This window comes from Pezoporus wallicus, unplaced genomic scaffold (assembly GCF_028554395.1).
Source record: "Pezoporus wallicus isolate ANWC-B61680 ecotype Strahan unplaced genomic scaffold, APGP_CSIRO_Pwel_v1 contig_5304, whole genome shotgun sequence".
In the NCBI taxonomy this organism is placed as follows: Eukaryota; Metazoa; Chordata; class Aves; order Psittaciformes; family Psittacidae; genus Pezoporus; species Pezoporus wallicus.
The window spans coordinates 88,871-233,049 of record NW_026636770.1 but is presented as its reverse complement, the minus strand read 5'-3'; the positions used below and the strand labels follow the sequence as shown (position 1 = coordinate 233,049).

Sequence of the window (144,179 nt, the reverse complement as noted above, 5' to 3'; positions counted from 1 at the left end):
TGTTCCCAGGCCGAAAGTCAAAACATAGCACTGCACCAGCTACCAAGAAGGAGAAAAATGACTGCTACTGCTGAACCCAGGACAAGGAGCTATCCCCCATGTCTCCCGGCATCACAATAAAGAATACCTGCTTGTCAGCTTGAAAACTTTGTTGGCAAGTTTGTTCCTGGACTTTTCTCCGAATCAATTTGGCACCCCAGATGGGACCCTCTCTGCTCGGCTGCAGGACCTGATGAGGACAGGGTTCCCAGGGCCCTCGGGAATTTTTCCCGGAGGGACCCCTCGACTCATTCGGAACGCTGTGGGAGTAGACAAGGACCATCTCCATAAAATGCATTCTTTTGTTTAGTCTATAAGGTGCAGGGGCATCTTGCATAAAGACTAGATTGGCAATTGGGCTGGTTTGGTAAGCGTATGAAAGGTTTGGAAACCTTCTGTAAATCGAGATAGGAAATATCGTGGGTAAAGGCGTATACCGGTCTGCTAGCATCCGTTCGGTATACACCCACAAGAAGCAGGGGGCTTCTTGTGGTTTGGGTCCTACAAGACGCAGAGGGTGTCTCGTGGAAATGGTTTTGGATCTTACTGGCATGTGATTTATTTTGTGGCTTGTTACAGTAATGATTTTGGTCTTATGATTTTGATATCAGTGACAGAGTGTTATAACTGTGTTATTAATTGTGGTTTGTTTGATAGGATTTTAGTCTCTGTCTCTGTTTCAAGTGTTGTAACTGTGTGGAGTGTGTCTGTGGGATTGCTACTGTGTGAGTGAGAGACTGATAATGGAAAATCAGCAGAGATCATGAAAAAGAGTCCTTTAGGGTGCATTTTGGCACACTGGAAAGAACTTGGAGGGTCTCCTGGGGGCTCGGTAAATAAGAAAACAATGGCCTAAAAATGGCCTAAAAATCAAACTCTGAACTGTAATACATTGTTACAATTAATGCTGTTTTGAGGGGGCAAGGAAAATGGGATGAAGTAATGTATGCACATAGGTTTTTCACTTTAAGAAACCACCCGGAGTGACAGACTGAATGCAAAATTAATATAGCTCCATCAGATCCCTTAATTTTGGCTTTGGAAAAGGACAGGGAAAAACTGAAAATTAAGATGGAGAGATATTGTTCAGCCTATGCTATTGGGGAAAGATGTTTAAAGTTAAAAAACAGTAATCAGGAAGATAGGTTGGAAAGTTATGCATCAGAGGTACCTCCAAGAGGAGCACCCTCTGCATCTTTCCTATCTGATATTGATAAGGAGGAAGACTGCTGTCACTGGCAACAAGCAGCACATTCACATTCAGAGTTGAGAAAGGGTTAAACCAGAAGTTGCAGAGGCGGGCATCTGCAGCCCCTGCAGAGCAGGGTGAGCAGCTGTGGGAAAAAAAAAAAAAGGGAAAACCAAGGGGGAAAGGAGGGGAGCTCGCGCAGCTCCTGTGTTTGAGCATGGGATGGGTGCTGGGGCAGGCAAACAAGCGGGAACAGACATGTTGACAGACGGAACTGAGCGGTTGTTGAATAAATGTGGACGGGAGTGAAGGAAGAAGCATGATAGGAATCGGGAAGAGGTAGAAAAGAAAAAGCTGGGTCGTGCTATAGCCACGGCTGCGGTGGTTGCTTTGAAACTGGTGGAGGAGAAATGTCAGGCAGAGGTGGGGGAGGGGGCTCTTCTTCTGTGGAACAGGATCGGTGTGCGTGGTATGGGGAGTTTGGACGATGGAAGTGGGACCGCCCTGAGGGGGGAATGCCATGGGGTGGCTCCGGTGACTGAATTGGAACTAGACTGAAAGGGACCTGGGGAATCTACCCTAGCAGATCCACTGATTAAATTAAAACTACGGACTAGAGGAAATAAAGTGGAATTTTAGTGGATACAGGAGCGACTTATTTGGTGTTAAATCAGAGAGAAAAGAATTTGTTACAGATGTGGGAGCTACTGGCCACCAAGAAAAAGCAGGGGGAAAAAAAAAAAAGGCATTCTTTCTGAAACCTTTAAAGTACAAATTGGGAAAACAAATAGGAATGCATAAATTTTTATGCATGCCAAATTCTCTAAAATGTTTCTTAGGGTGAGAAGCAACATTTAAAGAAGGCAAAATGGAATTTAGAGTTAAAAACAATCAATTAATTGCAGTTTTGAGTTTATCTTTAATTCAGCAGAAAAGCAAAAAGAAGGACCTCCCTGAAATAGAAGAAAACCTTAATCAGGTATTTCTGGGAGTATGGGCATCTGAAGTTGCACGTAAGGCGAAAAATGCTTTGCCTGTTAAAGTGGAAATAAAAGAGGGGGCCTGCCCAATTAGAATAAAACAATATCCCTTAAAATTAGAAGATCAAAGGGAATCAAAAAATCATAGATAAATTTTAAAATATAGATTATTTATTGAATGTGAATTGGAATATAGTACTCCTATCTGGACAGTAAAGAAATATGATGGGAAAAGTTACAGATTGGTTCAAGATCTCAGAGCAATCAACAAAATTGCAGAGGATATTTGTCCAGTAGTAGCTAATTCGTATGATTTATTGACTAAATTGAATAATAATCAGAAATGGTTTGCCATCCTGGATTTAAAGGACGCTTGCTTTTACTTACCATTAGCCAAAGAAAGCCAAAATTTATTTGCTTTTGAATGGGAAAATACTGACACAGGAAGAAAAACTCAATTAACTTGGACAGTATTACCACAGGGGTTTAAAAACAGTCCAGCAATTTCCAGAAATCAGTTAGTATGAGAAATAAGCCACCTGCTCAGACAGGGACTCTGTTACAATATGTGGATGACCTATTAATTGCTACTGAAACAAAGGAAGAACGTATCCAGTGGACAGTGGAATTATTAAATTTTCTGGGACTGAACGGTTATCAAGTATCCAAACAAGGCCCAACTAATCCAAACCCGAGTTTCCTACCTAGGATGTGAAATAACTGGAGGACAGAGAGAACTTGGAACTGCCAGAAAAGAAGCCATTTGCCAGACTCCACGACCGTCGACCGTCAAGGAGCTCCGGATATTCCTGGGAATGACAGGATGGTGCAGACTTTGTATCCATGATTATGGTGTTCTGGTAAGACCACTATATGAACTGTTGAAGGGAAACCCTCCCTCTTTGGACTGGACTGATACAGCAGAGGAGGCTTTTAGAAATTTAAAGATAGAGTTAATGAGAGCTCCAGCTCTGGGACTTCTAGATGTGACTAAATCCTTTTGGCTATATTCCTATGAAGAACAGGGAATAGCTTTGGGGGTCCTCGCTCAGAAACTAAGACCCTATAGAAGGGCAGTGGCATATTTTTCAAAACAGCTGGATGAAGCAAGCACAGGATGGCCCAGATGCCTAAGAGCTGTGGTGGCAGTTGTCATGAATATTGAAGAGTCTCGCAAATTCACCTTGGGACAAAAATTACTGTACTAGTGTCCCATGTGGTATCAGCAATCCTGGAACAGAAAGGAGCCCACTGGTTATCTCCTTCATGTTTTTTAAAATACCAGGCCACCCTTGTGGAACAGGACGATATAGAAACTGTGGTCACTAATGTTGTGAATCCAGCATCTTTTTTGCAGGAACAATCGACAGAACTACTAACACACGACTGCTTGGCCAACATAGAGACTGTATATTCGAGCTGACCAGATTTGAAAGAAAAACCTCTGGAAGATGCTGATTCTTGGTTTACTGATGGTAGTAGCTTCATGAAAAATGGTGAACAAAAGGCAGGATATGCCATTACCACCACTTCACAGGTAATAGAAGCTAAACCTTTACCTGTGAACACCTCGGCCCAGAAGGCAGAAATAATAGTGTTAACGAGAGTCCTGGAATTGGCTAAAGATAAAAGGATAAATATTTGGCCTGATTCTAAATATGCATTTGGTGTGGTACATGCACACGGTGCTATCTGGAAAGAACGAGGACTTTTGAACATACAAGGGAAACAGATTAAACATGCTACAGAAATTCTACGGCTACTTGAAGCTGCTGTTCAGCTACCTGAAGAAGTAGCTATTATGTACTGTAAAGGACATCAACAAGGTGACTCTGATAAGGAAACTGGAAATAATATGGCTGATTTTGAAGCCAAACAAGCAGCTGAACAATCTCAAATCATGTCTTTAATCCCTGATGGCAAACTAACAATTGAAAAATCTAAACCTAGGTATTCAAAAGAGGATAGGAAATTGATTGAAGATCTAAAAGGACAGGAAAATAAAGAGGGCTGGGTTCAGATACTTGATGGGCAAATTGTAATCCCCTATAACCAACTCTGGAAGTTAATTCAGGAAGAACGTAATAAAACTCATTGGGGTAGCAAACAAGCACAACTCCAGTGTAAGTTGCACAGCGTTTTTTGACACATTGACTTGATTACTTTTGTCTACTTCATACTGACTTAGCTTCTTCCAGATGAAACCTCTGGCAAAGCTGCTGGCATTTCAAGATCCTTAAAACTCACTCCTTTGAATGTCCTGATGTCGGTTATTGCTTATAGAGGAGAGGAGAAGGAAAGGAAAGGAAAGGAAAGGAAAGGAAAGGAAAGGAAAGGAAAAGAAAGGAAAGGAAAGGAAAGGAAAGGAAAGGAAAGGAAAGGAAAGGAAAGGAAAGGAAAGGAAAGGAAAGGAAAGGAAAGGAAAGGAAAGGAAAGGAAAGGAAAGGAAAGGAAAGGAAAGGAAAGGAAAGGAAAGGAAAGGAAAGGAAAGGAAAGGAAAGGAAAGGAAAGGAAAGGAAAGGAAAAACACACTGACTCAGACTCAGGAAATAATGAATAGACAGAGTTCCATATTCATAAATAAAACAATATAGTTCCTATGGCTCTTAAGTAATCTTAGAGAGTTGTTTTTTTGAAAAAAACCTAGTACCATTTTAGTAGGTCTTTTTGTTCTACTACTGTCATGCTACTTTTAAGTGGGAGAGGTGCTTGACAAGTGAATCTGCAGCTTTTAATAATTCTTTAAAAAAATATTGAGCTAACTCAAAATTACTGAGCTCAACAGCACTTGTGAGCGTAAACTAAACCAGTATGTGACTATTACACATTGCAGGAGAATTTATTTAATGTTAAACATAACAGAAGCTGATGGCCAAACTTAAAGACACTCAAATGCTGTTGGAAAACCTTTTCCCTCCCTGGATATAATCCACCTCTTGGCTTTATTCCACTGCACACAGACAAGTAGAATTTACCATAATAATTTATAATGGTGCAGAAATTTGTAATAGGGAGGGTTTCTTTAAGCTGTTTCTGTTCACTGGCAGAAATGTGACTTTCTGAAGAGCACAGCCATACAAGGAGATGGATGCAGGTTTGGGGCAACTTAGAATAGAGAATGGTTCAGCCCTGATTTCCAGTGCTGCATCACTCAGGATCCTGCATGTGAGAAGCAAAACATCAAGCAGAACTAGAACCCTAAACTTCCAGAAAAATAACTTCAGCCTCTTCAGACCTACTTAGAGGAATCCCATGGGATAGGGCTCTAGAAAAGAAGGCAGTCCAAGAGAGCTGGTCAATATTTAAGCACCACTTCCTCCAAGCCCAATTCAAGTGCATCCCCATGATAAAGAAATCAGGCAAAGGGGGCAGGAGACCTGCATGGATGAGCAGGGAGCGCCTAGTAAAACTCAACTGCAAGAAATAAATTTATGGCATGTGGTAAAAGGGACAGGCCAAGTGGGAGAACTATAGGAACATCATCAGGGTATGCAGGGTATGCAGAAATGCGACAAGGAAGGCCAAGGCCTACTTAGAATTGAGTCTGGCAAAGGACATCAAGGATAGCAAGAAGGGTTTCTACATGTATATCAGCAGCAAAAGGAAGATAAGGGAAAATGTGGGGCTGCTGCTGAATCAGATGGGTGTCCTGGTAATGGAAGACACAGAGAAGGCAGAATTACTGAATGCCACCTTTGCTTCAGTCTTTACTGCTAAGAATGGCCCTCAGGAGTCCCAGACCTCAGAGGTAAGAGAAGAAGGCCAGAGAAAGGAAGACTTCCCTATGGTCGTAGAGGCTTGGGTTAGGGATAGGCTGGAGAGACTTAACTCCCATGAACCCATGGGCACTGATGGGATGCACCTATGAGTACTGAGGGAGCTGGCAGATGTTGCTCTGCTACTTTCCATCATCTTTGAAAAATCATGAAGAACAGGTGCCCAATGCCTGGAGGAAGGCAAATGTTACTCCCATCTACAAAAAGGGCAAGAAGGAGGACCCAGGAAACTACCAGCCAGTCAGTCTCACCTCCATCCCTGGAAAGATAATGGAACAGGTCATTCTGGATGTCATCATCAAGCATGTAGAAGAGAAAAAGACATCAGGAGTAGTCAGCATGGATTCACCAAGGGTAAATCTTGCTTCACCAATCTAAGAGGCTTCTATGACATGGCAAGACGGGTTGATGAGGGGAAAGTAGTGGATGTTATCTACCTTCACTTCAGCAAGGTTTTTGACACTGTCTCCCATAACATCCTCATATGTAAGCTTAGGAAATGTGGGTTAGATGACTGGACAGTGAGGTGGATTGGGAACAGGCTGAACGGCAGAGTTTAGAGGGCTGTGATCAGCAGAGTAGAATCCAGTTGGAGGCTGTGATGAGCCAAATCTCAATGGAAATAATAAGAACAAATAGGATGTTCCATACAGTACTCATCTGGGAATCTCAATTAGCTTCACGAATAGTAATTAATTTAGCTTCTGAACTCTCTGCAAGATAGAGAATTGCTAATCTTCCCTTTTTATGGATGGGGATATACACATGCAGAAATGTGTACAAGCTAGAGCTAAATAACACGTCTTCTTATAGACTGTTCTCTACCCTGTGCTGTCTCCCATCATAACAGCTGTCATTCTCCCTTTCTTTTTATGCAAAACTATATGCTGCTGGTTTGGACCAAAGTATAAATGTCTTCAAAGTCTCCCAGGATTTATCAAAACCAAAGTCTGCAGTACTCAGCATGACACCTGCATTAAATACCATTGCTTCATGTCCCCTGTCCTGTGATAGAATATGTGTCCAGATGGGAACTCACTGGATTTGACTTAACCCAAAAGTGAAGATTCCCTAATGAGGCTGATTACAAATTTTGCTTTTTTTTTTTTACTGAATACTACTATTACCCAGCAGATGATCCTATAAAAATGTCAGATTAAACACCATGACAGAGAACTGCCTGCCTTTGACCTTAGATGCAGGGCATAAAATGCCAGGGCTCAGAGGGCAGCACTCCAACATGGCGAGGGGAGATTTCAGACCCACTCAGATTTTGTAACAGTTTGGAGGACTGCATAAACTAATGGGCAATGGGGAGTGAGGTCCATTGCAGAGACATCACTAGAAAAAGAACCACATCCCAGTGTGCTCATCTCCTAAAGTGTCCAGGGTTCAGCAGTAGCAGTCATTTTTCTTCTTAGTAGCTGGTGCAGTGCTGTGTTTTTGACTTTCAGCCTGGGAACAACACTGATAACACCAATGTCTTTAGTTGTTGCTCAGTAATGTTTACTCTGACTAAGGACTTTCTGAGTCTCATACTCTGCCAGGGAGGAGGGGAAGCCAGGAGGAAGCAGAGACAGGACACCTGACCCAAACTAGCCAAAGAGGTAATCCATAACACAGCACATCATGCCCAGTATATAAAATGGGGGCAATTACCCGGAAGGGCTAGATCGCTGCTCGGGTCGGGCTGGGTATAGGTAGGCGGGTGGTGAGCGGTTATATTCTCTTCCTTTGTTATTTCCTTTTTCATTATTATTAATGGTGGCAACAGTAGTGGTTTGTGTTATACCTTAGTTACTGGACTGTAATTATCTCATTCTTTTGATTCTCCTCCCCTTTCCTCTGGGAGCAGGGGGAGGAAGGAGGGGAGTGAGAAAGCGGCTGAATGGTTCTAGGTTGCCGGCTGGGCTTAAACCACGACAGTTGGGAAATGGGATGAAGTATCATACACAGATATGATTTTTACCCTTCGGAATTATCCTGAGTGGCAAAGGGATTGTGGAATAATACCACCCCAAGATCCCTTGGTATTGGCATTAGAGAGAGAGAATAAGAAAAATAAGAGTAGGCCAAAACGATGCTGTTCATCATGTGACATAGGTCAGAGGTGCACGAAACAAGATAAAATTCATCATGATGTGAACCAGGAGTTAGTGGATCTATTCAAGCCCCCACCAAGAGGACAGGTGGATACAGATTCAGAGGACACTGTCACTCCCCCTGGGAGTCCGGTCTCCTCACAAACTCAGCTAAAACAGCAGGGACATATATTACAAGCACCCCTTAGGGAAGCAGTAGGATCTGAGGGAACTACAATGTTGATTAAGGTGCCTTTTTCCACTCTGGATCTGGAAGCGTGGAAAAAGGTGGTGAAGGATTACCGTAACGACCCTGTAAAGGTTACTAAACACTTACAGTTTATTGTGAAACAGCATAATCCAGATTGGAATGATATGCAACTACTACTGAAGGCAATGACTGAGACAGAGAGACAGCTAATAATCAAAACAGCAGGAGATTTAGCTGAGGATTATTATAAGACGAAACAGGAGGATGTGGGGGAATTCTTCCCCCTCCAGGATCCGAAATGGGATCCGAACCGATCAGCAGAACTAGAGAGACTACAGGCTTATTGGGAATGGATTGTTAAAGGAGTTGAGAGGGCTATACCAAAAACTATAAATTGGTCAACATTATACGCAGTAAAACAAGGCCCTTCAGAATAGCCATCAGAATTTTTAGACCGATTAAGAGATACCATATGTCGTAACATGCCGTTAGATCCAGGATCGGAAGTAGGGGTACAACAGTTAATATCCCTCTTTCTGGGACAATCTACTGGGGACATTAGAAGAAAGCTTCAAAAGTTATGGCCGACAGAGGGAAGGAACCTAGAGATCCTATTAGACGAGGCATGGCGAGTATTTAGTAATCGGGAGGAAGGCTATAAACAGGGAATGTGGAGATTGGTGGCAGTAGTAGAAGAAAAAGGAGGAGGACAGAAACAGGGACCCTGGCTGGGTAAAGACCAGTGTGCACTATGTAAGAAATTTGGACACTGGAAAAAGGAGTGCCCAGAGAACAAAAAGACGCAACATCCAAAAAGAATGGCTCTAACTAAAAGAGGGGTGGTCGCACATGTGAAAGAAGAATAAAGGGGACCAGGGGAATCTTCCCTAGCAGACCCGCTGGTTATAATGAAGCTAGGGGAAACAGGAAAAGAAGTAGAATTTTTAGTTGAAATGGGCGCGACATATTCAGAGTTAAACAAAGCTTTAATGCCTGTAGGGGATGATTATATTATGGTAAAAGGGGCAACTGGCCAAAGTGAAAAGGCATATTTTTGTAAACCACTGAAATATCAATTGTGAAAGCAATGGGCCATGCATAAATTCTTTTATATGCCTAACTCCCCAAAAGCTCTCCTGGGGAGAGACTTGTTGGAACATTTGGGAGCAAACATTACCTTCAAAGGAGGTGAGATCATACTAAAAGTAAATGACCAACAATATATAGAGATATTTAGTCCTAATCATGCATCAGGAAGAGGAAAAAGTTAGAGAGGATATACTGGAACAGGTATTCCCAGGGGTATGGGATACGAACATACCTGGAAGGGCCAAAAATGCACCCCCGATACAGATTAAACTCAAGGAGGGAAAACAGCCAGTCAGAATTAAACAATACCCCCTGAAGAAGGAAGATAGGGAAGGAATTAGCCCAATGATTGAAAATTTTCTACAATTAGGACTGGTAAAGGAGTGCCAGTCTGATTTTAACACCCCTATTCTACCTGTTCGTAAACCTGATGGGTCATACTGAGTGGTACAGGACTTACAAGCTATTAATAAAATAACTGAAGATCTTTACCCTGTGGCAGCAAATCCATATACCCTATTAACATGCTTGACACCGGAATTAACCTGGTTTACTGTTTTATATCTGAAAGATGCCTTCTTTTGCCTCCCTCTCCATGAAACCAGCCAGAATGGGAAAACCCTAAGAGTGGGCGCAGGTCACGTGGATGATGTTGTCTCAGGGATTTAAAAACAGTCCTACGCTGTTTGGAGAACAACTTGGCAAAGATTTGGAATCCTGGGAAACTCCGCCGGGAGAAGGGAAGCTACTGCAGTATGTAGACAACATCCTAAGAGCCACACAAACAGAAGAGGTTTGCATAACCTGGATGGTAAGCCTCTTAAATTTTCTGGGACTTCAGGGATACAGGGTATCTAAGAAAAAGGCTCAGGTAGTGAAACAAAAAGTGATTTACCTGGGCTATGAGGTTAGCACTGGACAATGAACTTTGGGACAAGATCATAAGGAAGCAATATGCCAAACCCCGAACAATAAAAGAACTACGGACCTTCCTGGGTATGAGGGGATGGTGCAGGTTGTGAATTTACAACTACGGATTGCTCGTAAAGCCTCTGTATGCACTCATTGGCAATGGAAACAGAAACCTCCAGTGGACAAAGGAGGCCACACGGGCCTTCAACCAGCTGAAGAATGCTCTCATGTCAGGACTTCCAGATGTGAGGAAACCATTCTTTCTATTCTCCCATGAGAAACAAGGGATTGCTTTGGGAATACTGGCACAGAACTTGGGTCCATACCAATGAGCAGTTGCTTATTTTTCTAAGCAGTTAGACGCAGCAGCCAAAGGGTGGCCTGGATGCCTTAGAGCCGTCGCAGCAGTCATGCTAAATATCCAAGAAGCATGCAAATTCACCTTGGGCCAGAAAATAATTGTGCTAGTATCCCATACAGTGTCCGCAGTGCTGGAAATGAAAGGCGGATGCTGGCTTTCCCCTCAGAGGTTCCTGAAATATCAAGCCGTCGTAGTGGAACAAGATGATATAGAGATTGTGGTAACTAACATTGTCAACCCAGCTTCTTTCCGCAGTGGAAACAAAGGAGAACCGGTACACCACAATTGCCTTGAAACCACTGAGGCTACATACTCCAGCCATCCAGACCTGAAGGACACCCCTTTGGATGACACAGAAACCTGGTTCACTGATGGGAGCAGCTATGTCATCAGTGGAAAACAACATGCTGGATATGCAGTTACCACTAGCAGAGAGGTAATAGAATCTGGACCTTTGCCAATAAGCACCTCTACACAAAAGGCGGAACTAATTGCTCTAACTAGTGCCTTAGAAATAGCAAGAGGAAAAAATATAAACATCTATACAGACTCAATGTGGAGACAGTGTTCTCACAGAAGAATGGATAATTGTTACATAAACTCTGAATAATCCTGAAAGATACAGCAAGGCCATGAGAGGCCCAAGGAAGCTTAAGCAAGCAAGATAAGAAGAAGCTGGAATTCACTGAGTTAATGAGAACTGTGGACTGTTGGCAAACTTTCAAGGTCAAGTTCTCACACCTGTGCTTAACCAATTATATGTTAGTCACTAAGGGTCTTCAAGATATGTATCCAATCATAATATGCCAAATCACTCTAAGTGCATGTAAGAAATAGTATATAAGGAGTTAAGGCTTTGTAATAAATTTGGCAATCGCTTGATCACATTGATCATCTCTGCGTTGTCCGTGACTCCCACGTCAACAAGTGGAGCCCGAACAGGGACCCTCCGATCGGTAACTTGACGAAGACGACTTTGAAAGTCTGACAAAAAGGAGGGGGTGGAGTGCCGGCCAAAATTCAGTGCTGCCCTGGCGCTGGGAAGTCAGACGTCTGCAAAACTTCGGGAATCTTGCCCTGATCAGGTGAGCGGCTAGGGAGGAGATGGGGCACTCGCTATCCAAAGAGGAACAGGCGGTGGTGAAGCTCCTCCAACACGTTCTAAGAGAGGACTGCAATATGATAGTGCTGCCTTATAGAGGCTGTTAAAGTGGTCCCGTGATCGTGAGGTTAGTAAAGGGACCAAAGATGCACAGAAACATTCTACACTTTGGAGACTGGTGTTCGAGACTTTGAAAGAGATGAAATCAGAAAGGGCGGTGGTAGCTTCTGTATTTGCCGCCACAGCTCCAGAAGGGGCTGTCTCCCCTAACCCCCATCCTAGTGCTGCGGCTATGACTTTTGCACCTCCTGTGGTACCTGGAACGGTGCCGAAAAAATCAACATCCCGAACCAATGCGAGCAAGAGCCAGGTCTGCAGACAGCCACATACCGAACGAGAGACACCTGACAAGAAAGACATAGCTGCGAACAATGAAGACCCTGAGTTTGACCCAGGATTGGACTCTGAGTCCCCTGAATCCGAGCCAGATTTATATCCTCCGCTTCCAGACTCTGACTCTTCGCCTCCCAGGTCGGTCTGCTCGGCTCATCAGCAACTGCTCACTGGCCTTGGAGACGCTCAGCTGCAACAATTGATGAAAAAGCTTGAAGCCCTCGAGACTCGGATTGAGACGTCTCCATCGGCGCCACCACCTTATTCTCCGCAAAACCCCTTCCTTAAAGAAGGCAATAAAGGGGAGGGGGTGGGAGAGGTATGGGGGGGCACAAATCCTGGGCACCGTTGGCGTGGGTTAATCAAAGATGCGATTATTACAGGTGAATTTTCTGCAATGGGCCTCTCTGCATATCCTGTGTTTACTACACAGCAGGGGGGTAAAGAGTGGGAAGCTTTTGATCTCAAAATATTAAGGAGGCCTGACAAGAGGTGACCACATATGGGTTAAAATCCTCTTATACTCAAGCTGTATATGTTATTAATTTTGTGCAATTGACAGGAGACTTTAATGACTCCCCTGCTATAATACATGGTCAGGCATTAGGTTCAGGTTATATGACTAAAACTCTGGGTATTCTGGTCCAGTACAAGGATTTGGAAACGGGCATTTGGAAAGGTCCTGTGAAAGTAAAACTAACTGGTCGAGGTTAAATGTGTGTAATTACAGATTCTGGTCTGGGGTGGGTGCCAGCTCGATGGGTGAAACCCTGGAAAGAGTCAGTACCGCCCCAGGACACCCCCCTTGACAGTGACTGAATGAACTGAAATTTGAGATTAGGACATCCATTTTATGGATGTTTTCAGTCCTTCTTAAAGTGAAGGGAGCAACTTTTTTTATGTTAAAGCAAAAAAAAAAACCACCACCACCACCCCCCCCCCCAACCTCCAGGGAAGCGAAACCAGCGTGGGATACAGATGTATTGGGTGATTTTTCTGGTGGTGGGAAGGTCTCTTGTATGCTCTTATCAGGGGTATTGGGCATACCGTGACGGACCGTGGACTTGGGACCCCATATACAACTCATTTGATACAGTCTCTCTGTGATACTCATGTACTAGAAATTGGTAAATATAAGTATGGCCATGTTTCTATCGACCTTTGGAGACCTTTATAGATACTGCTGGCCACTTCTTCCAACATAGGCTGGCCACCTGTGTCGGAATGAGTGTGCATTTTGGTCAATATAAAAGCCCAAGCCTCATGCGATGTGGGGGAGGCAGAGCCTCTGCAGGGATGCCTGCTAAGGTTGGGCCTGCCACCTCACACTGCGATGATGCTTCTTGGAGCTGGTTTGCTGTTAGTCTCCACAGGGTCCTTGTGCCACGTTCTGTATGTGGGACTGTAGTGGGAGTAATGATTGTCTGGATTTTGTGCTTCAAATATTGTAGCTGTGTGGAGTGCGCTTGTGGGATCCCATATGTGTGTGTGTGTGTGTGTGTGTGTGTGTTGAGGGCACATGGTGTTATGTAAAGTTTTTAACGGGTAGCAGTTTAACATTTCGGGCAAGAAAGGGTTAATGAAAAAGTGTGGTTGCTGCTGAAGCAGGCAGGCAGCTGTAGCTGCTGCCAAGCAGGCAGGCGTTTATAGCTGCTGCTGAGCAGGCTGGCGTTTGTAGCAGTGCAAAGCAGGGTGAGCAACTTTGGGAAAAAAAAAACCAAAACAAAACAAAAAAACCCAGCCTCTCAATCTATTGAGGTATTGAGGCAGTTTGTAGAGACACCACAGACAAAGCCTAAAGAGCACCTGCAACACAGTGGGTGCATGGTAGGAGCCTTGCTTAGTATGTTTAAGGCAACCTGGGGGTGAATCTAAGACTTGGAGGAATAGATAGATCGGTTGAAATAAGAACTGCTAACTGAAAAAGCAAGAGGGGCAGTGCAACCACAAGCTTTATGAGCTGTCACCTAAGCAGCATCAGGGTGGCAGAAAAAAAAAAAAAAAGAGGCAATGATGCAGCAAACTCCTTGACTGTTAACAATGTGCAGTTTAACCTGTCTACTTCTCAAGAACTGATAACCTGGGGGAGGGGGTATATTTGTGTCCTCCTGCCTACAGGTCCATGGTGACTGCCTGAAAAGTTTGTCAAGCCTTGCCATGAGCTAGACAGACGAATGGAAAAACCTGATGCCTCAGCTACAGGAGCTGACCGTGACTACCCCAAGCAGAATGAGATAGAGGAAGAGAAAAACTAATGACTGCAAAACATCACTTGGGGGCAACTGTATAGTAACAGCTTGAATATATGCGTGTTTGTAAAGTAGCTATTATTAGAGGCTGTGATTTTGTGTATAAAACCACCTGTATTTACTAGCCAGTTGCTAATAAGAAATTACACCTTGTATTATATAGATTTGTCACTTGCAAAAGAGATGTTAGACTATGGAAATTTGCAGTAGCTGCTAGAAAATGCTAAGGCAAAAGATAGAAAGATTTTAATACAATGGTAGTGTTATAAAGCAGGTGACGGAACAAATTAAGAGGGGGGGAGAATTCCACTGGTAAGAAATTTCTTTGGCTAGTCCTTCACTGCCATCAGCATCTTCAACATGCTGCTGCACCCTGTAATAGTTACTCTGCTAATGTAAATGTGTGTGTGCCTTGCTGTAGTAGCAACTTGTTACTGGATGAAGCAGGTGAAACTGTGCATTGACAACAAGGTGAAAGGACTGAGGCTGACCAAATGCCTGCTACCACAATCAAGGGAAAGACTGGTTTGGCCTCCTTGTTTGCCACCAAGAAGAACCTTTAGCTCCGCTGTTGGCTGCAGCCCAGCAGGCGTGGAGCGGTGGGGACACATGCCATGCCAGACCTTGATGTGAAGGATGGCCTCCCCTGTTACCAGAGAGCCATACAGCAGAAAAAAGGGGCAGGCCCAGCAGCCTGCAGTTGGCATATGTTGAAGATATAATCTAGCCCAAATCCCCTGCTCAAGTAGGGTCACCCAAAAAATATATAAAACAAAAAGAGGGAGATGTGGAGACAGTGTTCTCACAGGAGAATGGATAATTGTTACATAAACTCTGAATAATCCTGAAAGATACAGCAAGGCCATGAGAGGCTGTCGTGGTTTAAACCCGGTCAGGTAACTCGTTCACTCACTCCCACCCCTTCTTTCCCTCCCCCTACTCCCAGAGGGACAGAGAGGAGAATTGAAAAGAATGCAACTCCCACGGGTTGAGATAAGAACAGTTTAGTAACTAAGGTATAACACAGATCACTACTGCTACCACCAATAATAATAATGTTAAAGGAAATAACAAGGGAAGAGAATACAACACCTCAGCACCAGCTGACCGATAACTCGCCCCCCAAGCCCGAGCAAGCTCCAACCGATACCTCCTCCAACCCTGCAGTCTCCCAGCCCTTCCGGCTAACTCCCAGTTACATCCCGGGCATGACGTGCTGTGGTATGGAATACCTCTTTGGTCAGTTTGGGTCAGGTGTCCTGTCTCTGCTTCCTCCCGGCTTCCCCTCCTCCCTGGCAGAGCATGAGGCTCACAAAGTCCTTGGCCAAACCAAAACATCGCTATCAGCTCTGTTCCCAGGCCGAAAGTCAAAACACTGCACTGCACCAGCTACCAAGAAGGAGAAACATGACAGCTGCTGCTGAACCCAGGACATTATCCACCCCTTATTCCATACCATTCACATCATGCTCAGATCCCACATTTTCAATATACCATCACTCCACTCTTATCTAAGTGCATGGACCAGTAGCTATAAAGCTGCTGAGTCCATCTGGTCCATGATGTCAGGCTCCATCTCTTGTAACAGTCTTCCAGAGCAGGAGAGACTGTGTGCAGTGTTCACACTCGTGAATAACCTGGGCAATAGTGTCCATTGCTAAGTCCACCCCTCGATCATGAGTCCATCTCTATGTTGCATCTCTGCCCTGATGGCCTGAAGTGCCATGGGCCCACTAGGCTTAAAATAATTCACTGTCCCCTCCAGCAATTTCTGCAGCTTGTTGCTGGGGACTCCATACAGCTGCCTTCCATCTCCAATGCTTCTAAAGCACTGGAGGGGCCCAGTGGACTAGATACTTGCCCATACTGTCCCACACACCCTGCCACTCATGACTGTCCAGCCTTGGAGAAAATCTCTTGGTCCTCCTATATCGTCCTCTAACCCCAGACAAGACCCAAACCTGACTCTGCTTAACTTTTGAGATCAGACAAAATGGTCGTGGGTAAAACACAGTCTATTTGTGTGCCAACATGGTGAACCCCATCACAACCAGCAGGCAGGTCCCAAGGATACCCAAAGGCCATTCAAAACCTCCAGAACTCTCAAACGATGCTGCTGTACTTGTCACTGGGGCTGGTGTATCTGCTGTGCTTGTCGGCTCTCCCACCACCAGCTTCTCTTTTCCTGAGTCCAGCTCTTCCTCCTCTGCCTTGCTGGGAAATGCTGCGTGGTCTCCTGCATCCTCCTGGGGCTCGGCGGGCGGCTGCCGGGGAATGCTCTCGGCCATCACGGGGCTGGGCTCGGCCGCGGGGCTCGGCTCCTCCGCGGGGCTCGGCTCCTCCGCCCCCTTCTCCCGCTGCTCGGCAGCCGCCTCCTTCCTCTCCTCGACCGCCCCGACCTCCTCCACCGGCAGCCGTCCCCTCGCGGCCTCCGGCCCCGCTCCCGCCGCCGGTTACTCCCCGGGGCCGCTCTCCCAGGCCGGTTCGGCTGCCGCCGGCTCCCGGGGCCGCTCCCCCTCGGCTCCCCGCAGCCTCACGAAGATTCAAGTCCACGGCCACGTCCGTCCCGCCCTGCTGCTGGAGCCCACCCGTATTACAAGCCATTGCCATAAAGCACAGTGAGACAAGAACCTTAGCCCAAGCCCCACACTTGATAAACACTAACACAGCAAATACCGGCTCTAAGTAAGTTACAACATTCTGAAGCTGTGAGATCAACAAGAACAACTCTGAGAGCCAATAAATCAGCATTGTGACAAGTGACTATTAATCCAGTCAAATCTGTCGTTATCTCAACCCTTCGTGCCCCACGTTGGGCGCCAAAAATAACTGTCGTGGTTATACCCAGTCAGGTAACTCGTTCACTCACTCCCCCCCTTCTTTCCCTCCCCCTACTCCCAGAGGGACAGAGAGGAGAATCAAAAAGAATGCAACTCCCACAGGTTGAGATAAGAACAGTTTAGTAACTAAGGTATAACACAGATCACTACTGCTACCACCAATGATAATAATGATAAAGGAAATAACAAGGGAAGAGAATACAACACCTCAGCACCAGCTGACCGATAACTCGCCCCCCAAGCCCGAGCAAGCTCCAACCAATACCTCCTCCAAGTAAAAGCAGTCCCCCAGCCCTTCCAGCTAACTCCCAGTTACATCCCAGGCATGACGTGCTGTGGTATGGAATACCTCTTTGGTCAGTTTGGGTCAGGTGTCCTGTCTCTGCTTCCTCCCGGCTTCCCCTCCTCCCTGGCAGAGCATGAGGCTCACAAAGTCCTTGGCCAAACCAAAACATCGCTATCAGCTCTGTTCCCAGGCCGAAAGTCAAAACACAGCACTGCACCAGCTACCAAGAAGGAGAAACATGACTGCTACTGCTGAACCCAGGACAGGGGCCCAAGGAAGCTTAAGCAAGCAAGATAAGAAGAAGCTGGAATTCACTGAGTTAATGAGAACTGTGGACTGTTGGCAAGCTTTCAAGGTCAAGTTCTCACACCTGTGCTTAACGAATTATATGCTAGTTGCAAAGGGTCTTCAGGACATGTATCCAATCATAATATGCCAAATCACTGTAAGTGCACGTAAGAAATAGTATATAAGGAGTTAAGGCTTTGTAATAAATTTGGCAATCGCTTGATCACATTGATCTTTTCTGCGTTGTTCATGACTCCCTTGTCAACAACTCAAGATATGCATTCGGGGTTGTACATGCACATGGAGCCGTTTAGAAAGAAAGAGGACTGTTGAACTCACAAGGAAAAAACGTGAAACATTCACGGGAAATAATGCGACTGTTGGAAGCGGTCCAACTACCTGAGAAGGTAGCAATCAAGGCACACCAGAAGGTGAGCTCAGAATTGGAGGAGGGAAATGAGCTGGCGGATAGAGAGGCAAAAGAGTAGCAAAAGGTGAGATAACAATAGAAGGGGCCCTAATTCCAGATGGGACAATTTCCCTGGAAGGTAAGCCAAATTATGATAAGGAAGATCAGAATTTGATTACAGATCAAGGCGGAACCTTCAATGAGGAAGGGTGGGCTAGCACAGCACAGGGAAAAATAATAGTCCCCTCTTCCCTGTTATGGTCCCTAATAAGGAATGAACATCAAAAAACGCATTGGGGGGTGGATGCCCTACATAAATATCTAATAAGAAAAATTATGGCTAGAAACCTGTATACCACTATCCAACAAGTAACTCATCAATGTGATCTTTGCCTCCAAACAAATTCCAAAAACAACCATAGGCCAAAAGTAGGCCAAATTGGGAGAGGTAATGGACCAGGACAACAATAACAGATTGACTTCACGGAACTGCCAAGAACAAGGGGGTATAGATATTTGTTGGTGTTAACAGATACCTTTTCAGGTTGGCCAGAAGCCTTTCCAACTAGAACTGCAAAGGCCCAAGAAGTAACAAAAGCACTGTTACCAGAAATAATACCACGCTTCGGAGTCCCAGCCACTATGTCTTCTGACAGGGGACCACACTTTCATTTCAAAGCGGTATAACAAATTAGTAAGCATTTGGGTATTGATTGGCAACTTCATACTCCTTACTACCCCCAATCAAGTGGTCAAGTGGAGAAAATGAATCATCTAATTAAACAGCAAATTGTAAAATTAGGCCAGGAAGCCAGCCTACCCTGGCCCCAGACGCTCCCACTCGCCTTATTAAGGATTAGAACTAAACTAAAAACATGAGAAGGGTTGAGTCCCTTCGAAATTCTATATGGAAGACCATATGGGATTCAGCAAGGAACATCTCCCCAGATGGGGGAGGAAATCATGAATACCTATATAATAGAATTAGGAAAACAACTCAGAAAGATTGAAAAACATGTGGCTGGAACACGGAGCAGGGGACTGGATAGCCCAGTACATAACATACAACCTGGAGATTATGTATATATAAAATCCTTCAAACCTGCAGGCAAAGAAGATCTTGAACCAAGGTGGAAAGGACCGTTTCAGGTATTACGACTGTCACTGCTGTTAAAATCAAAGAACAGAACACCTGGATTCATCATACTCAAGAAAGCTTCGAAGGCCCCTTGGAAAGTGACAGCGGGCGGTAATAAGTTAAAACTAAAATTTATTCGAACAAGATATATAGAAATGCTAAAAATTGTTTTATATGTAATCATTATATGCCAAGGGGGGGGGGAGGGATCTGATCTGTGGGGCCAAGCCCTCCCTGGATATACTGGATATATGGGATCGCAATTAAGTATTCAGCATCTAACCCTGTCTGTAATAGTTTTACATGGTAATCAAATGGACTACACATCTCCTCCTAAACCGGAAGATCAAAGAATAATTCAAGGGACTGTGGGAGAGACAATCAGGGTAGGATGTCGATTGTAAGAAAGAGGATATAGTATGTAGAACACTAAAAGGCAAGAATAAAATTACCTATAGGAAACCAACTCAAATTAGTATAACTACCCCGACTAATAAACAGGTAACGATTTGTAACCAAATAAATAAAACAGATTGCTGGCATAATTTTACATTAACACAGAATGTCGAGGTAGTTTGTCTCTGGGCTCAAAAGACAAGAGGAATATCATTTAAATTTAAAATACATGTTAACTCAAGCACTACCACTACAATGCCAATTAAAGTAGTTACTACTACTATTCAAACTCCAAAAATTAGCACCTGAGTCCCAGTTAAGTTTGAACCCAAAATCTATGAAATAGGCACATATGTAGGAAGGAATACAGGCCAACAACAAATATTGTTTAACCCAGAATGGTCCCTTAAGCGTGTTGAGTTAACAACGCAAATCAATATCTCCAAAATCCAACCAGGTTGTTTGCCTTTCATAAAGACGTCCTCTGAAGGCTGGACAACATGGTTACAAAAGCAAGCACCTTTCAAGGATAGGGTACGAAGAGATCTAACTGGAATACTAGGAACAGGTTTAGGGGTCCTAAATGGGATTGATTCAGAAATACTAATGAATAAACTGGCCACTGCAACTAGCGAATTAACAAAATTAAGGCAGTCCCGGCAGTCTTCCTTATTGGCATTAGGAACTAGCCAATGGCAGATCTCAGAAGTACTACCAAAATGGAAAAGAACTGAGGAACAGGACCATAAATTAATTCTAGACGCACTTGGGATAGCTCAGGATAATATATCCTTAGCTCTTAATTGTATACAAGCACAACTGTGGATGCAGTCTATAGCTGCCTTAATTATCAGGGAAGGGAGTGAGGGCATTTTTCCTATTGAATTTCGAAAAGTTGTCTGGGATAATGCTAATGATTTGGAAAGAAAGCTTCAATCTTGGTGGACCCTGGTAAATTTCACCTATAACCCCACTACAAACATAGCTATGGCTTTTGTGCTCACTATACGAAATGCCACTATCTATGTTATTTACCCCATTATTGCATTAGGATTAAACCATGAAGAAGCAGTTCTTTACCCCTTCGAGCATAGAATGTGGGCTCGAATGGTAGGTAAGAAATGGCAGACTATAAATTTAGAGTCTTGTATTACGCGAGAATAACAAGGGTTTATTTGTGAAGGTAACACAATTGATGCTGAGGACATATGCCTTGATGTGGAGCAAGGCATCTGTCATTTTGAAGCTCATCTAGATATTACTCAAAAAACTGTAATTATATACATTGGCCAAGGCTGCGTATGCCTAAGAACTGCTTGTACTTTTATAAGGATAGATAATAATAATATAACTGCTAAAAATCATTCCAATATTTGCATTTTTTAACTTTGTTAAAATTATTGGATGTGACTTGACGTATTTAGCACCAGTTGTATCCCACCAGTTACTAAAATCTAATTATACTATGTATCACAAATTATCGGCTACACCCATTGGGATGGACCTCACATTAGTAAGACAACTAATAAAACACCAGAACTTGATTGATATTTTAAAAGAGGTCCAAGAAAGTGGAAAGAAAATCTTAATTACTGTTCATCATGATACAGAGAGAATAAATAAGGTTCTTCTAAGGATAAGGCAAGACACAAATCATCACTGGTGGGATGTACTTTTTGGATGGTCACCCACCACAACTGGTGTTCTAAATACGTTACTTCGCCCTATCATTGTTCTTTTAATATTAGTTGGTATAAGCTTCATATTCTCTATTGTGTTATTTGTTTGGAATTGGAGAATGTTGCAACGAGTAACAGCTCTGACTTCGTTGTCAAAGGCATATAGTAAAGTGCTAAGAGATACCTTTCATATAAGCTCCCTAGGAGAAAAATCTATGTATTAGTAAAAGAATTTACTAACTTTATAGAAAAGGAGGGACTGATACAAAGGGTTAACAAATGTACAGTGGGGTTAGGGTTGAGCCACTTGCTTAACAATGTTACTGCTTGCTCATGCTTACCGTACATGGCATTTGCAATGCACAAAGGGATAGGTCAAACCACTTACTTAACAATGCTACTGCTTGCTCATGCTTATCGTACTTGCAATGTACAAGGGAACAGATCAGGATGCTTGCTTAACAATATCATTGCTCACTCATGATTATGTTAGGACAAGATATAAGGACATATTGTCAAGAAGTAGGGACTGTGTCTTGATTCCTGTCCTTTGGATGCCTCCGTGTATGCTAGAACTAGACATAAGGACATAGCTATTGTCAAGAAGTAGGGACCGTGACTTGATTCCAGTCCTTTGGACACCTGGGCCAGCTGAAATTGGCTCTGCACTTTGGACAAAGACCAAGCCTCCAGGGAGCATGCGTAACCACCAGAGGTGAAAATTTCAGGCTCAAGGAAGACTCATTTACTTCATCTCCAGACCCTCGTTCATGACCACTAGGAGACACTGCGCAGGTGCAAAGGATTTCTTAGCTCATTATAATATGAAGCAGGAATAGGGCATGAATATGTATAGGCGTGCTGTGCAACCTCATGCATATGTATAACTTTAGAGGATAAATGTAAAGGGGAAACAACGCTGAGGCGCGCATGCTTTTGGAGGAGTTATCCCCCATGCGCCTCAGCGCTGAATAAAAAGCATGCCTACTTTACAACTTTAACGAGTTGTGGAGTCTACCCGCGCATCAATTACAGCTAATGGAAAATTTCAGAGGCCCCCATGTTCACTATCAAAACACTACTCAGACATTTAATTGGCTTGGTTCTCATGTATCTGATAGCTCGTTTTTTCCTTCTGGAGTGCATCAGGCCTGTATCTACAGATAGAAACTTGGATGTGCTTCTCTGTCTCTGTCCACCAGCCACGAGAAGAGGGATGAAGCTTTGCACAAATTAAGCAGTGCAGGAGAATTGTGGTGAGAAACAGGTCTGACTTGGGAAGCTGTATCATTTCAGTCTCCATGTTCCCCCAGTTCTTCATGAGTTCAACTCTAGAACTACCAAACAGCCATATGCTTACAGCACCAAAAATACTGAGAGTTAAACACAGGGATGAAAATTGTATCTGGTGATGAAACCAAAGGGTGGGTTTGGTGCTTTGGCAGCCATTGCAGGTAAAATTGCCTTCTCTCTCACACATGGGATCATTTTAAACAAACAGGTGGTTTTTCACCCAAAACAATTGGCTAACTGTGGTTGACCCAGTGCCACATTTATATTTTACGTGGAATTACAGTATTGCCCTCACGTCTCCGTGCCTCCCAAGTTGCTGCTGCTGCCAGACACCAGCACAGGACCTGGTAAGCCCTACAGAGCTTAAGAAGACTGAATCCAATCTGCCTTCAAAGCAAATTTGAGACCAGAAGATGGGAAAGAAGCAAGTTCAACACAGGGGAGGTGAGCTCTTCCCTTCTCTTTGCTGGTAGTGCAGAGATGGGGCCAGGAAGGCCAAGGTGTAGTTTCTCTTCAGATGCTTTAGCTCTCTTTTAGTATGCTGCCGTTTGCCTTTGAGAAGTACAAATGACCCTTTCAAAGTCAGGATTTGATGCTGATGATGACAATTTGATAACACTAATTTTTTCATGTTTGAAGCACTTTTCATTCAGAGGGTTCTCAAATTGATTTTCAAAATCATACAGCTTCCCTTCATCCACCACCAAAACAAACCCACCTTGAAGGTGGAACACAAGTCAATCTGGCAGAATACATATCCTGAATGAGAGCCTAGACAAAACATCATTGCCAGGACTTGCATGCTCCGACTCATGAGGGAAAGTGCCACAGGATCATTACTCACTAGAAAAGGTCAGAGCCCTAAGTTTTATTTCACTTGATGTTACAGGGGAAGGGCCCATTGTTAAAGCACACATTCAGAACTGTCTCAAAAGAAAAAATAATAATAAAAAAGTCTATTTGATGACTTCCATTTCTGATCTGAAGCCTTTCCTGAAAAAAAAAAGGCATTATGAGCTTTCTGCCCCCTGCCCCCCCCGTTAGAAAGGAAAGGCTCTATTGAACTTCAGTCTACACAGTGCTACACTTTACAGGAAGCACAACCCATTTTGAAATTAATATGAACTGCAAGAGGAGGCAGCAAGGTGAGAAACTCCTGAAGTGAGTACAAGATTATTCATAAAATAAGTGAGAAAAGGAAATAGGTAATAATAAAAAGTCAGTAGAAATATCATCTTCTCAATGGCACTGTCTGTAGGGAAGTGTAACCCACTGCAACACAAAACTATTACAGCTAAACTTGTAAAGGACAACCATAATCTCGATCTATCTCTTCTGTTTGGAAGCTTACATTTAGGAAGCTTATTTCATAACATCATGCCTCCAAAAATTACACAAGTCCAAAGAATAGGGATTTATCCACCCAATTTCCATTTCACAACTACTATTACTTTAATTCCAACCAACAGATGAATGAAAATAAAACAAACAAAATTCCCAGCCACCAGAACACAGATGCTTAGCACTAGATTCAGCAATTACCAGAGTACAACTGCTATGAAATTGGGAGGTCCAGAGAAAAGGCAGCTGATGAGTCCCTCGGTAAAATACTGCTTGTCTCCAATCAGATCCCACTGAGAGCAAGAGATTTCGAGCTTGGAAAAAAAAGAAAAAAAGAAAATTTTCTGACACGGCAAGCTGTGGGCAATCCAAGAGACTCCTGGAGTGCATTGAGGAAAACTTATTAAGCCAGGGAATAGCCAGCCCTACCAAGAGGAATGCAATACTAGACCTGATGGTCACCAATGCAAGCAAGCTAATCAGTGATGTCTAAATTGGAGGCAGCCTGGGCTACAGTGATCATGCACTTGTGGAGTTCACAGTCCTGAGGGAGGTGGGACAGGCAAAGAGTATAGACAAGACCCTGAATTTTAGGAAAGCCCACTTCCATCTCTTCAAGGAGTTAGTCAATAGGACCCCCTGGGAAACTGCCCTCAGTGACAAGGAAGCAGAACAAAGCTAATAGATCTTTAAGGATGCTTTACCATAAAGCATAAGAGCTCACGATTCCCAGGTGTAAGAAATCAGGTGAGGAAGGCAAAAGGCTGGCATGGCTGAGTTCAGACCTGCTGGTCAAACTAAAGAGCAAGAAGGCAGTGGAAGTAAGGACAGGTATCCTAGGAAGAGTATAGAGACACAGTATATAAATTGCTGAGGTGAGCAACTTGAGAGAGGACGCCTTCAACACCTGAGCGGGGGGAGGCTCAGCGTCCAGGAACCTCAACTCAGAGCAGCAAGAGCCACCGAGGGAGCTTCAGGTCCTCGACAGGACTCGCCCAGGAGCCCGCAGCTCAGCTGACGCGAGCAGCTGACTCACAGAGGGCGGAGCCAGGAGCAGCGGCACCAGCCCTGACTGGTTAAAAACCCGGAGTGTGATTAAAAACCCCGGGAGTGCGGTGAGCTGGATGGTTAGTACTTGCTCTATAACTAGGGCCCGGTCTGGGAGGTCTGCCCGGGTGGTGGACAACGTAGGTACCCAGAAAGAGCCGTTGAGAGGAGAGACTGCAGTGCAGAGCTCGGAGTAGAGTGCCTGCATTGATCTTGTGAAGGAAGAGTGCACAATGGGCAGGGCTCCCACCCTGGTGGGAGGTTTTCCTGCAGCAGGGGCTGAGCTGCAGGATACTATTAATAGGCTGCAAGATGTCAGGGAACCTGAGAGGAAGTAAGACTGCTTGCTCCAGGCTCAAATTGTGCGGCAACCTCAAGAGTCCCCTGTATTTCATGGAGGAAAGAAGGAGGCCGTTAACCTAGGAAGCTGGGAAACAGCAACAACAAAAAAAAAGCAGGAAGAGGACAATTAAAAGCAAGGGGCTTCCTCCTAAATCTGTTGTCCCTACCCGGAACTGCTTTGCTGTCTTGCAGGAAACTGATGAGGAAACACACTCACACCAGAAACAACCAGCTGGTGCACTGCTAAAGAAAATCTCTACTGGTACTGCCAGGAAAAAGCAGTGGGTCATAGTAGTAGGGGACTCTACTGTTAAAAGCACAGAGGCACCCATCTGTTGTCCTGACCCAGGCTCAAGGGATGTGTTTTGCCTACCAGGGGCACAGATCAGGGATGTTGCAGAGAGGCTGCCTGCTCTAGTAAGTCCTGCTGACTATTACCCAGTTCTAGTGATCCATGTGGGTGGTAGTGATATAGGTAGCAGTAGCCTGGAGAACATAAAGAAGGATTACAGAGGCCTGGGACAGGTGGCTAGGGGCTCTGGAGCTCAGATTGTCTTTTTGACAATTATCCAGGATACAGGGGAGGACCCTAAAAGGGCTAGGAGGATTGGCCAGGTTAATAAATGGTTAGAACAGTGGTGCCATAGTCAGGGGTTTGGGCATCTTGAACATGGGACCCAAATTAGTAGGCCAGGTCTACTGGAGGCTGGTGGAGCTGGCCTGACAAGGGGAAGAACAGTTTTGGTAGGAGGCTTGCCAGACTAGTCAAGGATGCTTTAAATTAGATGTGTTGGGGGAGGGGGGCATCATTCCATCCCAACACACCCAGTCAGTTGCCAGCACCTATAATAAATGCTTGGAGCAATGTAGAGATATTCCAGCTGCTCCAGCCAATGAGCCGGCTTCATTTGGTGCTCAGCTCAGATGCCTCTATACAAATGCCCGTAGCATGGGGAACAAAGAAGAGGAATTAGAGATGTGTGCACCTCTATGGGGATACGATATAAACAGAAACATGGTGGGATGGCTCCTGTGACTGGAGTGTTGGAATGGAAGTGTTGGAAAAGGGCAAAAGCCTTTATGATAAAACAATTATATAAAATAGTAGAAATGATTATGTTTGAGAAATTTATAAATCAATAGTGGGGTTTTGTATATTAGAAAATGTTGTAACTTTGCAATTTTGTGTCACGGCTATTCTGTAACCAGTGTTGCAATGATAGTCTTAGTAGCAAAAACCTATGCGTATGGGTGGATTTAGAAAGGTATGTACTGGAGACTATACCCAAGTATAACCTATGCATAAGGTAGCCAGAAGAGCATACCAGAAGCTGATAAGAAAATGCTAGCGTCCACACAAGGGTTGGGATATATCCAAGTAAGGAAAAGGTAAAGAGGACAACCTGAGGAAGACTTCTTACTTCATCGGAACGACCACCAGAGGGAGCTGCGCAAGCGTAGAAGAGGCTGATGTCGTAACATTCCTGATGTGGAAATCCTTAATGCATATGCATTAGCTAATGTTGTAATCCGTGCTAAATGTGTATAAATTGTGAACGCGATGTGACGAGGTTGGAACCAGATTTGGGTGCGTACTCCTGGTTTCCCAGCGCTGCAATAAAGCACCTCATATAACCATTCTGGTGGTTATGGATTTGTTCCCATGCTAACAGGTTACAGGCTCTTTAGAAAACACTGGCCCAACAGACTGGGAGGGGGAGTGTTGTGATTTAAACTTTGTCAGCCATGTAGCCTCCCTCGCTCATTCCCCCCCATCTTCCCCCCACTCCCGGAGGGATGGGGAGGAGAATTGAAAGAATGTAACTACCACGGGATGAGAACAGTCCAGTAACTAAGGTATAACACAAATCACTACTGCTACCACCAGTAATAATAATGATAAGGGAAACAACAAGGGAAGAGAATACGATACCACCCGCCAACCAATAATACCCAGTCCGACCGAGCAGTGAACCAGCCCTTCTGGGTAACTCCCAGTTACATCCTGGGCATGACGTGCTGTGGTATGGAATACCTCTTTTGTCTAGTTTGGGTCAGGTGTCCTGTCTTTGTTTCCTCCCGGCTTCCCTTCCTCCCTGGCAGAGGATGAGACTCAAAAAGTCCTTGGTCAGAGTGAACATATGAGCAGTAACTAAAAACACTGGTGTTGTCAGTGCTGCTCCCAGGCTGAAAGTCAAAACCACAGCACTGCACCAGCTACTAAGGAGAAAAAATGACTGCAACTGTTGAACCCAGGACAGGGAGTTGCTATTTATGTTAGGGATAGGCTGGATAGTATGGAACTCTGCTGGGGACAGGTGAGCAGTCAACAGAGAGTTTGTGGGTCAGGGTTGAAGGGAGAACAGCTATGGGGGACATTATTGTGGGGATCTGTCATAGACCGCCTGATCAAGAGAACTCTGTGGATGAAGCACTCTACAGACAGATAGGAACAGCCTCATGCTCGCAGGCCCTTGTCGTCATGGGGGACTTTAACCACCTTGATATCCATTCGAGGGACGGTATGGCAATCTAGGAGGATCCTCGACTGTGTAAGACAACTTCCTTCTGCAAGTAATAGAAGAACCGACAAGGAGAGGTGCCATGCTTGACCTTGTGCTCACCAACAGGGAAGGGCTGGTTGGAAACGCCCCAGGGCAGCCTTGGTTGCAGCGATCACAAGATGGTCAAATTCGAGATCCTCAGAACAGTGAGAAGAGCGTGCAGCAAGCTCACTGCCCTGGACTTAAAGAGAGCAGACTTTGGCCTCTTCAGGAACCTGCTTAGTAAGGTTCCATGGGATACAGCCCTAGAGGCAGGGGGGCCGAAGACTGTTGGTTGATATTCAAGGATCACCTACTACAAGCTCAGGAGTGTTGCATCCCAACCAGAAGGAAGTGCAGCAGAAGGGCCAGGAGACCTCCTTGGATGGATAAGGAGCTGCTGAGGAAAATGCAAAGGAAAAAAGAGGGTTATAAAAGGTGGAAGCAAGGACAGGTAGCCTGGGAAGAATACAGGAATGTTGTCCGGGAAGCTAAGGACCAGGTTAGGAAAGCTGAGGTCCTGTTAGAATTAAACATGGCTAGGGATGTTAAGGATAATAGGAACGGATTTTATAGGTATGTAGGGAATAAAACACAGACTAGGGACAACGTAGGCCTCCTCCGGAAGCTATCAGGAGAACAGGTTACCCTGGATTTGGAGAAGGCTGAGATTCTTAATGACTTCTTTGCCTCGGTCTTCACTGGCAAAGGCTCTGACAAAACCACCCAAGTCTTGGAAGGCAGACACAGGGACTGTGAGAATGAAGACCTTGAGCCCACTGTAGGAGAGGATCTGGTTCGAGACCATCTTAAGAACCTGAACGTACACAAGTCCATGGGACCTGATGAAATCCATCTGCAGGTCCTGAAGGAGCTGGCAAATGAAGTTGCTAAGCCACTATCCATCATATTTGAGAAATCTTGGCAGTCTGGTGAAGTTCCCGATGACTGGAAAAAGGGAAATATAACCCCCATTTTCAAGAAGGGGAAAATGGATGACCCGGGGAATTACTGACCAGTCAGTCTCACTTCAGTGCCTGGCAAAATCTTGGAGCAGATTCTCCTGGAAGGCATGCTAAGGCACATGAAAAACAACAAGGTGCTTGGTGACAGCCAGCATGGCTTCACTAAGGGGAAATCCTGCTTGACCGATTTGGTGGCCTTCTATGATGGGGCTACAGAACTGATGGACAGGGGTAGAGCAGTTGATGTCATCTACCTGGACTTATGCAAAGTGTTCGACACTGTCCTACATGACATCCTTGTCTCTAAATTGGAGAGACATCAATTTGATAGGTGGACCACTCGGTGGATAAAGAACTGGCTGGATGGCTGCACCCAAAGAGTTGTGGTCAGTGTCACACAACCAGAGTGTGAGGTGTCCCTGCCCATGGCAGGGGGCTGGAACTAGATGATTTTAATGTCCCTTCCAACCCTAACTGTTCTATGATTCTTCCTTCCTCCACTCCCGGAGGAATGGGGAGGAAAATCAAAAGAATGTAACTCACACAGGTTGAGATAAGAACAGTCCAGTAACTAAGGTATAACACAAACCACTTCTGCTACCACCAGTAATAATAATGATAAGGGAAATAACAAGGGGAGAGAATACAACCACTCGCCACCCACCACTGCCTGACCCAAGCAGCGATCTGGGCCTTCCAGGTAACTCCCCAGAGTTTATATACTGGGCATGATGTGTTTTGGTATGGAATACTCCTTTGGCCAGTTTGGGTCAGGTGTCCTGTCTCTGCTTTCTCCCGGCTTCTCCTTCTCCCTGGCAGAGAATGAGACTGAGAAAGTCCTTCTTCAGAGTAAGTATTACTTAGGAACAAATAAAAGCCTCAGTTTTATCAGCGTTGTTCCCAGGCTGAAAGTCAAAAAGACAGCACTGCACCAGCTTCAAAGAAGGAGAAAAAATGACTGCTACTGCTGAACCAAGGACAGGTCTGTATTGGGAGACCAGTACTGTTTAATATCTTCATCAATAACACAGTGGGATTGAGTGTGTTATCAGAAAGTTTGCAGATAACATGAAGCTGAGTGGTGCATTTGATACGCTTGAGGGATGGGATGCTATCTAGTGGGACTTAAATTGTTTGAGAGGTAGCCCCATATGAACCTCATGAGTTTCAATGGAGCCAAGTATAGGGTCCTGCATCTGGTGCCGGAACAACTCCTGGTATCAATACAGGCGGGGGGATGAAGGGATTGAGTACACCTGAGGAGGACTTGGGTGTAGTGGTTGATGAAAGATTGGGTATGAGCTGGGAATGTGCACTTGCAGCCCAGAAGGCAAATCATATCTTGGGCTGCATCCAAAGAAGTGTGGCCAGCTGGTCAAGGGAGGTGATTCTGCTCTAGTGAAACCTGACCTAGGGTAGTGTGTCCAGCTCTGGAGTCCTCAGTACAGGACAGAGATGGAGCTGTTGAAGAGGGTCCTGAGGAGGGCTGCAAAAATGGTGAGAGGGCTGGAGCAGCATTTTGTCATGATTTAAATCCAGCTGGTAACTCAGAACCACGCAGCTGCTTGCTCACTCCCAGAGGGATGGGGAGGAGAGTCAAAAGAATTTAATTCCCACAGGTTGAGATAAAAACAGTCCAATAACTGAAGTATAATACAATACTACTATTATATCACTACTAATAAAAAATTTGTGGGTAGACATATAATATGCATATTAGAGGCATGCATAAGCTTGAGAACTAGAAGTAGCAGAGTGCTTCATAATCTCAGCACATGCAGTTCTTCTTTCTCAGGATTGAGTTTTATTTGTTTTCTGTTGCTTCCCCCAAAACATAGGCGGCTCATGAATGTTTAACTGCTCTTATCCTTTGATTTTATATTTTTTTATTTTTTTTTCTCTTTATTTAAATTTTCTTGTGGCTCCTGTGAGCTCAAGTGTCACTGAGAAGTCAGGTCCTCCTGTCCTTCTGTATGTCTGTTTTTTATTTTAATATGACAAATATATGCCCTCTCTGGAAATGGTATCCACGCTGCAGAGTAATTATTTAGTGAATGGTGAATATAGTTCATGTTGGCAAGGATCAGGTTAATCATTATTAATCATGACATTTTGCTTTCCTCAGAAAATACACAAACAAAATCACTCCCCAGGAACCATCTTTCCTGCTTTATGTTAATATACTACTTAGCACAAGGAACTCTTAATCCAGGATTGCCATTTTTATGCAACAACGCACCTCAAATAATAAGCAACAGTATAATAAAAGCATCACCTTTCACACACACCAAAAAAAAAGGCCAAAAAATATCTGGTTAGACCCAAAACTTTAAATAGTTAATGGTTTAAAAGCCACATACCTATTTATGCATTCATTCATGAAAATGAAAACTAAGTTGCATTTTCACACAACTTTACAGAGGCATCACAGGAAAACACAAACCAAGACCGATAAAAAAGAAAGAAAAACCCCCAACAACAATAATGAAAGCAAATCTTTAAAATCTGAGACAGGATGCAGGAGGAGGGGGTAAAGCTCTGCAAACAAAACTAAATCTAATGCAGTGTTTTTCCCCTTCACAAAGTGAAACAAGCTGTTCCTAAAATAATGCTTCCTTGCTTTTCTGGTAGTTAGTGTCCTGAAGGATTAGCCTACAATCATTGGCAAGTGTTTACCTTTCCTAGCTGATGTCTGTGTTTATCTATAGGGCCCAGGGGATAATTCATAAACTGAGATGAGGTCCTGCATTCACAGACATTCCACACTGCCACCCACCCTCCTGTACTAGTTTCCTCCCCATCCACCTCCTGTCCCCTGAATTACAGACAAGACCCTGTCAGGGGCATGACAAATTAGTTTTCCACTTGCCCAACAGTTTATGCTGATACAGCAAAAAAGAGTTACTGAGATGGTCAACACATCACTAGACATTAAAAATTAGATTTCAGAAAGTAACCAAACACAAAGAATAATTTATCACTGTGCCAGAAACTTAAAAGAGAATGGGATTTTTTTTTCCCTCCAAAAACTATTGCCTACTCTATAAAGTATTGAGATCAATGATTTTTAGGTACAACACTCAGAGTTTGTTAGAGATAGCTTTTGTAAAACCTCTCTGCAATCAAGATATTCCCATTTAATTATTAATCTCTACCACAAGCAGTTTGACACTGCTCTAGTCCTGTTGTAAATCAAGAGTGATTCAACCAGAGTACATCAAAATAACAAAAAAAAAAACAAATTTGGTAAAAGCGTTCATTTCTAAATCAAATTTCTCCTGATGTGTTAGAACGTCAACATGAGAAAATTAAGCTTGTGTTTGAGAAAATGGGTAGCTATTCTTTAAAGAAAAGTTATATGAATCCTTGTCTTGATTGTGAACTGATAGTATAGCTCATGACAATAAATTTGTCATTTTGAAAATACTAATTAAAGAAAAAAAATCAATGAAAGACTCAATACTACAAAGCATTTATAAGTGTGACCAATATTCCTCACAACAGAGCCCGCTGCAGGATAGATAGATATTAACAGACATTAACAAAATGAGGCTCAGAGACACCATTATTAATTAGGGTTGATGAACATGCATGTTGAAAATGAAAAACATATTTCCTCCTGAAAATTAATCTTTTTTCCCATCAGTAAATTATTGGGAGTTCCTGGAGCTTTATGGACACTGAATCTGCTTCAGGTCTGTACTTGGTCACAAGGTACATGAGAAAGCAAAGTTATTTGATATGAGATCAACTGCTTCACTCTACTACATTTAACACTGGATGACCCAATATTTATAAAATGTTTCTGCTCAAATCAAATTTTGTTTCATCCTTGGAAAGAATGATCTCTGGATTCAAACTTCTCTTTAGCCTCAAAGCCAGAAGGCCATAACTGAAAATTTTGACAGGGACAAACTTGACTGGTCTGAATATTATATTATCATATTATTATATATCATATCATATTATTCTATGAATAAGTGCAAAATAGTAGGAGGTAGTAAGTGGCCACCAGCTGGCTGTCATTCAGAGTGCAGCCCACCTTGCTTAAAGTTACTGAACCCTAGAACTGGTATTACCGATGTCAATTTGACCAATTTTAGAATAAGGGGCCATTCATTCCAAGTAATGAATATTGAAACCTTGCCATCAGTTTATGAAAAACTTCTTGCACATATATATCATGAGGAACCTCAATAAAGAGTGTTCTTGTGATGGTGTCACTTCAGAACAAAAGTATGCAACAAATGGCATGTTTCTCTGTAACTATCACACATCCAGGCAGCTACGGTATGAGACCAAAGGTTGCATGCATTTAGCCAGCAAGGAAGTGCAATATTCTTTAAGAAAGGCATTGCCTAGAGTGGATTTTTATAAAGAAACAGAATCAACGAATAAATAAACCAGATGGGAATAAGTCGGGCTAGGGCATTAACAACTCCTAGTGCAATGAATCCTTGATCTTGCTTGAGGGTTTCTCGACAAATAACAAATACAAAAACATTAATGTCATTGTCAGTCATACCAAGAACTTTGTTTGTGTCCAGTAACGCTGATATGCAACAGCACAGTTCAAATCAAACAGATGTTAATACATTCTTATATTTCTACCAGTTAAGGTAGAATTGACTGACCTGATCCAAGTTTTTCACTTGAGCATTTTTCCCTTTTCTGCAACCCCAACTCCTAAGCAGTTTTGCATCTCCAATGACTTTTCCCTATAAGAGATAAGGCAAGAAAAACATCAGCACAATCTGAACCACTGAAAACCAAGAGGCTTCTATTTATGACCAGAAGCAGGGGAAGAAAGGACATTAGGGAAGCCTGTGTACTCATCTCGTGTTGCTGGCAGATACCGTTCCACAGAGGGGTAGCTCCCAAGCTGCCAAGGAGACTTCCCCAAAGACCAATGTCACAGCATCAGGGATGTCACATAGAGGCAGAAGGAAAGCAAGGTGTGTGGAAAAACACAGTGGGAATACGGGCAAGTCAAGCTGAAAAGGAACAGGCTATTTTAAACCAATGTTTTCATACACATACATAAACAGGAACAAGTCTATCATGCACCAGAATTTCTGTTCACCCTCACCAAGTTAGTGCTTATTTGTTTCTAGTGTAGCTAGATTTGGTGAAATAAAGTCTACAAGTGTGACTTGCCCTCTTTAGGACAACTGGTCCATATAACCACCGACAAGTCCTTGCCAAAAATTCAGCAGTCCACCCTCACCCAACACTACTGGTGCAGACACTGCAATGTTGATAACATGCTGGGGCCAACAGAGATTTACAAAGAAACAGGGTATCTTCATCCTCCTTTTGCCTACAAACAACAGTTTGGGAAATAATCTGAGCTCAAACACCCTTTCATTGACAACCCATCAGACTGAGTGTGATCTGAGCAGCAAGGTCCCTTGTGTTTATTTGGTTCTTTTCTGGGGATTATATGAATCACTTTGGCTCTCCCCCAAAGACTTTTTGGAGCAGATACTGTTATATAAACTTTTTGGAGCTTATCAGGCCTGGACATCTTGATAAATCACCATGGCAGGAAGGGGCTGGGATTACAAGTTTGGTCAAAATGATACTTGAGCTCAAACAGTAACACAGCCAACTGGGTTCCCACAAACTGAACACAATTACTTGCTTACCCATAGACACATACACAAAGTTATTGCTTTTGTTTCAGAATTTTGCTGTCCACAGCTAAAAAAATAAACACTCTCGGCATCTGCTGGTCAACAGAGGGAGAATCTGCTCATGTGCAGCCATGGAGAGTCATATTTCAGCTGGATAAATTTATATGGAAAAGGAGACCTTAACACTAAAGCAGTTAATGAGTTTCACCAAGTGGAAGCACTCTAGCCTAAATGATGAGGAAGGGAAAGGGCACAATTAAAAGGAATTGCAGCCATTGCTCAATACCAGGGCACAGCAGAGAGATGACCCTTGGTGACAGGAATTAAAAACAGGCAGATAAACTTCTAGTCATCTCAGAAGAGCCTGCAACCTGCCAGGTGTGGTGAGATCTCTTACTTGGTGACCCTAGCATCTCACAAGTCCCAGCAAGGTCAGATAAAAATTATCTTTTCTCTGCTTTCCAAAAGAGACAGTGGAGAAACAAAACAAAACACAACACTGAAAATGCTGTACCTACACCTGATACCTAACCAAAACACCCGATACCTAACCAAAACACCCGGTGTTTGGACTGCTGATTGCAACCTGTCAAACTTTAAGGTTTTCAGGGGACTACTTCCAACTGGCATCCTCTGCCTGTGACTCCCATCTATCAGATGTATTTTGCTCTTGCCCCATTACTACAGTCCTTCAACAATTAGTTTGTAATCTCTTAAACTCAAAAAACATTCCCCAGAAAGAAGTGATTAAACTAAAATTTAAAGCAGGGAGAGATTTGTCTGTCTAACCAAAGGAGACTTTCTAGACACCCAGTATATGAGTCAGGTTAGAAACACAAAGGACCTAAGGGAGATCCACACATTTCCTAACAGGCAACAGATGAAAAGCCAGGATGCCTTAGGGTGCCTATAGCAGCAACATACAAGTGTGTTTAGGAAACCGGATCCATACATGACTTGCTGATGGTCAATTTGTCACAGTATCCACTGCAAAGCCATTATGTTGAAAAAGATACTCCAGCCCTTTTTACACCACAAACTGAGGAACAGATCCCATTTTTAGACCCTTCTCTGGCTTCTAGGATATGCTGTCATGCAACCTGAGCTCAGGGAAAACCATGGACATGTTCTCCTGTCTGGCTGGAAGTATCACCAGCTTTATTTAACAGAGAGAAATTGCAACATGTTGCCCATAATCACATGGAAAATCAAGAGCAGAGGGGAATACAAGCCTAAAACGTGATACCTTTTTCTTTTTCCCTGACAGTACAAGAATGCAGGGGCTCTTCCATTCCCTAAAAAAGCAAATGAAAGCAATGCACTGGATGAATAATCCCACCTCCTTTTCCAACTGCAGATGTGCCTCTCCTTAATGCCCCTCACCTGAATTACCTACTACCTCCACCTTCTTTTAGGAAAGCTTATTATGAGCAGATACTTAATTTGAGGATAGGTGTCTAACATTAGGTAGCTAAGTTGAAAGGCAAAAGAAAAAAAATAAAAGCATATGAACAATATTTGCAGCCTGCCACAACTCCATTCAAGAACAGATGGAGACCTTGTCATTTAGGGGTTTCCTCACATACATCAAGCAGTTTGGTGGGGATAGGAAAAGGGGCTGCTGTTTGGATGCTTGTCTGGAACCAGATTAGAAGAAAGCACGCTATTCCTCAGCGCATGCCTTGTGTTACACTAAACATGCATCTGCAACTTGAGCTTTTATTCAGCGATCTGAAACAGAGCCCTCCAGGGTGCTAAGGGTCAATGAGTTGTTTGTTTATCTATATGTTATTTTACAGTTTATAGTGCCCAAGGAGTTTGTTAAAAAATTAAAACACCTAGCTGGGGCCTGCTGTGGTTGTTGCTTCCTAATATATCCCTCCCTCCTTTGTCCAGCAGTGCCTGATACTTACAGGGGAGGGAGAGGACAACACTGCAAAGACGGGAGCCTCATCTCACTGAGTGCTATAGATGTCTGGTCTTAATGTTTCCATGATTTGTGGCCTTTAAATAACAGGATTGGGAAGGAGCACAGTGATCTTGAAAGCTCACAGATTTATTGCTACTAAATGATACTGTGCTGCCTGCTCTTGATGTGAGGCTCTGGTTTAGAAACAGGTAGGCACAAGGATTTCCAGTGTAGGAGCTCACTTTGCCTTCTGCTTGCTCCCACCTGTCGTCAAGACAAAGAATAAGAAGGTTCCTCAGTGAGCACTGAAGAGTGAAGCACATATGTCCCGTTTTCTCACCTCTTATAGGGAGTCTTGTTGGCCTCACCCTCCCTGCACCACTGGCTCCAGCAGTTGGTCAAAGTTTGTAGAAACAGAAGAAAAATAATAATGGTCATAGTAACAGGCTTAATTATCTCAGCTGCATGGGTGACAGGAGCTGATCACTTGCCAGTTTTCATAGCCTGTGGTTGAAAAACACCAAACTGTATCACCCAGAAGTCAAATGAGGGCCAGTTACAACTTGCTTCATGCCAATGACTCCAGGGGTACATACAAATCAGAGGCTGTGGAGAGTCCTGGCGCTGCCATATTGCCTAGACTGGTTCTCCACAGAGCTGCCAGACCTATTTAAAGGAGTCAGACATGACACATATGGCACTGGCAGACCTCTGTAGATCTTCTGTGCTCTGGAGGAGCTGTCTGAGAATAACTGGAGAATCCCACCTTCCTCCCACTCTCCCAAGTCTGGGGCTGGAAAGACCAATTTAAGAGGTGGGCTCAACTTAGCAGTACCATGCCATGCACCTTGCAGCCACTGGCAGGTCCAGCTGGGTTCTGACCTGCTCAGTTCTTCAGCCTTCCTCGGTTCTGAGCAGCGGTCCTTGAAAATACTGGCAGTAGCCTCACCCCAAAGTAGCTGGTGTAACTCATTTCCACTTGGCCCCTGGAAGGTCTCACTGGCCAAACCTGGCCCTGGCTTTTAGCTGTTCAGGCTCTCTCCATCTCTCCTGTCTTGCAATGCCCTCAAAATGTCCCCCATCAACAGACAAAAATGTGAGGTGCAGACAGTATAGCTGAGCCTTGGCCATGGCAACCTTAGGAAGAGCACAGTTTCCAGTGTGGCCTTTCCAAAGCTTTTATCAGTATTTCAGCTGCTGAAGCAGCCTGACTCTTCACAGAACAGTACTTTTCTGAAAGAGCTTTGTGAAGCTGAGCTAAGCAGCCCTTCACAGCCTCTTCCCTTTTCTTCCTTTCCTGTCTTACACCACCAAGAGAGCTCTCCAGCATGATACCAAATAAACACAATGATCGTGCCAGCTCAGGAATGACAAGTGTGTAAAGAGGCTATACCATCTTTCTCTGACTCCTTCTCCATCCATCCAAATATTCTAACATTTCAAAGACCAGAGAGCACATTTGCAGCCACCTCCCCTGACATCCTGCACCAGGCAGGCTGTGCAATTCAGTCTGCTATCCTGCCACTGAGCTTAATAGTTATTTCTAAATAAAATCATTACTGTTTTTCACTACAGGCTACTTTTAGTAACAAGACAAGGACATGGTAGGTTTTGGTTGGGTTTTTTTTTACCCTAGGGACACAGTTAATTTTTTCACCAAGAAGAAAACATGCGTATAGTGTTGCAACAGTGAACCCTAAAAAAAAATCCCCACAGGTACATAAATGACATTGGGAAGATCAACATATTTAGTATTTATGTTTTTATGCTGTTCTGTCAGGGTGATCCATGCATCTTGAAGAACTGGTGCCCAAGTGCCTACAGTGGTAGAATAGGAGAGGAGGGGAAACAAGGGGAAACAAAGGGAAACAAGAACTGAATCCAAGGTGGAGGCAAGCTGCAGTACAATAGACAGCTGGTGTTTGGGTGGAGGTAAATCACCCTGAAATTAGCCTTTTCCCTCAGCTCAATGAAGCCTAAACAACAAAAGAAGACACAGCTTGCAGCCAGACAGTCTACTAGCCGACCACAGAAACACATGACAGCTTCATTCAGGAGTCTGGAGACAATACAAAAGCTTCGAAATCAGTCCAACATTCTGCAACCTCAGACAATGGGCCAAATATCAGAATTGGAGCCCCAAATGAGGGGGAACAACATTCAAGGGAGATCAAACCACAGGGCAGGCACTGAAAGGGACTAAAAAGGAGAACGTTCCCAGTTTATTAATGGTGAGGTCTGGCCAGCTGCATCCCAGCCACCATAGGTTATGTTCATTAAAGGGCAGCACTTTGTATGTATTATGCAGAGTGCGCAGAGAGTGTGTGTGCGCATGTGAGACTGCCTCTCACTTGCTAGAGATCAGGATGTGCCTTTCTGCTTAGCACTGTGTAAACCACAAATGTGGCTTTTTCCCACTTGAGCAACTGTATGGGTGCAGATGCATGCTCTCACTCATTCCTGAACCTGAAAGGCATAAAGGAACTCAGGCTCTTTCCAAGTAAAAGAAAAAAAAACCAAAAGGAAAAAGAGAAGCCAAATGCTTCACATCTCCTTCCTTCCTGGACATACTTTAATCTCACACACACACAAAAACTATTACAAAAGGCTGAAGCATTATGGGATTGCCACTGCTGCTGCTGGAGTTCATTGCTCCATAAACCCTTGCCCACCCCTACATGCCATAAAGGCCCCTGTCCCACAGTACAACAAACCCACAAAGAGGAGAAAAAGAAGTGCTTCAGTCCCAGGAGATACCCCTCTGGGTAGGATTGCCCCCTCTAAGGTAGTTTCACCTGCAGCATGTGTCTTGTAGCACTGCATACAAATGGCATCCTTCCCCCTACAGCAACAAAAAGGCCAAGCAAATCCTTTTCATCAGCTTCCCTTTGAAAGCAGGTGGAAAAGAAGAATATAGACACAAACAAAAAATCAAATATAAATACCATTTGCAAAAGTACTGTTTGGATTTGCCTGTCCTAATTATCTCCTTTTCATCCTTTTCATTTCTATTTGAAAGAGTCATACCTTGCAAGTTTTCTCCTCTGCAGCTGTACAGCCCAAGACAGAGTGCTTGCTAGAGGTGGTCAGACTTGAAAAATGCTTTTTTTTTTGTGCTGAAATGCGAGTAGATGAAGAGAAAGTGTTGAATTTTTCAAAGCTGTCTATGGATTTTGATGCATGTTTCCCATGCATTTTCACTGAAGACATGACAAAGTCCAATCGCCTTTGCTTTTGAAGTACCACACTGATCTTACGTTCAGAACAGATATGGCTGTGGGAGCTAGTGACCTCTCTCAAATTTGGAGAAACTTAGGTGCACAGAAACTGAAAACAGTAAGTGTTCCTTTGGTTGCAGCAATTCCAACACATTTTATTTTCAAAAAAAAAGGGGAAATTAGTGTTGTTAGGGCTCAAAAAAAAACCCAAACCTTTATGCTTTTTTCACCCTTTACTTCACTAGTCTACACTATTATTGCCACAACTCTGGAGTCCTTAGAGACCACATGCATAATCCCTATCTCCTCCTCTGAGAAGACAGGCTCTATTTTTACCTTGTGATAATGTTATGCAGATGCCAGAGGGCAACTGGGCAAAGACAAGTATAGCAGATTCAACAAGCTTTTTCTCCAGCTCAGGGTAGGATTGAAGATCAACTATGAAAGACAAGATGAAGTGATATTCAAACCCCAGGCATGAAGACTGGAGAAATCTCCGTCCAGTTTATCAACAGTAAGACAAAATGCCTCTCAATTAGCATTCATAGAAAAAAGAAAACTACAGCCAAGCTGGGTGAGCACCCAAAGATGTGGTAGATGAGTGGTAGGAAACAATGGAGGGCTGCAACAATTCCTAGCACTGTGTATGAAACAGAGTCTGCAGGGATCAATTGGAGGTTAAGTTTGTTGGATTGAAAAATTTAATTTTAAAATATGTTTATTTTCGCACTGAGATAGCACTTTTTGTTTCAGATATCTAGCAAGTCCAAACACACATTTTTCAAATTCAGGAAAACCAAGCTCTTATTTGGATGAGCTGCCTTTTTTGTTTGGTTGGTTGGGATATTTTTTTCCTTCTTTGCCTGCTTTAAACTCTGCTATTTCAATAATTTAACAACCTATCTTAAATATTTCACCAATAAATCAAAGGCTTGTGTTTCTACTTCATGTTAAAACTAATCAGTGGAAGAATTCCTGAGTTAGAAGTTAAAATTCTGTTCCACCAAGCCAGCGATGCATAATCATTTCTCTGTAGACTCTCTGGTGAATAAAAACTTCTTTGTGGAATTAATGTCATATAAAAAGTTCTTTGTTTGGGCATACAGTGCAACCATGGTCCCGGATCATCTGTATCCTGACAACAGGGCTTGAGATTTCCAGAGCTAATTTTTAAAAATGCCTCTGGGATGAAGAAGATGAGAGCCTGTACCAAGGAACCCCAAATTGCATTGAGCATCAACAGGAATAAAACTTCTCAAGTTACTAAATTGTGTGGACATTTTAAACTTCATTTCAGTGAAGTTTGGATGCAAAATCAACACATTTATGAAAACTAAGAAAAGTACACCTACCCTTCCTCAATGTCTCCCAGAATCCCAGTTCATCAAAATGAAGCCAGGAAGCCTCACATATATATAATTGAGTGCAACTGACTCTAATTTTGTTTCTAAATCATTCAAGGCAAGACCCTCTTTGGTCTCAGTCAGATAAGTCTAAAATACATGAACAATGTGAATAGATAGCAAGAAGTTGATATCTGACACATTGAATATTGAGAGAAAAATGAATGCTAAAAAGGAAGGGAAAAGGGAATAGCTGTAAACTACATTATTACTAAGATGCCTTTCATGTTTTGTGTCAACTTTTTACTTAGTTTTGTTACAAAACTTTTAAAGTCATGACTTTTGCTTTAAAGACATCTACAGTGAATGATCTCACGTTTGTACCCATAATAAAGTATGACCAAAATATACACAATCATATGCACAGATAAAAATCATCTTGGCCAATATGATTCCTCTTCTGCAGCTGGGCAAATGTCTCTGCATAGCAGCTCCTAAGACTGTCTGGAGCTTGTCTGGGCAAGGGTAGGCAAGGTAGAAATCAGAGACATATCCTCCTCCTCATTTGAAGACAGACATCTCCATCTTTCCTCCCCATGTGCAGCTGACAAGACTTCCTTCACAAACTGACACAGAAACAGCTAATTTACTGCTTTGTGTCAGGAATGTAGCCAGGGCTTTGGTCCCTTGCACCCTGGACTCCCTTGGCTGAGCTGCTTCATCCTGAAAAGGGTCTCCCCTTCCTCCTGCACCTCTCCTCCAACACACACTCTTCCTCTACTTCTGCTTTTGTAAAACTTATCTCCCAGCAAACTACTTCCCAACTGGAGTCAAAATTAAAAAGGCTGCCCGTACGCCATGGCTCACTTGTCTGTTCCCCTCACTGCCATCTGGCCTATTTGCTCAGCCAAAAGGAAAAGAAAAAGCAAACAAAAAACAAACAAATGGGATGGGGGTGGGGAGAGGAGGAGAAGAAGAAGAAGGATAAAGCCAGACACAATGAGGATGAGGAGGAAGGTGATGATGCTGTCTCTAGCATCTGCTCCTTGACCAGGCTCTCAGATAGATCAGTAATGGAGATCAGCAGAACCAGTGACAATTAACCCAAACACAGTCCTGTTTATTTGTTTATTTAACCTGTTCAGAGAGATCAGCTCATGTGCACCATGCTCCAGCCAGAGGAGGCGAAAGGAGATCCTCAGCTCCTGAACCAGGCTGGAGAAAAAAAACCCAGCAGATTCTTCAGAGCATAACAACTGTGCTGCTTGGCTGAAATTTTCCTTAACTTTACAAATCACCTTGCAGAAGAGCAAGGAGAGATGTGACTGGGTGTGGGGGGAGTTGCAGGTCTGCCCTGGTTTTGATGCACACTAATTTCTAAAGCTCTTGACCCTGCAAAACCAGAGGAAAGGAAAGAAAAAAGGCCTTCAGGATGCTGAGTGCAAAGATTCAAAGATTTATTTTTTTTTTTTTTAATTAAATAAAGGAAAGAAAAGAGAGGTAGCTCAAGAAACTGCATGGCTCACCATCACTAAGCATTTGTGCCAGGGTGGGGAGAAAGTCTGGGAGCAGAGTTGTGGGAATAAAAAAATTATATTTGTTTTTCAAGCTGAAATGAAATCTTCAAGATTAAAAAAAAAATAAAATAGATTAACCTGAAAAATAGTTTTCTAATAAGGACAGCTACAAAGCCATTTATATAGCAGAATGAAAAGGGGGTAAGAAAACTGCTTTTTCAACACCTTTTACTGCTTTTTCTTTTTTAATTTTCAATGAGACATTGCATACAGGTGCTGGTGTATGTGCTGATAAGGAATTAAATTGCATTCCAGTCCTATTACCTAGCTTTGCACATATTTACCTCCAAGAAATGGGAGCAGAATTCAGCTCATGTTTGTCTACAGAGTGCAAAAGGTGAGTAGCACAGAAGCATGTGCATGAAAACACACGCCTCATGCTGAGATAGGTATCAAAAGCCCTACAGTTAGTTTGTCTCAAGGCAGACACCACTGAGCCATGAGACAATAATAATTACCATTAGAGGTCCATGAGATCATGGTGGGAAAGCTCCTGCAGGGAGAGACAGCTGGGGAAGGAAGAGCAGACCTCCTTCTGAGGCAGCAGGGTTTGAGTGCAGGCACAGAGAAGCCCCCAGTGCTTCCCAGAAAGAAAGGTGTTGCTGCACAGACCATTAGGAAAAGAGCCCTTCCGTTAGCCGCATTCCTACACCTGAGTCCTTCACAAACATGGAGAAGAGACAATCTGGCATGAAGACAGTACCTTCTGATTCACTCTTGTGTTTTCCCATTGCAGCCTGACTCTACAACACAGCAAAATTTAGCAGGTTGAATATTTTCACGCATGATCATTCCTCTACTTGCAACCACTGAGCAAAATGAACGTTGCTTGTCTTAGGCTTCCCATTTTTCTACAACTGCATCTGCACATATAGGTAGGTAACATGCAAAGACAGCGGCAACAGGTGTCCCAAAGCAAAGACTGCATTGATTTTTCCAGCAGTTGGGCTTGTGGTTCCTAGTAATACAAAATGACTCTTTCCCCATCCAAGCAGACTGCTTGCAGCCTTTAGAAAGGAAGAAATGTTTTGTGAATGCAAAATACTTTCTGACAGTGGAAACAAACCAGAAGTGCACCTAAAACAAAAACACGACAGTATTTCCGACTAATGCTACTGCAGGTTTACTGCAGGTTTACCGCAGGTTTACCACAGGTTTCATCTGACATCATCAGCCCATCCACGCTCCACTCTTGTGGTTTATGATCTCTCCACAATACACCTTGTGGAGTCATTCCCTCCTATCTTAGTGACCCATCCATTATCCTCTACCTAATTGCTTCCACAGCATCACTGCAAGAGAAATATTTCCTACAGCTAAACATTTGCATTCCCAAGAGCTGGCACGTGCCAGGTCAAGTTCCTCAGACTTTACATTTACTACAATGGGAAGATGTTCCAGTGAACAGAAAAGCATATGGAGACAGCAAACAACCCGATTACTCCATCCAGATTTTCTTTTAAATAAAGGGTGATATAAGGAAAGCAAGTGCCTGGAAAACATAGGGTTAAAATACTTTTAACTTAACTTAGGTCTAAGACAGAGAACAATGTTTGTGTTGTAAGCCTGTGGTGTGATAACGGAATTTAGCAGTCTTACTAACAAGAGTGAATTATTTCTTTCCATCCTTCTAATGAGTGAATTATTTCTTACCATCCTTCTAATTATCAGTTAGTTTGGAGACAGTGACTCCCGAACATCTGGTAGCTTAGGATACTCCTTGTCTGCTCATCCTGTTCTGCTTGCAGTAAATTTTGTACGAAGGTCACACTGTTCTAAATTTTTGCCAGCTGTCAGAAACTTGCAGATATGGTTGGTTTCAGCTAATTTGTGATTACTGGGGCATCCAACTGTGCCAAAGGTGAAAAGTGCACCCTGAGGAAGACTGCTTACTTCATCTTGAAGACCCCTGCCCACATGAGGAAGACTACTTCATCTTGAAGACCCCTGCCCACGACCATCAGAGGGCAGTGCACAAGCGCCAAAAGGGAGGAGACTTATGATAATGAGTACCTAAACACCAAACTCTCGGGAACCTAATGAATATGCATGTTTGTGTGTAAAAAATATCTGCTTGCTTAACCCCTCTGTGTGCAAGTTAGGAGGAGAGATCCCCCTTGCACCCAGTGCCAAAACATACCTGCTTTATAACTCTCTCTGAGTTGTAGAGTCTGATTCTGTGCTTCAAGGGGACTTGCTAAAGATCATCTTACATTATGGAAATAGGACCAAAGGAAAAGGGAATGGTGTCAAGCTCAATCTGTCCAATGCACCATTAAATCAGAATTCCACAGTTAGGGATAACAATGAACTGCAAGAAAGTCAACAGGAAGGGGGTGCAGTACAGAAAATTGGGAAAGGGGATGGGGGATGGGTTATTTTGTGGTTTTGCTTTGAGATGTGGGAGCTGGGAGAGACCAACACTGAGGTAATGACATCTAAGCTGACTCCTGAACACTGCACACACCCCCAGGGTCTCAGCTTCCCAAAAAAAAAACAATTCATCCTGTGAAGAGAATGAGGATGCTCCCATTTTGTAGTTGGCAGTGAAAGTCCCAGCAGATCCCCTGACATGCCCACCTGAAGGTGGATGGCATCTTCAGCAGGTCAAGGAGCAGCAGATACCATCTTTCACATCTCTGACTGGAGCTTTTAAGATCCAAGCCACCTCAGAAATATCATTTCACATCTCCACTTTACATAGCAAGGTTCTGAAATACTTTGCATCTGCATGTTGGGCTGGAAGATGCTGTCCTCTCATGACTACACTTGGTGTGATGCTGAGAAATTTTGGGTTCCTCGATTTGTTTTCCCTCTGCAAGATTTTTGTATTTGGAAAGTCCCTTTAACTCTGTGCTTCTTTCCGTCCTCCCATGTTTAAGGGTAAGAAACCTTTTCACTATAGAACTTCTCCAATGGGCTGGAGAGAAATTTTTCAAACCAATATTAGGACCATCTCTAATCTAGCATACCCAAAGTGTTCAACCATGACTCCTTGACTTATGCCAACAGAACCTAAGGCCTTTAAAAGCTTTCCCATCCAAATATTGGACTAATCCAGGCATACTGCATCCATCAATATCCAGATAGTTCAACCTACAGCAGGTACAAGGCCACTAGTAGTGACACTCAAGGGATTGTGTTTGCCCATCTTAGTTTCACAAAGGCCAAAGAACTTTTGTTATCTTTAAAGAAGAGCACTACCTCAGTGCCATATCATGCCTAACCATACCAGCAAGAGGGGGAACACACTCAGGGACTACTGTGGCCTGTTGCCACCACTTGTTGGCGAAGGAAACCAACCACATCACTAGTATGAACTTGCTAAGCCACTGTCCATCATATTTGAAAAATCATGGCAGTCAGGTGAAGTTCCCGATGACTGGAAAAGGGGAAATATAACCCCCATTTTCAAGAAGGGGAAAATGAATGACCCAGAGAACTACGGACCTGTCAGTCTCACCTCTGTGCCTGGCAAAATCTTGGATCAGATTCTCCTGGAAGGCATGCTAAGGCACATGAAGAACAACAAGGTGCTTGGTGACAGCCAGTATGGCTTCACTAAGGGAAAATCCTGCCTGACCGAAGGAGGTGATCCTGCCCCTCTGCTCTGCTCTTGCAAGACCTCACCTGGAGTATTGTGTACAGTTCTGGTGTCCTCAACATAAAAAGGACATGGAACTGTTGGAAAAAGTCCAGAGGAGGGCCACGAGGATGATCAGGGGACCAGAGCACCTCTCGTATGAAGATAGGCTGAGAAAGTTGGGGCTGTTCAGCATGGAGAAGAGAAGGCTGCATGGAGACCTCGTAGCAGCCTTCCAGTATCTGAAGGGGGCCTACAAGGATGCTGGCAAGGGACTCTTCATTAGGGACTGTAGTGACAGGACAAGGGGTAATGGGTTAAAACTTAAACAGGGGAAGTTTAGATTGGATATAAGAAAGAAATTCTTTACTGTGAGGGTGGTGAGGCACTGGAATGGGTTGCCCAGGGAGGTTGTGAATGCTCCATCCCTGGCGGTGTTCAAGTCCAGGTTGGACGAAGCCTTGGGTGATATGATTTAGCGTAAGGTGTCCCTGCCCATGGCAGGGGGGTTGGAACTAGATGATCTTAAGGTCCTTTCCAACCCTAACTATTCTATGATTGTGTGAAGAGTCAAAGATGTAAGAGCAGTCAGAAGGCTTGAGCCCCTCCATCCTGAGAGTCCCACATCTCCCAGCCATGAAGTGGATGGGTGTTGGTGCAAGGCCACAGTGCTTGTCTTGGTGGTTCTCGTTAGGTTCTCACCCTCAGCAGTGCTTTAAGGCCATTTGCCTTTCCCAGCTCCTCATATCAGCTGTCTCAGCACCCAGGTTGGAAATTCAAAAACCCCCAAGTCACAGTGGGTCACAAATCCACTATTTATGACTGGACCTAAGCCCATGCCTTCATACTCCTCAAGACCTGGTCCCAAAGTTACAGGAATCAGAGTGGTAATAGGCAAGGCTGTGGTGAGCATGAGGAGATAGCCAGCAGCCACAGAAACAGCTTAATTTACAGCAAAGGAGACAAAGCACAACTAAAAGCCCCTTAATTCCCAGCAGGAGGCCAGGGGCAGCCCAGGCTGAGCAGCAGGATGAGGACAGTGTGGTGGCAGCTCTGGCTCCTGCCTGCTGGAGCCAGCTTCCTCCCTGGCCTGCCTGGAGTTTAAAAGGCCTAATCCAGCGGGAAGAACTTGGATGCTTATAAATCTTTAGTTTGGACTTGGTTTAATAATGGTGTCAATTTAAAAAAAAAAAAAATAATAATAATCTCTCCTGTCTAGCCAAATGTAGCCAGAAAAAGCATGTTTATTTTCATTTAAATTCCCTAAGGCAATGTATATTTTTCTCTGGCTGTCTGAATCCAGAACAACACTTCAATTTCTGCACATTTTCATTCTTTTACAAAAAGAATTACATTTTGGGGGAGGCAAGGACAACTTTGTTCAAAGTCTGAGGGAGATCTTTCCAACCAAACTTCATTTTCTTCAACTCCCACCAATGTTATTTCACCATCTTTTTAACATTTGATGTTCACTTTCACCTAGGCTCCCTTATCGTATTTGCCTGAGGGGTAACATGTAAAGTCAATGGGGGAAGGATGAAGTATATCTGTAATTCCTAAAATATTACAAACACACAAAGTATCCTGTAGGAAACAGAAACAATCTGAGCTGCTAGCCCAATTGCAAAATGTTACATCAACAGGGCAAGCAACTGAATGCTGCGATGTTGATAGCTCTTACTGTAAAATACCATCCCTCCTTTCAGCCCCAGATGCTAGGAACTGCATTTCTTTGAACTGTTATCAGCCATCCCTCCCACCCACTCATTTGAGAAGATAAAAATCAAGATGAATCAGATTACAAACACCCAAACAAGACATTTACCCCAACCCAGTTGGTTTTGATCACTTCTTCACTGAAACTCTGTGTCATGGGGCTGGCAGGAAGCTCTTTTAACCTCTTCCAGGGAAATGAGCCACTGAGGACCAGAAACCCTCCACATACAGGGAGGAAAAAAAATATATAAACTTGCTTTGTGAACAGGGCAAATTTCTAAATGTCTGGTCAGAAGCTGGTTCTTCTCAATATAAAATTCTGAGCAACTGAGTAGACAACCCTGGAGAAACATTATGGCCTGGAGGATAAAGCACTAGCCTGGAAATTTAAGCTTTTTATACCAGTGATGTCATGCATGAATAACCTGCGGCAACTCAGGATACAGCTGTGAGCCTCAGTTTCCCCAAAAAACTGATATCCAAAGCAATTTGGATATCCCCACAAAAAAAAAGCTCTACAGAAAGATGGTGACATTATGGGTATTATTTTAGAAACTACTTTTGAGGTTTCCATTTCTCTTGATTGTCTTCAAGTCTCCTTTTTCGTTTCAGATTATATTTCTTGTCTCACTGCCTCTCCCTCCCCCCCCTTTCATTTTGGGGGCTTCAAATTGAAGAAAAAAAAAAAAACAACAAAACAAAAAAGCATAACTGACTTAAGATCTTTTTGCATTTCTCTCATTTTGACTAGAAACCAGAGAAAGCCAAATAAAATTAAAGGATGCTTAGGTATCACTTTGGACTTCAAGATGCTTTGTAGACCTTAGGAACTACCTCCTTTATCTATGCTGTCATATTCCTTATTTGCAAAGAAGGAAGCCAAAACAGAGGAAGCTTAATGGCTTGATAATTTCATTTAAGCACAAATCCATGTTTCCAATTGCTTGGCTTGCATACTGAATACCCCTGAGTTTTGAGGTCCAAATCCCTTGGAGTTTAAGCCCCAAACCTTCATGCAAATGTGATGCAGCAGATGTACTGAAAATATTAATGATTAAATAAAACCAAACCTCCCTTGCTGAACACAGAATAGAGAAACTTCCCTTTTGGAGGTGAATGGGGTGACAGCTGAGAACTGTGATCTTTGCTGTAAGACACAGTTTCCTGTTGGTCTACTACTACTGGCCTCTTGACATCCTCAAGACAAATAAACAATGAGGGGTTTTTAACTGATTTTGATTGACTTCTCATACTCTTGCTGTTTTTTCTGGCAGGGCTAGAAATGAATGATCAGCTCTTTAGTGATTGCAGCTAGAGAAGTTAAAGCTCCCTTGCTCCTTGCCTTGCAAGGAGCACAGAAGGCAAGTGCTCACATCTGTCTCCAAATTTCAGCACCTGAGAATTGTTTCCCTTATCCTGCAGTTTTGAGCTGTTTTTTTTCTTTCAGTGCCACTTGCACTCAGAAAACAAAAATCCAGTCCCCAGGGAATATATGGGACATTTTATATCCCAGGACAACACTTTCAAAACTTAGTTTTGGCACTAAAAAGGGAGGCAAGACAACATCAGCTTAAGCGAACTCTTTGGACAAGGCGAACAAGTGTCACTTTGTTCTCACCTGTGCAACCCAAGCAGAGACTGAGGGGGGTATGGGAAGGTCAAGACAGACCTGTGATTTAAAGGTAGGAGGATGGTTTGGTGGCTGAATGAGCTGGGGGCTTGACTTTCAGCTCATGCTGACACAAAGCATTATGCAGAGGGAGACATGTTAGTGCCTCAGTTTCCCCACTGTATGGTTGTGACTGTGGTGCCTACTCCCATCACAAGGCTCCTAATAAAGCACTCATGTATCAAGGCACAAATCTGCAGTGCTGAGCAACCAACACACCAGCCGCTTCATAGCCATAAAGCTAGAAAAGAGTTGTCCCTTACCTTGCTCCAGGAGCAGTATTGCCCCAATCCTCTCACCTGCTTTCCAGGGCCAGCTGTAAAGTAAGGCCAGCAGAAGGGAACCCTGGCAGACCTCAGCATGCCTCACTTGAGGATGACCCACAAAGCAAAGCAAGGTCTTTTTCCCTTTTCTTAACAACAAAGTTTTGAACATGCTGATGAATGCTGAAGATTTAACCAAGCCCATATTTACTATAAAAAAAAAAGCTTCCAACTGCCTCTTAGGTATCTTTAAGGAGCACATAAGACTTAAAGGGACCAAATGCAACACAACTTGCTGGCCACTAATAGGATATACTCCTGCCAAAACCTTCTTTTGCTGCAGGTCTTACCATAAAAGTCAGTCAGAGAAACTCTCTAAGACTCAATTTGGAGTTTTAGAAAGAAGGCATTCTTTATTGCAGCACTGGGAACACACACAAATGATTTTGCAAAGGTGAGCATACCCAATACTTGCCAACAGTGGCTATTTATTTAGCATATACATGCATATTAATAGCTTTCCCAGGAAAAAATTATAATATTTGCATCCTAATTACGCATCCTGAATCATGCAAGGATACAGACACAAATTGTTACTATAATGATCACAAACAAGTTTTTTAACAATATCCAATTTGATAGCCAAAAAGTAAGTCCATGCCATAATTCTTCAAATCCCCAGTTAGTATCATCTCTAACGGCCTGATGCAAGATCTTTGTCTGCTTCCAGATTTCTGTTAGATCTGTGGATATTCTGCCACTCTGGTCTATGTATGTGCAGCAGCCTGTATTTATAACTGTACAAACACCTCCTTGGGAAGCTAATAGCAGATCAAGGGCCATACGGTTTTCCAATACTACCTGAGATAAGCTGGATACCTCAGTCAGTAATGCCTGTATAGCACCTGGGAATAAACCAACCAACATATATTTTTGTCCTGGGTTCACAACAGTTCTTTTTGGCGCCCAACGTGGGTCACGAGGGGTTGAGATAACGACAGATCTGACTGGATTAATAGTCACTCGTCACAATGCTGATTTATTGGCTCTCAAGGTTGTTCCTCTTGATCTCACAGTTTCAGTTTATCGTGCCTTACTTCCATCCGGTATTTGCTGTATTAGTGTTTTTCAAGTGTGGGGCTTGGGCTAAGGTTTTTGTCTCATTGTACTTTATGATAATGACTTGTAATACAATAGAATCATTGATCATGAAACTGATCTGGCTTATGTTCCCAGTGTGGTCACCACCTTTATACTTCAGGAGGTATATAATAGAAGTGCTTAGCAATTACACATCTTTTTTCTCCTTCTCAGGTGCTCAACCTATGAAGGAGACATCCTTTTACCCTCCCAGTCATCCCCCCAGACCATTTACATTTCAGAGTTTTGAAGTTTTTGAATGGCCTTTTAATGCTGTTGAAACTTGTTTGCTGATCGTGATGGGAATCACCATGCTAGCGCGAATAGAGAGTGTGTTTTGCCCACTACTGATTTCAAGAGTTAAGCAGAGTCAGGTTTGGGTCTTGTCTGGGGTCAAACAACGATGTAGGAGGACCGAGAGATTTTCCCTGAGGCTAGACAGCCATGAGTGGCAGGGTGTGTGGGATAGTATGGGCGAGTATCTAGGTCAGTGGGCCCCTCCAGTACTTTGAATTTCACTACTGAACAACTGCAAAATCCAGAAGAATTAGTAAAACACTTAAATGAGGTGTGTGGTCATTCTGGCCATACCAGAGATGGACAAATCATGGCAACGTGCTGGGGCTTGACCTATGCTTACAGGGCCTTGTTCAACACTATCCAGCACCTTCAAAAGGAAAAGAATGTCGGCGGATCTGAGGGCAAAGCAACAGTCGCTACTCAAACTTTGGCTGCAATGAACAGCACAGCTACCCCAGCGGCAAGTACAGCAGCTGCTCAAACTTCAACTGCAACAGACAGCGCGGTTACCCCAGCTCCAAGCACAGCAGCTGCACCACCCCCAGCAACAAGTACAGTTGCTACTCAAACCACAGTGATAATCACTGCAGCCAAACCAGAGGACCAATTCGTACCAATATCGATTGCCCCTGTACGCAAGAGAACAAGCAAAAACGAGGCAAGAAGGGTGAAGCGAGATGAAGAAACAATGAATTCACCACTCCCAGATGGAGTGGAAGAGCTGATTTTACTCCAGCTCCTGTGACAACGAAGAATAATCCCTTTTACCACGACTTAAGTGTCCAACACTGTGATGACCATTAGAGGGGCCCTGCCTCCAGCCAGGTGGAGGTAGGGGACAATCGGATTTACTGGACTGTGTGGATCAGATGGCCTGGCACATCAGTCCCACACAAGTATAAGGCTCTAGTAGATACCGGTGCACAGTGTACCCTGATGCTATCAAGCTATCAAGGGGTGGAACCCATCTATATTTCTGAGTGACAGGAGGATCCCAAGAGTTGACTGTGCTGGAGGCTGAAATCAGCCTGACTGGGATGGAATGGCAAAAGCACCCTATTGTGCCTCGTCCAGAGGCTCCATGCATCCTCGGCATAGACTACCTCAAGAGAGGGTACTTCAAAGACCCAAAAGGGTAACGGTGGGCTTTTGGTATTGCTGCTTTGGAGACTGAGGAAATTGAGCAGCTGTCCACCTTGCCTGGTCTTTCAGAAGATCCCTCTGCTGTGGGGTTGCTGAAAGTTGAAGAACAACAAATGCCAATTGCGACCACAACAGTGCACCGGCGGCAATATCGCACCAACCGAGACTCCCTGATTCCCATCCATCAGCTGATCCGTAGACTGGAGAGTCAGGGAGTGATCAGCAGGACCCGCTCACCCTTCAATAGCCCCATATGGCCAGTGCGAAAGTCTAATGGAGAATGGAGACTAACAGTAGACTATCGTGGCCTGAATGAAGTCACACCACCATTGAGTGCTGCCGTACCGGACATGCTAGAACTTCAGTATGAACTAGAGTCAAAGGCAGCCAAGTGGTATGCCACGATTGATACTGCCAATGCATTTTTCTCCATTCCTTTGGCAGCAGAGTGCAGGCCACAGTTTGCTTTTACTTGGAAGGGTGTCCAGTTCACTTGGAACCTACTGCCCCAGGGGTGGAAACACAGCCCTACCATTTGCCATGGACTGATCCAGACTGCACTGGAACAGGGGCAAGCTCCAGAACACCTGCAATACATTGATGACATCATTGTGTGGGGCGATACAGCAGAAGAAGTCTTTGAGAAAGGGAGGAAAGTAATCCAAATCCTGCTGAAAGCCGGTTTTGCCATAAAACGGAGTAAGGTCAAGGGACCTGCACAGGAGATTCAATTTTTGGGAATAAACTGGCAAGATGGACGTAGACAGATCCCCACAGATGTGATCAACAAGATAACAGCAATGCCTCCATCAACTAATAAGAAGGAAACGCAAGCTTTCTTGGGTGCAGTGGGGTTCTGGAGAATGCACATCCCAAATTACAGTTCGATTGTAAGCCCTCTCTATCATGTGACCCAGAAAAAGAATGATTTTAAATGGGGCCCTGAGCAACAACAAGCCTTTGAGCAAATTAAACGCGATATAGTTCATGCAGTAGCCCTTGGACCAGTCCGGACGGGGCCAGATGTAAAAAATGTACTGTACACTGCAGCTGGGGAGAACAGTCCTACCTGGAGCCTCTGGCAGAAAGCTCCAGGGGAGACTCGAGGTCAACCCCTCGGCTTTCGGAGTCGGGGATATAAAGGATCTGAGGCCAGCTATACCCCAACTGAGAAAGAGATACTGGCAGCCTATGAAGGGGTTTGAGCTGCTTCGGAAGTGATTGGCACTGAAGCACAGCTCCTCCTGGCACCCTGGTTGCCCGTGCTGGGCTGGATGTTCAAAGGCAGGGTCTCCTCTACACATCATGCAACTGATGCTACATGGAGTAAATGGGCTGCACTAATTACACAATGAACTCAAATAGGAAATCCCAGTCGTCCAGGCATTCTAGAAGTCATCATGGACTGGCCAGAGGGCAAAGATTTCGGAATGTCACCAAAGGAGGAGGCGGTGCGTGCTGAAGAGGCCCCACCATATAATAAACTGTCAGAAAGTGAAAAGCAGTATGCCTTGTTTACTGATGGCTCTTGCCGTATTGTGGGAAAGCATCGGAGATGGAAGGCAGCTGTATGGAGTCCTGGACGACAAGTTGCAGAAACTGCTGAAGGAGAGGGTGAATTGAGTCAATTTGCCGAGGTGAAAGCCATCCAGCTGGCCCTGGACATTGCTGAACGAGAAAAGTGGCCAGTACTTTATCTCTATACTGACTCATGGATGGTGGCAAATGCCCTGTGGGGGTGGTTGAAGCAATGGAAGCAGAGCAACTGGCAACGCAGAGGTAAATCCATTTGGGCTGCTGCACTGTAGAAAGATATTGCTGCCCGGGTGCAGAACCGGTGGTAAAGTTACGTCATGTAGATGCCCATGTACCCAAGAGTCAGGCCACTGAGGAACACCAGAACAACCAACAAGTGGATAAAGCGGCTAAGATTGAAGTGGCTCAGATGGACTTAGATTGGCAACATAAAGGTGAATTATTTTTGGCCCGGTGGGCCCATGACACTTCAGGCCATCAGGGCAGAGATGCAACATATAGATGGGCCCGTGACCGAGGGGTGGACTTAACAATGGACACTATTGCCCAGGTTATTCATGAGTGTGAAACATGTGCTGCAATTAAACAAGCCAAGCGGTTAAAGCCTCTTTGGTATGGAGGACGATGGCTGAAGTATAAATATGGGGAGGCCTGGCAGATTGACGATATCACACTGCCACCAACCCGCCAAGGCAAGCGCCATGTGCTTACCATGGTGGAAGCAACCACCAGGTGGCTGGAAACACACGCTGTGCCCCATGCCACTGCCCGGAACACTATCCTGGGCCTTGAGAAACAGATTTTGTGGCGACACGGCACCCCAGAGAGAATTGAGTCAGACAATGGGACTCATTTCCGGAATAACCTTATAGATATTTGGGCCAAAGAGCATGGCATTGAGTGGGTATATCACATCCCCTACCATGCACCAGCCTCTGGGAAAATTGAATGGTACAATGGGCTGTTAAAAACTACACTGAGAGCAATGGGTGGGGGAACTTTCAAGCATTGGGATACACACTTACCAAAGGCCACCTGGTTGGTCAACACCAGAGGATCTGCCAACAGGGCCAGCCCAGCCAAGCCCAGTCAGAACTTTTACATATTGTAGAGGGGGACAAAGTTCCCGTGGTGCATATGAAGAATTTGTTGGGGAAGACAGTCTGGGTTATTCCTGCTTCAGGTAAAGGCAAACCCACTCGTGGGATTGCTTTTTCTCAGGGACCTGGATATACTTGGTGGGTAATGCGGGAAGATGGGGAAGTCTGATGTATACCTCAAGGGGATTTGATTTTAGGGGAAAACAGCCAGTGAACTCAATTGTATACTGTTGCCTGCTGTGTAATACTTTTATAGCCCATCAACTAGATGTCTTCAGGTCACCAGCGACTGGCCCTGACTTCCCTCCAACTATCATCCCAACAGAGAATGAACTTTGATAGAAACAGATGAGTTCCGCAGTAAAGGAACGACCAGCATCAGCAGGCAACGATCCAATACTGCACACAGCCTTTCCTGCCCTGAAAGATTGTTACCAGAGGTGGAACCTGACATCATGGACCGAATGGACTCGGCAGCATTATAGGGATTGGTCCATGCACTAAGAAAATGATCTTTTTCTCTTGGTCTGTATGTATATGGATGTATATATGTGGGAGAGCGATGGTGTATTGAAAATGTGGGATCTGAGCATGACGTGAATGGTATGGAATAAGGGGTGGATAATGTCCTGGGTTCAGCAGTAGCAGTCATGTTTCTCCTTTGTGTTAGCTGGTGCAGTGCTGTGTTTTGACTTCCAGCCTGGGAACAACGTTGGTGAAACCGATGTTTTCGGTTGTTGCTAAGTGATGTTTACCCTGACCAAGGACTTTGTGAGGCTCATGCTCTGCCAGGGAGGAGGGGAAGCTGTGAGGAAGCAGAGACAGGGCGCCTGACCCAGGCTAGCCGGGGAGGTGTTCCATACCACAGCACGTCATGGCCGGGGTGGGGGGTAACTGGGAGTTACCCGGAAGGACACGGGCTTCCAGGTGGGACTCATTTCTTGGCTGGTGGTATCGTATTCTCTTCCCTTGTTATTTTCTCTTATCATTGTTGTAGTTGGTAGTAGCAGTGGTGATTTGTGTTGTACATTGGTTGCTGGACTGTTCTTGTCTCAACCCATAGAAGTTGCGCCCTTTCGATCCTCCTCCCCATTCCTCCAGGAGCACGGAAGGGGAGAGCCCCGGGGGGGGGGGGGGGAGGGGCTCGATTTTTGTCAGCCCACCACCACTCACTGGGAGTGAGTGAACAAGTTGCCTGGCTGGGTTTAAACCACGACAATTTTCCAGTCCATACTGGGGGGAAGGGCCCTTCTAGCAGTATTATTACACAATCAATACCACCCTTTCCCTTCTGGAGCATTCCAATTGACAGTTTGTGGTCCCTTAGTCCAGATTTGCATTGTCCAGCTAGAGTCTGGGTAATGTCCTAACAAGATATTACCAGAGTTAAGAGTTGAGACAAGGGGGGAGCACAAAATCACAACATGGAATATAGAAACCTTTGGAATCAGTTTTAAGTAATGTTAAGTTTGATGGTTTTGTAACAGTAGCAATGGAAAATTACTGAGGTCCATGATACATAGAAAAAAAAGTAGAGTACAGCTAGAGAACATACTGAGAATTCTTGTACAAGATAAATTGTTAGAGTTGACGTAGTTTTAAGAAAAACAGTCTAGAACAGGATGCAAGGATAAGGAGTATCTGGGAATGGCAGGTGTCCAGGATGGGTAGGAGGATAGGAGGATTATTATGTCTCTGGTGCTAATGAACCAATTAAGCTTGTATAAGCATCCACCATGTGTGCTTCAAAGGCTGCCAGAAGTGATGAAGATTGTTGGAAGAAGTAAACAACCCTCAGAGACCAGCACCACAATTCTGTACGCATGCAGGGAACTTTCTGCAAAATGATGTAATCCATACGTAGCCTCATGAATATGTATGTATGCCCAGGGACTATATAAGGACGGCTTGTGTAGCAAGACAGAGACACACGTCAGAGGGAGCTATCCCCCGTGTCTCCCAGCACTGCAATAAAGAATACCTGCTTGTCAACTTGAAAACTTTGTTGGCAAGTTTGTTCCTGGAGTTTTCTCTGAATCAGAGTTTTACCCAGTGCCACTAGGTATTGTCAGAGATCCTGTTTTCCCTGCAAAAAAATATCACCAGGAACAAAAGGCAGTTGGTAAGGCCACCCATACATCAGTTCATATGGATTCACGTGATTCCTTCCTGGATGTATTTGTATCCTACCAAAGCAATTGGTAAGGCTTATAAGCAAGTTAAAGAAGTTTCTTGACATATTTTAATTGTAACTCGAGTATCTGATTCATCCATTCCACTTCCCACTAGCCTGAGGTCTATATAGGGTATGCAGATCCCACTTGATTCCCAAACACTCTCCCACCTTCCTAACTACTGCAACAAAATGCAGACCTGAGGACAAGCCTGCTGGTACACCATATCAGGGTATTATTTGATTCAATAAATGTTTTACTACTTCACGAGCCATATTGGTGCAACAAGGGAAAGCCTCCAGCCAACCAGAAAACATATCTGTTAGTACCAATATATACATATATTTGAGCCCATTGTGCTGTGGCAATTTTGTAAAAACCACTTGCCAATAGTCTTCTGGACAGCTGCCTTTGTTGTTCCAGGTGGGGGTCTCTTAGCATTGTAAACAAGGTTCACACTTCTTTGTAACACTTCTATAGTTCCAGCCATTTGCATACTCAGAACTTGGAGCTTTAAAGCCTCAGTCATTGATTCTGTTCCCCCATGAGTTGCCTGGTGGTTTTCTTCTCATAAGAGGCTGGGCAATTATTACTTGCCTGTTTGGTATAACCCACCATCCTTCATCATGCTTCTTGGATCTTAATAGACTAGGTAATTTCTCATCCTCTGTTTGATAACTTGGAACTTCATTATTCAAGCACTGATACTTATGCGGCAATATTAATAAAAGGTCCACACCCACAGTTTCTTTGGCTGCTTTGTCAGCAACGTGATCACCAATATTCACTGGAGTGTTATCAAATTGATGTGCCTTAAAAGCAAATTTTGACTTTCTGACAATTCCAGAAGTCTGAGTAGCACCATCAGCTTGGTTTTCTGTGCTGATGTGTTGGGGGGGGGGGGGGAAGGAATGCAGGGCTTTAGCATCTATTATCTTATGTTTGGTTACCACAGCGTATCCTGCTTTCTGGTTTCCATTTTCATAAAGCTGCTGCTGTCCATAAACAGTTCTCAAACCACATCCTTCAGGGATGTATCTTGCAGGTCAGTATGACTGAAATACACCTGCTCAATAGTTTTCAAACAGTTGTGAGACAGCTCTCCCGCTTCTGGATCACTTGTCAAAAACCACTGCTGGGTTCAAAAGGTTAGTCACTTTCAATTCTACATCCTCTTGTTCTAAAAGCACAGCCTGATGTTTTAACAGCCTGCCTGGGGAAAGCCAGTGTCTACTTTTCTGTTCCAGAATGGTTGTTAGTCCATTTTTGTCACCAAGTATTTGATAAATTTTTCTATTGGAGTCTCTAGTCCTTTTCTTGCTTCATGATCTTCCTGGTGCTCCAGCAGCCCATACTTGTGGGATGTATTCTCCACTTCTTATGGTATATCTGGCTCAGTGGCTGGTTTCTGTAACATAAAAACTCATGTCTCCACAGCCTTTTCATCAGGAACATGTAGCTCAATTTTCTTTCTTTAAACCTAACTTATGCATGTAATATCCAATAACAGCATGGGGTACTCAGGCATGCAAAGAAATTGATGGGCCAACATCTGTTAGACAATTTTAAAATTTTAAAGAAGGGCCGGGTTCCTGTCCACCCTGTGGCACCAATGCCTGAAGCTGTTTGTTTGCTTAATTACTCGTTACAAGTACTTATAACAGAATAAGCATGTTCTGTTTCTACAAGAAATTTTATCTTATCATTCCCCAACCTAACTGTAGCCAGGGGTTCTGCTGGGGAGGGATTCGAAACTTCCCCCAGTCCTCCTCAATCTTCATCTCAAGTAATCATTCTCTCTGACTCTCCTGACATTACAATAAATCTCCAGTGTTTATTTTGATTTTGAAGGCATTCTCACTTCCAGTGGAGTCTGTTCACAAACCTTTCTATGTAATCCTTCTTTCCGACCCTTTCCTCTCAGGCTGCTCTCCCCCTTTCCTGCTTTCCTGGGTGAGAGTTACAGACAACAATATTTTCTTTTTTTTTTCCCCCTAAACAGTCCAAGTTTACTCTGGAGCTTATTTTATGCCCCCACATATCCTATAAGATATTCCTAGTTGAAACCTGACACACTATAACCCACAATACACAATATTGTATTATATTAATTATATTATTAATATATATATTAATAATCAGGGACTCGAAACCCTTCCCACCACCATTAGAACCATTTCAGGGAACTTGCACCAGAGCAATGGTGGTCCAATTGCGACAGATCTCCCAGGCCACATTCATTATCTTTCCCAACTCATAATGGTCCTTTCCTTCCTTCCTTCAATTCAGGATCAGTAGTAGTATATTTATGCATCACCTATTTTAATCTTTCCATGAATCCAAAAGGTGATTCATTTATATCTTGCTTTATTTCATATAACTTAGACCAGTTCACTGCCTTGGGGACCACATTCCTAATACTGAATAAAATCCACCTCTGATACTGTTTCAAAGCCTGCCTGCCTGTCCTGGGTTCAGCAGTAGCAGTCATTTGTCCCCTTCTTAGTACCTGGTGCAGTGATGTGGTTTTGACTTTCGGCCTGGGAACAGCACTGATAACACCAATGTTTTTAGCTGTTGCTAAGTAATGTTTAGTCTGACCAAGGACTTTATGAGTCTCATGCTCTGCCAGGGAGGAGGGGAAGCCGGGAGGAAGCAGAGACAGGACACCTGACCCAAACTAACCAAAGAGGTATTCCACACCACAGCACATAGTGCCCAGGATGTAGAACTCCTACGGGTTGAGACAAGAACAGTCCAGCAACAAATCACCACTGCTACTATCAGCTAAAACAATGATAAGGGAAAATAACAAGGGAAGAGAATACGATACCACCGGCCAAGAAAGCGAGTTCCACCTGGAAGCCCCTGTCCTTCCGGGTAACTCCCAGTTACCCCCCCACCCCGGGCATGACGTGCTGTGGTATAGAATACCTCCCCGGCTAGCCCGGGTCAGGCGCCCCGTCTCTGCTTCCTCACAGCTTCCTCTCCTCCCTGGCAGAGCATGAGCCTCACAGAGTCCTTGGTCAGGGTAAACATCACTTAGCAACAACCGAAAACATCGGCTTCACCAACACTGTTCTCAAGCTAGAAGTCAAAACACAGCACTGCACCAGCTAGCACAAAGGAAAAACATGACTGCTACTGCTGAACCCAGGACAATGGCCTTTGGGTATCCTTGAGACCTGCCTGCTGATTGTGATGGGGATCACCATGTTGGCACACATACAGAATGTGTTTTACCCACAACCATTTCATCTGATCTCAAAAGTTAAGCAGAGTCGGATTTGGGTCTTCTCTAGGGTTAGACGACAATATAGGAGGACCAAGAGATTTTCCCCAAGGTTGCACAGTCATGAGTGGCAGGGTGTGTGGGACAGTATGGGCAAATATCTAGCCCACTGGGCCCTCCAGTGCTTTGGAAGCATCAGAGATGGAAGGCACCTGTATGGAGTCCCCAAAGACAAGTTGCAGAAACTGTTGAAGGGGAGGGTGAATTATTTTGAGCTTGGTGGGCTCATGACACTTCAGGCCATCAGGGCAGAGATGCAACATACAGATGGACTCATGATCGAGGGGTGGACTTAGTAATGGATGCTATTGCTCAGGTTATTCACGAGTTTGAAACGTGCTGCAATTAAGCAAGCCAAGCAGTTAAAGTCTCTATGGTATGGAGGACGACGGCTGAACTACAAATATTGGGAGGCCTGGCAGATTGACTACATCACACTCTCTCTCCTGCTCTGAAAGACTGTTACAAGAGATGGAGACTGACATCATGGACCTGATGGACTCAGCAGCTTTACAGGGATTGGTCCTTGCGCTAAGGAATGATTCTCTCTTTGTGGGTGTGTGGATGTATATATGTAAGAGTGATGCGATATCAAAAATGTGGAATCTGAGCATGACATGAATGGTATGGCATAAGGGGTGGATACCATCCTGGGTTCAGCAGTAGCAGTCATTTGTCTCCTTCTTAGTAGCTGGTGCAGCATTGTGTTTTGACTTTCTGCCTGGGAACAGCGCTGATAACACCAGTGTTTTTAGTTGTTGCTAAGTAATGTTTAGTCTGACCAAGGACTTTGTGAGTCTCATGCTCTGCCAGGGAGGAGGGGAAGCTGGGAAGAAGCAGAGACAGGACACCTGACCCAAACTAGCCAAAGAGGTATTCCATACCACAGCACGCCATGCCCAGGATGTAGAACTGGGGGCAGTTACCTGGAAGGGCTAAATCACTGCTAGGTTGGACTGGGTATCAGTCCGTGGCTGGTGAGCGGATGTGTTTTCTTCCCTTGTTATTTCCCTTATCATTATTATTATTGGTGGCAGCAGTAGTGGTTTGTGTTATACCTTAGTTACTGAACTGTTCTTATCTCAACCCGTGGGAGTTACATCCTTTCAATTCTCCTCCCCATCCCTCCGGGAGTGGGGATAGGAAGGGGGGGGGAGTGAGAGAGAGACTGCATGGTTTTCTGAGATACGTTTGGGCTTAAACCATGACACTGCCCTGGTCCTGATTAGGGTCCCAGTTAGGATCACGGTTAGGTACCTGAAGATTCACTATACCTGCCAGTGTGCCTGCTCTTATTTGTTGCTCTACTGTGGTCTGAGCTGTACAAATAATCGTATTCCTGTCAACATTCTCAAAAGCATGATGCATAATTACCCACCACTTGTTTCCAAATATTCTAATCTATAATGGTAAAGGGAATCTTTATCATGACCAGACCATCATTGCCCACAGCTTGTCTTAAAGGTGCAGTGACAGTTTCCCCTTGTTTTCCCCTAGTTTGCCCTGCTGTAGGGCAAAATCCTTCAGCCCCCTCTAATATCTCCAGGGCTTGTGCTTGATTCTCATTGTCAGAACCTTCAGCCCCATTATTCACAATACCCCTTTCTCCAGGGGGCTACCATCAAATCCAAATCCTCCTCTGCATTCATCAAATGCTTAGTGCATAACTATCCTATGCTGCACAAAGAGCAACAGCGTTTAAGCAAATTTTTCTCCAAGGACAATACTAACAGGTCCTGGGGTGCAAAATTAAAACTACAATCCTTTTGCCATTCCAGACGAAATCTCAAAGTGAAAAACATTTCCTCATAAGCTACTTCATTCCACTTTCCTTTTCATCTCAAGGATAACAACCACCATTGATTACAGTGTTTTACCAGAGTGTCCCGAGTAACTGAACCACCCAGGGGTCCACCACTTTGTTTGAAAATCTCCCAGGTGACCAAGCCACTCAGGGGTTCACTGATTTGTATCCAGTGTTGCAAAATGCAACCCAATGGGGATTTCTTCAAAACCCCCTATGGAGGCAGTGGTCCTGACCTCCACCCAGATTCCAGACTGTTGCAAAATGCAACCCAGTGGGGACTTTTTCAGGATCCCCCCTTTGGAGGCAGTGGCACCCATGATCCTGACCTCCACCAAATACCAAAGTCTGGTTGACCAAAACCAAACTACCTTTTACCCACTGTGCAAAGCATCCCCTGTGCCTTACGTGGAAAGGAACCAGAAAGAATGCCTTTTCAAATAAATAAAATCAGGGTCTTACCGAGGTCCCGAGTCGGTCTGGGTAGCTGTGGTTCCTTTCAGGGAAACTCCCCTGATTGCCAGCATGAAGGTCCCAGAGACTCCCCAGATCCACGGAAAACATGGCAGGTTGTCCCTGTTTGGGCACCAAATTGTTACCACAGAAGTCAGTTGGAGAAACTCTCTAAGACTCAATTTGGAGTTTTAGAAAGAAGGCATTCTTTACTGCAGCACTGGGTGCACACACACAAATCATTTCGCAAAGGTGAGCATGCCCAATATTTGCCAACAGTGGCTATTTATTTAGCATACACATGCATATTCATAGCTTTTCCAGGAAAAAAGTTATATTTGCATCCTAATTACACATGTACTTTCTTGCTGAGTGGAGGCCTTTGGTGGTCCTCGACAGTCTTCCTCACTGTGTTTACTGAATGACCTCAGTGTTTGTGCACACTTGCAAGGTCCTAGTGCCGAGTTAGCAGTTGGTATGTTCTTGCTTCTGTTCTGTTCCAGTCTCACTCCATGTTGGGCACCACTCTGCTATCTTGAAGGCTGGTATCCTTGGTCTTATTTACTGTCTCCTTAGTTATCAGTCCCGTTATGTTCCTTCCCCCATCAGCCAAACATTCCTTTCTCTCTACTCATTAGTAAGTTAGAGCAGTTTGGTTTATTCTACTATGTTAAAGGCACACACGCTATTGTTAGGTTAAGATTTAAGGTTACGCAGCTATGACATTCTCCAGAAAACATTTTATAAGCCAGTCTCCAAGTTTTATGACATAAGCATATAGAAGCAAAAGAAACTCTGCTGACCCTCATGCTGTTTTTTGGCTCAAGGAACTGCTTCTCTTTATGTCTTTCTTCCCCTTCTCCCTCAGCTCCTTATTTAACCAGGGATTTCTAAGTAAGAAGGAAATTATGTTAATTGAAACCTTCCCAGTACATTATCAGCTTTAGCAGGAGTATTTGGGGAAAAGGGAGGCAGAAAGCTTAAGGCAGAGGGGATATCCAGGATTAAATCACCCCTTGGAGGAAGATAACAGAGTGTGAAAGATCAACTAACTGCTTTTGGTCACATCAGGCTGGGATTTCCTTCTCCCAAGTGCACTGGAGCCTTCGACCCACATCCAAGAGCAAGCAAGGGATGCTAGAGGACTGGGCCAAGGCAGGACACAGCACAGCTGACCTCTGATGCACCAGACAAACACAATTTCTCTCCCTTTGCTTTCACAGTGACTGTAACAGCCCTGCCTGAGCACACAGGCATCCTGCATCAGTCAGGCTTGTAACACAGCTGAGTATTCTCCACACTACAAGCAGACATACTTGAGGGTTGAGTAGTTGTCATGTTTTACTGACACACTATCAAATCTCATCCACACTATCTGCTGAAACAGCTCATTCACCTCCTGACCAGCAGATGATAGCTGTATCCTCACAACACCCAGATTTTACATGATAGTACCTTCATGCAAGAAGCTAGACTTGCAAAGCAAGACTTCTGTGGCCACAAAAACATCAGGAATGGGGCAAATTCTGCTTGGGAGACATTTTGAGTTCAGAGGGGGGATATTTTTATGTGGCAATTGCATGGGAAAAATGAACAAGCAAAATGTAAGCACCAGGCTCCAGGGATTTTCAGGAGTGTAAGTGCAAAGTTTGCGGAAACAGGTTTAGTGGGATTGGAGCTTCCACTTAGGTCCTCCCCTCCTTCCCCTCCCCAGCTAGATGACATTCTCAGAGTTATGATTTGCAGCCTGCCTGAATACCACTAAAACTATTTTCTCAATTAGAGGAGAAAACAGGAATTTGGCCCTTGTCTACCTCTATTCTGCTGCCTGTCAGCATTCAGCATATATTTCAGTCATAGCCTTTTGGATGCTGCTAGCCCCACTCATTTAAGGTTTGGCCCTTTCCTAGGCTGATGCACTGGCCTTTACCTTCAAATCTTTACAGCCAAAGGCTGACCACGGGATGGGCTGGCAGGGAAGGGAGAATGAAAGGGGTGTTGGGGTGAATAACTTATGTCAGACTCCATTGCAATTTGGGGGGGGGGGAGCAGAGAGGATGCAAATCCCTGACCATGCTCCTTGAAGAATTTGTTTACCAGCAGCTGGGATTTGCACTTCCACATCTGAAAGATGATGAGAATTAACACATTAAAGGAAAAAAAAAATAAAAAAAAAAAGAAGGAAGTCCTCTGTCATCTCAGCTCTCCTCCATGTGGCCAGCGGCATCCTGAGGCAGGTACCTAATTGCCCACAGAGCCTTTGCTTTTCTTCTCCTGCCTCAGCTGCTCTCCTCTGCTCAGACACAAACTGAGCAGGTTTAATCCTACCCTCTCCCTCTGCTTTCAGCAGAAAGGGATAGAATAGGAAAGAATAGGACTTACCTTCTTTCTTGAGTGGGATCTGTCCTCCTCTTTAGCTGTTTTGCTATTTTTCCCAGATTGCTTGATGGTGATTTTGATCTCAGGAGGGCAAATATAGTTCTCCAAGTTCTTTGGGGGCTTCTTAGCTCTCTTAGTGGTCTGGATCTTTAGTTTTAAACTCCCCTCCGTGAAGTTAGCTTCCTTGATGGAAAATTCCTGCTCCTCTAGGCCATCTCCCGCCACCCATTTCTCACTGTCTGCATTGGAACTGGAATCCATATCTCTCCCAGAACCATCCTCTTCCTTGGGCTCCAGCCTCTCACTGCTTACCAGAATCCCTTTCCCCGAGCCCGCCGCAGGCAGCATCATCTCCTCTACACAGCTGGCGGTAAGTGGAGGCTTCACAGAGACCACAGCAGTTGGCAGAAAGTCTGCTACACCTCCCCTTTGCCAGGAGCTGCCCAAAGTCTCCCTGGGCTCCATAGCAATACTGCAATGCCCTGGAGTTTTATCAGAGGGAAGGGGAGTGTGGGAGGGGATGAGGAGAGCAAGAGCAGGTACAATCCCAGGGAACAAATGGTAACTGTCCACCAAATTCAATGTCCAGAAGCTGCAAGTTTCTCAGAAGAGACCAAATTTTCCACTGTCAAAATAAAGTAGAAGAAAAAAAGGAAGTTAGCATGCACACACATATCAAACATGAGTGTGGAAATGACTAAAACAGAGCACACTTGGGCTTCCCCTGCAGCATCTCAAGGGCCTTTCTTGAAGCAAAATGAGAGGCAAGGCTGGCCAGCATTTCTGAGGGCTGGATCTAGTACCGCAAAGCAATGAACAAGAGCCACATGTATTGCTAAATTGACAAAAATGGATATCCAAAAAACCCAAATAATGGTATATAAATATAAAAGCCTTCCACTCAAGACTTGTGGAAATATATGAGGGGGCAACAAGCTCTCTATAGCCATGAACCCCCTTGTTACTTCAAAGTACTTGCTGTCAGGGTTTTTTAGAGGGAGAAAAAAAATAATAAAAAAATAGAAGCAGACACTTGCCTCAGGTTAAACATTAACACAGTCATCAGAGTACAGAAAACATGGTATTGCCCTATGAATCAGGCAGCAGAGATTCAAGCCCGAGATGCTCCCTGGGATGCTGGAACTGCAGGAGTCTCCACCTGGGTCTCTTGTAGGGCGTATTAGAGACCTGAGTATTGAAAGCAATGGAAGAAAGCTAAACCTCAGTGCTTTCCAGAGTTCTTCATGCCCTTGGGTACTACTGCTCTTTGGCAAGGGCTGACTGAAGCAGACTGTGCTCTCATCCTTTCAAATGTCAGCTTTCTTTAAAAGATCATAGATTGAACCCTTTGAGATGGAAACATATTCAGGACCTTACAAAGTCTCAGCCAAAGTTAATGGGAGAAGCTGCTGAATGTTCAACTGAGGCAAAAGATGTATCACCATTCTATGTCATTAGACAAAGAAAACCAAATACTAAACATTTGGTTAAAAAATAACACTGTGTTTTAAAGGTGTTGAGGTGCTTTTGTTAGTAATAGGTGAAATTGTGTGTTGAAACAATAGTACAAAGAGAAAAGATGATTATATTTGTTAATCAGTAGAGGGTTTCTTTTGTATTAAGAACAAGTTGAAATTCTGCTATTGTGTATCTTAGTTACTTTATAACTAAATATTACAATGGTAGCTATAATGATAAGCAATTAACATAGCCATATATGGGGAACTGTATATGGGTGGATTTAGGGAGTATTGTGAAACTCTACCGAAGCAGAACTCACGAAGGTACCAGGAGTAGTCAAGTGAAAATAAGAGAATGCTGGCGTCCAGATAATGATTGGGACATGTCCAAGGAACAGAAAAGTGAACAGGACAACCTGAGGAAGAGTTCTTACTTCATCCGAGGAAGACTCCTTACTTCATCAGGACGACCACCAGAGGGGGGGGGCTGTGCAAGCGCAAAAGAGGCTGATGTCGTAATAGACTGATGTGGCGATCCTTAATGCATAAGTATTAGTCAGTGATATAATCTGTGTTGAATATGTATTAGTGACGACATTTTTAGTGTATAAATTGCGAGCGCGATGTAACGGGGTTGAAGCCAGATTTGGGCGCGTGCCCCTGGTTTCCCAGTGCTTCAATAAAGCACCTCATATAACCATTCCGGTGGTTATGTGTCAGTTCTTACGCTAACATTTTGGCAACCCAGATGGGACCTCGCGGGCATTGCTGAGGCGGATCACGTCTCAATCTTGCTCCAGCCAGCACCGAGAGATTCTCGGGGAGCCATTGACCGCGACCGACCTCCGCTGCTCACGACGGACCTCTGACACAGTAAGAAAGGTGCTTTTGATCTGGGTTACGGTACCGATTTCTAGTAAATGTATGGTATTAACCTTTGGTAAAGGTCTGGTGTATGGTATTGACCTTTGGTAAAAGTCTGGTGTATGGTATTGACCTTCGGTAAAGGTCTGGTAAAAGCCTGCCTGTTATACACAGCGAAAAAGCTGCGTTTGGCTGGACTAGTAGAAAGCCTGCCTGTTAGACGCGGTGAAAGCTGCGCTTGGTTGGGGCTAGAGAGCTCTCAGGGTAAAAGCCTAGGCGCCGTCCATTAGACAGTAGCGAAAGCTCTGCAGGTTTGGCAAATGTGGTTTGGTATTCGTATTGGTATTTGTGCTGCAGGATCAGCATCTGTCTAGCTAGACATTGTAACTCAGTGTTAAGTAAAAAAAAAAAAAGGGGGAAGAAAAAAAATGGTGTGTGTGTGGTGTGAAAGAAACTTGTTTTAGAGATCTCTTTGTATTTGTAAAATGTCGTCGATCCCTGAGTAAGTCGTCCCCATTAGGCTGTCTTTTAAGCCACTGGAAGGAGGGTCGATTTGGGCAGAATATGAAGAAAAGTAAACTAATTGATTACTATAATGTATGGTGGACACAGTATGAACTAGAGGATCAGGAGAAATAGCTTGAAAATGGGACTTTACAGAACAATACTATATTGCAGTTGATGTTGTATTGCAAAAGGGAAGGAAAATGGGATGAGGTACCATATGTTTGTCTATTCTTTGCTTTAAGAAATAATGATGAGTGGCAAAAAAAAAAAAATCCTGTGGAATAATGGATGTGAAGGTAAATGCTAATCAAGAGTATAAGTGTTACCAAAAAGGTATATGCAATGCCTTGCTGTAGACAATAGTTTACAACACCAGAGGGACATTGAAAGTCTGGATTTAGTAGTGACCCCATCAGCCCCACTGGCTTCGAATGGAGGAAGGGGGGGGAGAAGATAACAGTGAGGAAGAGAGTGATAGTGATCTTGAAAGCATGGGAAGTTGCCAGCGTAGGGAAGATCAGAGGGCAACCCTCCCCGCTACTCTGGTTTCACACAGAACTCGCTGGAGGGGAAATCGGGAAGGAAAAATGTGAACCCAGGTACCTAAAGCAGTGCTGGCGCCTTTAAGACAGGGGGTGGGAGTGAGGGCCCGGTGTATGTTAAGGTACCCTTCTCATCTGGAGATTTAGTCATCTGGAAACAATCAGCAGGAACATATAGAGAAAGCCCTGATAAAGTAGAACGTGTAATGAAAATGAGTATGAAAACTCAAAATCCAATTGGGAGAAAAAGAAGTGAAGTTTTTAATAGACACAGGGGCTACCTATTCAGTTTTAAATGATTTACACGGGAGGTTAGGGGAAAGAACTACGACAGTTGTGGGAGCCACAGGGAAGGAGGAAATACGGCCATTCTTGCAGCCCCTAGATCTGCGATTTAGAGGAAAAGAATTGACACATGAATTTTTATACGTGCCTGAATGTCCCGTTCCTCTATTGGGACGAGACTTATTAAGTAAATTGGATTCTACAATTGCTTTTGAAAACGGTGAATTGATAATGCAAATCCCTGAATCGAAAACGGGACAGATTTTAGTTCTCAAAGACAAACCTATTCCACAAATTCCAAAAGAAGCAGAACAGGCTGTAATACCAACAGTTTGGGAAACCGAAATCCTGGGGAAATCAAAAGCAGCTCAGCCAATAGTAGTAGAATTAAAAGACGGAGCTAAACCAGTAAGGATTAAACAATATCCATTAAAACTAGAAGCAAGATATGGAATTATAAAAACAATTGAGAAATTTTTAAAATACCAAATTTTAGAAGAATGTGAATCACAATATAACACTCCAATTTTTCCAGTGAGAAAACCAAATGGTGAATATAGGTTAGTACAGGATCTGAGGGCAATAAATGACAAAAGACATCCACCTGGTGGTGGCAAACCCTTATACATTGCTAACATCTGTGAAGGAAAAATCTAAATGGTTTACAGTAATTGATTTAAAGGATGCCTTCTTCTGCATTCCCCTTGAAAAAGTAGCAGGAAACTGTTTGCATTTGAATGGAAAAATCCACAGAATGGATGGAAAACACAATTGACATGGACCAATCTTCCGCAAGGATTCAAGAACAGTCCGACCCTATTTGGAAACCAATTGGCTAAGGAACTGGAGGCATGGACCACTCAAGGAAAGGTACAGGTACCGAGATCACAATATCTCTTATTGCACTACGTAGATGACATCTTTATTGCAACAGAACAAAAATCGTTATGCATAAGGTGACTATTGAAATCCTGAACCAGCTAGGCCTGAATAGTTATAAAGAAAAGGAACAAATTGCATGTACAACCGTGTTGTATCTAGGATGTGAAATTTCGCAAGGACAGCGAAAACTGGGAATAAACCGCATAGAGGCAATTTGTGCCATCCCAGAACCACGAAAATTGCATAAACTAAGAATATTTTGGGGCATGACAGGGTGGTGCAGATTGTGGATAATGGACTATGGACTTATTGCCAAACCCCTGTATGAAGCCCAAAAAAATCACATGCCTTTGTTTGGGACTGTCCTGGGTTCAGCAGTAGCAGTCATGTTTCTCCTTCTTGGTAGCTGGTGCAGTGCAGTGTTTTGACTTTCGGCCTGGGAACAGAGCTAATAGCGATGTTTTGGTTTGGCCAAGGACTTTGTGAGCCTCATGCTCTGCCAGGGAGGAGGGGAAGCCGGGAGGAAGCAGAGACAGGACACCTGACCCAAACGGACCAAAGAGGTATTCCATATCACAGCACGTCATGCCCAGGATGTAACTGGGAGTGAGCCGGAAGGGCTGGGAGACTGCAGGGTTGGAGGAGGTATCGGTTGGTGCCTGGTCGGGCTGAGGGGGGCAAGTTATCGGTTGGCTGGTGGTGAGGTGTTGTATTCTCTTCCCTTGTTATTTCCTTTATCATTGTTATTATTGGTAGTATCAGTAGTGATTTGTGTTATACCTTAGTTACTAAACTGTTCTTATCTCAACCCGTGGGAGTTGCATTCTTTTGATTCTCCTCTCCATCCCTCCGAGAGCAGAGGGAGGGCAAGAAAGGGGGGGGAAGTGAGCGAACGAATTACCTGACTGGGTTTAAACCACGACAGGGACAAACCACAGAAAGAGGCCTTCAAAAATCTGAAGGAGGCGTTAACAAAATCACCAGCGCTGGGACTCCCAGATTTGACAAAAGATTTTCAATTGTTTGTCCACGAAAGACAGAGGTTGGCATTGGGAGTATTAACTCAGAAACTCGGAAGCTGGGAAAGACCGGTGGGATATTTCTCAAAACAACTGGATCCGGTGAGTGCAGGATGGCCCTCATGCTTGAGGGCAGTAGCAGCAACTGTCATTTTGATCCAAGAAGCTAGGAAATTAACTTTGGGAAAGCATATCGATGTATTTGTGCCACATATGGTAACCACTGTCCTAGAACAAAAAGGGGGGCATTGGTTGTCCCCTAGCCAGATGATGAAATATCAGGCAATCCTAATGGGACAGGATGATATAAACTTGAGAACTGCTAATCTGCTAAACCTAGCAGCTTTTCTAGGAACTGACCTAGAAGAAGGAACTCTTGAACATGACTGCATAGAAGTCATCAAACATACATATGCAACCAGAACGGACTTAAAGGATGTACCTCTTGAACAACCAGACTGGGAACTCTTTACAGATGGAAGCAGTTTTGTGGAGAACGGGACACGATACGCAGGATATGTTGTGACAACGCAACAAGAGATAGTCCAAGCCAAAGCACTGCCTCCTGGAACATCGGCCCAATGGGCAGAATTAATAGCTCTCACGAGAGCGTTGGAACTGAGCAATGACAAAAAGGTAAATGTATGGACAGACTCAAAATATGCATTTGGTGTGGTACACATTCATGGAGCATTATGGAAAGGACGGGGACTTTTATCCTCACAAGGGACTAACATAAAGTATCAAAAGGAAATTTTAGAATTAATAATTGCTGTGCAAAGACCTAAACAGGTAGCCATCATGCATTGCAAGGCGCATCAAGGAGGAACTTCAAAGATATCTGAAGGAAATACATTGGCAGATCGGACGGCCCGACAAATAGCCTGGAGGGTATGGAACATGATGGCTTTGATACCTCTGAAGGTAAGCCCACTCCACACTTATCTTCCACAAAGTCCAAACTATTTAAAAGAAGGTGAAAAGTTACCAGGACTCTTAAAAGCCCAAAAGAACTCTGAAGGGTGGTATGTAACGACAACAGGACAAGTAATAGTGCCACCGACAATAATGCGAAAAATTCTACAAACTGAACATCAGAAATGTCATTGGGGTGCAGAAGCATTGGTAACTTATTTAAAACGAGAAATAATTTCCACACAGATGTTAACTATGGCAAAATCAGTGGGATCAAAATGTGAAATTTGTTTGAAAAACAATCCAGTCGTAAAAAGACAAGTTGAAATGGGAAGAATTAGAGTAGGAATGGAACCAGGAGATTATTGGCAGGTTGATTTTGCGGAAATACCAAAGGTACAAGGAGATAAATATCTGTTAGTAGGGGTTGACACTTTTTCTGGATGGCCTTTCCCTGTCGCACCAATCAGGCAAAAGGAGTGGTGAAGTGGTTGCTTAAAGAAATCATTCCACGATTTGGAGTCCCTTTAGGGATATCATCAGATAGGGGTCCACATTTTATTGCAACCACAGTACAAGAAGTTAGTAAACTATTAGGAATATCATGGAACTTACACACTCCTTGGAGGCCCCAATCTAGTGGACAGGTAGAAAAGATGAATCAGACAATAAAGAGACAGATCAGTAAAATATGTCAGGAGGCTAAAATAAAATGGCCACAAGCATTGCCTATAGCTCTGCTAAGAATCAGAATAAAACTCAGAAGCAAAATGTCAGTAAGCCCCTATGAGATCCTCTATGAAAAGCCATACGAGGCACTGGAACCCAACCCTAATACCCATATTAAAGGGAATCAGGATGTTTATCACAGTATCACAGTATGCTAGAGATTGGAAGGGACCTCGAAAGATCATCTAGTCCAATCCCGCTGCCGGAGCAGGAACACCTAGATAATGTTACACAGGAATGTGTCCAGGCAGGTTTTGAATGTCTCCAGGGAAGGAGACTCCACAACCTCCCTGGGCAGCCTGTTCCAGTGTTCCGTCACCCTCACTGAGAAGAGGTTTCTTCTCAAGTTTAAGTGGAACCACTTGTGTTCCAGTTTGTACCCATTACCCCTTGTCCTATCATTGTTTGCCACGGAGTAGAGCCTGGCTCCATCCTCGTGACACTCCCCCTTTATATATTTATAGACACTAATAAGGTCACCCCTCAGTCTCCTCTTCTCCAAACTATAGAGACCCAGCTCCCTCAGTCTTTCCTCATAAGGGAGATGCTCCACTCCCTTAATCATCTTAGTTGCCCTGCGCTGGACTCTCTCCAGCAGCTCCCTGTCCTTCTTGAACTGAGGGGCCCAGAACTGGACACAATATTCCAGATGCGGTCTCACCAGGGCAGAGTAGAGGGGAAGGAGGACCTCTCTCGACCTACTAACCACCCCCCTTCTAATACACCCCAGGATGCCATTGGCCTTCTTAGCCACAAGGGCACAGTGTTGGCTCATGGTCATCCTGTCATCCACTAGGACCCCCAGGTCCCTCTCCCCTACACTGCTCTCTAACAGGTCGTTTCCCAACCTATACTGGAACCTGGGGTTGTTCCTGCCCAGATGCAGGACTCTACACTTTCCCTTGTTATACTTCATCAAGTTATTCCCTGCCCAACTCTCCAGCCTGTCCAGGTCTCGCTGGATGGCAGCACAGCCTTCTGGGGTGTCAGCCACTCCTCCCAGCTTAGTGTCATCAGCAAACTTGCTGATAGTACACTCAATTCCCTCATCTAAATCGTTGATGAATATATTAAATAATACTGGTCCCAGTACTGACCCTTGAGGCACTCCACTAGTTACAGGCCTCCAACTAGACTCAGCCCCATAGACTACAACTCTCTGGCTTCTCTCCTTCAGCCAGTTCACAGTCCACCTCACTACCTGATCATCCAGACCACACTTCCTTCACAATTTAGCTGTGAGGATGCTGTGGGAGACTGTGTCAAATGCTTTGCTGAAGTCAAGGTAGACCACATCCACCGCTCTGCCATCATCCATCCACCGTGGTATTTCCTCATAAAAGGCTAAGAGATTGGTCAAACATGATTTCCCCCTGGTGAAGCCATGTTGACTGCCCCTCATAACCCTCTTATCCTTGATATGCCTTAAGATGGCACTAAGGATAAGGTGTTCCATCACTTTCCCAGGGATGGAGGTGAGGCTGACCGGTCTATAGTTACCCGGGTCCTCCTTCTTGCCCTTTTTGACGACTGGAGTGACATTTGCTTTCCTCCAGTCCTCAGGCACCTCTCCCGTTTCCCAAGACTTGGTAAAGATGATGGAGAGTGGTCTAGCAATGACTTCCGCCAGTTCCCTCAGCACCCGCGGGTGCATCCCATCTGGACCCATGGATTTATGGATGTCCAGATTGCTCAACTGATCTCTAACCCATTCCTCATCGACTAAGGCAAACCGCTCCGTTGACCTGACTTCATCTAAGGTCTCAGGGGTACAGGGCTCTTCAGGACTGCCTGCAGCAGATAATTTATAATTATGTGCTGTCTCTCAGTAGAACCTTAACTCGACTGCGGAGCACTCTTTGATAGTTTGGGCCTTCACCTTACAGGATGGATTCGTTCCCTTGTGCAAACTGTAATTGTGATACTGATTGTATTCATAATGCTATATAATGCTATATATAATGTATTCATAATGCTATATCTAATTTATCTTTGTGTCCGAAAGGAGATAGCCCGGAGCAGTGCATGGACTCATCAAATAATAGGAGCAGTGACAAGAGAATATCCAAAGTATCCAACACCCCTGCCTACATATCGGGAAACGGAAACTTAAAATTGAGAATGAAAATACTTGCTGAAATGAAGTATTTTCAAAGGGGGGAAATGTTAGTAATAGGTGAAATTGTGTGTTGAAACAACAGTACAAAGAGAAAAGATTATTATATTTGAAAATCTGTTAATCAGTAGAGGGTTTCTTTTGTATTAAGAACAAGTTGAAATTCTGCTATTGTGTATCTTAGTTACTTTATAACTAAATATTACAATGGTAGCTATAATGATAAGCAATTAACATAGCCATATATGGGGAACTGTATATGGGTGGATTTAGGGGAGTATTGTGAAACTCTACCGAAGCAGAACTCACGAAAGTACCAGGAGTAGTCAAGTGAAAATAAGAGAATGCTGGCGTCCAGATAATGATTGGGACATGTCCAAGGAACAGAAAAGTGAACAGGACAACCTGAGGAAGAGTTCTTACTTCATCCGAGGAAGACTCCTTACTTCATCAGGACGACCACCAGAGGGGGGGGGGCTGTGCAAGCACAAAAGAGGCTGATGTCGTAATAGACTGATGTGGCGATCCTTAATGCATAAGTATTAGTCAGTGATATAATCTGTGTTGAATATGTATTAGTGACGACATTTTTAGTGTATAAATTGCGAGCGCGATGTAACGGGGTTGAAGCCAGATTTGGGCGCATGCCCCTGGTTTTCCAGCGCTGCAATAAAGCACCTCATATAACCATTCCGGTGGTTATGTGTCAGTTCTTACGCTAACACTTTCATACATGCTCCCTAAAATCCCCCGTATAGCCACATGGCAAGACAAAATTAGTAGAGCAGTACCTCAGAGAGAAGAAAAGATCTTTTCTGCTACTTCAGCAGAAACAACTCCCTGGTGAGTCAGAGGAGTATCACTTCTGGCAGACAAAGAAAACAAGAAGGCACTATCAGGAGTAAGTGCTGGGGGTTCAGACCTACTCTTTCAGCAGTAGCTCCCTGCTAGATTAGCTCTGCTACACAACAGCATTACCACCATAGACCTCTTTAAAGCACAGCTTACCAAGAAAAAGCACATAACCTTATACCACTGGCTTCTTGCTGCTTTTTAAAAATATCTTGCATGAACTTAAAATTCAAGAAGAATGAATAATAAGCACTTTTTATTAGTTATATATCCACATGTCCACTGGAGTATGGCCTTATCCTAGCACATAGGGCCATTAATAAAGTCCTAAGCATTTTAAAGCTCCATGAAATCACTGGGTGACCTCCACCCAGGCCCCAGCAGACACAAATTCAAATAAAGATCTCATAAATAGCACAAGCTGACAGCACAGCACAACCAGAAACAAAACAAACAAAAAGAAAAGGGGGGAGAACCATCATAGAGCCTGAACTGCCATTTGGCCTTAGAGATGATTTCTGTATCTCATAGTAGATAGAAGTACATCATAAAAAACACTTATGCTTAATTTGCACAACTTCTGACAATAGAGAAAAGATTCATTTCCTATAGCTGTTGCCAGTGGTCTCACTTAAGGTGATCTTGAAGAACTAACAGACCTAAGATCACCTGCATGCCTACCTTGACTCACCCTGTGATCAGCAAATCTCTCCCTTTCACCACCTATAAAACAAGGAGTAAGCTTACCTCACCCAAACCCATTATAGGGTGGATGAATTAATGTCCTTACATAGTTTTGAACCCAAGTGTTTACCATGGGGTAGCTGCTAATTGCTAACACAATTAGTACATTAAAGCCACCCAGTTGCAAGGAACTGCTCCACATAATTGACCAACCTTGGGCCTTGCCTCTCCTTTGTGCCTATGGAGATGATAGGAGTAAGGGTTACCTTTCTCTTCCAACTGGTCAAATAAAAAAAATGGTCCTATTTATCTACCATTTTGCATTGTTAATCTCCTTGGAGAGTGTCATGGTTTAAGCCCAGCTGGTAACTCAGAACCACGCAGCTGCTCGCTCCCTTCCCACCATCCTTCTTCCTCCCCCTACCCCCAGTTTACATACTGGGCATTACTTGCTGTGATATGGAATTTGGCTAGTTTGGGTCAGGTGTCCTGTTTCTGCTTCCTCCTGGCTTCTCCTCCTCCCTGGCAGAGCATGAGACTCAAGAAGTCCTTGGTCAGAGTAAGCATTATTTAGCAGCAACTAAAAATGTTGTTATCAGCACTGTTTCCAGGCTGAGAATCAAAAGCACAGCATTGCACCAGCTACTAAGAAGGAGAAAAATGACTGCTCCTGCTGAACCCAGGATGCATTGTACACACACTCCTAGGCTGCAAGACAAACATGAGGTGGTAAAAGCTCTGTGGTGCAGCATTCCAGGGAGTTACTGCTCTAGTATGCATGCATATACAATGGACAGTCTGTGCTGGCCTGTACCCACAAGCTTTTAACCTCTCTTACTGCTGGTAGAAAAGAGAAGGCTTCTAGCAGCAGCATCTAGCTCAGGAAGCAGGGCAGCAGGATGAGACAGTAGCCACCAAGAATGTAGGGAAGAGACCACAGGCACTGGCACAATGAACCAACCTGCTTGAGACCCTACCTTGAATGGGAGCTGAAATAAAATTCATGGCTCTGAGTTGGGAAAGGTCTTTCAGGTTTTGAGTCATTGGGTAATATTTTATGAAGGGCGAATAAAAAGCCAGGTTTCTGCTCCAAAGTTTGGTTGTGGATCTCAGACTCAGACATCTGGGTCACAATGCCCAAACATTCATCCCTGCTTAGCCATGTGCTTCCAGGTCAGTAGAAACAAGCAACAAATTAATGAAATCATTGCATTACACCATTGTCAGGTGAGTTCATACCAAATTCACCTTAAAAGCTCACTTTCTAATAATGGCCACCTGTTATGTTAAGAGCCTGCAGATGATGTCATGAGACCCACAGATAGCAACAAAGAACCCTGTGCTCAAATGCCAGGCAGAATTACCTGGGTCATTGTTTTAGGTATCTCCTTACTCTCTTCCAGGGTTGTTAAATGACTTGGTTGCAGGGACATTATACCTGTCTTCCTCATTTGGGCAGGCTAACTGTGCTTTGACTAATTAGGAAACCTCACTTCAGGCTTCTGAATGTGTAACCTCTTTTAGAAACCTCCCCATCTCCACTCTTCAGACTACCTGTAAACAGAAACATTGAAAGCATGGCAATGAATATTTTTCCTCCAGCAGCTCTTCTGCCTTAGCTGGCAATGTGCAGACCTAGAAATCTGGGGAGGAAATGGATTTTCCAGGAGACCTCAAGTTCTATTTTAAAAACCTGAGAGATGGGGGATGTCTAGACTTTTAAGTGCTCACCCAAACTGACCTCCCAGGCTTACCAGCATCAAGTCCCATTCAATAATCAACTACAGGGGCATTTTACCATCCAAATTAAGCTCCTGGAGACAGTGATACTGATTGCAGGCTTCCTGCAGTCAAGTTAAATTTGAGGAGAATAAGTAATAGGTGTGTCACAATTTAAGCCCAGCCAATAACTCAGAACCACACAACTCACTCCCCCTCCCTTCTTCCTCCCCCCACTCCTGGAGGGATGGGGAGGAAAATTAAAAGAATGTAAATCCCACAGGTTGAGATAAGAATAGTCCAGTAACTAAGGTATAATACAAAACTACTACTGCTACCAATAATAATAATAATGATAAGGGAAATAATAAGGGGAGAGAATACAATTTCTCACCACCTGCAGGCCAATACCCAGCCCGACCCAAGCAGCAGTCTGGGTCTTCTGGATGACTTCCCCCAGTTCTACATCCTGGGCATGACTTGCTGTGGTATGGAATACCCCTTTGGATAGTTTGGGTCAGGTGTCCTGTCTCTGCTTCCTCCCAGCTACCCCTCCTCCCTGGCAGAGCATGAGACTGAGAAAGTCCTTGATCAGAGTAAGCATTACTTAGCAACAACTAAAACATGGTGTGTAGTATCAGCTACTAGAAAGAAAATTAACTATCCCAGCCAAAACCAGGACATCACTTTATAGTTCTGACTGAATACTTGCAAGCATGAGTATTTGCCTGAGGCAGTACTACCTCAAGGTAGGTGTCTACTCAGCTAGGTAGTTGCACCTACCTCAAGGCAGGCAAGGGAAGTTATTCAGAACCCTTAATGGTAAACACCTAGTATGACCCAAAAGAAGGTTTTGTACTTCAGGTCTTTGTCTCCAGAAGTGTGTTTGAGGTGCCCAGAGGAGCTGATAAGAAACACTTGAGCAGCCAAGGCTGAGGACACAGATATTTGATTATTTCTCAGTACTTATCAGAGGAAGCATGAATTTCTCCCTAATTAAGAGGTAATGCCTAATTCTGTGAAATTTGTTGTTCTTCATCTGTCCTGGGTTCAGCTGTAACAGTCATTTTTCTCCTTCTTAGTAGCTGGTGCAGTGCTGTGTTTTCAACTTTAGCCTGAGAACAATGCTGATAACACACCCATGTTTTAGTTGTTGCTCAGTAGCACTTACCCTGATCAAGGACTTTTCAGCCTCTCATGCTCTGGCAGTGAGGAGGGGCACAAGAAACCAGGAGGGAGCAAAGACAGGACACTTGACCCAAACTAGCCAAAGGGATATTCCATACACAGGATGTCATGCCTGGTATATAAATTGGGGGGGAGTTAGCTGGAAGGGGCTGTTCACTACTTGGGTCAGGCTGGGTATTGGTCACCAGGTGGTGAGTAATTGTATTGTGCATCACTTGTGTTTATTGGTTTATTTTCCTTTCCCCTTTTAGTTTTATATCTCTCTCCTTGTTATTTCCATTATTATTATTATCATCATCATCATATTTGCTCAAGCACTGAGAGCACCAGCAGGAAGCTCAGAGCAATATTAAGAGGTGCTGCCCAAATCCCATAATGCACTCATTCCATCCATGACTGTAGCTCCTGAGACTGTTTTAATTTTATCCATAGAGTCCAAAATGCCTTAAGATGTAAAAGAAAACAAAAATCTAGTGAACAGGTTCAAGTGATGGGAAACGTAGTCACAAGTCTGAGAGTGTCATAGCGAACATGAAGTGGAGCCCATATCTTCTTGAACCCTATGTCTATCATGTTGCCTTTGGATCTTACATTGTCTCATGTGGCATACAGTTAAATCCCTAATCTATGCAAAATATCAGAAAGCCTCTTTATAAAACCATCTTTTTAAAACCATTCACCACAAAGCACTGGAGACTATACAGCAATATTTAATTATGAGATATAACCTTTCACTCCAAAGTTTCCTGGGTTTGTTAGAGAATGGTAAAATTTTACTCCATAATTCTGTGTGGTTGTTCTATCATAAAGCTTCCCTCTTTTAATATTAAGGAAGGATGGAGTTTTATGATGGGATAAACATATAGCATAGTAGAAAACGTAGCAAAATAATTATATCCAAAAGATTTATAACTCAATAGAAGGCTTCTATGCGGTGGCTGGGGTACGGAGCAGCAAAAGTTACAACATTTATAAAAGTTGTGATGTTGCGGTCCTGTATCCTAGCTATTCTGTAAAATCAGCAATAGCTGTGCCATCCTGTATCTTAGTAACTCTGTAGTTTTAGTAATAGAAACTAACATAACCATATACGGTACAGGGAGGATAGAAAGGAATGTACTGTGGAGCTATACCCAAGTAGAACCTAGGCTTAAGAAAGCCAAAAGGGCATACCAGAAGCATCCTGGTGAAGATAAGAGACTGCTAACGTCCACAAAGCGGTTGGGGCCTGTCCAAGTAAAGAAAAGGTGAAGAGGACAACCTGAGGAAGACGTCTTACTTCATCTGAGGAAGACTTCTTACTTCATCTGAGGAAGACTCCTTACTTCATCGGAACGACCACCAGAGGGGGCTGCGCAAGCGCAGGAGAGGCTGATGTCGCAATGGACTGATGGAGCAATCCCTGATGCATATGTATTAGTTGATGAAGCAACCTATATTGAATATGTATTAGTTGCGAAACTTTTAATGTATAAATTGCGAACGCGATGTGACAGGAGTCGGAACCAGATTTGGGTGCGTACCCCTGGTTCCCAGCGCCTCAATAAAGATCACAGTATGCTAGAGATTGGAAGGGACCTCAAAAGATCATCTAGTCCAATCCCCCTGCCGGAGCAGGAACACCTAGATAATGTTACACAGGAATGTGTCCAGGCGGGTTTTGAATGTCTCGAGGGAAGGAGACTCCACAACCTCCCTGGGCAGCCTGTTCCAGTGTTTCGTCACCCTCACTGAGAAGAAGTTTCTTCTCAAGTTTAAGTGGAACCTCTTGTGTTCCAAGCACCTCATATAACCATCCCAGTGCTTATGTGTTTGTCTCGACGCTAACAGGTTGTAGCTGCCTCTGGGGCAGAGGTCAATGGACAACCTACATTATACCCGAGGGAAAGTTTTGGTCAGAAACCTGTTTTCATGAGAATTGTCAGTGAAACTTCAGAATCCATCATAGGAAATAAAAACCCAGCAGCCTGGCATGCAGCAAGCTGCATTGAACTGAATTTCAAGTGTGATTGCAGTTGGTGCACTGCCAGATCACCAGCAGCACAAATCTGATGCAGATCAGGAACAGGCATCTAATCACGCTTCCATCAAATGGACCAGAGCACACAAGATGAGGGTTAAGCCTTTCTTCATACCAACTTAAAGGCAGTTCCAGAAGATGGGTAAAACTTGTCAGCCTTAAACCCATCGTGGTGCAGACAAGTGACACAGTATGATGCAATACAAAGTCTGTTGGGATAAAATTAAATCACTGCAAATTGTTTCAAACAAATTTGAACCAGGAGAATGTGTTTATAATGGATCAGTATCATGCATAAGCAGTGTATTTAATCTGCTGCTCAGAGCCCAGGAGCTAGATTTATTGCATCTTTGGACCACAGCCTTAGTTACTTCCTGTGGCGATGGTACTCAGAAAGAACAACTCGGCTTTGGCAGGGAGCTGGAAAAATGACTAGGATGACAGCTATTTTCCAACCACACTAGATCCCATAGGAAACACCCTCTCCCTTTCACCTTCCTTGCATCAGTCAGGACAGAAACAAGGTGTAAGGGCTTCCCCTTCAAGCAAAACAAATGAATGTAAAGAATCAGAGATGGCCTAGTGATGTCCAAATCCCAACCAGGCACAACCCTGAGCATCCTGCCCTAGGTGACCCTGTGCTGAGCAGCATGGTGGACTAGATGACCTCCAGAGGCCCTTCCAACCCCAGCCTTTCTGTGCTTTTGTGATGTATTATTTGACCTCTATCTCCAGTGCCAGGCAAATTGGTCTCTCTGCTGCATGACAATTGTAAACACACTGCTAAAATTTCCATCTATGAGATATACCTGGATATAGACATATATAAAATAGATGTGGGTATTACAACAAATACAGTATGAGATCCTCAACTGATAAGAATAATTGCTAGTGGAATGACCATATGTGAATGCCTGTAATCCACAGATTATCTATAAAAATAACTGACTAAGCATGTGATTCGTTAACAGGGTGAATTAGAAAGCAGCTCCTCTCCACATGGTCCCCCTGCCTCCAACAATGCTTTTGTTCCAGTCCTTCTACCTCAGCCTCTGATTTTGCATGGGTTATCTCCCAGGTATGGTCTGTCCACATGAAAGCAAAGAGCAAGGATTAATGGCCATTACCAGACAACAGCATAAATGTAATCTTCACTTGTTTCCATCAGATTGCCCTGATTCCAAGTGCTACCAGCCCTCTGCACCTCCAGCAGAATGACTGAGTAACACTGACTGATGGCTCTGCCTTGGCGTGCCCAAGCCCTGCAAAGGGAGCCAGGAAAAGCCACGCTGGAGGGGAAAAGACAAGATAAACCAAAGATCTCTCACAGCCAGATGAGTCTGCAAGCATCCTCCCCAAGATAAAGAGACAGAATTAAATGAGAGCTCAAGCATATCCATAATTACGGAGGTATGTAAGTGTTCATATTACATATGTGTATCCATCTTCTAAACATAGAGACATTAAGAGTAGATTATGGAATCATATTTGACTCCATAATTAGGTTTGAGACTCCATAATTAGATCAGACAGTCACCTTTCTATGTAAGTAACTATCATACAGCACTGAAGGGAGGGCCAACTTAATGCATAAATAACTGTCATGGCCATAAATCACAAGGCCCTTAAAAGCAATACTGCCCAAGGTACAGCTGTGGCAACATCTGCGGTAAGAGGAGAGATGTCCATCATGTTGCCCAAGGACTTTTATAAGTTCCTGCCTGAGAACTGTGTCAAGGTTTTATAAATCTACTTACTCACAACCCAAAACTGTATCTGGGTGGGGGGAAGGGAGTATGATCAGACCTGTAAACACCTCCTCATGATGACTTCTGGTCTCTAAAAGGACCAACCTCCTCCCACTTGTGCCCTCTGAGACAAACACTGCTGTAGGACTGCTCAGTTCACTGTATTTACACCTCTCAATTGAGGAATAGTGTTTCATCCTAATGACATCAAGAGTTGGCATGTCATTTTTACCCATCACCCTTGTGAATATTAGGCCTCTGGGACACTAGAAAGCAGAATGAGGTGCCAGCTGTTCTCCAGCTCATTACAACACAAAAAGCCGACAGGAGATTTGCCTACATCAGGTCAACACCAGGTTGCTGAGCTCCCAGACTGTCAAAGTGCACAAGAACAGGACTTCAAATGCTTACTCTGTTCTAGCCAGCTCTTGCCAAGTGCACCATCCTGAACATAGTGGCAGCCACTCCAGGCTAAAAGTTGAAAGTTTAATGGGTATTTATGGAAAGGCTGTTGGCACAGAGATCAGCAACAGAAAGAAAAAACCCTGCACAATTCCATCATCTGTGTTACCAAACTTTCTTAGATTGACTGCTTTTGGAGAGCTACCATCAGACACAGTAGCCTCCTTCTAAAAGCATCATGGTAGAGCAATAATCTCTCCTCCCTCTGAGCAAACATTTCCCTCTGCACCCTGAAACATGTGGAAAATTATTTCTCTATATAAATCATTAACGAGAGGCTCGTTTATATTTACTGCTGCCACCACAGGACTCTTCCTTCCTCCTTTTTTTCCCCCTCTATTATTTCATTTTCGCTTGCACAAGTGCCAAATATACCAGTCTTCCCTCTCTGGCAAAAAAACAAACAAACAAAAAAAAAGTAAAATAAAATAAGCCAACACATCTGATAGGAAACATACCAGGTCTTGGCTCAGTGTCCAGTCCTCAGAGCCGTAAGTGATGGCACAAAGAGAACCAAAAAGGCTTTGGTCCAGGATCTATCTTGTGCCCAGATTTCCTGGTTTCATCTGGGACAGAGTTAATTTTCTTCTTAGTAGTTGGTACAGTGCTGTGTTTTGCCTTTAGTCTGAGAATAATGCTGATAACACACCGATGTCTTAGTTGTTGCTCAGTAGCACTTACCCTGATCAAGGACTTCTCAGTCTCTCATGGTCTGCCAGTGAGGAGGGACACAAGAAGCCAGGAGGGAGCAGAGACAGGACACCTGATCCAAACTAGCCAAAGGGATATTCCATACACAGGACGTCATGCCTGGTATATAAACTGGGGGGAGTTAGCTGGAAGGGGCCGATCACTGCTCAGGAGTGGGCTGAGTAGCGGTCAGTAGTTGGTGTGCAATTATACTGTGCATCACTGTTGTTTGATGGAGTTTATTGCTTTCTCTCTCTTGTTATTTCCCTTGTCATTATTATCATTAGTAGTAGTAGTAGTATATTATACCTTCTTTTAATTATTAAACTGCTCTTATCTCAACCCACAGGTTTTACCTTTTTTCCAGTTCTCCTCCCCATCCCACTGTGTGTTGAGGGGAGTGATGAGCAAGCCACTGCATGGTACATAGTTGCCGGCTGGGCTTAAACCACAACACCAGTCTAGAGGCTGTACAAACACATCCAGTGTTACTCAATTCTGCATGCTTCAAATGAGGCTAGAAATAAGAAAGGTTGGATTTTGCCCATGCAGGCTTGCACTGTGTGTTTCCATGCTGAGCAAGCAGTGGTGTCTTGTTTGGTGCTGTATAATGTACCAAGCATCCCCAGCATCAAGAGGGAACTGTGGGAAAACAGGGCATATAAAGGACATGCAAGAAGAGCAATAATTTGGGAAATTTAAAGGAAGGCATTGAGACTGCTTTTCCTTGCATAATGTATCAATCTTTTGGCTTTGAGAGAAGAAAGAGTGTCTGGGTCAGCAAAACAAGAAATGACCTTAAAGCTTCATGGATTGCAGAAGAAAAAGCAGGAGGCAAAAGAAGCGCAGGATATAAGTGGATGTGGCCAGATGTGCACAGGGCAAAGAGCAGCCCATGGTGACATGACAGCAAGGTCAAGAGGCACAAATGTTAGTTGGGAGCATGCCAGTGGGAAGACTCAAGGTCAGGAATAAAGGCAAGATAACCAACAGCTGCTATGGGCAAAGGAAAGGAGTTTTGCTGTTAATGAGGCTGAAGAGGATGTGGTCACAGAAATGCTTGGAGAAGTTGAGTCAGACATGAGATAAGAGCCTGCTGAGTACCTGCACGCCCAAAAGGCCTCTCCAGCTGAACCCACTTCACTGTGCTTTTTGTGTGGTGTTGCATACATTGGACTCCCTGTCGTGGTTTAAACCCAGTCAGGTAACTTGTTCACACACTCCCCCCCTTCTTTCCCTCCCCCTACTCCCAGAGGGACAGAGAGGAGAATCAAAAAGAATGCAACTCCCACAGGTTGAGATAAGAACAGTTTAGTAACTAAGGTATAACACAAATCACTACTGCTACTACCAATAATAACAATGATAAACGAAATAACAAGGGAAGAGAATACAACACCTCACCACCAGCCAACTGATAACTCACCCCCCAGGCCCGACCAAGCACCAACCCATACCTCCTCCAACCCTGCAGTCTCCCAGCCCTTCCGGCTCACTCCCAGTTACATCCCGGGCATGACATGCTGTGGTATGGAATACCTCTTTGGTCAGTTTGGGTCAGGTGTCCTGTCTCTGCTTCCTCCCGGCTTCCCCTCCTCCCTGGCAGAGCATGAGGCTCACAAAGTCCTTGGCCAAACCAAAACATCGCTATCAGCTCTGTTCCCGAGCTGAAAGTCAAAACACTGCACTGCACCAGCTACCAAGAAGGAGAAAAAATGACTGCTACTGCTGAACCCAGGACACTCCCTCTGAGGCAGCAAATAGGATTGGGAGCACCAGATTCATGACACAAATCCCTGTTCAAGAACAACTGAGACTTTGGGTTGTTATTCCCTTGTAACGCCACTGACTTCAGGAAGCTGTAAAAGGCTGGGATGGGGTCAGAGTTTGGGGGATCTAAGGTCAATTCAGTCATGGGTGCCCCTTCTCTCCACTGATGACATATGGGTCTCTGTCTCCTAATCTGGGACCTTTGCTTAGGTCCCAAACAAGCAAAGTTTGGTCTGTGGGTTCCAATGAGTCAAGAGACCCTTGAACTGAGGCATCCATACCACTGCTCCCCAGCTGGTGATGGATGCAGGTTTGAATAGGGTCCCTGTTCCTACCTAGGGCAACACTGCAGCTTATTGTTGTTTTAATTGTTGCTCACGTTATCTTTTTCAGAGATTTTCCTTAAGGGCCCTGGAAGGTCTGCTCACTGAGCTAAGACTGAAGAAACTGTCCTGGCCTGAAAGCCACACTTAAAAGGCAGCATGTTTTAAGAGCAGATTTGTCTTTAACTCTAATAAGAGGATGGAGAAGCAGTATCTATATTTCTGTGACTACCTCCTATGAGACAGAACTGGGATCTAATGAAACCTACATCTATAGCAAATGCCATTTATGACACTTATCCAGCAGGATTCGTAGGGAAAGTGCATCTCTCTTTAAGGTGACAGACTAAAAGATCTCCATCAACTTTTGGATGCCTACAATGACACTTTTCATTTGTCGTGGCATAAAAAAACATGAACTCCATTATTTTGCCCCCTCACACACCAGAAGAGACCTTCAACAAACCCTAAGTTTATATCAATTTATCAGCTCAAAGTCCAGTGGGTTAGACTACTGCCCTGTTTAAAAGCATGTGGTTAGAATAATTTAAAAGGGAAAAGCATTTCCTCTTCTTCCTCCACTCTCACTTTTTCTGAATACATTGGGGGGAAAAAAAAAAAAAAGGTACAACTGACAGCTGGAGAGAATTTACTCAACCCTTTCAGGAAGAAAATTGTCATCAAGCAAAGAGAAAGCATGACATTTTTCAGTCTGTTAGGTGAAGTTACAAGGATGTGAATATATGGGTTAAAGAAACAATGGGCATGTATAATAACACTTCCCCCAGATGACTGTTGTAATACTTTACATGTATACAATCACATTTGAACACTTATTAAACTCCCCCAGTTAAGCTTCAAGTCTCTGATATCCCTTCTGAAAAGAAACCTGAAGAATTCAGCAAAGGGAAGGCAGGCAGGCATTCAGGAAGGAGAGAAAAAGAAAAAAAAAAACTACAAGAAGGATTTCCTTGTCTAGCAAACTAATAGAATTTCAGAGGAGTTTCAGTGGAAACCCCACTGCATTCTCCAAAGCCAAAAATTCAGCAAGACTCAAGGAGAGGTAGGCATGGATCATCTTAAAACTAACTTCTCCATCTGCTAAAATACCAGGACAGACACAGAATTACTCATTGTATACATACATATGTACATATATATATATATCAGTTTTAAAGGTTAAGGCTAACAAGAATTTCCAAGTAACATAAAACCTCAGGCTTCCGATCTTTTACCCATCTCTAATTTTGAGGTATTTAAGTGAGTCCTGGATTACCCCATGCTTGACTACCACACATTCTTCTGAACAGTTTTCCCAAGCACTATGACAGGAGACATCGTATTACAGTAGAGGAAACTTTGCTCTCTCCTTGCTGCAACATTCATAGAGCCCTTAACTGCCCAGGACTGCACAGCAGCCCTTACAGAAACAGGAATTCACTCCATCAGAGGCAGCAAGAAACAAAATAAGTCACCCCACAATGGCATTTAGCCACAACCCCAGTACCCCACTCTGACAGGCATTTGCATCCCAATATATGATGCCCTGCAGAGTCAAGCCTTCGGCCACACTGTGCTCTGGTGTTCACCATGACAGGTCAGAGCCTTGCCACCACCTTCCGACCTTGTTTTTGCATGGAGATTGGTCCCCTCTTGCATGGCTTTTTCAGGCATCAGACTTACCAACCCTACATAGGAAAGACAACTCAGGCTCATCCTTATCATCTGCAAAATTCCTTTTTTCCTTGCAAGACCCCTGTGCTGGATGGACACATACACAAGCCCCACCACTGCCCCACTCATAATCAAGAGTAAATCTGACCCTGGGATCTGTGAACAATACCAGTGACTGCCACCTTCCTGTTTTGTCACCTGTGCTTCAGCCCCATCACTTTCCCATTCATATCTGAAGTCAACAGGATCATCATCACACACTGGCACACAGTGGGTGGACAGGCAGCCGGGTAAATATCATGGAGATACAGAGAGAGACTGAGACCTTGCAAAGATCCCCAAATAGACATGGAAGTAAACTAGAGGCATAAAGATCAAGAGTTGCTGATAAACAAGAAATTACCACCCCCTACTTCTTTCACACATTTCCTCAGCTCTGAAAGACAAGCTGCATAATTCTCTGTCTGGTTTTACTCAACTTCAGCATATTTTTTGCCTTCCCTTCTGCCCCCCGCCCCCCCATCCCCATCCCCCATCCTCCTCACTTTGCTCTCTCTAAGACTGGCTAAATGTGAATGCAGAATACAGGTGCCTGTTGGGAGGCTGCACTTGTTCCCAGCAGCCAGCAGATCTCTAAGCAGGTCCATCACCATGAACTTTTGAAACTACATCAAGTGAAGCTTTCATGTTGGGAGAAGGAGAAAGAAACTGTCTCTAAGGGTTTGGGTGCACCTCAGAAGCAACTGTGCTAAGAACGCATGCTTGCAACCTGATTTCATAGACTCATAGAATCATAGAACGATTCAAAAATCTGGAAATCGTTTTCAGATCTGATAGTCCCCAAGGCTAAAACCTGGAGTTGAGGGATTTTAAAGCCCATCTTTAATCAAGATGACAATTTCATAAAAGGATGACTCGTTTTATTTCTGCAACAATAATAACAGGAAAGGAAACTTTTTTTTTTAATCAAGTTGGAAAGAGAGAAAGTAACAAGAATAGAACCTATAATAGCAACAAAACCAGTCCCAGTAGAAACCACAAGCCCTGCAGCAAAACGCTGGGAACCTTCTCCACTGAAGTTCTCCAACAGACTTATGCCTTCCTTGCTAGGATTTGGATTAGCTCTAAACCTTGGATTGCCTCTGCCCTAAGAGTGCCTGGACTTCCCAGAAACAAGGCTAGATCTTGCCATGGATTTAATCTGACCACCTATTTTTTTTATGCACAGATTTGCTGCCCTTGTGCTCTGCCCTCATCAAATGCATGCTTAATTGCGGTACTTACATGCTCAAAACCCTGTGTGCCTACGTGTTATGGTAAGCAAAAATGACATGCTGAATGTTCTGAACATGGCTGAAATCTTATTCAGTTGACCCTACTGCAGGCCATGCATCATGGAGCACATTTTGGCAGTTATTAACTCTGCCTTTCAACATCATTGTAGATTCACAGGTCACAGATACTCCAGAGATGGGTAGTTTACGGGGAGCAAGAAAAACCACCTAAGCATATGGTTAAACAAATCACCCACTGATTCAGTGGGACAGCTTTCAATTCCATCACAGCAATCTGTTGGATCACAGAACTGTTTTTATATGCTTCATTAGACAATAGCCTTTCTAGCTACTAGTTGGGTCAAGAGTCAGAATTGCTGTGTAATTGCAATTTTCGGAGCACAAGGCAAGAGTTTTTCAGTCCTGGAGGGTGTTGTTCAAAGGGGAAAGAAAACAGAAGGGAAAGATTATGTGTGAGCAATTAAGTCCTACTGAGAGGACAAAAATAGTCACTGAAACTGGGATTAGCCAAATCTTGTAATGGAAAACAAGAGTCTGGTTGCTAAACTGGCACTTACACCTAAGAGATGTGCATGCTGGGGAAAAGTAGCTCAAAGGTCAGAAAAGACCAGAAGAGGAGATTAAGCAGCATCTAAAGCCAGAAGATGATGGTTGGACCTTTTGAAGTATTTAAGTCCTTGAGTTAATTAAGTACATGGCAATAGCAGTTGTTAAAGAACAGTTCCCAACTTAATCAAAGTACATTACTGGAAATGATACTGAGCAACTTCAGTAGAGAAAATCAGTAAATATAAAGTCAATCTAAATAGCTCAGTTATTATTTTTAAGAATAATAAATCATGGGCACTGTTTCTTTTGTTTACCAACAACTAGCATAATTTATGGCTCTGCACAAACCTAACACACCATTTTATTACATTTCAGAGACTGCATCCTCTTAAAATGTTAATGTGTTAATAATCTATGCTGGGATTTTTGGTAGGAACCAAAGAGCTCAAACAACTTGAAATAAGGCCAGCAAAAAGTTATTTATTCCCCATCCCTAGCTGTAGAGAAAACAGAGGTTTTCTTGGCTCGGTTACTTCTCAATAGATTTCTGGTTTCAATTAAAACTTTGAGTCTGAGAACTTAAAAAAAAACCAAACCAAACCAAACCAAAAAGAACAAAACAATAAGAGATGGAAGAGAAGCCTCCATTCACTGAGTGTTTCTGCCTTTTTTTCTTCTTTTTCAATTTTCCTCTGCTTTTACATAACCCTTCCAAGCTAAAAAGCAGAGGTTAAAGTACAACTTCATTGTTTTGAGGGTGGTTTTGGTTTTTTCTCCTTTCAGCTGAAAACCAAATGGTGATGAAAAAAAAATATTCTTTGAGTAGAAGGAGCTTCTGACTCAGGGGAGTCATCTCAGCGAAGGCCGAAGAAGCACAGAAAGAGGCATGTGAATCATCCGCTTGCACATTTTCCTCGATAGGCATTTTTCCTCCTGTCTGCAATAAAAGGTCCTAGACACTTGTTTCCTCAGGCTCGTGCTGTCACTGCCCAATGTTAGATGGCTGATTATATCATTACTGTAGCTTGCACCAAGTTAGTCCTAGTTGCAGGGGCTGTCTGATCAATAATTGTTCCTATTTGGATCCATAATATTCAACGTGGGATTGGATTTGCCAGCAGTCCTTTACCCTTAAAAGCCTCCTTGTCGATACAGAAAGAATCGGATTACTCGCCCTGACAGCAGAGGACTAGCAGGCTCAGCACACCCTTTACGGTTTGACAGATGGAGGTACAAGGCGGCACTGCGGGTCCCGTCTGACCCGGCCGGACCACCGCAGGCCCGCGGCTAATGAAACACGTCTGCGGGCGGGGGGGAATTCTTACCCGGCTCCCCTCGATCCCACCCCTCCCTCCTTCTCTCCCCTCCCGCCGGCCGCACTTGCTTGCCGCGGACTCCTCCCAGCGCCCGGCTCGGCTCGCCACGCTCCTGGCAGCAGCCGGCCCGCATCCCCGGCCCGGAGTGGGGCACCAGCACCCCTCTACACCGGCATGGGCGGGCAGTGTCGCACCCCCCAGCCACCTTCCAATGCACACCCTCCTCCCTCGATGGGGGGACCTGACCGCCCGGGGGAGCGAACTAGGGACCCCCCACTTCCCGCAGGGTCCAACTCCCGGCGGTGAAGTGCCATTTTAACATCAGGCGTCAGGCCCGAGATTATCAGCGCCGTTTATTTGAAGCGGAAACGAATCGGAAATCCTTCTCTTAATTGTATTTTTAGACACATAAATACACACAGGCAGGAGCAGGCAAAGTCGGGGACTGCCAGTGCCCGGTGTGAATGCACACACACCGGGAAACGAGGGCGGGAGGGGGTCCCCGCCTCGCCGGAGGGACCTGATCTCCCAGTTCACCCCGGGGAAACCCGGCGAGGAAAAGGTGTGTGAGCGTGCGTGTGCACGGAGGTAGGCAGGGCGCCTTGCGCCAGGGCTGGAATTGACAATAGCCTCCCACGACTACAGTCTGCGTTTTGACACCCCTCCCTCCCAACTAAAATTATCCACCCCCACCCCACCCCCTAATATCTGAACTCCACTTCCACCCGGGGTCCCGGAGGCGGCAATCACCGGATTGTTAATAACTCACTTCGCCACCGAGCAGGGGGAGCGGGAGGGTCCCGCACTGCTAATTACACACACCCTTTTTCTCTCTTCTTTGCTCCTGCAGACTGCCGCTTTTCGGAACTGCGTGTCCTTTTCAATGTCAAAACAAGCGCGGGGCCGCGGCGGCCTCCCCAGAACAGCCCTTCCCACTACGGACCCCGTGCACACGCACACAAATACCCACAAGGTTACAATGTTGCTCTCTAGCGCCACTTAACACACACACCCGCCTTTCCTCACGCATGCATATCGCTGTCACCTACCCCCGGCACCGTCGGGGAAACATCGGCTACGAAAGACGGGGGGAAGGGGGGGCGATATAAAGGGGGGTAAATACATTATGCAAACTCATAAAAAAAATTGCAACCCCTTCCCAGCAGCACGGTCTTACCCCCCCCCGTCCTCACATACAACACCCCCCCCAGCCACAAAGCATGGAAAGGGAAGGGGTCTGAGGGGGAGAGGAGGACTCGCATTCATTGCTTAACAGAGAAATATCCCCCCCCCCCCCCCCAAAAAAAAAAAGTAATAAAGCCCTTTCCGCGCCCTTGCAAAGTCACAAGACTTTTTTTTTTTCTTAAAAAAAATAAAAAGAGACAACTTCTGCATGCAGAGGGGAAGGGTGGAGGAGTAAAACCCTCCCTGCAATCCGGATCATCAAGACAGACCTTTCCTGGATGGCTCAGTTTTTTTGTTGCCTTTTTTTTTCTGTTTTTTTCTTTTTTCTTTCCCCCTTTACTAACCCATATCCCCAAAATGGCAACAGGGCCTTCTTAGCAGCTTCCTCTTCTTACTTCCTCCTTCCTCGGATTCCTCCCCTTCTTGTCTCTTCTCTTTTAAATCCCGGTTTCAATCCCTCACCGCAGACGCCAAAGGTGCTTTTGCTTGTGTGGCGGCAAATCCATGGTGGTGTTCATCTGTCATATTAGGGGAGCGCACGACCGCCCAGTATACGACGAGCGGAGAGGCAGGAGGGCGGGGGGAGGAGGCGCCCGGGAAGAGGGAGATGTACGGACAGATGGATGGATGGATGGATGGATGGAGAGAGAGAGAGAGAGAGAGAGAGAGAGAGAGAGAGAGAGAGAGAGAGAGAGAGAGAGAGAGAGAGAGAGAGAGAGAGAGAGAGAGAGAGAGAGAGAGAGAGAGAGAGAGAGAGAGAGAGAGAGAGAGAGAGAGAGGGGGAAAATGGCGTCTTGTAAAACAGAATCCCGGAGTAAATCAAATTAACATGCAACACCCAGAACGGTCCCGGATAATTTTAGCAGGATCCAAAGTAAAATGAAAAGGGGGATGGGTAGGAGGAGAAGTGGGGGGGAGTGTGATAAAGTCAGTGCACTAGATAAAATACTGGATATTAAATTGATGGAGCTTGTCTCTGGCTCTCTCGCTTTTTCTTTACCTTTTTTTTTTAAGGGAGCTTTTTTTGCTTTGTTGTTGTTAGTTGGGAGCCTTTTGAAGCGGGGCAAAGCAGGGAGAAGCGTTTTCGGTTTTGCTTTTCCCAGCGAGGAAAAGAAAAGAAAAGAAAAGAAAAGAAAAGAAAAAGAAAGCAAAACCCCGCGACGAGAAAAGGGCTGCTTTGGAGGCAAGGAATTCTGGGTCTCTCGTCTCCGAAGCGGGCCCGTGCTGGTGCCGGAGCTCTGGTGGGATGCGGGGCTGAGGCCACCCGCTCCCCGCGCCGGGCCTCACCGAAGAAGGGCAAGGGGGAGGCGGGGGGGGGAAATACCCCCTCTTCCTGCCCGGTACTCAGACATAGACACACAACACCACCACCCCACACTCCCCCCTCGCTGAGGGTACAGTCTCGGGAAGGGTGCGTCCGAGTGCTGCTTTTTGCTCCCCACTGAATTTTCCTTTCCCTGTCTTTTATTTTGTCTTTTGGTCTGGTTCCCCGCTCTCTCCCTCTCCCTCTCTGCAAGGCGTGGCGATTTGTTTAAACAGATCTGGGGGCTGATGGCTATGTCTCTTTTTCTTCTGTTTCTCTCGATCGCTTCCGGAGTCCTGCAGCACTCGGGGGGGGGGGGGGGGGGGGGGTGGTGTGTGGTGTATAAATGGTAATGATCAGGCGCGCACACACACAGAGCCACACGCTCGGTGTGGCTGCAATACTCAGCCCTGGGTTATTGTACTCAACAGTGCCGCTACCTGACACAACAGCAGCGATGGGGGCAGGGGAGAAAGCTCAGAGAAGGTGAGTCTCAGGTTAGTGGTATTTATCCCACTCTAATCTCAGTTTCCATCCCTCCCCCCTCCCCGCCGCCCCCTACAATATCTTTTTCATAGCACAGCCACTGTGGGCTCATGACCTATGCGGGGGATTTTTGGAATCCAGTGAGTGCTGTTCAGACCTAAGGTGAGGAATCCCTTTCTGGGGCTGGGGGAGACAAGCAAGGACTCCGAACGCCTATTTTAAGGATTAAAGAATCCCAGAGTATTGCAGGATGCTCAAAGTACACCAAGTTTCTCCCCTTTGCTTGGGGACAAATGGTAACTGCAGGATGTGACTTGAATTCAGGGTTCAACTGATGCAAGGATTACCTGGGTTGACCCCCACCAGCCATGGTGCCAAGATCCCTTAAATGTGTAGCAACACATCTAAGACACAGGTCCCAATCTAACATCAGCTGGGTAGGAGAGCTTTGTGTGCTCCACAAGCTGCCAGCTTAGCCCTTACCAACCCTCAGCAGACTCAACTACATGGGTGCGTAGTACCACCTTGTTTCCTCATCCTTTCTGGAAAAACCTCCTAGATAAAGAGCACATCAAGCCATTATTTCCCTTTGGATCTCTCCACATGACTGACCTCTGCTGTGATACTTACAAATCCCAAACTGATGAGCTTGGGTAGAGGCAAAAGGCTCATGGTCTCATGGTCCTTTCCACCTGCTTCTCTCCATCAACATGAGAAAACAAATGATACGCGGATAGACTCCACAACTCGTTAAAGTTGTAAAGTAGGTATGCTTTTTATTCAGTGCTGAGAGGCACGGGGATAATTCCTCAAAGTCATGCGTACCTCAGTGTTGTTTCCCTCTACATTTATTCTCTAAAGTTATATATGTTCATAAGGTTGCACAATACGCCTATACATATTCATGTCCTACCCTTATAATGAGTTAGAAGGTCCTTTGTGCCTGCGCAGTGCTCCCTCTGGTCATGGGCAGGGGTCTCAAGATAAAGTAAATGAGTCTTCCTCTTCTTGAACTTTTCACCTTTTAGTCTTCAGGTATGGCCTTAGGGTTTAGTCGGTGTCCCAGCCATAAACCATCTGCTGCTCCCCCATATCAGTAGATTCAGGCGTCTGCTTTTCCTTATCAATAGCTGCTTATCAGTAGAATCAGGTGTCTGCTTTTCCTTGTCAATAGAACCAAGTGTCTGCTTTTCCTTATCAATAGAACCAGGTGTCTCCTTTTCCTTATCAATAGAACCAGGTGTCTTTGTTCTGCTTAGTAGGCATTAACTACAGACAATACTTTTGTTTAAGCAAGCAAATTCCTCTAACCCCCCTGTACAACCCTTTGTACATTGGTTAACCCTGTATCACAAACAAATAAATAAAATGCACAAAAATCCCCTGATGACCAACAGATCAACCCAACCTCCTCCCAAACAAATACACAACTCAAAAACTTCTGAATCAGGAATGTCACACAGAAAAATGTTGACATTTCTGATTGAAACCAACTGAGAACTGTCATTTTGAATCAGCGCTTTGACATGGAAGGGAGGCTTGTTTGTTTAAATTAAATCACCCAACTGGAGCTATATTGTGTCATTCTGTATCCGAATGAAACAAAAATAAATAGTTTCAATGATTCTTGGCAGAGCCTCCAGTGACATTTTCCTGTGAAGAATTTTGGCTTAAAAAGCTTTTGGCAGGTAAACTCTGCGTCAAAGAGCTCCTTTGGCCATCATCTTCCTCCTTGAAATAAGCCAAAACATGGTTATAAAATGAAATTACGGACCAAAATACAATAAAAAAAAAAACAAACCTTCTGATTTTCCTTTGTGTCATGGTTTAAACCCTAGCCAGACAGCCTGTTCACTCACTCCCAATGAGTGGTGCCGGGCTGAAAGCAATCGAGGCCCTCCCCCCCCGTGGGGCTCTCCTGTTCCCTGCTCCCATGGGGAGGAGGATCGAACGAGTGCAACTCCCATGGGTTGAGACAAGAACAGTCCGGCAACCAATGCACAACACAAATCACCACCGCTACTACCAACACAACAATGATAAGAGAAAATAACAAGGGAAGAGAATACAATACCACCGGCCAAGAAACGAGTCCCACCCGGAAGCACGTGTCCTTCCGGGTAACTCCCAGTTACCCCCCACCCCGGGCATGACGTGCTGTGGTATGGAATACCTCTTTGGCTAGCCTGGGTCAGGAGCCCCGTCTCTGCTTCCTCACGGCTTCCCCTCCTCCCTGGCAGAGCATGAGCCTCACAAAGTCCTTGGTCAGGGTAAACATCACTTAGCAACAACCAAAAACATCGGTATCACCAGCACTGTTCCTTGGCTGGAAGTCAAAACACAGTACTGCACCAACTACCACGAAGGAGAAATATGACTGCTACTGCTGAACCCAGGACACTTTGTTAGAAAATAGTGCTTTGTTTAAATTTAATAGGTTAGGGATAAAAAGAGTTTTGTGACCCTTTGCTCTTTTCATCTAGTATTTATTTTCTTCTGGAAAAGATACATGTACATATACAAATGTATTTAGACAGCCTCAAATAATTTCTGAAAAGTTCAATTTGGGAAGCAATTGAGATAATGACTTATTTATAAATTACTTATGACTTATTTACTTATGAGGGTACTCAGTTCCCTGAGCTGTATGACAGAAATGGGGAGCTGATTAAAGTCCCCATAATTCAGGAAGAAATGGTTAGTGGCCTCCTGCTCTACTTAGACTTATACAAGTCTATGGGGCCGGATGGGTTACACCTAAGAGTGCTAATGGAGCTGTCAGAGGAGCTTGCTAAGCCACTCTCAATCATCTGTCAGCAGTCCTGGTCTAGTGGGTAGGTCCCAGAGGATTGGAAGTTGGCCAGCATGATGCCTTTCCACGAAAAGGGCAGGAAGGAAGACCCTGGAAATTACAGGCCTGTCAGTCTGACCTCAGTGCCAGGGAAGGTCATGGAAGGTCAGCATCCTAAGTGAGATCATAAAGCACATGGGGGAAAATGGAGGATCAGGCCCAGTCAGCACGGGTTCATGAAGGACAGGTCCTGCTTGACCAACCTGATCCCCTTCTACAGTAAGGTGACATGCCTGGTTGATGAGGGAAAGTCTGTGGACATTGTCTATTTGGACTTAAGTAAAGCATTTGACACTGTCTTCCACAGCATTCTCCTGGAGAAACTGATTGCTGATGTCATACCTAGATAGGTATATTCTTTGCTGGGTTGGAAAATGGCAGGATGGTTGAGCCCAAAGAGGGGTGGTAAATGGTATCACATCTAGCTGGTGACCAGTCACTAGTGGGGGCCCTCAGGTCTCGGTGTTTGGGTGTCCTGGGTTCAGCTGTAGCAGTTATTTTTCTCCTTCTTAGTAGCTGGTGCAGTGCTGTGTTTTCAACTTTAGTCTGAGATCAGTGGTGATAACACACCAATGTTTTTAGTTGTTGCTAAGTAATGTTTACTCCAATCAAGGACTTTTCAGTCACATGCTCTGCCAGTGAGGAGGTGTCGTGGTTTAAGCCCAGCCGTAAATCAGAACCACACAGTCTCTCTCTCAACTCCCCCCCTTCCCCACCCCCCGCTCCTGGAGGGATAGGGAGGAGAATTGAAAGAATGCAACTCCCACGGGTTGAGATAAGAACAGTCCAGTAACTAAGGTATAACACAAACCACTACTGCTGCCACCAATAATAATAATGATAAGGGAAATAACAAGGGAAGAGAATACAACTGCTCACCACCCTCCGACCGATACCCTGCCCAACCAAGCAGTGAACTAGCCCTTCCGGGTAACTGCCCCCAGTTTTACATCCTGGGCATGACGTGCTGTGGTATGGAATACCTCTTTGGCTAGTTTGGGTCGGTGTCCTGTCTCTGCTTCCTCCCGGCTTCCCCTCCTCCCTGGAAGAGCATGAGACTCACAAAGTCCTTGGTCAGACTAAACATTAGTAAGAAGCAACTAAAAACATCGGTGTTATCAGCTCTGTTCCCAGGCTGAAAGTCGAAAACACAGCACTGCGCCAGCTACTAAGAAGGAGAAAAATAACTGCTACAGCTGAACCCAGGACACCCAAACACTGAGACCTGAAGGACCCCACTAGTGACTGGTCACAAGCTAGATGTGATACCATTTACCACAAAAGTATTGTCTGTACCTATCATGCCTATTAAGCAGAACAAAGGCACTAACTATTGATAAGGAGAAGCAGACACCTGGTTCTATTGACAAGGAAAAGCAGACACCTGATTCTACTGATAAGCAGCTATTGATAAGAAAAAGCAGATGCCTGAAGGGGGAGAAGCAGATGGTTTATGGCTGGGACACCAACCAAACCCTAAGGCCATACCTGAAGACTAAAAGGTGAAAAGTTCAAGAAGAGGAAGACTCATTTACTTCATCTTGAAGACCCCTACCCACAGGAGGAAGGCTCATTTACTTCATCTTGAGACCCCTGCCCATGACCAGAGGGGGCACTGCATAGGCACAAAGGACCTTCTAGCTCATTATAATACAAAGCGGGAATAGGACATGAATATGTATAGGCGTATTGTGCAACCTTATGAACATATATAACTTTAGAGAATAAATGTAGAGGGAAACAACACTGAGGTACGCATGACTTTGAGGAATTATCCCCGTGTGTCTCAGTGCTGAATAAAAAACATACCTACTTTAAAACTTTTAACGAGTTGTGGAGTCAATCCGTGTATCAACACAAGTTCTATGATATTCTCAGGAGGTTCAGTAAAATAATATCTCTGGGTTCTGCAGATCAACTCCCCTGTTGTTAGATCATAGTTTTGGTTCCAGCAAAATTTACACTGTCCTAGTATCCACAGCAAGTTCCACTGTTCAGAAGTTATTATGCACCCGTATGTGAGACTACAAGCCTCTGGTACTGAGTGTAAAGTCCAGGTCTCAAGAGTAGGACTACAGATATTAGAGGTTATACTTCTCTTATACAGCCACTGGGGGGCAGAGAGGGAACTGTTCTTAACCCCCCCATTAGCCACAGTTTACTTTTGTCTACTCCTCCCCCACCGCTTAAACACTGTAACCTTTAACACTAACGACAGACATATACACACACAAAACACTTAGACACAACACAAAACAAAGACGCTTTGTCCGTGTCTGGCCGCTCTCCTTGTGGAGAACATGGAACCACGGATCAGGACTCCACACTCGCTTTGTAGCTATGCTACGTCTCAGACACACAGAAACACAAACACACTTACACATGGGATCCCACACACTCACACTATGGTTCCGCCTTACCCTTCTCCTGCTTCTTATGGTAGCAGGTCCATCCTGGTTCCCAGAATTTGAGATGCAGCGGAGACCTGGTGGGTTCGCCTACCCTTCACCTGCTTCCACTATGGTCATTAGCAGGTCCTTCCTGGCTCCCAAAGCTACTAAGAAGAAGAAAAATGATTGCTACTGCTTAACCCAGGACACACCCAGGTCAACATTGCCTCCGCGGGTACACCCGCTAATGTTGATTTGGAGAGAACTCCAGGAACAAACTTGCTGTCCTGGTTTAAAGCCAGTTATGCAGTCTCTCTCTCACCCCACCCCCCACCCCCCTTCTCACCCTCCTCCTGCTCCTGGAGGTATGGGGAGGAGAATCAAAAGAATGCAACTCCCACGGGTTGAGATAAGAACAGGTTAGTAACTAAAGTATAACACAAATCACTACTGCTACCACCAATAATAGTAATGATAAAGGAAATAACAAGAGGAGAGAATACAACACCTCACCACCTGCCGACTGATAACTCACCCTACCCTGCCTGACCGACCACCGACCAATACCTAGTCCAACCCCACAGTGAACCAGCCCTTCTGGGTAACTCTCAGTTACATCCTGGGCATGATGTACTGTGGTATGGAATACTTCTTTGGTCAGTTTGGGTCAGGTGTCCTGTCTCTGCTTCCTCCCAGCATTCCCTCCTCCCTGGCAGAGCATGAGGCTCGGAAATTCCTTGGCCAGACTAAACATTTGAGCAGTAACTAAAAACATCAGTGTTATCCGCACTGTTCCCAGGCTAAAAGTCAAAAAACCAGCACTGCACCAGCTACTAAGAAGGAGAAAAATTGACTGTTACTGCTGAACCCAGGACACTTGCCAACAAAGTTTTCAAGTTTACAAGCAGGTATTCTTTATTGTGGTGCCAGGAGACACAGGGGATAGCTCCCTCTAACCTATGTCCCCGGTAAGCAGATTCCCAGATGGAGTGGAAGAGCTGATTTTACTCCAGTTCCTGTGATAACAAAGAATAATCCCTATCTACAAGACCTAAGTGGAGAATCTTGTGATCGGTATTAGGGGGGCCCTGCTTCCAGCCATGTGGAAATGAAGGACAAGGCTCTAGTAGATACCAGTGCACAGTGTACCCTGATGCCATCAAGCTGTCAAGGGGTGGAATCCATTTATATTTCTGAGTGACAGGAGGATCCCAAGAGTTGACTGTACTGGAGGCTGAAATCAGCCTAACTGGAAAGGAGTGGAAAAAGCACACTATTGTGACTGGCTCAAAGTCTCCATGCATCCTTGGAATAGACTACCTCAGAAGAGGGTACTTCAAAGACCCAAAAGGGTACCGATGGGCTTTTGGTATTGATGCTTTGGAGACGGAGGAAATGGAGCAGCTGTCCACCTTGCCTGGTCTCTCAGAGGAACCTTCTGTTGTGGGGTTGCTGAAGGTCAAAGAAGAACAAGTGCCAGTTGTGACCACAACAGTGCACCGGCAGCAATATCGCACCAACCAAGACTCCCTGATTCCTATCCATAAGCTGATCCATAGACTGGAGAGCCAAGGAGTGATCAGCAGGACCCACTCACCCTTTAAGAGCCCCATACGGCCAGTGCAAAAGTCTAACTGAGAGTGCAGACTAAGAATAGACTATCATAGCCTGAATAAAGTCACACCACCATTGAGTGCTGATGTACCAGACATGCTAGAACTTCAATATGAACTGGAGTCAAAGGCAGGCAAGTGGGATGCCATAACTGATGTTGCCAAAGCATTTTTCTCAATCCCTTTGGCAGAAGAGTGAAGGTCAGTGTTTGCTTTTACTTGGAGGGGTGTCCAGTTCACTTGTAAATGACTGCCCCAGGGGTGGAAACACAGCCCTACCATCTGTCATGTACTGATCCAGACTGCACTGGAACAGGGGCAAGCTCCAGAACACCTTCAATACGTTGATGACTGTTGTGGTTTAAACCCAGTCAGGTAACTTGTTCACTCACTCCCAGTGAGTGGTGCCGAGCTGACAACAATCAAGGTCCGTGTCTGTCTCCCCCCGCCCCGCACCGGGGCTCTCCCCTTCCCCGCTCCCGGAGGAACGGGGAGGAGGATCGAGAGAGTGCAACTCCTACGGGTTGAGACAAGAACAGTCCAGCAACAAATCACCACCGCTACTATCAGCTAAAACAATGATAAGGGAAAATAACAAGGGAAGAGAATACGATACCACTGGCCAAGAAAGCGAGTTCCACCCGGAAGCCCCTGTCCTTCCGAGTAACTCCCAGTTACCCCCCCACCCCGGGCATGACGTGCTGTGGTATGGAATACCTCCCCGGCTAGCCCGGGTCAGGCGCCCCGTCTCTGCTTCCTCACAGCTTCCCCTCCTCCCTGGCAGAGCATGAGCCTCACAGAGTCCTTGGTCAGGGTAAACATCACTTAGCAACAACCGAAAACATCGGCTTCACCAACACTGTTCTCAAGCTAGAAGTCAAAACACAGCACTGCACCAGTTAACACAAAGGAAAAACATGACTGCTACTGCTGAACCCAGGACATTATCCACCCCTTATTCCATACCATTCACGTCGTGCTCAGATCCCACATTTTCAATACACCATCGCTATCCCACATATATACATCCATATACATACAGACCAAGAGGAAAAAATCATTTTCTTAGTGCATGGACCAATCCCTATAATGCTTCCGAGTCCATTCGGTCCATGATGTTCAAAGTTCATTCTCTGTTGGGATGATGGCTGGAGGGAAGTCAGGGCCAGTCGCTGGTGACCTGGAGACATCTAGTTGATGGGCTATAAAAGCATTACACAGCAGGCAACAGCATACAATTGAGTTCACTGGCTGTTTTCCCCTTACACAGATATGCCACTGTCCCATATATTAAAAAAAGGAGACAAAGAAGAAAGGACAGTAAAGTGGAAACACAGAAGCAATCCATCGTTGTGAATATATATATATATATAAAATGCAACTCAAATATATTACTTATAAACGAAGGTGGTTATCATATACATATGCTAAGTATGTTGTTTAAGGTATGCTTAGGAAAGGTAATGAAAGTCAAGTGAGGTGTTTGATATCAAAATAAACTTATATTCCATATAGGCCATGCTGCATGCCGCAGGTATTAATAACCATGCTTGGCACAAGGAAAAAAGGACAGGAAAAAGAAAAGTAACTCAGCCCATTTAAAAACCTTTTTCCTGTAATGTTTTCAGGTTGGCCCCCAAACTCAATGTGATGCTTTTCCTCCCAGCAACCCCTTAACTGACAATTGCATTTCAGCTACCGAATACCATTTTGGGACAAACTCTTCTCTATGTTCTTCTATAGAAAGTTACCAAATACAGTAAGTTTTCTCCTCCAATGTCACTGCATCATTGAGTGAAAAAACAGGGGGATGAAAGTAAAGAATTCAGCTTTTAGGTAGCAGCCTGTTTGCTAAGATGCCTAGTGATTATTTTAGCCCTAGTACTCAGCATTGGCTTCCTGTGTTTTCCATCCCTCAGATAAAGGTTGAGAAGCCAGTAGTTGCTGTCTTATCCTTATGGTTTTGAAAGCAAACAAAGTTTTAATGATTAATGAATAGCAGAAATAACCTGAAGTTACTGTGTCAATGGTGTTGCCTCACCCTTTGGAAACTTAGGAAGGAAATTCAGAGACACTGACTGGTTTCAAAAGCATCACGATGACTGAGATCTTTAGTTTGCTATCAAACATCAGACATTGTCAATGCTGTCAAAGAAGGGGAGAAAAATACCTTTCTAATACATTCTATTTAAAGTTCCTTTCACTAGAAACATGGGAAAGAGTTGGGATTTAGCATAGGGGAAACATTTTTACTGTTAAAACATACATTTTCTGTGTACTATGCAGGCAAAAGTCATATGCATGACTTTTAGCAAGAGCTGATCTTCCAACTTCCAGTGTATACAATTACTCTTGGCTGCCAAGCTCTTGGCAGCTCTGAGATGAAATGGGGCAGCACCTGCTAATGTTTTGAGGCAGGATCTGTTACAAAGACTGAAAGCTGACATTTTTTGTTAGTATGATGGGATAAACTTTTAGTCCCATGTATATGCGATAAACAGGCACACAGGACAGACTCCTGTTACATCCTATAAATCAGAAGACAGTATCAAGCAAAGGAAAAACAGTGGAAGTGAGGAAAAAGTGTGCATATGATAATACTATAATAGCTGACTTGGCTCTAGCTATCCCCGTGCTTTAAACACGGTCACTGGGGTCCCAGTACAGCAGAGACATGGAGACCTTGCACAAACACATCCAGTATCGGTTTTCCATTTATTTCCACTGACTTTTCTGTGGTGTTCCTTAGTCTGGTGAGGCACTAGGATTACATTTTTATGGGCAAGATTACAAACACAGCCAGAAAACTGTCTCAGTACCACCTTTTATTATAACTAGCTTTGTACTTAACATGGAAGTGATGCAGACATGAAGATGTAAAATTATCTAAGAACATGATGGAGAATGATGCTTCTTGCTACATATTTCTGAAGTGGTGGCTAACTGAGTAAGTATATTCACAGATGAGGGATGTACATAGCACCTATAAAGTACATTATGGGTCTTATGTTTTCCCTTTGGGTTCTAAAAAGACAAAAGTTAAGCTTAGTTTAACGCCTAATAGCTAATCAATAAGACCAGTGGGCTGCTGTCACTTTATCACAGGACCATGATTTAAGCACTATTTTATACGTAAAATGGATTAATGTTATGATTTTTTTTTCATGCAGTTATGTATTTGTATCAAGGGAAAGGAAAAAACCCCAAATAAATATCGTGTTACAGTATGTTCTCAGCTGTATGAGAGAAGTGACCCATATCTGCCTTAACAGGATCTACAGCAGTTGTGCTTTTGTTTTACCAGGCTAAAAAAGAAATTCTCAAAAATAAAGAGGAACGGTAACATTCATTCTTGTCATGAATACTGCTTGGAAAAAAAACTAACAAATTTTATCACTGCTTTGACATGAACTCCTTCACCAGTACTGTTGTGGTCCTCCTTTGCTCCTACACTGGCCTACAGTAGGAGATCTACGGGGTTTGGAAGGTGGGAGTAGCCCAAATCCTGCACTGTATTTAGCTACAGCACTTAACAAGTTACTATTGATCCTACTGATAAAGCCAGAACCTTGCGGCTAGAATTGTGTCTTAAACTATGTATCTCTCGACTTTTATAATTAAGAGCATAGCAAGATCATCGCAGTGATAGAAAACATATTTCTTTACTGGTGAAAGGCTTTGCGTCAGGACCACCATGTCAACTGCTATTTTAAGTTTGAACATAAAACATGAAGAGCACTATTGTCATCTAAGCAATAAGTCCTAATGCCACTGTAGTTACTGTAGCAGCATCAATCAAGGCATCATGGTGACCCCGAGCACTAATCCTCCCCAGTTCTTTCAGTTTCACTGGCAGCCATGTCCCAGGAAGCTGTCTTCAGCAAGGCAGAAGCAGGTAAGAGAAATGCATTAAAAATCTATGTCCCATCCTGAGTTGTCATCAGGGGGTGGTTCATCACTGTCCTCTGGGAAGCTGTCAAAATTGGTTGTGTCTGTTGGAGATGCAACACTTGGTATTATAGGAGGTGTCAGTGTCCCTTTTCGTAACCCTTCCCAGTTAAAGCCTTCAAACCATTTGTGCTTTTGGATATCTTTCACTCCATTTTTCAAATTCCCTAATCTCTCTGATGGATTGTCCCTGCATAGTTGTTTTTTTTTTTGTTTGTTTGTTTTTTTTCAGAAGTAATTGTTTTTATTTCAACTCTATAAAGTATACAACAGGCACTCGGCAATTACAGCTGCAGGGAAAATACAGAGCAAAACAAAAGCAGTTAAAGTTTATGAAAAAAAGGTCTTAAATCTACATCAAAAGAATGCAACCGGCCAGTGACCGGTGGATGACTGACATCTGTCTGACAAACAAAATCTCTTTCATGGAGGAAGAAAACTGGAAAAAATAAGAATCTGAACCAAAGGCTAGTGTAAAAACAGCGTAAATCGGGACTTGGGACGATGAGCAGCTCAAAACAAAAATTTCTGCTTTTGCCATTCCCTCCCAGTCAGGCTGATTTCAGCCTCCAGCACAGTCAACTCTTGGGATCCTCCTGTTACTCCAGAAATATAGATGGGTTCCACCCCTTGACAGCTTGATGGCATCAGGGTACACTGTGCACCGGTATCTACTAGAGCCTTATACTTCTGTGGGACTGATGTGCCAGGCCATCTGATCCACACAGTCCAGTAAATCCGATTGTCCCCTACCTCCACCTGGCTGGAGGCAGGGCCCCTCTAATGGTCGTCACAGCATTGGACACTTAAGTCGTGTTGAAAGGGATTATTCTTCATTATCACAGGAGCTGGAGTAAAATCAGCTCTTCCACTCCATCTGGGAAACTGCTCACCAGAGACTGAAGCCGTAGCTCTCATGGGACGATCAGTCTTGGCCCTTGCTCCCCTCTTCAGTTCACTCACCAGTTCCTCCAAAGCTGAAGTAGGTTTTCCATCCCACTTTGTCATGTCTTCTCCGTGATCCAGCAGGTAAAACCATAGGGTACCCCGTGGCGTATACCTCCTGTATCTCCTCTCTTGGACAATAGGACGCCTTTTGTTAATAGCTGAGACGTGTGTTGGTACACGTGAGGAGCTGGATAAATCAGATAGATTGTCCCTCAATTTTTCGAGGTCCTGGGACAGTTTTTTCACAGCTGAGATGATGGAAGGGGTGAGATTGTCTTCGAACTCTCGGAGTTTATGAACCATTTCATCCACTGTTAGTGGTACTATGTCATTCCAGGTCACTGTTGCCAATGAATGGGCATATGATGACGGTGCATTCCGTGTAAGTTTTCGCCACATGGGTCGTGTACATTCAACTTCATCTGGATCTATAGGTGTATCCCCATTATTCGGCTTGATGTGATAGATCATCTCTACGATGGCCGATTCCCTCAGAGACTGGATGCCTTTGTCTATAGTAGTCCACTTAGCCGAACGACTCGTAACATCGTCCTTGTATGGAAACCTTTCTTTCACAGCTGCCAAGAGCCGCCTCCAAAGGCTGAGGGACTTTTTCTCTCTTGCAATTGCTTTGTCAATTCCCCCTTCTCTAGCAAGTGATCCCAGCTGCTTGGCTTCTGTACCTTCTAGTTCGTGACCATCGGCCCCATTGTCCCAGCATCGGAGTAACCAGGTGATGATGTGCTCCCCTGGTTGACGGGTAAAATCTTTTCGCATATTCCGCAGCTCGGTTGAGGTCCGAGGTCGAGAAGTTACCTCTTCTTCTTCTTCTTCATCATGTGATGATGACTCCTGATCAGATTCTGGACCGGGTGGTGAATTCATTGGTTCTTCATCTCGCTTCACCCTTTTTGCCTCCTTTTTGCTTGTTCTCTTGCGTACAGGGGCAACTGATATTGGTACGAATTGGTCCTCTGGTTTGGCTGCAGTGATTATCACTGTGGTTTGAGTAGCGACTGTACTTGTTCCTGGGGGTGGTGTAGCTACTGTGCTTGGAGCTGGGGTAACCGCGCTGTCTGTTGCAGTTGAAGTTTGAGCAGCTGCTGTACTTGCCGCTGGGGTAGCTGTGCTGTTCATTGCAGCCAAAGTTTGAGTAGCGACTGTCGCTTTGCCCTCAGATCCGCCGACATTCTTTTCCTTTTGAAGGTGCTGGATAGTGTTGAACAAGGCCCTGTAAGCATAGGCCAAGCCCCAGCACGTTGCCGTGATTTGTCCATCTCTGGTATGGCCAGAATGACCACACACCTCATTTAAGTGTTTTACTAATTCTTCTGGATTTTGCAGTTGTTCGGTAGTGAAATTCCAAAGTACTGGAGGGGCCCACTGACCTAGATACTTGCCCATACTATCCCACACACCCTGCCACTCATGGCTGTCCAGCCTCAGGGAAAATCTCTCGGTCCTCCTACATCGTCGTTTGACCCCAGACAAGACCCAAACCTGAATCTGCTTAACTCTTGAAATCAGTAGTGGGCAAAACACACTCTGTATGCGTGTTAGCATGGTGATTCCCATCACCATCAGCAAACAAGTCTCAACAGCATTAAAAGGCCATTCAAAAAATTCAAAACTCTCAAATGTAAATGGTCTGGGGGGACGACTAGGAGGGTAAAAGGATGTCTCCTTCACAGGTTGAGCACCTGAGGAGGAGAAAAAAGATGTGTAATTGCTAAGCACCTCCATCATATACCTCCCAAAGTATAAAGGTGGTGACCACACTGGGAACATAAGCCAGATCAGTTTCATGATCAATGATTCTATTGTATTACAAGTCATTACCATAAAGTACAATGGGATAAAAACCTTAGCCCAAGCCCCACACTTGAAAAACACTAATACAGCAAATACCGGATGGGCGTAAGATATGATATACTGAAACTGTGAGATCAAGAGGAACAACCTTGAGAGCCAATAAATCAGCATTGTGACGAGTGACTATCAATCCAGTCAGATCTGTTCTTATCTCAACCCCTCGTGCCCCACGTTGGGCGCCAAAAAGAACTGTCGTGGTTTAAACCCAGTGTCGTGGTTTAAACCCAGTCAGGTAACTTGTTCACTCACTCCAGTGAGTGGTGCCGAGCTGACAACAATCGAGGTCTGTGTCCGTCTCCCCCTCCCCCGCACCGGGGCTCTCCCCTTCCCCGCTCCCGGAGGAAGGGGGAGGAGGATCGAGAGAGTGCAATTCCTACGGGTTGAGACAAGAACAGTCCAGCAACAAATCACCACCGCTACTATCAGCTAAAACAATGATAAGAGAAAATAACAAGGGAAGAGAATACGATACCACCGGCCAAGAAAGCGAGTTCCACCCGGAAGCCCCTGTCCTTCCAGGTAACTCCCAGTTACCCCCCACCCCGGGCATGACGTGCTGTGGTATGGAATACCTCCCCAGCTAGCCCGGGTCAGGCGCCCCGTCTCTGCTTCCTCACAGCTTCCCCTCCTCCCTGGCAGAGCATGAGCCTCACAGAGTCCTTGGTCAGGGTAAACATCACTTAGCAACAACCGAAAACATCGGCTTCACCAACACTGTTCTCAAGCTAGAAGTCAAAACACAGCACTGCACCATTTAACACAAAGGAAAAACATGACTGCTACTGCTGAACCCAGGACAATGACATCATTGTGTGGGGCGATACAGCGAAGAAGTTTTTGAGAAAGGGAGGAAAATATTCCAAATCCTGCTGAAAGCTGGTTTTGACATAAGACGGAGTAAGGTCAAGGAACTTCACAGGAGATTCAATTTTTGGGAATAAAATGGTAAGATGGCCATCGTCAGATACCCACAATAAGATAACAGCAATGTCTCCACCAACTAATAAGAAAGAAAAGCAAGCTTTCTTGGGTGTTGTGAGGTTTTGGAGAATGCACATCCCAAATTACAGTTTGATTGTCAGCCCTCTCTATCACGTAACCTGGAAGAAGAATGATTTCAGATGGGGCCCTGAGCAACAACAAGCCTTTGAAGAAATTAAGTGAGAGATAGTTCATGCAGTAGCCCTTGTGCCAGTGCAGATTGTGCAGATGTGAAAAATGTGCTTTACACTGCAGCCAGGGAGAATGGTCTTACCTGGAGCATCTGGCAGAAAGCTAAATGGGAGACTTGAAGTTGACCTTATGGCTTTTGGAGTCAGCGATACAGATAATCCATGGCCAGCTATACCCCAGCTGAAAAACAGATACTATCAGCCTATGAAGGGGTTCGAGCTGCTTCAGAAGTAATTGGCACTGAAGCACAGCTCCTCCTGGCTCCCCGGTTGCCTGTGCTGGGCTGGATGTTCAAAGGCAGGGTCTCCTCTACACATGGAATCATAGAATCATAGAATAGTTAGGGTTGGAAAGGAACTTAAGATCATCAAGTTAAAACACCCCTGCCATGGGCAGGGACACCTCACACTAAACCATGTCGCCCAAGGCTCTGTCCAACCTGGCCTTGAACACCGCCACAGATGGAGCATTCACAACTTCCTTGGGCAACCCATTCCAGTGCGTCATCACCCTTACAGTAAAGAACTTCGTTCTTAGATTCAGTCTAAACTTCCCCTGTTTAAGTTTGAACCCGTTACCCCTTGTCCTATCACTATAGTCCCTAATGAAGAGTCCCTCCCCAGCATCCTTATAGGCCCTCTTCAGATACTGGAAGGCTGCTATGTGGTCTCCATGCAGCCTTCTCTTCTGCATGCTGAACAGCCCCAACTTTCTCAGCCTATCTTCATATAGGAGGTGCTCCAGTCCCCTGATCATCCTCATGGCCCTCCTCTGGACTTGTTCCAACAGTTCCATGTCCTTTTTATGTTGAGGACACCAAAACTGTACAAAATACTCCAAGTGAGGTTTCATGAGAGCAAGGTATAGGTCAGGATCACCTCCTTCAACCTGCTGGTCACGCTCCTTTTGATGCAGCCCAGGATACGGTTGGCTTTCTGGGCTGCAAGCACACACTGACAGCTCATGTTAAGTTTTTCATTGACCAACACCCTCAAGTCCTTCTCCACAGGGCTGCTCTGAATCTCTTCTCTGCCCAGCCTTAGCTGTGCCTGGGATTGCCCCAACCCAGGTGTAAGACCTTGCACTTGGCATGGTTAAACTTCATGAGGTTGGCATCAGCCCATCTCACAATTCCTCTTGTTTGTTCCCCATGCTACAGGTGTTTTTATAGAGGCATCTGAGCCGAACTCCAAATGAAGCCGGCGCATTGGCTGGAGTGGCTGGAATATCTCTACATTGCTGCGAGCATTTATTATAGGTGCTGGCAACTGACTGGGACTGTTGGGATGGAATGAGGCCCCCCTTCCCCAACACATCTAGTTTAAAACTTTCTTGACCAGCCTGGAAAGCCTCCTACCAAAACTGTTCTTCCTCTTCAGTCAGACCAGCTCCACCAGCCTGCAGTAGACCTGGCCTCCTAAATTGAGTCCCATGTTCTATATACCCAAACCCCTGACTATGGCACCACTGTTCTAACCATATAACCTGTCCAGGTAGATGACGTCAAATGCTCTGCCACTCTCCATCAGTTCTGTAGCCGCTTCATAGAAGCCCACCAAATTGGTCAGGCATGATTTCAAATCTCCACCAAATTGGGGTTGAGGGGGAGATGTGCTTTGGTTAGGCCACCTTTTCTAGGCCTCTCTCCATATGGAGCAAGCAGTGCTCTCCTTGGAAAAAGGCTGCTTGGTCATTCAGGATGTTTCCGGACAAGACTGTCATCTCCTGGGTCAATCTCGAGCGACCAGTGTCCTTAACTGCCTGCATGCAGGGTTGAGTCTGCGGCTTCCAGTGCACCTTATCACCTGCAATTTTGTCCCTTGTCTGTTGCTCGCTACAGGGTTTTGTAATTGTGAGTAAACCCTTCGGGCCTGCACAGTGGATCTTTCAGGTGAGGCACAGCATGCGTGGAACTGGCCCCACCCTTTACACCTGAGGTTTATCTGCCAGGGCCTAGTGAGCTTGGATGGTGACAGCAAAGTCCTCAGGTCGAACGTTTGGTTAGAGTATCCTTCTCTTAGATGGATGGCCTTACAGAGCTCCATCTGTCCAGGTTTGAAGTTAGAGTTGTCCTTCTCCTAGGATGGTTGCCCGAAGGCTAGTGAGCCCATCCTGCCATGGACACACTTTGTCTGACCCTTCAGTTGAAACCTGTCTGGCATGGGAGACCCTACCGGAGGCATATGCCACCACCAGCATAGCTCTCAACCTCACAAGGGCAAGCAAGCTCTTTCCCCACGACAAGGGGGTGTCCGTGTGTAGCAATACAGGACACATGCTAGGTGGTGTTGTTAGTGTCGAGACAAACACATAACCACCAGGATGGTTATATGAGGTGCTTTATTGAGGCGCCGGGAACCAGGGGTACGCACCCAAATCTGGTTCCGACTCCCGTCACATCGCATTCACAATTTATACAATAAAAATTTCGTAACTAATACATATTCAACACAGATTACATCATTGACTAATACATATGCATCAAGGATTGCTACATCAGTCTATTACGACATCAGCCTCCTTTGCGCTTGCGCAGCCCCCTCTGGTGGTCGCCCTGATGAAGTAAGGAGTCTTCCTCAGATGAAGTAAGAAGTCTTCCTCAGGTTGTCCTTTTCACCTTTTCTCTACTTGGATAGGTCCCAACCGCTTTGTGGACGTTAGCATTCTCTTATCTTCACCAGGATGCTTCTGGTATGCCCTTTTTGGCTATCTTAAACTTAGGTTCTGCTTGGGTAGAGTTTTACAATACATACACCCATACTCCCCTCACCATATACAGTTATGTTAGCTCTTGCTACCACGACTACCATTGTAACATTTAGTTACAGAGTAACTATGATACAAAACGGCAAAGTTAAAACGTCTTCTAATATACAAAGCCTCACTATTGATTTATAAATTTCTCAAATATGATCATTTTACTATTTTATATGATTATTTTACTGTAAAAACTTCACCCTCTCTAACAGAGTTATCCCCCGTGTCTCCCAGCGCTGCAATAAAGAATACCTGTTTGTCAACTTAAACTTCGTTGGCGGGTTTGTTCCTGGAGTTTTCTCCAAATCACTACACAGGATAAAAAGATTTGCTCATGCTCTTACTCACGACTGTAATGACAGGGCTACACAAATTGGGATGTTGGCTTGCAAAGCAAACAAATGCTACATCTAATGCTCTTTCCAGTCTCCTCCTTGATGCTGATTCTGTAAGACATGCAACCTTACAAAATCGGGCTGCCATAGATTTTCTTCTCCTTGCCCATGGTCATGGGTGTGAGGACTTTGAAGGCCTATGTTGCATGAATCTTTCAGACCATGCGGAATCAGCTCACAAAAGTATACAAACCCTCAAAGAACTTACAGGAAAACTTCAGGTTGAGGATGACTGGAACCCTTTTTCAGGTTTATTTGCTGGGCTGGGAGCATGGGTGAAAAAATTGGTTGTATTAGAAGCTTTTGTTTTGTTAGTTTTCATTAGCTTGTTAATTTGTATTCCTTGTTTAATGAAACTCATACAGTCTCTTATTGATCGAGCCCTTAAGTAGGTGCTGGTAGTGGATATACAAAACAAAGAAGGGGGAGATATGGAAAGTGAAGGCGATAGGATTTGCATGAGAAACTCTGGGAACAAGCTCTGAGGCCTTGATACTGAACAAGCCTTGGGGCGATAAATTGGAATGTTGAAGGACAGGAAAGGTAAACAAGCAAGCCTTGGGGGGATAAGCCAGGATGTTGTTGTAACAAAGAATCTTAGTTGGAGGCCAGAGGATGTGGGGGTCATGAGAAGATCTGAAGCAAGAAGGTGAAACTGCCTTGTGAACAATGCCTGATCAGCATTGTGATTGGACTCTTTACCTGGGGATTTTTACAGGAGCCAATGAGATTGAATGTGGCAGGCTTGTGCAGGTTGGGAAAGTACCGAACAAAGGGATAAAAAGGGCTTGATTGTAATAAAGTTGGATTTGGGTCTCAGTCTCAGTTTCCTCATCAACTTGAGTTCGTGTTGTGATATGCCACAACTAACCTTCTAGGATTTGACATATTGTGTGGATGAACATGGAAGCTCCCAGATGGAACTATGTGGAGTTTTGCAGAACATGAAAAAGGATCAGGCACAATGAGGCTGAGTCTGCTAGAAACATCCATACCTTTACCTCCATCTGAAGTCACCAATGATTGGCAATACCTGTTGCCTGCAGCAGCACTTACAGGGGTTGACAAGGTGGTAACAGAGCTGGAGGAGAGAGGCATCATTAAAAGGACTCACTTGCCTTATAATTCACCAGTCTGACCAGTAAAGAAACCAACCAGGCAATGACATTTCACAGTAAATTATTAGCAGTTAAACGCCAATGCTACACCCCTAACCGTGGCAATTCTGAATATTGCCGAAATTGTGACAATAATACAAGGAGCTGCCCATTCTTGGATGGCTGCCTTAGATGTTAAGGATACGTTTTTCATGATTCCCCTCCTTGAGCAGGACAAAACACAGTTTGCATTCATGTGGAAAGGAATACAATATACTTTTAACTGACTTCCACAAGGATACATTCCCCCACCATTGCTCACAATGCTTTGTCTAAAGTCTTAGCAGAGATTCCTGTTCCACCTGACAACACAGTATACCAGTACATTGATGACAAGCTGATAGGGGAAGAGAACCAAGAAAGTGTAAAAGACACAATGGAAAACATTTGGGGAACATTACTCGAACTAGGCTTGGAAATTCCAGACTCAAAGTGTCAAGGATCCACACAGGAGGTCAAATTCCTGGGCATCTGGTGGGTTAAAGGAGCTGCTTACATCCCTCTGGACACCCTGGAAAAATTAGAACATGGACAAAATCCATCTAGCATAAAGGAATTGCAGCAAGTTTTGGGAGCTTTAGGTTATAAGCATAAACATATTCCTGACTTTTCCATTATTGCCCATCCCCTTTATAGTTTGCTCAAAAAGGGAAAAGCATGGGAATAGACTGAACAACACACCAATGCACTGGAATTACTAATCAGGTTTCTTTGCTGAACTTGAGAAAACTTGGTTTTCTGCATGGAGCTTCAATTTGTATCTTTGCTCTGGGTACATGCTTATGTTCAAATAAAATATATGAGCAGCGCACAAGGTCAGCCCTCCACTCATTTTCAAGGAGCTTTATGACCTTCTTGCTGCAGGTTCTTCTTTTTGGTTTAGGTGAAAGCAGGATATGGAGCACCACAAGGCAGCCTCATGGGAGAAATACTCACTGCTTGCATGCCTGCAGTAACAGAGACAACTTTATTGACCACATATAATGAGCATTATAGCTTATTACACCCAGGAGGTTCCTAGGGGAAATACCTCTGCCCCAGGTGGAAATCCTCCACCCTCTCTTCATTAATAGGTGGCTGTTCTCATGCTGAGCTGCTGCTGCTGAGCCTGAGCTGGAATAAGAGCACAGAAGTTTAGTTCCCCTAAAAACTGTGCAGTTCTGGTGTCCCCAACATAAGAAGGACATGGAGCTGTGGGAGCAAGTCCAGAGGAGGGCTATGAGGATGATAAGGGGGCTAGAGCACCTCTTGTATGAAGACAAGCTGAGAAAACTGGGGCTGTTCAGCCTGGAGAAGGCTGCATGAAGACCTTATAACAGCCTTCCAGTATCTGAAGAAGGCCTACAAGGATGACAGAGAGGGACTCTTAATCAGGGACTGCAGCAATAGCAAAAGGAGTAAAGGTTTTAAACTTAAACAGGGGAAGTTCAGATTAGATATAAAGTATTTCTTTACTGTGAGAGTGGTGAGGCACTGGAGCAGGTTGCCCAAAGTAGTAAATGCTCCATCCCTGGCAGTGCTCAAGGCCAGGTTGGATGGAGCATTGGGTGACATGGTCTAGGGTGAGGTGTCCCTGCCCATGGCAGGGGGTGAAACTAGATAATCTTAAGGTCCTTTCCAACCTTAACCATTCTATGATTCTATTATTCATTCTATGAAAAATGGATCATATGACAAAACCTATATGGTAATAGGTCTATAAACAATGTTCAATTCTAAGCAGCCAGCTGTAAAAATTAATTAAAGAGGTAGTCTAAATCACAACAGTGCACAGATTTTTAAATAGCCTGTCTGTGTGTATTCCTGTCCCTTAGCTAAGTCATTCACAATCACTTGTTGGTTCTTTTAACTACATATTAAAACTTGCCTCTTCTACAGAGTAAGCATTTATATAAAAACAGAGATCAAATCCATTCTACCAAAATTCTTCACTTTAAGCATTCTGAGAGGATGGGAGGAGACTGAAATTAACTGAGCTGCAACTTGATTTTGCATCCCAGCAAATCTACTGCCAGTCAATGTGTCTTCAGGATCTGCATGGATGAAGGATAATAATATGCTGCTCTGGAAAATCAGCCTCTGAAAGCAAATCATAGAATCAACCAGGTAGGAAAAGACCTTCATTAAGTCCAACTGTTACCCCTGGACTGCCAAGTCTAATGCTAAAACATGTAACTAAGGGCCACCACTTCCCTGGGAAGCCTGTTCCAATATGCGACTAAACCTATGGTGAAGAAATTTTTCCTAATATCCATCCATATCTAAATCTTCCCTGGCACAGCCTGAGGCCATTACCTCTTGTTCTATCACTTGTTATTTGGGAGAAGAGACCAGCCACCTCCTCTCTCCATCCTCCTTTCAAGTAGTTGTAGAGAACCATAAAGTACCCCTTGAGCCTTCTCTTCTCCAAGCTAAACAAACCCAGTTCCCTCAGCTGTTCCTCATCAGACTTGTGCTCCCTGCCCTTCATCAGCTTCCTTGCCCTTCTCTGGACTTGCTCCAGCAGTTGTAGTTGATGCACGCAACATGTAAAGCAGCAGGTTTTACCCTGAAGCCCTTAAGAGATGTCAAGCCACTTACCTAATATGATCTTTAGAAATGCAAAATCATTGGACATAAACACAGTGTGAGAACAAGGCAATAAGAACTAAGAACAAAATGTTACCAACCTCAGGAGGAATAATTTACCTCAGGGGAATTATTCCTTTGGGATGAATAATTTTTAAAAATAATTACTTACATTTCTGCCACAGTTTAAGCCCAGCCAGTAACTCAGAACCACGCAGCTGCTCTCTCACACCCCCATTCTTCCTCCCCCAGCTCCTGGAGGGATGGGGAGGAGAACAGAAAGAATGTAAGTCCCACAGGTTGAGATAAGAGCAGTAACTAAGTATAATACTAAATATAAGAGCAGTAACTAAGGTATAATACAAAGCTACTACTACTACCACCACCAATAATAATAATGATAAGGGACATAACAAGGGGAGAGAATACAACTGCTCACCACCCGCTGACTGATACCCAGACTGACCTGAGCAGCAACCTGGGCCCTCCAGGTAACTCCCAACAGTTTATATACTGGGCATGACGTGCTGTGGTATGGAATACCCCTTTGGTTAGTTTGGGTCAGGTGTCCTGTCTCTGCTTCCTCCCGACTTCACCTCCTCCCTGGCAGAGCATGAGACTGAGAAAGTCCTTGGTCAAAGTAAACATTACTTAGCAACTACTAAAATCATTCCTCTGTTATCAGCACTGTTCCCAGACTAAAGCTGAAAACACAGCACTGCACCAGCTACTAAGAAGAAGAAAAATGACTGCTACTGCTGAACCCAGGACAGTATCCACCACTTATTCCATGCCATTCACGCCAGGCTCAGATCCCACATTTTTCAATATACCATTGCTTTTGCATCATATATATCCACACATATATATACATACATATATAAACACACACACAAACAAAGAGAGAGATATCATTCCTTAGTCCATGGACCTATCCCTATAAAGTTGCTGAATTCATCCAGTCCATGATGTCAGGCTCCCTCTCGTAACAGTCTTTCAGGGCAGGAGAGACCATGGGTAGTACTGGATTGTTGCCTGCTGATGACACAGCTGAATTCATCTGGTCACTGCTGAGCTTGTCTACTTTTGTCATTCTCTGCTGGGGTGATAACCAGAGGGAAGTCAGGGTCAGTTGATGGTGACTTGAGGACAGTTCTGCTGCTGCTGTCAGCTTTTACCATGAGTTTCTTTTCTGCTGATGATCATGAGAGCACATTTCTTCTCTTCAAAGCCTGCAGTAGTGGAGATGGGCATATAGCTGATGGGCTATAAAAGTGTTATATAGCATGCAATAGCATACAGTTAAGTTCATTGGCTGCTTTCCCCCAAAATTAAATCCCCTTGAGGTACACTCCAGACATCCCCATCTTCCCGCATTCCCCACCAATACATCCAGAACCTGAGCAAAACAATTCCCACGACTGGGTTTGCCTTTACCTGAAGCAGGAATAACCCAGACTGTCTTCCCCAGCAAATTCTTTGTATGCACCACAGGAACTTTATCCCCCTCTACAGTATGTAAAAGTTCTGATTGGGCTGGGCCAGCCCTGTTGGCAGATCTCCTAGTGTTGACCAAACAGGTGGCTTTTGGTAAGTGTGTATCCCAATGTTTGAATGTCCCACCACCCACAGCTTTCAGTGTAGTTTTTAACAGCCCATTATAACTTTTGATTTTCCCAGAGGCTGGTGCATGGTAGGGGATGTGATATACCCACTTCATGCCATGCTCTTTGGCTCAAGTGTCTATAAGGTTGTTCCGGAAATGAGTCCTATTGTCTGACTCAATTCTCTCTGGAGTGACGTGTCGTCACGAGACTTGTTTCTCAAGGCCCAGGATAGTGTTCTGGGCAGTGCTGTGAGGCACAGTGTATGTTTTCAGCCATCTGGTGGCTTCTTTCACCATGGTAAGCACATGGCGCTTGCCTTGGCGGGTTGGTGGGAGTGTGATGTAATCAATCTGCCAGGCCTCCCCATATTTGTACTTCAGCCATTGTCCTCTATACCAAAGAGGCTTTAACCATTTAGCTTGTTTAATTGCAGCACATGTTTCACAGTGGTGAATAACCTGGGCAATAGTGTCCATTTTTAAGTCCACTCCTCAATCACAAGCCCATCTATATGTTGCATCTCTGCCCTGATGGTCTGAAGTGTCATGGGCCCACCGGGCTAAAACCAATTCACTCTTATGTTGTCAAGATAAGTTCATCTGAGCCACTTCAATCTTAGCAGCTTTATCCACCTGTTGGTTTTTCTGGTGTTCCTCAGTGGCCCAACTCTTGGGTACATGGGCATCTGCATGGCATACCTTCACCACCAGGTTCTGTATCAATGCAGCGGTATCTTGCCACAGAGCAGCAGCCCAGATGGGTTTGATATGAGGAATAGTAACAGACTAAGAAAAGAGTTAGGAGTTTTTTGAAACTATGTCTTGATTGTTTTAACTTAGTATAGGGAACAGGTTTGTTCTTGTTCTTGCTAGTCTTGTGGTTAAACTATAACTCAGAATAGAATAGGTAAACAAAACACATTGCTTGAAATCAGGGACCCCTTTCCCTCAAGAAATGAATGTCTGACAGGAACCTGTTTCAACTAGTCTCTATAAGACTTGCAGTTGCCAGCTGGGGAAACTGTGCCAAGGGTGAAAAGTGCATAGAGAGGTAGACTTCTTACTTCATCCAGAAGACACCAGCCCAATACCACCAGATGTCAGTGCTCAGGCATAGAAGAGAGGGGAATGGTATTAATGAGTTCTTGGAACTAATTGTAGTAATCTCCTCCTACGCTTGTGAAATCTGATGAATATGTATTTTTGTGTGGAATAAATATCTAGTTTGTTGAGTTCTCGGAGCGCAAGTTAGGTGGAGCGATCCCCCTCGTACCCGGTGCTGCAATAAACATACCTGCTTTATAACTCTTTGTGAGTTATGAAGTTCTGTTCCGTAAATCAATCTGTTATTGTAGATTATACATTAGTGTCATGGTTTAAGCCCAGCTGGTAACTCAGAACCACGCAGCTTCTCTCTCACTCCCCCCCTTCTTCCTCCCCTGGCTCCTGGAGGGATTGGGAGGAGAATTGACAGAATATAACTCCCATGGGTTGAGATAAGAACAGTCCAGTAAATAAGGTATAATACAAAGCTACTACTACTACAACCACCAATAATAATAATGATAAGGGAAATGACAAGGGGAGAGAATAAAATTGCTCACCACCTGCCAACCTATACCCAGCCTGACCTGAGCAGGGATCTGGGCCTTCTGGTTAACTCCCACCAGTTTATATACTAGGCATGATGTGCTGTGTCATGGAATACCCCTTTGGCTTGTTTGAGTCTGGTGTCCTGTCTCTGATTCCTCCTGGCTTCCCCTCTGTCAGGGTCTTATTGGAGAAAACCCCAGTGCAGCACCGTGCTTCAGTTTGTGATCCCAAGAGTGAAATTAAGTCACAAACAAAGTCAAGTGCCATAATCGGACATTTTTTTAATTACAAATTACAAAATACAGTTATTATAAATGATTCAGTGAAAACTCCAGGAACAAACTTGCCAACAGAGTTTCAAGTTGACAAGCAGGTATTCTTTATTGTGGCGCTGGGAGACACGGGGGATAACTCCTCCTAACGTGTGTCCCCGTATTGCTATTGATTCGGAGAAAACTCCAGGAACAAGCTTGCCAACAAAGTTTTCAAGCTGACCAGCAGGTATTCTTTATTGCGGCGCTGGGAGACATGGGGGATAGCTCCTCCTAAAGTGTGTCTCTGTATTGCTGCACAAGCCACCCTTATATAGTCACTGGACATATATACATATTAATGAGGTTATGTATGGATTACATTATTTTCCAGAAAGTTCCCCGCATGCGTACAGAATTGTGGTGGTGGTCTCTGAGGGTCGTTTACTTCTTCCAACAATCTTCATCACTTCTGGCGGCCTTTGAAGCATGCGCAGTAGATGCTCATACCAGTTTAATTGGTTCGTTAGCACCAGAGACATAATAATCCACCTCTCCTCCTACTTATCAGTTAGTTTAACTGTAGCCCATCCTGGGCACCTGCCATTCCCAGATACTCCTTATCCCTGTGTCCTGTTCTTCTAGACTGTTTTTCTTAAACTATGTCACAACTATAACAATTTATCTTGTGAGAATTCTCAGTATGTTCTCTAGCTGTACTCTATGTTTTTTTATATGTAACATGCACCTCAGTAGTTTTCCATTGCTACTGTTACAAAGCCATCAAACTTAACATTACTTAAAACTAATTCTAAAGGTTTATATATTCCATTTTGTGCCCCCCTTGTCTCACCTGGTTGACAGGGCTTTGAGCAACCTGGTCTAGTGGAGGGTGTCCCTGTCAGGGTCCAACTGAATAAAACCCAGTGTTGGACATATTTTGTTTGCAATCCCAAGAGTGAAATTAAGATGCAAACAAGGTCAAGTACCGTAATCAATCAGTTTGTTTATTATAAAAGGATAATTATTAAAAAAGATAATTATAATTAAAAGATAACATAGGACAGATTGGAAAAAAGGATAGAAATTAAGCAAGAATTCAGAGTGCAGATAGTCACCACCACGGATCCAGAGGCATCCCGAAGGTCCATAGTCATCGTCTTCAGTAGTGGGAATCTCCCAGGGTTCATAGTTGTCATCGGTGTTGGGTGACCAGTATGGCGGTTACCTTTTTCCCTTTTTATTATGTGTTGGGGGGGAATACCTCTCTTCTTCATGTCACGAACTGCACATTCCTGGTGGATCATGTGCATCCAGTTTTGCTGGTCTTGAAGTCAGCTGGACATGTCTGTAGCAATTCCACACACCAGTTCTTGAGATAATGAACTGAGGAGTCTTATCTTAGCTCCTCCCACCCATCTCCTAATTTAAGTTATAAATAGGTTCTCCAGCACCACTAACCAATTTTATAGGGTTACAGGTAGCCTGTCCATAATACTGTATAATTTGTTACAATGCTTTATCAAAGTCTCCTGAGTGACTGAGCCACCCAGGGTTCCACCAATTTGTTTACAAATATTCACTAAATTTCCCAGAACCAATTACAACGTTTGTACCTCAACCATGCACGTGCTTCCCTGCTGGGTGGCGGTCTCAAGGGGTCTCTGGTGGTCATCAGTAGTCTTCCTCACTGTGTCCACTGATTAACCCATGTGCTTGCACATGTACAAAAGACTCTTGTGAATTACTTAACTACTGGGTCTGAGTTTTTAGGTCAATTTGTTCTGATTTCTTCCTTACCTTCAAGAACTGGCCCCATCTTGCTCTCAACAGAGTGGTCCCAATTTGCAACCTAAGATCTTAGCTTACAATTAACGGAGCGGTTTTAATTTACAACATAGTATTTTAGCTTACAATTCCCCCCTTTGAGAGTTACAGGATAGACATATATCCTATAAGTCTCATCTCATATTATTTTCCCATGTTTAATTGTGAAATACCATTGTGAACAGCAACTATAACATTGAATCATGATGCCTGCTAAGGTACAAATACAAATTACTATTATAGTTATTACAAGCAAATTCTTTAGCCATGTCTAATTTGGTAGCCAAGAGGTAAGTTTGTACCAAAAACTCCTCAAAACTGCATGCAGTATCATCTCTAGTGACTTGGTGCAAGATTTTTGTCTCTTCCTAAGTTTTGGCCAAATCTGTAGATATTTTGCTGCTCTGATCTATGTATGTGCAGCAGTTTTTACTTATAACTGTACAAATGACTCCTTGGGAAGCTAATAGCAAGTCAGAGGCCATACAATTTTGCAATGTCACCTGGGATAGGCTGCATACCTTGATCTGTAATGCCTGCATAGCATCTATAATTTTGTTTTAAATATATGTACAATTGTCTTTTTTAATTCACTCCTGAGACAAGGAAGTACAAAATGAAATATAATACTTTGTATTTAATCCTTTGGAAGTAAGTAAATTCAGTTCTAAGTAATGTTAAGTTTGAGGGCTTTGTAATAATAGCAATGGAAAATAACAGGTACATGTTTCACAAAAAAAAAAAAAGTCAGAATGAAGCCAGAGAACATAATGAGAATCCTTGTATAAGATAAGTAGTAGTTGGCATAGTTTTAGGTCCTTATGACCTTAGTGCAACAATAAGTGTAAGAAAAACAGGAGAGAAAAACAGAACGTGTAGATAAAGACTATCTGAAACTAGCAGATGTCCAGGATGTGCTGCAGCTAAGCTAACTGATAAGTAGGACAGGATGATTATGTCTGCAGTGTTACCGAACCAATTAAGCTGGTGTAAGCATTACCTACTGTGCATGCTTCAAAGACTGACAGAAGTGATGAAGATTGTTGGAAGAAGTAAATGACCCCCAGAAGACCACTACCACACTGTTATGCGCACACGGAAATAGGCGTGGAATTATGTAAAGCAGTTCTTGGGTGGTTAATTAATATGTATGACATTTAATGAATATGCATGTGTCCTGGGTTCAGCAGTAGCAGTCATTTTTTTCTCCTTAGTAGCTGGTGCAGCGCTGTGTTTTTGACTTTCGCCCTGGGAACAGTGCTGATAACACCGATGTTTTTAGTTACTTCTCAAATGTTTAGTCTGGCCAAGGAATTTCTGAGGCTCATGCTCTGCCAGGGAGGAGGGAAAGCCGGGAGGAAGCAAAGACAGGACACCTGACTCAAACTGACCAAAGAAGTATTCCATACCACAGCACATCATGCCCAGGATGTAAACTGAGAGTTACCCAGAAGGGCTAATTCACTGTTCGGTCAGGCTGGGTATCGGTTGGCGGGTGGTATTGTATTCTCTTCCCTTGTTATTTCCATTATTATTATTATTATTATTATTATTGGTGGTAGCAGTAGTGGTTTGTGTTATACTTTAGTTACTGGACTGTTCTTATCTCAACCCGTGGGAGTTACATTCTTTCAATTCTCCTCCCCATCCCTCGGGGGGGGGGGGGGGGGGGAAAGGGGGGGGAGTGAGCGAATGACTGAGCTTAAACCACGACAGCATGTTAAGCATCAGGATAACCACAGTCTGCTTGAGGTTTGGTACAAAAACACTAGGTGGAACCCTGTGTTTCCCAGCGCTGCAATAAAGAATACCTGCTTGTCAAACTTTGTTGGCAAGTTTTTAGCTAATTTCATGAATCACTCCCAACCAAGGGAGAAACCATATAATCAAACTGAAATCCTGTGGGATGATTGTCAATAGCATTGCTGAGTTGTCTAAGAGTTTGTACAAAACATCTCTGCCTTCAGGGGCAGTTCTATTGTCACCCATATATAATAGGTGGAGTGATCCTCTCAGGGAGGCAACTCCTTTGTTTTCATAAAATCCACCCCTTAAGTCCCTGAGACGTACATATGAAATTCAAAGCAAGTGAAATACAACAGCAGGTGGGGTAGTAGTCTCAGAGAGTCAACACTTTAAGTTTCCTTTGTCAAAATTTTACCCCTTATGTCTCTGAGAGGTACACTCATAATGCAAAGCAAGTGAGATATAAGGCACCAGATCAGGTCCCACAAAACAAGTAATCTGCCTTAATTATTTTCAGCAAGCTACTGAATATATATCCACCCTCCACCCCTCCACTCACAGTCAAAAAGTGGAGTTAGTAAGTGGTGGGGGCATTGGGGCCCTCCACATTTTGTGGAGGTTTTTCCTTTTATTTAGGGCCCATGGGGTTTATTTCAGGACACCCTAACATTAGCTTTTCCAATTTATCAATAGGTAATCCATCCATTAAATCTTTAGGAATACCTTTTCGTCACCCCAATGTCCACAGCCTTTGCCTTTTATTAGGTATATTTCTACCTCCTGGGGGAGTAGGGGGTGTCAGGCGTTTCCCATTAGTCAGGTGAGGAGGGGGTTTTACCTCTGTCTCAGACCCTTAGTGTCAGTTTTACTAGAAATATTGATGGGACCATACTTTCTCCCATAATTAATCATCTCCTGGACAACTTCCCCCCATGTCCATACTTTCTTTTCTGTCTTTTGATCAGGTGATATCAGTCCTTCTGTTGCAGATTATCTTAAGTTTTACTGAATCTTTCTATATTTTGTGTGTGTGTATAGGAACATCTTGTTTTAAGAAGTTAGCCTTTATGTTAGCATGGGTTGCTGTGCTACTTCAAATATGATGCTGTGTTGCTTGAAGTCCCTGTTCTCTGTAACGTTATCCTTAGTCCTTACTCTCTAGGCCATAACCAGAGCACCTATGGTTTATTGTATATAGGATGAGTTATTTGACATCTTGACAAAGTAGATATCTAGCCGTCCAACTTGGCAACAAAATAATTTTAGGGTGTCCTTTAGATGAACTATCCTCATTATACCCTTATTATAATACTAAAACCCACACCCATAGATCAAGACCCTTGCCCAGGTGAAGACCCTTCTTCCACACAAGCATAGTAACAGAAGAAAATGACACAGCAGATATTATAATTATATGCAAATTACTAACCAATCATTGTAAATGGGAGGGTGCTACCTTGTAATTTTTGTGTATAAATGTAACAATGAAATTGGCATGGGGTGTGCTTGATTTGTGGAAATTCCACCTAGCACCCAGCACTGTAATAAAGAAGTGCCTGCTTCTTAATGCTACATTGGTGTTAAGGAGTTGTGGTTTAAGCCAACCCAGAACAACGCAGCCACTCACTCACTCCCCCTGTTAGTAATAGGTGAAATTGTGTGTTGAAACAAGAATACAGTGTTAACATCTGTGAAGGAAAAATATAAATGGTTTACAGTGATTGATTTAAAAGATGCCTTCTGCATTCCTCTTGATAAAAGTAGCAGGAAATTGTTTGCATTTGAATGGAGAATCCACAGAGCAGATGAAAAACACAATTAACGTGGACCAGACTACCACAAGGATTCAAAACCAGTCCAACCCTATTTGGGAACCAATTGGCTAAGGAACTGGAGGCATGGAACACTCAAGGAAAGGTACAGGTACCGAGATCACAATATCTCTTATTGCAATACATAGATGACATCTTTATTGCAACAGAACAAAAATCGTTATGCATAAAGGTGACTATTGAAATCCTGAACCAGCTAGGCCTGAATGGTTATAAAGTCTCAAAAGAAAAGGCACAAATTGCATGTACAACCGTGTTGTATCTAGGATGTGAAATTTTGCAAGGACAGCGAAAACTGGGAATAAACCGCATAGAGGCAATTTGTGCCATTCCAGAACCACAAAATTTACATGAGTTAAGGACATTTTTGGGCATGGCAGGGTGGTGCAGGTTGTGGATAATGAATTACGGACTCATTGCTAAACACCTGTATGAAGCCCAAAAATTACATGCTTTTGTTTGGGACAAACCACAGAAAGAGGCCTTTAAAAACTGAAGGAGGCGTTAACGAAATCACCAGCATCGGAACTCCCAGATTTGACAAAGTACTTTCAGTTATTTGTCCATGAGAGACAGAGATTGGCGTTGGGAGTATTAACCCAGAAACTTGGAATCTGGAAAAGACCAGTAGGATATTTTTCAAAACAACTGGACCCGGTAAGTGCGGGATGGCCATCATGTTTACAAGCGGTAGCGGCAATTATTGTTCTAATACAGGAGGCCAGAAAATTGACTCTGGGAAAGCATATCGAAGTGTTTGTACCACATATGGTAACAACTGTCTTAGAACAAAAGGGGGGATATTGGTTATCCCCTAGCCGAATGATGAAATATCAAGCAATCTTAACAGAACAAGACGATGTAAGTCTAAAGACTACTAACTTGTTAAATCCAGCAGCTTTTCTAGGAACTGACCTAGAGGAAGGAACTCTTGAACATAACTGCATAGAGGTCATCGAGCATACATATGCAACCAGAACGGACTTAAAAGATGTACCTCTTGAACAACCGGACTGGGAACTTTTCACAGATGGAAGCAGCTTCGTGGAGAACGGGACACGGTATGCAGGATATGCTGTGATAATGCAACAAAAGTTAATTGAAGCAAAAGCATTGCCTCCTGGGACGTGAGCTCAACGGGCAGAGCTGATAGCTCTTACAAGAGTGTTGGAACGGAGCGATGACAAAAAGGTAAATGTATGGACTGATTCAAAGTATGCGTTTGGTGTAGTACATATACATGGAGCATTATGGAAGGAACGAGGACTGTTATCTTCTCAAGGAACTAATATAAAATATCAAAAAGAAATTTTGAAACTGATAACTGCTGTACAAAAACCCAAACAGGTAGCCATTATGCATTGTAAAGCACACCAAGGAGGAACTTCAAAGATATCTGAAGGAAATACACTGGCAGATCGGATAGCTCGACAAGTTGCCCGGAAGGTATGGAACATGATGGCCCTGATACCTCTCAAGGTAAGCACACTCCATACCTATCTCTCACAAGATCCAAACTATTCAAAGGAAGATGAGAAATTGGCAGGACTTTTAAAGGCTCAAAAGAATTCTGAAGAGTGATATACAACAACAACTGGACAGGTAATAGTACCACCAGCAATAATGCGAAAAATCCTACAAACTGAACATCAAAAATGTCATTAGGGTGCAGAAGCATTGGTAACTTATTTAAAACGAGGAATAATTTCCACACAGATGTTAACCATGGCAAAAGCAGTGGGGTCAAAATGTGAAGTTTGTTTAAAAAAATAATCCAGTAGTAAAAAGACAAGTTGAGATGGGGAGAATTAGGATAGGAGTGGAACCAGGAGATTATTGGCAGGTTGACTTTGTGGAATTACCAAAGGTACAAGGTTACAGATATCTGCTAGCAGGGGTTGACACTTTTTTTGGATGGCCAGAGGCCCTTCCCTGTCACACCAATCAGGGAAAAGAAATGGTGAAGTGGTTGCTTAGAGAAATGATTTATGATCTGATTGGTCAAACAGAAAGATTAGCCAGAGCAACAAGGAAGGGATTCAGAGACATGAATTTGCAGTTGCAAGCAATGACTAAAATGACCTTGCAGAACAGAACGGCATTGGATATGTTATTAATTAAAGAACATGGTGTTTGTGAGTATTTGAAAGACAGAATAGGTCATTGTTGTTTTCATATTCCTAACGTAACTGCAAACATAGAATACGATATTTCCCAACTGACCAAAATAGAACAGGAAGCAGAAAAAGAAAAGGAGTACATTGAACAAAGTTGGATTGGAGCACTCTTCGATAGTTTGGGCCTTCACCTTACAGGATGGATTCGTTCCCTCGTGCAAACTGTAATTGTGATACTGATTGTGTTTTTAATGCTATATCTGATGTATCTTTGTATCTGGAAGGAAATAGCCCGAAGCAGTGCATGGACCCATCGAATTATAGGAGCAGTAACTAGGGAATATCCAAAGCACCCAACACCTCCACCTACCTATCAGGACACAATCACCTAAGGAAATGAAAATACTTGCTTAAGTTAAATGAAGTATTTTCAAAGGGGGGAAATGTTAGTAATAGGTGAAATTGTGTGTTGAAACAAGAATACAAAGAGAAAAGATGATTATATTTGAAAATCTGTTAATCAGTAGAGGGGTTTTATGTATTAGGAAAGTTTAAGAACAAGTTGTAACTCTTCTATTGTGTATCTTAGTTACTTTATAACTAAGCATTACAATGGTAGCTATAACGATAAGCAATTAACATAGCCATATATGGGAAAGGTGTCGTGGTTTAAACCCAGTCAGGTAACTTGTTCACTCACTCCCAGTGAGTGGTGCCGAGCTGACAACAATCGAGGTCCGTGTCCTTCCCCCCCCCCCCCCGCACCGGGGCTCTCCCCTTCCCCGCTCCCAGAGGAACGGGGAGGAGGATCGAGAGAGTGCAACTCCTACGGGTTGAGACAAGAACAGTCCAGCAACAAATCACCACCGCTACTATCAACTACAACAATGATAAGGGAAAATAACAAGGGAAGAGAATACGATACCACCGGCCAAGAAAACGAGTTCCACCCGGAAGCCCGTGTCCTTCTGGGTAACTCACAGTTACCCCTCACCCCGGGCATGACGTGCTGTGGTATGGAATACCTCCCCGGCTAGCCCGGGTCAGGCGCCCCGTCCCTGCTTCCACACAGCTTCCCCTCCTCCCTGGCAGAGCATGAGCCTCACAGAGTCCTTGGTCAGGGTAAACATTACTTAGCAACAACCGAAAACATCGGCTTCACCAACACTGTTCTCAAGCTGGAAGTCAAAACACAGCGCTGCACCAGTTAACACAAAGGAAAAACATGACTGCTACTGCTGAACCCAGGACAAAAGGGTATATGGGTGGATTTAGGGGAGTATTGTGAAACTCTACCGAAGCAGAACTCACGAAAGTACCAGGAGTAGTCAAGTGAAAATAAGAGAATGCTGGCGTCCACATAATGGTTGGGACATGTCCAAGGAACAAAAAGTGGACAGGACAAGCTGAGGAAGAGTTCTTACTTCATCCGAGGAAGACTCCTTACTTCATCAGGACGACCACCGGGGGGGGGGCTGCGCAAGCGCAAAAGAGGCTGATGTCGTAATAGACTGATGTGGCAATCCTTGATGCATATGTATTAGTCAATGATGTAATCTGTGTTGAATATGTATTAGTTACAACATTTTTAATGTATAAATTGCGAGTGCGATGTGACAGGGTTGAAGCCAGATTTGGGCGCATGCCCCTGGTTTCCCAGTGCTGCAATAAAGCACCTCATATAACCATTCTGGTGGCTATGTGTCAGTTCTTATGCTAACACCTCCTCTTCCTCCCCCCGCTCCTGGAGGGATGGGGAGGAGAATAGAAAGAATGTAACTCCCATGGGCTGAGATAAGAACAGTCCAGTAACTAAGGTATAATGCAAAACCAGTACTGCTATCACCAATAATAAAAATGATAAGGGAAATAGCAAGGGAAGAGAATATAACCACTCATCACCTGCTGGTCAATACCCAGCCCGACCCAAGCAGCGATTTCTCCCTTCTGGGTAACTGCCCCCAGTTACCCAGTGTCCTGTCTCTGCTTCCTCTCAGCTTTCCCTCCTGTCCATCAGAGTATGAGACTCAGAAAGTCCTCAGTCAGAGTAAACATTAGCAACAACTAAAAATGTCAGTGTTATCTGTGTTGTTCCCAGGCTGAAAGTCAAAAACACAGCACTGCACCAGCTACTAAGAAGGAGAAAAATTACTGCTAGTGCTGAACCCAGGACAGGAGTTTTATTCTCCTAACTTTCAGTGACACTTCCAGGGCAGTAATGGCCCTTTCACTTTGGGATGTTGCTTGTATCTTTCCCTGCAATTGGATCCCTATGGCTTTCAGGGAACTGGGAAGACCCTGAATAAGGAGAGTCATATGTTCGAGATTGACCGGTATCATCATCAGAGACTCTTTTTAAGTCTATGCTCCTGATCGCATGTCATTTGCAGAAATGCCGCTTTCTAAACATTTTCCAGCAACTGTCCAACTGTCCCTGTGATGGTGAGGGAATCTCCCCTTTCCAAATGGTTAAGTCTTCCCCTCTTATTATGAGCTGGAGGGAGTACCTCTGTTCTTTATGTCACATACTATACATTCCTGGTGGATCATGACCATCCAGTTTCACTGGTCTTGCAGCCAGCTCTTCAACTGTACATCTGTAGCAATCCTTGAGATAATGGGCAGTAATTCCTCACACCAACCCTTGAAATAATTGACAGAGGAGTCTTATCTTAGCTCCTCCCACCCATTTCTCAGGCAATGGAGGGTGGAGAGCTCCACCTCAGCTTCTCATATCAATCTTTGAGACAAGGGCTTGGGGAGTCTGATTTTAGTCCAGTCTCTCACAGTCCCTGCCCATGGCAGGGGGGTTGCAACTAGATGATCTTAAGGTCCTTTCCAATCCTTACCATTCTATGATTTTATGATTACATTTATATTTTTTTACTTTAACACAGTTAGAAGACACTCATTTACATAGGCTTTGGATAATAAGAGTATTGGTCTGTGAATTTTTCTTGCACATATGCAGTCTCCAAAAGCCTTGAGTGGTGTAAGTGAAGGTGTTGTGATGCTGGGTGCATGCAGAAAACCTCAGACATGGTATGGGGATCTTATACCTCAAACAGCACACGCAAAAGGCACAGAGGTGTTACTTCCAAGGCAATAACATGTGACAGTGAGCAAACAAAATCAAAACTGATATTGCTGCACATGGATCTAAAAAAATTATAGCAGCAATTTTTCCCAATGAAACTGGAAAGAAGTAAAACACAAGTTGTCCTGTGTTCTTTGTTATTCTGGAAAGCATTGGCAGCAGATAAGAGTGACTGAAGGAAATGAGCAGCTCCCCTGACTGCCAAAATGTAGGTCACTATTGGTGTTTATAGGGCTTGTAGAAAAAGAAAAAAACCTTAGTGTCTAGAGATGTAAAAGCTAACAGCTGAAAGCCTGGCTCAGCTGAAATTACAGCGTGTTTTGTTACTCGCTAGAGAGACAGAATTTTTCCCACCTTTCATATAGTTGACCACTATTTTTTCTTGCTGGACCTGAAACATCATTCCAAAGGTTGACTTGTGTCCTGGGTTCAGCAGTAGCAGTCATGTTTTTTCCTTTGTGTTAACTGGTGCAGTGCTGTGTTTTGACTTCTAGCTTGAGAACAGTGTTGGTGAAGCCGATGTTTTCGGTTGTTGCTAAGTGATGTTTACCCTGACCAAGGACTCTGTGAGGCTCATGCTCTGCCAGGGAGGAGGGGAAGCTGTGAGGAAGCAGAGACGGGGCGCCTGACCCGGGCTAGCCAGGGAGGTATTCCATACCACAGCACGTCATGCCCGGGGTGGGGGGTAACTGGGAGTTACCTGGAAGGACAGGGGCTTCCGGGTGGAACTCGCTTTCTTGGCCAGTGGTATCGTATTCTCTTCCCTTGTTATTTTCCCTTATCATTGTTTTAGCTGATAATAGCGGTGGTGATTTGTTGCTGGACTGTTCTTGTCTCAACCCGTAGGAGTTGCACTCTCTTGATCCTCCTCCCCGTTCCTCCGGGAGCGGGGAAGGGGAGAGCCCCGGTGCAGGAGGGGGGGAGACGGACACAGACCTCGATTGTTGTCAGCTCGGCACCACTCACTGGGAGTGAGTGAACAAGTTACCTGACTGGGTTTAAACCACGACAGTTCTTTTTGGCGCCCAACGTGGGGCACGAGGGGTTGAGATAAGAACAGATCTGACTGGATTGATAGTCACTCGTCACAATGCTGATTTATTGGCTCTCAAGGTTGTTCCTCTTGATCTCACAGTTACAGTATATCGTATCTTACTTCCATCTGGTATTTGCTGTATTAGTGTTTTTCAAGTGTGGGGCTTGGGCTAAGGTTTTTATCCCATTGTACTTTATGGTAATGACTTGTAATACAATAGAATCATTGATCATGAAACTGATCTGGCTTATGTTCCCAGTGTGGTCACCACCTTTATACTTTGGGAGGTATATGATGGAGGTGCTTAGCAATTACACATCTTTTTTCTCCTCCTCAGGTGCTCAACCTGTGAAGGAGACATCCGTTTACCCTCCTAGTCGTCCCCCCAGACCATTTACATTTGAGAGTTTTGAATTTTTTGAATGGCCTTTTAATGCTGTTGAGACTTGTTTGCTGATGGTGATGGGAATCACCATGCTAACACGCATACAGAGTGTGTTTTGCCCACTACTGATTTCAAGAGTTAAGCAGATTCAGGTTTGGGTCTTGTCTGGGGTCAAACGACGATGTAGGAGGACCGAGAGATTTTCCCTGAGGCTGGACAGCCATGAGTGGCAGGGTGTGTGGGATAGTATGGGCAAGTATCTAGGTCAGTGGGCCCCTCCAGTACTTTGGAATTTCACTACCGAACAACTGCAAAATCCAGAAGAATTAGTAAAACACTTAAATGAGGTGTGTGGTCATTCTGGCCATACCAGAGATGGACAAATCACGGCAACGTGCTGGGGCTTGGCCTATGCTTACAGGGCCTTGTTCAACACTATCCAGCACCTTCAAAAGGAAAAGAATGTCGGCGGATCTGAGGGCAAAGCGACAGTCGCTACTCAAACTTTGGCTGCAATGAACAGCACAGCTACCCCAGCGGCAAGTACAGCAGCTGCTCAAACTTCAACTGCAACAGACAGCGCGGTTACCCCAGCTCCAAGCACAGTAGCTACACCACCCCCAGGAACAAGTACAGTCGCTACTCAAACCACAGTGATAATCACTGCAGCCAAACCAGAGGACCAATTCGTACCAATATCGGTTGCCCCTGTACGCAAGAGAACAAGCAAAAAGGAGGCAAAAAGGGTGAAGCGAGATGAAGAACCAATGAATTCACCACCCGGTCCAGAATCTGATCAGGAGTCATCATCACATGACGAAGATGAAGAAGAAGAGGTAACTTCTCGACCTCGGACCTCAACCGAGCTGCGGAATATGCGAAAAGATTTTACCCGTCAACCAGGGGAGCACATCATCACCTGGTTACTCCGATGCTGGGACAATGGGGCCGATGGTCACGAACTAGAAGGTACAGAAGCCAAGCAGCTGGGATCACTTGCTAGAGAAGGGGGAATTGACAAAGCAATTGCAAGAGAGAAAAAGTCCCTCAGCCTTTGGAGGAGGCTCTTGGCAGCTGTGAAAGAAAGGTTTCCATACAAGGACGATGTTACGAGTCGTTCGGCCAAGTGGACTACTATAGACAAAGGCATCCAGTCTCTGAGGGAATCGGCCATCGTAGAGATGCTCTATCACATCAAGCCGAATAATGGGGATACACCTATAGATCTAGATGAAGTTGAATGTACACGACCCATGTGGCGAAAACTTGCACGGAATGCACCGTCATCATATGCCCATTCATTGGCAACAGTGACCTGGAATGACATAGTACCACTAACAGTGGATGAAATGGTTCATAAACTCCGAGAGTTCGAAGACAATCTCACTCCTTCCATCATCTCAGCTGTGAAAAAACTGTCCCAGGACCTCGACAAATTGAGGGATGATCTATCTGATTTATCCAGCTCCTCACGTGTACCAACACACGTCTCAGCTATTAACAAAAGGCGTCCTATTGTTCAAGAGAGGAGATACAGAAGGTATACGCCACTGGGTACCCTATGGTTTTACCTGCTGGATCACGGAGAAGACATGACAAAGTGGGATGGAAAACCTACTTCAGCTTTGGAGGAACGGGTGAGTGAACTGAAGAGGGGAGCAAGGGCCAAGACTGATCGTCCCATGAGAGCTACGGCTTCAGTCTCTGGTGATCAGTTTCCCAGATGGAGTGGAAGAGCTGATTTTACTCCAGCTCCTGTGATAATGAAGAATAATCCCTTTCAACACGACTTAAGTGTCCAATGCTGTGACGACCATTAGAGGGGCCCTGCCTCCAGCCAGGTGGAGGTAGGGGACAATCGGATTTACTGGACTGTGTGGATCAGATGGCCTGGCACATCAGTCCCACAGAAGTATAAGGCTCTAGTAGATACCGGTGCACAGTGTACCCTGATGCCATCAAGCTGTCAAGGGTGGAACCCATCTATATTTCTGGAGTAACAGGAGGATCCCAAGAGTTGACTGTGCTGGAGGCTGAAATCAGCCTGACTGGGAGGGAATGGCAAAAGCACCCTATTGTGACTGGTCCAGAGGCTCCATGCATTCTCGGCATAGACTACCTCAAGAGAGGGTACTTCAAAGACCCAAAAGGGTACCGGTGGGCTTTTGGTATTGCTGCTTTGGAGACTGAGGAAATTGAGCAGCTGTCCACCTTGCCTGGTCTCTCAGAAGATCCCTCTGCTGTGGGGTTGCTGAAAGTTGAAGAACAACAAGTGCCAATTGCGACCGCAACAGTGCACTGGCGGCAATATCGCACCAACCGAGACTCCCTGGTTCCCATCCATCAGTTGATCCGTAGACTGGAGAGTCAGGGGGTGATCAGCAGGACCCGCTCACCCTTCAATAGCCCCATATGGCCAGTGCGAAAGTCTAATGGAGAATGGAGACTAACAGTAGACTATCGTGGCCTGAATGAAGTCACACCACCATTGAGTGCTGCCGTACCGGACATGCTAGAACTTCAGTATGAACTAGAGTCAAAGGCAGCCAAGTGGTATGCCACGATTGATATTGCCAATGCATTTTTCTCAATTCCTTTGGCAGCAGAGTGCAGGCCACAGTTTGCTTTTACTTGGAGAGGTGTCCAGTTCACTTGGAACCGACTGCCCCAGGGGTGGAAACACAGCCCTACCATTTGCCACGGACTGATCCAGACTGCACTGGAACAGGGGCAAGCTCCAGAACACCTGCAATACATTGATGACATTATTGTGTGTTGCGATACAGCCGAAGAAGTCTTTGAGAAAGGGAGGAAAATAATCCAAATCCTGCTGAAAGCTGGTTTTGCCATAAAACGGAGTAAGGTCAAGGGACCTGCACAGGAGATTCAATTTTTGGGAATAAACTGGCAAGATGGACGTAGACAGATCCCCACAGATGTGATCAAGAAGATAACAGCAATGTCTCCACCAACTAATAAGAAAGAAACGCAAGCTTTCTTGGGTGCAGTGGGGTTCTGGAGAATGCACATCCCGAATTAAAGTTCGATTGTAAGCCCTCTCTATCATGTGACCCGGAAGAAGAATGATTTTAAATGGGGCCCTGAGCAGCAACAAGCCTTTGAGCAAATTAAACGCGAGATAGTTCATGCAGTAGCCCTTGGACCAGTCCGGACCGGACCAGATGTAAAAAATGTGCTGTACACTGCAGCTGGGGAAAACGGTCCTACCTGGAGCCTCTGGCAGAAAGCTCCAGGGGAGACTCGAGGTCGACCCCTCGGCTTTTGGAATCGGGGATATAAAGGATCTGAGGCCAGCTATACCCCAACTGAGAAAGAGATACTGGCAGCCTATGAAGGGGTTCGAGCTGCTTCGGAAGTGATTGGCACTGAAGCACAGCTCCTCCTGGCACCCCGGCTGCCCGTGCTGGGCTGGATGTTCAAAGGCAGGGTCTCCTCTACACATCATGCAACTGATGCTACATGGAGTAAATGGGATGCACTAATTACACAATGAACTCGAATAGGAAATCCCAGTCGTCCAGGCATTCTAGAAGTCATCATGGACTGGCCAGAGGGCAAAGATTTTGGAATGTCACCAGAGGAGGAGGTGATGCGTGCTGAAGAGGCCCCACCATATAATAAACTGTCAGAAAGTGAAAAGCAGTATGCCTTGTTTACTGATGGCTCTTGCCGTATTGTGGGAAAGCATCGGAGATGGAAGGCAGCTGTATGGAGTCCTGGACGACAAGTTGCAGAAACTGCTGACGGAGAGGGTGAATCGAGTCAATTTGCCGAGGTGAAAGCCATCCAGCTGGCCCTGGACATTGCTGAACGAGAAAAGTGGCCAGTACTTATCTCTATACTGACTCATGGATGGTGGCAAATGCCCTGTGGGGGTGGTTGAAGCAGTGGAAGCAGAGCAACTGGCAACGCAGAGGTAAACCCATCTGGGCTGCTGCACTGTGGAAAGATATTGCTGCCAGGGTGCAGAACCTGGTGGTGAAGGTACGTCATGTAAATGCCCATGTACCCAAGAGTCGGGCCACTGAGGAACACCAGAACAACCAACAAGTGGATAAAGCGGCTAAGATTGAAGTGGCTCAGATGGACTTAGATTGGCAACATAAAGGTGAATTATTTTTGGCCCGGTGGGCCCATGACACTTCAGGCCATCAGGGCAGAGATGCAACATATAGATGGGCCCGTGACCGAGGGGTGGACTTAACAATGCACACTATTGCCCAGGTTATTCATGAGTGTGAAACATGTGCTGCAATTAAACAAGCCAAGCGGTTAAAGCCTCTTTGGTATGGAGGACGATGGTTGAAGTATAAATATGGGGAGGCCTGGCAGATTGACTATATCACACTGCCACCAACCCGCCAAGGCAAGCGCCATGTGCTTACCATGGTGGAAGCAACCACCGGGTGGCTGGAAACATACGCTGTGCCCCATGCCACTGCCCGGAACACCATCCTGGGCCTTGAGAAACAGATTTTGTGGCGACACGGCACCCCAGAGAGAATTGAGTCAGACAATGGGACTCATTTCCGGAATAACCTTATAGATATTTGGGCCAAAGAGCATGGCATTGAGTGGGTATATCACATCCCCTACCATGCACCAGCCTCTGGGAAAATCGAACGGTACAATGGGCTGTTAAAAACTACACTGAGAGCGATGGGTGGGGGAACTTTCAAGCATTGGGATACACATTTACCAAAGGCCACCTGGTTGGTCAACACCAGAGGATCTGCCAACAGGGCCGGCCCAGCCCAGTCAGAACTTTTACATATTGTAGAGGGGGACAAAGTTCCCGTGGTGCATATGAAGAATTTGCTGGGGAAGACAGTCTGGGTTATTCCTGCTTCAGGTAAAGGCAAACCCACTCGTGGGATTGCTTTTGCTCAGGGACCTGGATATACTTGGTGGGTAATGCGGGAAGATGGGGAAGTCCGATGTATACCTCAAGGGGATTTGATTTTAGGGGAAAACAGCCAGTGAACTCAATTGTATGCTGTTGCCTGCTGTGTAATGCTTTTATAGCCCATCAACTAGATGTCTCCAGGTCACCAGCGACTGGCCCTGACTTCCCTCCAGCCATCATCCCAACAGAGAATGAACTTTGAACATCACGGACCGAATGGACTCGGCAGCATTATAGGGATTGGTCCATGCACTAAGAAAATGATTTTTTCCTCTTGGTCTGTATGTATATGGATGTATATATGTGGGAGAGCGATGGTGTATTGAAAATGTGGGATCTGAGCACGACGTGAATGGTATGGAATAAGGGGTGGATAATGTCCTGGGTTCAGCAGTAGCAGTCATGTTTTTCCTTTGTGTTAACTGGTGCAGTGCTGTGTTTTGACTTCTAGCTTGAGAACAGTGTTGGTGAAGCCGATGTTTTCGGTTGTTGCTAAGTGATGTTTACCCTGACCAAGGACTCTGTGAGGCTCATGCTCTGCCAGGGAGGAGGGGAAGCTGTGAGGAAGCAGAGAGGGGACGCCTGACCCGGGCTAGCCGGGGAGGTATTCCATACCACAGCACGTCATGCCCGGGGTGGGGGGTAACTGGGAGTTACCTGGAAGGACAGGGGCTTCCGGGTGTAACTCGCTTTCTTGGCCGGTGGTATCGTATTCTCTTCCCTTGTTATTTTCCCTTATCATTGTTTTAGCTGATAGTAGCGGTGGTGATTTGTTGCTGGACTGTTCTTGTCTCAACCCGTAGGAGTTGCACTCTCTCGATCCTCCTCCCCGTTCCTCCGGGAGCGGGGAAGGGGAGAGCCCCGGTGCGGGGGGGGGGGAGACGGACACGGACCTCGATTGTTGTCAGCTCGGCACCACTCACTGGGAGTGAGTGAACAAGTTACCTGACTGGGTTTAAACCACGAGAACTTGTAAAGGACCAGACATGCTGGAAATCAGTCTGATGTTGATTCAGAGAAAAATCCAGCTCAGCATTGTCCAGTTACACATGTGAGGATTAGACAGTGTAAGATTGTGACTAAGAGTTACCACTCAGTTTATTCTTCATGTTACATGTTCAGCTAGTAAGTGCTGCAATTTCCATGATTAAAGGCTTTTCCTTCAGTATTAAATGTAAAATCTTTAGGAATGTTCTCACACACCCAATTAAGGTGAAATTGTCTCTAAAATGAGCTGATGAACTCAGCTGAGATTGCAGTCCTGAGGTGTTACTTGTCCATATTGTAGCTCTTCAGTTTTATCATAATGACCATCCTTATTAGCAGCTCCCTTATCTAACCACAGATGGATTCATGACACCTTCACAAAGGTTAGCAAAGCATGGAGTGGAAGGAGAAAGGGAATGAAGTAGTTTTGTGCCACTGGGATTGCTCCTTAAAATAGGGTTGGTCCAGAGAAAAAAAAATGCCATTGACAAACTCCTCCAGCCTGAATGCAGTTCAGCATAGCTACTAGCTTATAACTCCAGTAAAGTAAAACAATTATGTTTATTAATGGTTTTTATCCTCAGACTTGCTCTTTTTCAGTTCTAATTAGGCAGCATAAATGCGTGCCTACCTAAAGACAGACACAGTGCAGGTGGGGACCCCAGACTCCACAGTGTTTGAGACATTCAGCTGTTGGTAATTGTCGTGGTTTAAACCCAGTCAGGTAATTCGTTCCCTCACTTCCCCCCCTTTCTTGCCCTCCCCCTGCTCTCGGAGGGACGGAGAGGAGAATCGAAAAGAATGCAACTCCCACGGGTTGAGATAAGAACAGTTTAGTAACTAAGGTATAACACAAATCACTACTGCTACCACCAATGATAATAATGATAAAGGAAATAACAAGGGAATACAACACCTCAGCACCAGCCGACCGATAACTCGCCCCCCAAGCCCGACCAAGCTCCGACCGATACCTCCTCCAACCCTGCAGTCTCCCAGCCCTTCCGGCTAACTCCCAGTTACATCCTGGGCATGACGTGCTGTGGTATGGAATAGCTCTTTGGTCAGTTTGGGTCAGGTGTCCTGTCTCTGCTTCCTCCTGGCTTCCCTCCTCCCTGGCAGAGCATGAGGCTCACAAAGTCCTTGGCCAAACCAAAACATCTCTATCAGCTCTGTTCCCGAGCCGAAAGTCAAAACACTGCACTGCACCAGCTACCAAGGAGGAGAAACATGACTGCTACTGCTGAACCCAGGACATTATCCACCCCTTATTCCATACCATTCACGTCATGCTCAGATCCCACATTTTCAATATACCATCACTCTTATCTCGGTGCACTCTTATCTTAGTGCATGGACCAGTCCCTATAAAGCTGCTGCGTCCATCTGGTCCATGTCAGGCTCCATCTCTTGTAACAGTCTTCCAGAGCAGGAGAGACTGTGTGCAGTGTTCACACTCGTGAACAACCTGGGCAATAGTGTCCATTGTTAAGTCCACCCCTCGATCATGAGTCCATCTCTGTGTTGCATCTCTGCTCTGATGGCCTGAAGTGCCATGGGCCCACCAGGCTTAAAATAATTCACTGTCCCCTTAAGCAGTTTCTGCAGCTTGTTGCTGGGGACTCCATACAGCTGCCTTCCATCTCCGATGCTTCCAAAGCACTGGAGGGGCCCAGTGGACTAGATACTTGCCCATACTGTCCCACACACCCTGCCACTCATGACTGTTCAGCCTTGGGGAAAACCTCTTGGTCCCCCTATATTGTTGTCTAACCCCAGACAAGACCCAAACCTGACTCTGCTTAACTTTTGAGATCAGACAAAATGGTTGTGGGTAGAACACAGCCTGTGTGTGTGCCAACATGCTGATCCCCATCACAATCAGCAGGCAGGTCCCAAGGATACCCAAAGGCCATTCAAAACCTTCAGAACTCTCAAACGATGCTGCTGTGCTTGTCACTGGGGCTGGTGTAGCTGCTGTGCTTGCCGACTCTCCCACCACCAGCTTCTCTGAGTCCAGCTCTTCCTCCTCTGCCTTGCTGGGAAATGCTGCGTGGTCTCCTGCATCCTCCTGGGGCTCGGCAGGCGGCTTCCGGGGCATGCTCTCGGCCGTCGCGGAGCTGGGCTCCTCCGCGGGGCTCGGCTCCTCCGCGGGGCTCGGCTCGGTCGCGGGGCTCGGCTTGGCCGCGGGGCTCGGCTCGGCCGCGGGGCTCGGCTCCTCCGCCGCCTTCTCCCGCTGCTCGGCAGCCGCCTCCTTCCTCTCCTCGACCGCCCCGACCTCCTCCACCGGCAGCCGTCCCCTCGCGGCCTCCGGCCCCGCTCCCGCCGCCGCTCGGTCCCCGGGGCCGCTCTCCCGGGCCGGTTCGGCTGCCGCCGGCTCCCGGGGCCGCTCCCCCTCGGCTCCCCGCAGCCTCACGAAGATGGAGAGTAGGGTGAGGGCCAGGACGGTGAAGAGCAGCCGGACGGCCAGGTACAAGTCCACGGCCACGTCCGTCCCGCCCTGCTGCTGGAGCCCTCCCGTATTACAAGCCATTGCCATAAAGCACAGTGAGACAAGAACCTTAGCCCAGGCCCCACACTTGATAAACACTATAACAGCAAATACCGGCTCTACGTAAGTTACAACATTCTGAAGCTGTGAGATCAAGAGAAACAACTCTGAGAGCCAATAAATCAGCATTGTGACGAGTGACTATTAATCTGGTCAGATCTGTCGTTATCTCAACCCTTCGTGCCCCACGTTGGGCGCCAAAAAAAACTGTCGTGGTTTAAACCCAGTCAGGTAATTCGTTCGCTCACTTCCCCCCCTTTCTTGCCCTCCCCCTGCTCTCAGAGGGACGGAGAGGAGAATCAAAAGAATGCAACTCCCACGGGTTGAGATAAGAACAGTTTAGTAACTAAGGTATAACACAAATCACTACTGCTACCACCAATGATAATAATGATAAAGGAAATAACAAGGGAACAGAATACAACACCTCAGCACCAGCTGACCGATAACTCGCCCCCCAAGCCCGACCAAGCTCCGACCCATACCTCCTCCAACCCTGCAGTCCCTCCGCCCTTCCGGCTAACTCCCAGTTACATCCTGGGCATGACGTGCTGCGGTATGGAATACCTCTCCGGCTAGCCCGGGTCAGGCGCACAGGAGATTCAGTTTTTGGGAATAAAATGGCAAGATGGACGTAGACAGATCCCCACAGATGTGATCAACAAGATAACAGCAATGTCTCCACCAACTAATAAGAAAGAAACGCAAGCTTTCTTGGGTGCAGTGGGGTTCTGGAGAATGCACATCCCAAATTACAGTTCGATTGTAAGCCCTCTCTATCATGTGACCCGGAAGAAGAATGATTTTAAATGGGGCCCTGAGCAGCAACAAGCCTTTGAGCAAATTAAACGCGAGATAGTTCATGCAGTAGCCCTTGGACCAGTCCGGACCGGGCCAGATGTAAAAAATGTGCTGTACACTGCAGCTGGGGAGAACGGTCCTACCTGGAGCCTCTGGCAGAAAACTCCAGGGGAGACTCGAGGTCGACCCCTCGGCTTTTGGAGTCGGGGATACAAAGGATCTGAGGCCAGCTATACCCCAACTGAGAAAGAGATACTGGCAGCGTATGAAGGGGTTCGAGCTGCTTCGGAAGTGATTGGCACTGAAGCACAGCTCCTCCTGGCACCCCGGCTGCCCGTGCTGGGCTGGATGTTCAAAGGCAGGGTCTCCTCTACACATCATGCAACTGATGCTACATGGAGTAAATGGGCTGCACTAATTACACAACGAACTCGAATAGGAAATCCCAGTCGTCCAGGCATTCTAGAAGTCATCATGGACTGGCCAGAGGGCAAAGATTTCGGAATGTCACCAGAGGAGGAGGTGGTGCGTGCTGAAGAGGCCCCACCATATAATAAACTGTCAGAAAGTGAAAAGCAGTATGCCTTGTTTACTGATGGCTCTTGCCGTATTGTGGGAAAGCATCGGAGATGGAAGGCAGCTGTATGGAGTCCTGGACGACAAGTTGCAGAAACTGCTGAAGGAGAGGGTGAATCGAGTCAATTTGCCGAGGTGAAAGCCATCCAGCTGGCCCTGGACATTGCTGAACGAGAAAAGTGGCCAGTACTTTATCTCTATACTGACTCATGGATGGTGGCAAATGCCCTGTGGGGGTGGTTGAAGCAATGGAAGCAGAACAACTGGCAACGCAGAGGTAAACCCATCTGGGCTGCTGCACTGTGGAAAGATATTGCTGCCCGGGTGCAGAACCTGGTGGTGAAGGTACGTCATGTAGATGCCCATGTACCCAAGAGTCGGGCCACTGAGGAACACCAGAACAACCAACAAGTGGATAAAGCGGCTAAGATTGAAGTGGCTCAGATGGACTTAGATTGGCAACATAAAGGTGAATTATTTCTGGCCCGGTGGGCCCATGACACTTCAGGCCATCAGGGCAGAGATGCAACATACAGATGGGCCCGTGACCGAGGGGTGGACTTAACAATGGACACTATTGCCCAGGTTATTCATGAGTGTGAAACATGTGCTGCAATTAAACAAGCCAAGCGGTTAAAGCCTCTTTGGTATGGAGGACGATGGTTGAAGTATAAATATGGGGAGGCCTGGCAGATTGACTATATCACACTGCCACCAACCCGCCAAGGCAAGCGCCATGTGCTTACCATGGTGGAAGCAACCACCGGGTGGCTGGAAACATACGCTGTGCCCCATGCCACTGCCCGGAACACTATCCTGGGCCTTGAGAAACAGATTTTGTGGCGACACGGCACCCCAGAGAGAATTGAATCAGACAATGGGAACTACACTGAGAGCGATGGGTGGGGGAACTTTCAAGCATTGGGATACACATTTACCAAAGGCCACCTGGTTGGTCAACACCAGAGGATCTGCCAACAGGGCTGGCCCAGCCCAGTCAGAACTTTTACATATTGTAGAGGGGGACAAAGTTCCCGTGGTGCATATGAAGAATTTGCTGGGGAAGACAGTCTGGGTTATTCCTGCTTCAGGTAAAGGCAAACCCACTCGTGGGATTGCTTTTGCTCAGGGACCTGGATATACTTGGTGGGTAATGCGGGAAGATGGGGAAGTCCGATGTATACCTCAAGGGGATTTGATTTCAGGGGAAAACAGCCAGTGAACTCAATTGTATGCTGTTGCCTGCTCAAGGACTCTGTGAGGCTCATGCTCTGCCAGGGAGGAGGGGAAGCTGTGAGGAAGCAGAGACGGGGCGCCTGACCCGGGCTAGCCGGGGAGGTATTCCATACCACAGCACGTCATGCCCAGGATGTAACTGGGAGTTAGCCGGAAGGGCTGAGGGACTGCAGGGTTGGAGGAGGTATCGGTCGGAGCTTGGTCGGGCTTGGGGGACGAGTTATCGGTCAGCGGGTGGTGCGGTGTTGTATTCTGTTCCCTTGTTATTTCCTTTATCATTATTATCATTGGTGGTAGCAGTAGTGATTTGTGTTATACCTTAGTTACTAAACTGTTCTTATCTCAACCCGTGGGAGTTGCATTCTTTTGATTCTCCTCTCCGTCCCTCCGAGAGCCGGGGGAGGGCAAGAAAGGGGGGGAAGTGAGCGAACGAATTACCTGACTCTCTATCTCAGTCGGTATAGCATGGAACTCTTAACCATCTACTGGAACTCTTAACCCATCTTAACCCATCTACTAACACATAGAGAGAAAGGAATGTATGGCTGATAGGGAAAGGAACATCATGGGACTGATAACAACTAAGGAGACAGTAAATAAGACCAATGATGCTAGCCTTCAGGATAGCAGAGCAGCACCCAACATGAAGCAAAACTGGAACAGAAGCAAGGACATACCAACTGCTAACTCAGCACTAGGACCTTGCGAGTGTGAACAAGCACTGAGGTAATTCAGTAAACACAGTGAGGAAGACTATCAGCAACCACCAAAGACTCCCACTCAGCAAGAAAGGGCATGCTTAATTAGGATGCAAATATTATAATTAGCTCCTTGGGAAATCTATGAATATGCATGAATATGCTAAATATACAGCTGCTGTCAGGAAGTATTGGGTGTGCTCACCTTTGCAAAATGACTCACATGTGCTCCCAGCGCCGCAATAAAGAATGCCTGCTTTCTAAAACTCCAAAGAATTAAAGAGTTTCTCTGACCGACGTACGACAAGAAGCTCAAACAGGAAATCCCAGTCATCCCGGTAATCATTGTGGACTGACCAGAGGATAAAGATTTTGGAATGTCACCAGAGGAGGAGGGCCAAGGCTGTGTCCCAGTCTAGGAGGTCTGCACTGGCTGCCCTGGCAATGGTAAGAGTTGCCACCCAGACGGAGCTGATGAAAGGGGAGGCTGCAGTGCAGACCTCGAATTGTAGAAAGTGACTCGAAATTTCTCTTAAGTCAAGGGTAAACAGTGGACTGGGCTGTGTACGGTGCTCCTTGGTGGAGGACCTCCTACAGCAGGTGGATGAGCTGCAGGAGACAGACTAAGAGACATCATCAAACTTGATATGGAGCTGTACTGCTGGCTCCAAGCCCTAACTGTGCAGGGGCCACAAGTGTCCCTTGTAGCACAAACAGAAAGGAAGGTGGGCATTAATCCAGAAGGTTGGGAACTTGTCACCAAAAAAAACTAACAAAACAAAAGTAAGAAGACGGAGAAGAGGACAAATAAAAGGAAGGGGCTTCCTCTAAAGCCTGATGTCCCCATCTAGAACTGGGACACAGCTCTGCAGGGGGCTAATGGATCAACACCCACCACAATGGAGGAACAACCAGTTGTTGCACTAATAATGAGGACAACTACTAGTGCATCCAAGAAAAAGATGCAGGTAATAGTAGTGGGAGACTCTGCTTTGAAAGGTATAGAAGCTCCCATCTGTTGGCCTGACCTGCTTTCAAGGGAGGTGTGTTGCTTACCAGGGGCTCGGATCAGAGATGTTGCTGAGAGGCTGCCTGGTCTAGTAAGTCATAGAATCCTAGAATAGTTAGAGTTGGAAAGAACCCCAAGATCATCTGGTTACAACCCCCCTGCCATGGGCAGGGATGCCTCACACTAAACCATGTCACCCAAGGCTCTGTCCAACCTGGACTTGAACACTGCCAGGGGTGGAGCATTCACAACTTTCTTGGGTAACCCATTCCAGTGCCTCACCACCCTTACAGTAAAGAACTTCTTCCTTATATCTAACCTAAACTTTCCCTGTTTAAGTTTGAACCCATTACCCCTTGTCCTATCACTGCAGTCCCTGCTGAAGAGTCCCTTGCCAGCATCCCTATAGGCCCCCTTCAGATACTGGAAGGCTGCTATGAGGTCTCCATGCAGCCTTCTCTTCTG

At 44.7% G+C, this 144,179-nt stretch overlaps 1 protein-coding gene across 5 annotated transcripts; it reads right to left on the bottom strand.

The window, feature by feature from the left end:
• Positions 1-31,104: 31,104 nt before the first annotated feature.
• Positions 31,105-92,483, bottom strand: LOC130595172 (SET-binding protein-like). 5 transcript variants are annotated; one of them, XM_057401673.1, is made up of 3 exons: positions 92,248-92,483; positions 65,188-65,809; positions 31,105-33,667 (listed from the first exon to the last, which is right to left on the bottom strand). In XM_057401673.1, exons 2-3 carry the CDS (start codon positions 65,647-65,649, stop codon positions 33,557-33,559), a joined length of 573 nt encoding a protein of 190 aa, XP_057257656.1. In that variant the 5' UTR covers positions 65,650-65,809; positions 92,248-92,483; the 3' UTR covers positions 31,105-33,556. The 5 variants fall into 5 exon arrangements, with proteins under 5 accessions (XP_057257656.1, XP_057257657.1, XP_057257653.1 ...); XM_057401674.1 differs by lacking the exon at positions 31,105-33,667 and adding an exon at positions 57,676-58,664; XM_057401670.1 differs by lacking the exon at positions 31,105-33,667 and adding an exon at positions 63,144-64,929.
• Positions 92,484-144,179: the final 51,696 nt, after the last annotated feature.

Coding starts and splice junctions, on each gene's coding strand:
- LOC130595172 (XM_057401670.1), bottom strand. CDS start 65,649: ATGGAGCCCAGGGAGACTTTGGGCAGCTCCTGGCAAAGGGGAGGTGTA. Junction 64,930..65,187: donor GATCCCACTCAAGAAAGAAG/GTAAGTCCTATT, acceptor ATCATCTTTCAG/ATGTGGAAGTGCAAATCCCA.